The 123,601-nt window shown below is 31.9% G+C and overlaps 8 protein-coding genes and 2 pseudogenes across 10 annotated transcripts in view; 3 read left to right on the forward strand and 7 right to left on the reverse strand.

Annotated features, from left to right (window-relative positions):
• Positions 1-1,059, reverse strand: part of LOC148192488 (uncharacterized) — a 3,559-nt gene extending 2,500 nt beyond the window's left edge. Inside the window, exon 1 of the mRNA XM_088099125.1 lies at positions 1-1,059. This exon is cut by the window's left edge and continues 1,743 nt beyond it. Coding sequence (XP_087955251.1) covers positions 1-607 — 607 coding nt within the window. The 5' untranslated portion in view covers positions 608-1,059.
• Positions 1,060-23,954: 22,895 nt separating this feature from the next.
• LOC124827184 (uncharacterized) lies at positions 23,955-25,774 on the reverse strand. The gene is made up of 4 exons (XM_088099211.1): positions 25,680-25,774; positions 25,399-25,603; positions 24,691-25,070; positions 23,955-24,045 (listed from the first exon to the last, which is right to left on the reverse strand). The coding sequence occupies exons 1-4, from the start codon at positions 25,772-25,774 to the stop codon at positions 23,955-23,957; spliced, it is 771 nt and encodes a 256-aa protein (XP_087955337.1).
• Positions 25,775-31,046: 5,272 nt separating this feature from the next.
• Positions 31,047-35,005, forward strand: LOC148192489 (putative glycosyltransferase STELLO1). Its single transcript, XM_088099077.1, has 3 exons — positions 31,047-33,057; positions 33,499-33,625; positions 34,272-35,005. The coding sequence occupies exons 1-3, from the start codon at positions 31,373-31,375 to the stop codon at positions 34,740-34,742; spliced, it is 2,283 nt and encodes a 760-aa protein (XP_087955203.1). The 5' UTR covers positions 31,047-31,372; the 3' UTR covers positions 34,743-35,005.
• Positions 35,006-41,775: 6,770 nt separating this feature from the next.
• Positions 41,776-52,507, reverse strand: LOC148192490 (protein N-terminal glutamine amidohydrolase-like). Of its 2 annotated transcripts, none has more exons than XM_088098960.1 (6): positions 52,301-52,494; positions 51,856-51,961; positions 51,239-51,316; positions 50,976-51,103; positions 42,459-42,583; positions 41,776-42,095 (listed from the first exon to the last, which is right to left on the reverse strand). In XM_088098960.1, exons 1-6 carry the CDS (start codon positions 52,351-52,353, stop codon positions 41,929-41,931), a joined length of 657 nt encoding a protein of 218 aa, XP_087955086.1. In that variant the 5' UTR covers positions 52,354-52,494; the 3' UTR covers positions 41,776-41,928. The 2 variants fall into 2 exon arrangements, with proteins under 2 accessions (XP_087955086.1, XP_087955087.1); XM_088098961.1 differs by lacking the exon at positions 41,776-42,095 and adding an exon at positions 46,074-46,183 and having other exon boundaries at positions 52,301-52,507.
• On the reverse strand, positions 42,590-46,061 carry LOC148192491 (secreted RxLR effector protein 161 pseudogene; annotated as a pseudogene).
• Positions 52,508-68,572: 16,065 nt separating the features above from the next.
• LOC124821821 (villin-3-like) lies at positions 68,573-83,578 on the forward strand. Of its 2 annotated transcripts, none has more exons than XM_047293770.2 (24): positions 68,573-68,884; positions 71,154-71,271; positions 71,648-71,747; positions 72,063-72,131; positions 72,452-72,688; positions 72,761-72,938; positions 73,034-73,166; positions 74,442-74,601; positions 74,686-74,836; positions 74,924-75,024; positions 75,107-75,265; positions 78,235-78,303; positions 78,377-78,445; positions 78,538-78,675; positions 78,778-78,906; positions 79,882-80,029; positions 80,134-80,144; positions 80,264-80,404; positions 80,491-80,616; positions 80,921-80,983; positions 81,320-81,424; positions 81,745-82,006; positions 82,592-82,803; positions 83,009-83,578. In XM_047293770.2, the coding sequence occupies exons 2-24, from the start codon at positions 71,216-71,218 to the stop codon at positions 83,120-83,122; spliced, it is 2,931 nt and encodes a 976-aa protein (XP_047149726.2). In that variant the 5' UTR covers positions 68,573-68,884; positions 71,154-71,215; the 3' UTR covers positions 83,123-83,578. The 2 variants fall into 2 exon arrangements, with proteins under 2 accessions (XP_047149726.2, XP_087954260.1); XM_088098134.1 differs by having other exon boundaries at positions 68,576-68,884; positions 82,580-82,803.
• A 4,183-nt stretch (positions 83,579-87,761) lies between these two features.
• On the reverse strand, positions 87,762-89,713 carry LOC148192492 (uncharacterized). The gene has a single exon (XM_088098375.1). The coding sequence runs from the start codon at positions 89,566-89,568 to the stop codon at positions 88,207-88,209; it is 1,362 nt and encodes a 453-aa protein (XP_087954501.1). The 5' UTR covers positions 89,569-89,713; the 3' UTR covers positions 87,762-88,206.
• Positions 89,714-100,325: 10,612 nt separating this feature from the next.
• Positions 100,326-113,022, forward strand: LOC148192493 (uncharacterized). The gene is made up of 18 exons (XM_088098888.1): positions 100,326-100,933; positions 101,662-102,202; positions 102,805-103,056; positions 105,168-105,259; positions 105,613-105,823; positions 106,318-106,499; positions 106,607-106,828; positions 107,160-107,329; positions 108,217-108,310; positions 108,424-108,480; positions 109,211-109,345; positions 110,176-110,247; positions 110,336-110,449; positions 110,698-110,859; positions 110,942-111,070; positions 111,214-111,315; positions 112,096-112,169; positions 112,258-113,022. Exons 1-18 carry the CDS (start codon positions 100,448-100,450, stop codon positions 112,565-112,567), a joined length of 3,405 nt encoding a protein of 1,134 aa, XP_087955014.1. The 5' UTR covers positions 100,326-100,447; the 3' UTR covers positions 112,568-113,022.
• Positions 113,023-113,445: 423 nt separating this feature from the next.
• LOC148192494 (coniferyl alcohol acyltransferase-like) lies at positions 113,446-115,084 on the reverse strand. The gene has a single exon (XM_088099621.1). The coding sequence runs from the start codon at positions 114,937-114,939 to the stop codon at positions 113,590-113,592; it is 1,350 nt and encodes a 449-aa protein (XP_087955747.1). The 5' UTR covers positions 114,940-115,084; the 3' UTR covers positions 113,446-113,589.
• A 3,146-nt stretch (positions 115,085-118,230) lies between these two features.
• Positions 118,231-121,667, reverse strand: LOC148192495 (heat stress transcription factor B-3-like; annotated as a pseudogene).
• Between the last annotated feature and the right edge of the window lie 1,934 nt (positions 121,668-123,601).

Genomic DNA, 123,601 nt, shown 5'->3' on the forward strand with positions numbered 1-123,601 from the left:
GAATCCTTCCATTGAAATGATTCTCATAAGCAGCAAAAACTCTCAGATTGGTCCAGTGCTCAACCCAGTTGGGTATGGAACCACTCAGATGATTGTTGAAAATTTGAAAATCCTGTAAAGTCTCAAGGCCTTGAAGTTCCTTAGGTATCTCTCCCACCAGCATGTTATTGGAAAAGTTCAATGATTTGAGGCTTTTGAGACCTCCCAATTGTGGTGGAATTGAACCTTCAAACTTGTTTGAAGACAAGTCAAGATATTCAAGATGGGATAAATTTCCAAAAGCAGCTGGAATCATCCCTTGAAAGTTATTGTTTGAAAGGTCAAGCCACTTCAAAGCTTTGAGCCTGGAAATTGAACTTACATTGCCTCCAAGATTCTGATTAGAGAGAGTGAGCTTCTCCACCAGTGAGAGGTTGCCACAGATGACACCTTTCCAGGAGCAGTAATCTGAGGTGCTGGCATTCCAGCCTGGAACTCTGAGATTTTGGTTGATGGAAGGTAGTAAAGTTTGTTCCTGCAACTCACCACCCACCAGCAGAGATTTTGACAGACACAAAGTGAGCAGAAAAGGCAACAAGCAAAGAATTCTCATCACTGAAAACATCATCTTAACAAAAAAAGAAAGATCTTTTGCTTTTGTTGAAGATGTGAAGATTGAAAAGAGAGATACAATTCACAACACTTGGTTGAAGTGAAAAGTGGTGATTTTCTAAGCTTTCACTGGATAATTGAGTAACCCAGAATGATCAAAAGCTTTAGAGATACCCTTTTAAGAGGGCTTGATATGCATGTGGTGGAAATGTGAGCGGAAGGATTTTGAGAGTAACAAGTCAATAAACCAGTCCAAGGAATGGCTTAGCAAGAAAAGTGATAATGGTGAAAGAAACAAAAGGTGGTTACATTACCAAGACCAAAAATGCATGTTTTGGTTGCAGATGTGAAGAAAGGAATGGAAAAGCAGCAGAAGCAAAAAAGTGACAAAATGAAAGAGAGAACTGAAATCACATAATACAAGGTTGGCACAGGACCAGGTGCTAGTTGTTTTCTCTGTCTCGTAGGCAGAGCAAGAAGGAAAATGTTTGGCTTCACGATATACAAGAAACAAGGGGTGATATGAAAGAATGCAAGTTGTACAAAGCTCTCTCTCTGGTTAGCAGGGTGGTGCTGATTCTATCATTCTAAAACTTTAGTTTTTATAAGATTAACATCTTCTAATTCTTAATTATCTCAAAAATAGAATCTTTCTCTTGTAAGTGACAAAATTGTTACTATCTCTCGACTCTTGAAATCATTACAGATGAGGGGCCACACATTTCAGTGTGATTTCAAAAATATTTCTGTTTCAACTTCTTTAATAAAATCAATTTTAAATAATATTTATCAATATTTTCATTATGTCTTATTAGTATAAATTAATATTTCATCATACCAAATATAATTTGAAAATATCTATTTTTGCAAATAAGCTATGCTCCATCCAACACCACTTAAAATAATTTGTGTATCTGTATGATATATATCATTGGTAAAGAGGATTTATCTTTTTGCTCTATACACTTTTTTTTTTTAAATTCAAATAATTACTATAATTAAAAGATCATTTTCCAATTTTATCTTTTTAATAATATTTTTTAAATTCAAATAATTACTCATGATAAACTTACACACAAATTTAGAATTGGTCCATGTTCTAAACTTTTGTTTCCTAAATTTTAAAACTAAATGATATAGAACTTTTAATCCAAGGACATTAATATTTTTTACTTTATTAAACAATATAAATAGCTCAAATACCTTATGAAACATCTTTTAACACATAAAAAAGCTTAGCTCAAAAGTATAAATAGTTCAAATACACTATGTAGCATCTTTTAACACATAAAAAATATTAGATCAAATGGATTAAGAAGAATACATTGCTTTTAAGTTTTAAAAGTAAAGTATATCAAATTTTTAAACGCGATCAAGCCTTTAAATTTAAGGATTCCAAACATATTTAAACTTAATAAAGATTTAATTTTTATGATTACTTTTTTATTAAATTATTGTATAGTCTGTTAATATTTTTTATTTTAATATTTAAAAATTATTTTATAGTTTAATAAAAAAATTATAATAAAATAAAAGTGAATATTAGCATAAAACATATATGTTTCCACTAGCATCCATAAATATAATTAAGTCTCTATGTAAATTAAAATTATAGTAAAATTGACAACAACATTTTATTTATACTATTTAAATACTATCTTCCATTTATAACTAATTATGTACTTTAGATATAACTTAAATATTTGAATTTGAAAAAACAAATAGTAATATTTAAGTTTCTGACATCAATATCGATGGATAGTATTTTTTATCTATTAATATAACAGTTACATATAGGACATTAATATGAATAAAACTGATTTTAAGTTACTTATATAAGATTGTGAAATCAGATTTAGTAAATAAAATAAAACAATAGATCATGTTTAAAAAAATATATATTAAATGAATTATTAAATACTTAGTATCATTTGAAAGAAAAAACCTTTGAAAGAAAACACTGTCATTGGTGAGCAACTTAATCCTACATGTGACATTATCATACTAAATATAAGGTTTATTTAGATTTTTTTTTCTTCTAAAAACTTGTACAATAAGAAAATAAACAAAGAAAATTAATCTGTAAAATAAAATTATTTTATATAATAATTAATAAATAAAAAAATTAAATAAACTATACAATGAATTATAAATTAAATTATAGATAAATGAATTGTAAGTATAAAAAGCGTGTTTATATTCATATTTTTTTTAATAGTTTTTAAAAAAGATATTCAAACATGTCTTAATTTCTTCCACTGGCAGTGCATTGAAACAGTGAAATATATGCTTGTTTAAAACTATTTCTTTGATAGTATATTGGTGCTTTAAAAATATTTAGATTTTACATCAAGATTTTGCAAGAAAAAATATTATTAAACTTAAAAATAAAATTCTTCTGATTAATAGAACATTCACTTGATTTAGATAATGATAGAGTTTTTGTCGGATCCTTCACAAAATCTTTGTCGGATGGTTCACAGAGTGTTTGTCGGATGTTTCACATATTTTCATGCATTCAATTTAAGTACATAAACACTCGCTCTAGTTTCTTTTCTTCTAAAAGCCATTTTTTGTCGGTTATGGATGTAACATAAACTACACTCACAATATATTTAAAGATTTAACTATATTTTCAATTCTTGTATAATATAAAAAAAGTAAGTTTAATTTTTTTTAAGAAAAATATTTTTAGCTTATGTAAATTAATAAATATTAATTTTTACTTTTAAAATATTAAATGATATTTTAAGTAATGCATATCAATATTGTAATATAATATTGACATTAATATAAAAAATTCTTAAAACTTGTATAATAAATAGTGTTTCTTTATATAAATTAAATATTGTTTAAATTTTTGGGGAAAAAATCATAGATAAAAATTAAAATTCAGAATATTTCAAAAGAACTAAAAAAAGTGTTTTCAAAATTTATACAAAAATATTACTTTATAAAAATCAAAATTAAAACTCATTAGTTTTAGAAAATAACTATTATAATTTCTTACCCAATATATATTATAAGAATAAGGAAAACATTAAAAAAATGTAATGTATTAACACCAAAGTTTGTTTTGGTTTGACCAATGGTGAATCAGTCACCTAATTCCTCATTCCTTGTATAAGTTACATTAGAAATGCATTTAATTCTATTCAAGTCATTCAACACACTCAAATTAACCATACTGAACAAATTATAAATTATAAGTTTGAACTAGAGTTATATTTTATGAGAAAATAAAATCAATAAAAAGCAATTCAATTAATCTAAATTGAACAAGTATATATTGCACTATGTATTTATTCTGTAAAATGATGAAACACTCATAAAAATGTGAAAAAGAAAGTAAGGTATTCGTCAAGTCAAATTGAACCATTTTTAATTAAATAGCATAATCTGAATACTAATTACACACAATAAAACTAAACAAATAGTCAAACTAAATCAACTTTGACTATTTTCATTACCCATAGTATTCAACAGTGTGTTTTATTTTGGATTATTTGAACATTCTTTTTTTCAAAACCTTCAAGAACATTTAACTATAAAGAGTAAATTCTGCATTAGTATAACTAAAAAAATAATAATAACATAAAAATATGGTGTATGAGATGTGACAGGTTTGAACTTTAGAAGAAGATAAATATAATTTCTATGAAAGATTATCTCAACCTAGACAATCTTCTTGCCTTACACTCGTACACCAGTTTTTTTTTTAATTATCCAATATAAAAAATAATGCATATTAATAATAATAACAAGTCAGTAAATTATTATTATAAATATTTTTGTATGTTCACTTTTAATTGAATATAGAAGACTTTTATATAAAAAATGAAATCACTACATATTCAAATTAGTTTATGAACAAAATTAAATTATTTTTTTAAAAAAATATTACATATAAAAGAGTTTACAAATTAGTTCATATACCTCAGGTAATTTTATCTTGTAGATTTCTCCTTGTTTTTCTGTTTTATTAGTATTTATAAAGAAATTCTATGTATGTATAAGTATTTATGTTTGATAAATTTATCAAGACAAACTATAATAGGTAGGTATTTAAAATAAAAAGGAAAATTTGTTATTAAACACTATTGGACATTCAACTTTTACCTCATGAAATAAATGTGTTATGGGTTTTGGTTAACTGATTTTGTAATTAGATTAAGAAGAATATTATATATTTGACCTTTATTTTAATTAAATGGGAGTTTCCTTATTTTCCTGTATATTTACAGAAAATAAATATGTTTTAACTTACATAACAGTTTTGTAAGTTATATTTAAGTTTAACTTTCAGGAGTTTATTTAAAATTCTCAAATCACTTATAAATAAAGTATCAAAACTAAAATTTAAATTCACATCTCTAACAAAAGTATATATGTTTAAGATTTTTAACTGACTAATTTAGTTAATCAAAACTATTCAAAGAAAAACTAAAGAAATATCTACGCATTGTTATATATTTAAAATATATATATTGAGTTAAAATATAAATATAGATAATATTTTATATAATATATATATATATATATATATATATATATATATATATATATATAATTACTCAAACAACAAGACTATGTGCAATTCTTGAACGACAAATATAGACCATGGAACCTCAAAATTCTCTGTTAACGGCTAGGATTCAATCATCTAATCCAACTTCAGAAGAAATTCATAACTTATTACGGATCATGAACATTCAAGATGGTAATTTATTCGGACAGGGCTTCGACTTTCTATCTTCACATCCATCCCATACAAAACGTCTAATAGGGATGTCAATACAATATCGTTTCAATAGATTACTTATATACCTCACTGAAGCAACTTCATCATAAACTATTACAATTACATTTATATGTTGTTATGTTTGCATCTTTTTTTATGTCATGTAATATTCTAACTTTGTTTAATTATTTGTTTCTTCAAGAGTATTCAATCTCACTTCGATAACAAATAAAATCATACCAATTGGTAGTATATTATATTACAAACAAATACTACATTTAAAATTAAATTAATTTTACTAAAATATAATTTTTTATAGTTTAAAAATTAATTTCAATAATTATTTTTAACTTTTTACTCTTTAAAAAAAATTTACAATTAAATATAATTTTAACAATTATCATTTTATATTACTTTAATAACTAGGGACATTTTGGTAATCTTTGCTTTCTACCAATTAAACATATTTTTTAAATATGTCACATCAATCAAATCCTACACTAATTTTTACAAATTTTACTTCTAAATCCATTCTTAATTACCTCTAAATCCACTCTCAATTACCTCCAAATCCACTCAATTAAACAACAAAAAATTTACCTTCAAATTCATTCGATCACTCTCCCTAAATCATCTTCTCCAAATACCCTCAAGTGAACAAAGCCTTAAAGAAGATGAAAACGAAAGTATTGAAAATATATATAATTATATACATATATATATATATATATATATATATATATATATATATATATCTTATATTCTCTCTCTCTCTCTCTCTCTATATATATATATATATATATATATATATATAACTAGTTTTGTAATTTTTCTTTTTTGTTTTTCTATACATTCTTTTTCTTAATTTCCCAAGTAATTTTTCTTTAATTATAATTTTGATTATACATTTATTTTGAAAATATATTCAATCAAATATTATTAAATTTTTACTAAAGTCTAACTAACTAAACATAGAAATCATCTAATAACGATTATAAATGTAATTGTGCTACAGAATATAGTCAATTTTTTACCAAACCATGATTAGTGAAAAGGTAACAATATGATTGGAAATCAATTGCCTCAAAATTAAGAGAGATATGATTATGTAATTTTAATTTGATTTTATATCACTACAAGAAAAATGTCATTTACATACGGATTATTATATACGGATCTTAATCCGTAGATAAAGATCCTGTTACATACGGATATTATACACGGATTGTAAAATAAATAATAATAAAAAATTAAAAAAATAATTAACCAAAGACAAGAGGCAGCTACGTTCAGTTTCTCTCTCGCAATCCACGTTTTCATTCGTGCATCTTCAACCATGCATATTTTCACCTCTCCGTTCAACCACATTTCATTTTCATTCATTGTCTCGTGTCTTCATTGTTTTCTCTCGAGAGCGCCTCTCAACCATCCACATTTTCTTCACAGATCCACAGGTTTGTTCATCACAGAATCACTTCATCCTCATAAATCTCCATTTCTTCATTTTATTTTCACTTTCATATACATAACCACCTCTGAATCCTAGGGTTTTGTCCTCCTCTTCAATTTTCCTTCATTTTTAACTGATTAAAAACATTTTTCTACTGATTAAAACCCTTTCTACTGTTTGTTCTTTGATTTCCATCAATTAAACCTCCATTTGCGCTATTTAAACACTTTTGTACCGATCAATCTTGCGTTTGAACTGATTAATCGGTTCATATTGAGTTTCTCCCTATTTTTAGGATTCTTTCGGTCTAGATTAGGGTTCTTCCTCCATTTTAGAGTTTTTCCCCAATCGTTCTGACTTCTATTCATTTGTTTAGGGTTTTCTAATATTTTCTTCTGTTCATTCTCAGTTTCGCTCTCGATCTCGAGTTTGTCTCATTATTCTGCTGGGTTTGATCAACAAGGAAGCTTCGAGGGAGTTCGAGTCGAGTCCGCGTCGCTCTTTTGGTCATCTCCTTGGAGGCTCTTCCATCAAGTGAAGCATGATCGAGCATGCTACAAGAGATAAGTATTGCTTTCCTTATTTCTATTCGTTTGTCTTCAATTGATTCAAGTTGATTGTTCTCTGTTTTGACTTTTGCATATATGCTTGTTGAGTTTTCTTCAATTTTTCCGCGTTGTTAATGTTACTTTTCCCTTTATGTTTTGATCTATTGTAAGCTGCATTTTGTTTTCGTTTATTATTGTCTTGAGTTCAATTTTGTGATTTTGTTCATAAAATGTTTGTTTAAATTTCTAAGAGAGCTAATATGAGATTGTTCATTCTTGAATCTCAAGTTCTGCGTTTAGGTTTCAAAGTTGAGTGTTCTTCTTTTCCTTTTTCTTATTCTCTCTTTTCATTTCTTCTGTGTTTATACGGATTTTTCCTTATATAATTATATACATATTTTATATACGAATTTTTTCGTATGTAATAATTACATACGGATATATCCATATGTAACTTATCTACGCTCCTTTTAAATACATATTTTTAGTCGTATATAATCCGTATGTAATATCACTTTATATACGGATTTTGGAGGTTACATACGGATTTTGGTTGTATGTAACTGCGACTTTTCTTGTAGTGTATATGATTAGATTTATAAGCATTTGTCTTGTCGTAATGCAAGACATAGAATACTAAGAAATATATATATATATATATATATATATATATATATATATATATATATATATGTATGTATTGATTCTCATTGGAAAGACAAAAAATAAAAAATATTTAAGTATGGTATTAAAACATAATTGACTTTGATACCCAACAAACACATAATGGCAGAAAAAACAGGGTTCTCATGAAGAGGAAGATTAAAGAAGATTCATTCACACATGATGTTCACATAAGTGATAATCTTGGAAACATATGATTGATGAACAATGGCAAGTATTGGTAGATATGATCAACTCCAGAAAGCCACATGAAATAGAAAAAAAGACTGGTAAGAAAATATGAGATTTGTGGATTATTAATAATGGTGCATCTAATCACATGATGAGTTTGTTACAAACTTTGTATGATATGAAAGAAATTCTAGGATGCCTTATGGGTTACTAGACAGTGAACAAGTGGTAGATGGGTTACCAGACAGTGAACAAGTGGTAGCTTGCAAATAGGGAACTGTAATCCTTGAAGGAGGGCTGATATTGAAAAATGTTTTATACGTGTCAAAACTGAAATGAAATTTGATATATTTCGCTCAAATAACTAGTGAAGGAAATTGTGTAATACAATTTATTGACAAATTACATGTTATGTAGGCATATAGACGTCGGGGCCCTCCGAACAAACGTCTATATGCCTACTTATTTACGAAAATATCATTGATCAATAATTTAAGCTGGTTATTTTGTGATTCGATGTCTATGGAGTGACGTTAAAGGCCAATTCTGCACTAGTGGAAGTTATTTTCCTTTTATTAGGATCAGATAACATCACCTTAACTAAATACCCCACATTCTTAGATATTTAAGGTTAAATTGATAACCTTTCCACAACTCATAGAAAATTTTACCAATAAATATATATATATAAATATATATATATATATATATATATATACATATATATAAATATGTATGTATATATATATATATATATAAATATAAATATGTATATATATAAATATATAAATATAAATATGTATGGTAAGACCTATGAAAAGTATTTACCTTAATAGTAACAATTTTATTACTAGTAGTAATAAATTTCTTTGTGAATGGAAAATATAATAAGTTTATGTAAAAATAAAATGTGGAAAGCTAAATAAGAAATTGTGGTAGCTTAATTGGTAAAAAATTGTGGTGATTTCAAGAACATGGGTTCAAACTCTTTTCTATACCTTGTAAAAAAAATATTAAAAAATTGTTGAATAGTAAAATTTTTGGATTATAAATAGCCATGAGAGGGGAGACTATTCTGCACAAAGAGAGGAAGAATCAAGTGAGAAACCTTGAGAAATAGAGAAGAAAGAGTTAGGAAGAAATTTTTAGTTGCAAGAAGAGTAGAGGTTCTGGAGGGTTTTCAGAGAAACAAATTCTGAGCAAGAGATTAAGTCTAGAATAGAGGTAGGGGAGCTAACCTTTCTAAGCTTTTATATTATGATTTAGTATTGTTTTATTACTATTCATGTCTTGAAATTATGTGTGAATACTGTTAATGAAAAACATATGTGCTTACTGTATATCTATCTATATTGAATTTCTGTGTTAATATTATATGTTGTTGTTTTGAATTTGTAAATAAGAAATTTGTTAAAACTAGTTGAGGAACACTTTGGCTAAGGAAAGACTTGGTACTTAAGTTGTCCATTGTGACGCACCTCCCTTTCCTGGAAGTCTACTCGACAAGTTTTTAACTTAAATCTTGTTGAACAGATTATGTACTGTTAAATTATTGTGCAATATATCTTGTTGGAATGAAAATTTTTGATGAATTCATGTTATTGTGGTAGATACGGAATTATGAATTATAATTGTGATGGTAGGATAGAGGAATCTTAAAAACCGAAGTTGGTACATCCCTGATCATAGAGTAGCCCTGGTCAAATCCAGTAAGTTATGACTAGTCATATGTACTGGCGTTTATGGTGAGTTTGATTCGTCAAACATTTGATTCTTCTCCGGTGACCATTTATGGTGATATTTTAGTATATTGTTAATTTATTTTGTGATATATTCATTTTGTATGATTTCTGTGATGATTGTAATTTATTATATTGGATTTGAATTTATGCATCTGAACATGATATGAGTATTATGGGGAGATTTCGTAATGGTATAATATGAGTTGAGGAATGTGAGCATGGTATGAGTCTCGTGGAGAGATTCTGTAATCATATGGTATTTGTGTATATGTTGATGTTGAGGGTCCTGATGTTGGAGGTTATCCTGATACTCTAATAATCATCCAGTCTCAAGTAGAGAATGATGAATTATGTGGTGAGAGGGGCAGGAGGTCCTGGTCTATGTGCCAGTTTTGGACATAGTGTCGAGGACTAACCTTATGGATGGTATGAAGTATTTTGGAAGTGTATTTGTAAGAAGAAGCAGAAGTCATCACAAGTGCATAACCTCTCGTGACCGCTCATCAACGTATCATCGGAATGAGTGTCTATTGGGTATTGTGGAATGAGTGTCTATTGAGTATTGTGGAATGAGTGTCTATTAAGTATTGTGGAATGAGTGTTTATTGGGTATTGTGGGACGAGTGTCTATTAGGAATTGTGGTATGATGGGATGAATATCTATGATGCGATTGTTGTATGATGGTATGAGGGTGTCTGACATAATTATTATATGATGTTTGTTGAGTGTATCAAAGTAATGGATGAGTATCTATGATGCGATTGTTGTATGATGGTATGAGGGTGTCTGACATAATTATTATATGAGGTTTGTTGAGTGTATCAAAGTAATGGATGAGTATCTATGATGCGATTGTTGTATGATGGCATGAGAGTGTCTGACATAATTATTATATGAGGTTTGTTGAGTGTATCAAAGTAAGTATGCATGTTTTATAAATGATTGGTTGCATGTTAGCTCACCCTACTTGTTTGTGTTTGTGCATGTGCGATGATCGTATAATTTGTTATACGGAAGCAGATGAAGGAATGTCGTCTGATTCAGTGTCGATGGAGAAATAGATAGAAGAATAAATTAGAAGGATTCGAGTTATATTTATGAGTTTGTAGTTGAAATCTGAGTTTAAAACATATATACATATCAACTATGAATTATCAAGTGAGAGATTATGAGATGTTACCTTAAATGTAATGCTATAATATATCAATTATAAATTATCAAGTGTGAGATTATGGGATATTATATATATATATAACTTTTTTGTATATAAAAAAATTAAATTACTTTTAACAAAATAAAAATAAAAAGGTTTAAATTCATTTATCGAAACAATTAAAACAATTCAAATTTTAAATATTGAAGCAAACAACTCAATCTTAGTCCAACTTTTTATCTTCTTGAGATGGAAAAGAATATCCAATAATTTTAATGATAGTTAATTTCTATTTTTTAGCGAGATCTCCTTTAAATACAACTAATTTTAATGAATTAGACTAGCTTATATTTTTTCTTATATATATATATATATATATATATATATATATATATATATATATATATGGGTTTGCTAACGCGCGCCTAATCTTTTCTCTGTCATCCCTAGCCCCAATTGAAAAAATCAGAAACACTTGTTGTTAAATAATCTTACAAAAAAATGATTTTATAATGAGCTTTCATCTTATAATTTTTGTCTTATCTAATTTTATCCAATTTTCACAAGCATTGGTAATTGACCTGGAAAAAAAATCAGACATACTTGCTGTTAAACAATTTCTTACAAAAAAATGATTTTATAATGAGTTTTTATTTTATAATTTTTGTCTTATCTAATTTTATCTAATTTTCACAAGCATAATGACATCAAAGGAATTGGTAATTGGCTTGGAAAAAAAATCAGAATCACTCAGTTGTTAAACAATTTCTTACAAAAAATGACTTTATAATGAGTTTTCATTTTATAATTTTTGTCGTATATAATTTTATCTAATTTTCACAAGCATAATGACATCCGAAAGGATTGGTAATTGGCCTGAAGGGTTTTTTTAGAGATGATGATTCAACATATGCAGATGATGAAATTAGAGAGGTTAGTGAAGATGGTGAAATTGAAGAGATCTTGAATGAACCTTTGCCTGAAGGTGAATATGTCAATGACTCAACTCTTTACAAAGACAAATTTTTTAAAGAGAAGTGTTTCTGATTTTTTCAATTGGGGCTACAGTAGAATGACAGAGAAAAGGTTGGAGTGAGAGAGATGAAAGAGAAAGGATTGAGAGGAATGAAAGAGGTGAGTAAGGGTTTGGGGGGGTTTCTTTTTTTTTTTAAGTTTTGAAAATGGAAATTATTAAGATACCCTTAACCTTAAAACTTAGAATGCATGATATATAAGGGTATTTTTGTCTACTAAAATCCGGTACACATTGCTAAAATGTACCAACTGAAAAACAGGCGTACGCGCGTTAGCAAACCCCATATATATATATATATATATATATATATATATATATATATATATATATATATATATATATATATATATATATATATATATATATATATATATATTCTTGTATGGAAGAGTAATTGAAGAGATTAAGAAATTAAAATAAATGATAAGAGAAGAGATAATTATGTATGCTAAGGCAATATTCTTTCCTATTTTAAAACAAGTTGATCGAATTTGTAAGACGAATCTAAGTTATGGATTGATTTTCTAAATATGGTATTGACCACATTTGAATAATAACCATGTTAATTAATGAGAAAATAAAGAAGTAAATTCCTAACATAAAACTAGTGAAGAAACATACACTTTATTAATTACCCTAACCTCCATTTAACAAACATGTAAAACTTTTCTTAAAAATTATAAGGTTAAGCAAGAAGTTATCTATGGTTGGTGGTCTTATTATCAATAATAATATATCTAGCTAGTTAATGATTTTAAGAGTAATCAAGTTTATTATAGTTAACTTTTACAACTAGTTAGAGTTTTAATTAGTTTCTCAACAAACCTCTTAAGTTAAGCTATTGTAATCAATTCAAAAATCATAAATAGATTTTATGTTGTTATTATCAATTTTTTCTTATAAGTTTTATTTTCTCCTTATAGTTATTTTGAATAGGCTTATGTAGTGAATCTTTCTTAACACTTATTCGTTTAAAGATGACCTGTTATATCATTTATTTCTCTTTTCATTTGTTTCTTAATCCATTTTCCTATTGTTTTTTTCTTCTTTGTTTGAATGAGTTCTTATTTTCATGGGATTCATGGTTTTGTTGATTTCTTTTTTTTTATTTGAAAAGCTTAGAGTTGTTAGATCTTTCCAAGACAATACAAGCATGAGGTTTCATTAAGTGGTATATAAATATTGGATTTAAATCAAGTTTGAAGGCATTCAACTATGTAACTCTAATGGATTATCTTGTACTTTACAAAACCTATTTTATTTGTTTTAAACTCTCTGTTTTTTGTTTTCTGTGTGTGTTTTTTTATAATCAAATAGGTTGATAAATCTTTATTTGAATTTTTTCTTATTTTTATATTTTTTTTAACTTCTAATTTTCTTTACTTTTTATTTTTATTTTTTGTGTGATCAAGAACTACGAATAACCAAGTTAAAGAGGAATTTTTCTTTTATATTTTTGTATGATTCTTTCAATCTTTATTAAATAATAAAGAGTGATCATTATTTAAAATAGCATACACATTTATGAAAGGTAATATTTTTTTCTCAAATTTTTACACCAAAAGATTTTGTTACAACACTTATATTCTTATATTCTTATGATGTCTCATATAACATACTTTTGAGCCTACATTATTGAATCATTTAATAATATAATTTTTTTTCACCTTTCACATAAATTTTCATGTGTTTACCTTCACTATAATATACCAAAACAATTGTCTTTTATTCACATAATTAAACACATAATCTAAAATCATTCTTATTGGCAAATTAAGTGTAAAACTTCAATATCTTTTCAATATTCTCAAATTTCATCCCAACATAAGGTTCAATATTAAATTCCATAACAACATACATTTGAATAATGTGGTGGCACAACTTCAAATGAAATGGTTATATTACAAGACATTAAATTCTTTACTAACATTTGAAATGAAGTAGTTATATTACAAGCATTAAAATCTTTACCAACATTTGAAAGACGTGATGGCATAACTTCTTCTTAAGGAAATTGTTGTATTATGATATATAATCTCTTTAAAAGAAGTTTTCACTTCCATATAAATTATGTTAAGAAAATAAGAAGACACTATAAAATCGGTAAATAACTTATAAGCCTACAAAAGAAAAAAAAAACTATATAGATTGTAAAGGACAAAAGATTGTAATATACATGTTAATAATCTCAACATTTTAAATCCTTCAACATTTTTCTTCTAACAATATATATATATATATATATATATATATATATATATATATATATTAAATAAGGTGAGAGAGAATTGCATTATGTAGATGTCCTTTTATGGGCCATATTCCAAGAGTGTTATTTTCATGAAAGAGAAGTATAGTACACCTAATTAATATGAAGTTTTAATCTAAAATAAAATAAAAGATTTAGAGTAAGAATAATTATTTCACTTACTCCTGTCTCGAAGAACTTGTGAATTTTTGTACATTGCATGTAATGGTGCATAACGAAGCCTTGAATCATGCACAACAAAACATCTTAAAAAAATAAATAAATAAATAAAAGTATAACAAGAACATATTTTAAAACAACGTCAAAATTAGAGGTGAAAAACAATTTTATATATAATATATGTTAATGAAACATAATTAAATTATTTACACACAAGAAGAGTGTAAATGATGAAGAAAGTTCAAGAAATTAAATAAAAATTAAAAGAGATAAGGAAGAGTGTTAAACATTTGGTCTAAGAAGAAGAAATATTTCAGAAAATACAAGGGTTACAAAAAGAAGGTTAATAAAGACCAAAATTAAAGTAAATTAGAAAAAAAAGAGAGAGAATATTCTTACATGTAAAGGTAATATTCTTTCTTTCCTTTAAAATATGTTGAGTAAAATTATAAGACAACTCCAAGCTAAGGAGTGGTGTTCTTAATGTAATTTTGACTACACGAGAATAATACCGATGTAGCATGAATTTTTGTATAGGATTCTAATTCATAAAAGTTAAAGTCATTGATGAAGCAATCATTATTTTATTAAATACCTTAACGTTTATCCCACAAACATGTAAAACTTTTCTTAAAAGCTACAAGATTCTTCAAAATGTTACCTATGGTTTATGGTCTTGTAATCCAATATAGTTGGCGTATCTAGTTAATTGATAATTTTAAAACCAGTTAAGTTTATTATAGTTAAATTTACAACTAACTGTAGTAACAAACCTCCTAGGTTAGATAATAAATAGGTATTCTTGTAATCAACATGTAAATCATAAATAAATTTTATTTGTTTTTATAAATTTTCTCTAATGAGTTTGATCTTCTTTCTTTGATTTTTATTTTAAGCAATGAATATTTGAATACTTATCCTTTCAAATATGTCATTTTCTCTCATTTGTTTCTCCTTCCATTTTTATTGTTGTAATAATTTTAATCTTCTTTCCTATTGTTTGTTAATGCATGAGTTCCATTTATTTCTTTGTTTGAAAAGATTGGAGTTGATAGATCCTTCAATACTCACATGAGTTTTCAGCATTTAAAGCATTGGATTATGCTCAAGGTTAGAGGTTTGTCACTTTAACCAACTAACTGTTCCAATATATTTTTCGTGATCTTTCCAAAACCTATTTTAGTTTTCCTAAATTCTCTATGTTTTGTATGTTATTTTCTTTTAGTCAAATATATTTATTGATAATAGATATTGGTCTTTTCTATTCTTGAATAGTAATTATACTTTAATTCATTGTTATAGAATATTGCACATTTTCTTTAATTTGGTCACATAACATATAGTGTTACGAAGTATGAATTTATTTATCGATTATTCTTGTTATGAGTTTCTTAGTTGTTTTTAACTTAGGCCTTTTGAAGTTGTTTTCTTTGAGTCAAGTTAGATTCAGATGAGTACAATGGTCCTTGTATCAAAAGTCTTTCTACCAAATGATTCTAGGTAAGTGTGTCCTATTAAGATGAAAGATATTACAAAAAGGATACTCGAATGTTAGAGGGGGAGTGTACCAATATGAAAGGGACTCAACCTTGAGGGGGCGAATTGTTGAGAATCCAAGTGTGAGTTCAAGTTTCACATTGGATAGAAATGAGAAAGTGGAGTAGCATATAAAGGTGAAGACTCATTAACTCATTGCCTTAAGGTTTTAGATAGAGAGTGATATCGATCTCTTATGTGGTTGGGCTCAGATCTCATTAGTATTATGTCTTTCCAATGAACCCCCTCCTCTATAAACGTAACAAGTAGTATCAGAGCTAGCTTAGGCTCAAATGAGTACAATGGTCCTTGTATTGAAAGTCTTGGTGACTAGTTCAAACGAGTATAATGATCATTATATCAAAAGTCTTATTGGCAAATGGTTCCAAGTAAGCGTAACCAAGTCAAAGAGGAGTTATAACAAGAAGCATGACTAAGATAATATAAAAACATAACATAATTCAAGATAACAAGTACAATATGGTCCTTATATCGAAAGTGTTCCTAGCAAAGTTTCCAGGTAAGTATGTCACGTTAAAATGAACTGTGATATGAAAAGGAGTACTCATGGTTGGAAATGTTTCGTTGGAGGAGGAGTGTATCATTGTGGAAGGGACTCACCCTTCAATGAGAGTTTGTTGGAATCTAAGTGTGAGTCTAAGTCTCACATTGGGTAAAAATGTGAAAGTAGAGCACCATATAAAGGTGAAGACTCATTAACTCATTGCCTTAAGGTTTTGGGTTAAGAGTGGTGTTAATCCCTTATGTAGTTAGGTTCAGGTTTCTTTTTTATTGGTCCCCCCCGTTGAACATCCTCCTCAATATACCTAACACTAACTAGAAGAAAAAATACCAAGCTAACAAAATCTTAAAGACTTTTTTGTAATAAAGTAAATACGAAAGAGACTATATTGTATTCATATTTTAGCTTAGCTTAGGTGAAATTTTAGCTTAGCTTAGGTGAATTACCTTTTTGCGGGAGTAAGAGTATATCTTACACATAACTTAGACTCATGACCATCCTAGTTTGGAAATGTAAAGCATTCAACCTTAGTACCTATATACAAGGAGATAAGTGTCATCACATAATGCAACTTTGATAAAATTGAGTTTAGAGTTTTTTGTGCAAGTGATCTAGTCTTCTTTCATTTAGAAGAGTTATTATCTTAAGTGGAGTTTTTAGGTGATGATTCAACTCCTTGCTTATCTCAAGGAAATGATGCAAAGGTGATTCAAACCATTTTATGTTATCTTGGAAAAGGTAGAAGCTTCAATAACTTCTTACCATCTTCCTCCTTTGATTTTTAACTCTTTTTATTGTTTTTCTTTTATTCTTGTTTTTAGAGTATACCTTTGTCCATAAGAACAAAAATTGCAAAAATTAAAGAATTAACAAATAATTAGTTTTTAAAAGTTTCATTCTTGTTTGGAGGAACATACCTTCACTCATAAGAGCCAAAATTGCAAAAACAAGAATTATCAAATAATTAACTTTTTAGAAAGACGTTGAAGTTAAATTTTAGTTATTAAATTTTAGCTATTAAATTTTAGCTTAAAAGAAGACTCTATTATGTTAAAAAAAAACATAAATTTAATCCATTTAAAATAAGTATAAAAACTTTCATCAAATTGTCCGATGAAATCATACAACAAAAATAACAATACAAACAAAAGTGAAATAAAAAGACAAAGACAAGTTAGACAAATATGTAAAATTAAAAAAACGAAATGAACAAAGAAACTTAAGTCACACCTCTTAGAAGTAACGAGGAGTTTGCTATTTTCCCATATATGTAAGATGAGATTGAATTATAAAAGAGAACCTTTCTATCAAAATTTCGCTATGGTCACTTTTTTCATTAAAATACAAAGTGAATTTAGCAGAAGATCCTATTTTTATATTTGAGAATTTAATAAAAGGAAAGAAATTAAAATCATGCGCCTCTCCTCCAAAGGTGCCACGGATAATAGATATATACACCATATGCCATGATTTGGCTTTCTTTTCATGTTTAGATTGTTTTAAATATGTTACATGCTTGTTCCATGTGTGTGTATCTACTTTGTAAAGTTATTTGCAGGAGTCATGACTCCCTTTGACCTCTTAAAAAATCTATCATTAAACTCAAGTACACATAGATTAGCTACAATTGTTACCAAAAGATAATCAACTTTTCTTAAATGATGTCAGCTAGACACACCAATGTTGTTATTAAGAAACTTTAACAAACAAATAAGATATTAAACTGAAATAAATGTGCTAATGATATTAATGATGGGAGTAGTTATCACGGTAATGGTAATAATGGTGATAGAAAATATTATTTCAAAAATAATATATATATATATATATATATATATATTAAAAATCTTTTTTTTTTTAATTTTGAAAACAAAGGTAAAAAACCTCTTAAAATCATAATATTAATCTTTCTTTAACACATTTTATTTTGAAATTGATAAAAAAAAATCACATCATCCTAAACAAGGTCTTAACAAATTGAACCAACTCAAGGTTGTAACATCCCAAAAATACAGTAATAAACCATATAATAGAATTAATTACATTTAATAATATATCAGTTCAGTCTTACTCTAAATAACGTACGCTTACGGCCGAACGGCCTTACATAAGCTTTCCAACTAAACTGTACAAGATAAGAGAAAAACATGAACGAACGGTTTACAAAAGCCAAATACCGAACGGTCAGATAACAACAAAAGAGAGGAGGTGACCGAACGATCACCTCATAATAAACTACTATCTACTAACCGAACATCCTACGGTTCGGCCTTTACTTCCACTTCGACCAAGTTTTCTTCTTCCAGCGCCTCTTCCAACAGCGCATTTCCTTCTGCTCACATCCACACAGATGATCATTGCAACGACAAGACGAACGCACAAGACGAGACAACACAAGGAAAACACAGGGTAAGCTTATGTAATTTAATTCATGCATCAACATATATGTTAAACAATCCAACACACAAGAGCATTTCAACACATGTATCACTACGAAGCCTATCACTAGACTAACCGTCCGGACTGTATGAAATCTGTGTAGCTACAGGCGTTCGTGCACCATGGTGATGTAGTAATTGGGATACACTCAACAGCTGCCACCCGAGGTTAGCCATATTTATCCAAAGTACCCCTAAGGACTAGGACCTCCTGCCGTTCCCACACATGACCTACCCTCCTCTACGTGAAGACGAGTACTCACGGAACATCAGGATGAACGGCCAGCTTAGCATGCCCACAGTCATACTTTACCAAATCCAGTATTCATACAAGAGTCGTTCCTCCTCGGAACGCTCGTCCATAATCAACAACATTTCCATATTACATTTTCTTCATCTTTTATTAATAAACATCTCATTTAATCACCTCGTACAAAGATTCATGAGGATCCCAAATAACGAACTCAAAAATAGGCCGAACACATAGAGCTAGACAGAGCGATCTTCAAATTTGAGAATGGATTAAGACCAAAAGTTGACATCGGTTTTAAGAAAGATAGCGAGCACAATAATATATTCCAAGAAATGAATGAACGAACGTCAATTTCAACGCTGAGCCAATTAGATGAACTGACTCTTGAGAATTTCATCTGAACATTAAAAGACTAAACCAAGAACGAGGACTCCAGAGTGAAATATAGGAATAAGAATATTTCAAGGCACAAAGATAATACCTAAAATGCCTCACATGACGAGACCGAACGTCTGTGAATACTTTAGTTTAATTTTAGTTTAAGACCAAGAATCCAAGTGACAGTCAAAGACTGAACACTATAGTGAACGAACCCTAGAGGGCTTGAACGAACGTTCATATAAGGAAATTTAGCTTAAGGAGATAGAACGAATGCCTGGTGTAAGACCAACACTTGCTTACGACGAACACTTGGTATAAGACCAGGTGCCACTAACTTATATAAAAGAAACTTGATAATTATGCCAAGGTACTATTGAAGTAGTATTTAAGAATAACTAAAATATTTTATAGAAGAATATTAAGACAGAACTATGCTTGGTCGAACGCTCAAGCATAGTAATTCGAAGTGTAGACGCTCGTCCTCAACTATGATTCTTCCCAAATGAAAGAATCCATTACTCACCAAATTCACTATAAAAATCGAACGGTCAAGGACCGTTCAGTAACGAACGTACACTTTCTTATGGGACATCATAATCATTTATATTCCAACTCATTTATTTCATATAGTTTTACACTTAAAACATTCATATTTCATATCCTTCAAACATAGCAATATCATATATTTCATACATCATAACATAACTCAGTCATATTTCATTTCCACTTATTAAATAAGCGAACATTCATGTACTACAAACATATCAATCATCATGCATTCAATTCATTCAGTCAACTAACGTACGTTCATACATTACAATAGTATACAAATTAAATTAAATAAGCTTCCCTTACCTGATACGTGAATGAACGTCCTAAAGGTAGGTTTTGGTTCGTCCGACTACAAATCTTTCTACTCTCAACGATCAACAACTCTTCAAACTAAACCAAACAACATGAAACCAAAAATAACTTAGACTACATGCCCACATGCAACCAGAACTTGGCTTGCATGTAGCGGAAGACGAACGACTAAAGACAGATACACTTACCCGTTCAAACTTGAAACTTGTTCGGTTCAAAATGAAGCTTGGGACGCCGGAAGTGCTTCCACGGTGCCTAAACAGAGATTGGAGTAGAGAAAGGGTGAGTTTTGGTAGAGAGAAGGGTGAGATTCTAGAGAGAATGAGGATAAATTGAAAGATCAGGTTCTGGGGAAGGTGCATGCAGAGAGTGAGACAGCAGTTTTCAAAAATTTCAGTTTTGCTCACTTGTCAAAACGAGCGTTCACTCGTCAAAACGAGCGTTCGCTCGTCTGCTGACACCTGCCTTCCACTATCTAATTTCCAGATCCTCGTTGCTTGACACCTGACGTCCGTTCAGAGGAGTTTTGGGTGCGTTTTTAATGATCCTGACAGGAGGGGTTTTGGGTGTGCATTTACGAGGTCTGACAAAGGTAATTATAATTATTTTATTTTATTTTACTGTATTTGAATTAGAAATTTAAAAAAATATATTTCGAGAATTTAAAATATCTTGTACTGAAACATATTTGGATAAAATATTTGAAAAAGGAATTGGAATGTAAATGTGTGGAAATATTTTGATTACTTTAAATTTTAAAATCTCAAATTTCACAAAATATTAAGAATTTAACCTTGTATTTATTTTCTCATTTGTATGTTTTTGTCTTCGTATCTTTCTTATTTGTCTTTTCCGTCTTTTTGTCTTTCTCTTCACATTTTTTACTTTCTTTTTTTCCTTCTTAATCTTATTTTCCTCTCTCTTTTTGTTTTCTCTTTCTTTCTTCGTCTTTTTCTTTGTTTTATTTCTCTTCTTTTCATACTTTTTTTCTTTCTCCTTTGAACTCTCTTTTCTCTATGAATACGAGTTTTAAGAGGTTAATATTAATTTTAGCTAACATTAATTTTGTTGAAATTTTAACTTGTTTACATAATATTTTGTATACACAATACTATTACGTTGTCAGAACTAACAAATTGAAATTTAAAATATTTAATTTGATTTATCAAAATAAAGATTTAAAACAATTCAAATTTTAAATATTTAAATTTATTCATCTCCACACAATCTAAATCTTATTCTAATTTTTTATCATCATGACATAGGAAAGAGTTAATGTCCACTAATTTGAATGATGGTTAATTTTTATTATTTTCTTTAATGACACTTTTTAATATTTATATATACACACACACACACACACACACATATATATATATATATATATATATATATGTATGTATTTTCAACCAATATATACTCAATACTAAATAAAAAAATAGTTAATATATGTAGTCGATAATAAATTTGAGTATTAATATTTTTATATAAATAATAAATTGTATCAATCAAATCTTTGCATTCTTATAAAGTAGATTAAATAAAAAAATTGATATACTTTAGATACTAATTAAACCTTTTTTTATTTTATTTTATATTTTTATTTTACTTAAGATAATAAATAATTTCTATTATCATATTATGTTTACAATTATGTGATTTATTTAAAATATACAACAGTAAAGTAATTTTATAATCTAATTTTGAATTAACAACATTTAATATATATACAAAACTACAAATACTTTTACAGAAAAACTCAATATTTTATAATATGTTAATACTTGAAAATTGTTTTATCTACATCTTTAAAAGTTATAATATTCTTACAAAATAAATTTTATATCACTCTCCATCTCCTTTTCCATTTTATAATTCACCTCTTTCTCTTTTTTTTTTGTGTTAAGAATAATATCGCATCGCACTCACAAACTGTTTCTAAACATTTATGTAAAGATTTCATGTCATGAGGTTCAGATAGGTTATAGGGGAGATGAAAAAATAAAAATAAACGGGTGAGTTTGGATTCAAGTTTTAAAAAAATAGATTTAGAATTTTAAAACTCGTTCTCCTAAAAATTTGTTTGTAAATAATTGCGAGAATCTTTTATAATTTAAAGAAAATAATGTACTTATAATTTTTTTTAAACACAATAAATTAAGCTATTCATTTTAATTGGAATTGATAAAATATATAAATTTTAATAAATTGAAAATAAGTTACAAATACAATATTATTTAATAAGCTAGATAATTTACATTCATATTTGTAAGAACATATATATATATATATATATATTATATAAACATTTGATCTGAACAATGGGTTCAAACTCCAAACTTGAACCAAGTTAAAGAATATATTTTTTACGAAAATTAGGTATCGAGCTTAATTCAGGAATCAAAAGTGTACTCGAAATGCCTGATTAATGTTTTCTAAAATTCACAAGTTTGAAAAGTAATAATTCAAGAACGTAGTGTATTAACATCTAGTATACAGTTAAGAGAGAAGAAAAGTAATAAATTTATAGGTTATGTGATATGACAAGAAGAAGGGAGATAGAAAAAATAAAAATAAAGTGTGTAATAAATGTAGACAATCAAAATGTCTATAATCATTTTCATTGTTTGAATACTACTACCTTTTTTTAATTGATTTTTCAATCTGGAATGACCCAATTCTTGTTAGATTTCATGCAATTGAGAGAGAGGAAATGCATCATATATTGTATAATAAATACATTGAAGAGTTATTTTGCTCAAATGTGAATTTTATAATACAGTGGTCATCACTTAATGTATGGGGAGAGCACATAAAAATCATCAACTTAACATTTCAATCTTGTTCTACCACTTTTGAGTTTTATATATATTTTCATTGCACAACTGACATATTTTGAATGTGGAGAATAACAAGAACCAAACAAGAAAATAAAAAGACAGAGAAAATAGCAAGAAGAAAAACAAAAATATGTACTTTAAGCTATGATTATTGGTTTACATTCGGATAGCATTATGTACTCAATGATGGTTATTGATTTCTATAGTGCATCATCATAAGCATAAAAAAACTCTAGATTACTATATAATAATTGGGCTACAGCAAAATTTCCCTATTCTAGTTTAGGGATATATATACCTGAAATTGCACCGAAATATGATATACCTATCCGTGAGTATACTTATCCGCTACAATCTAGCTAGCAACGCTAGCTTCATCCACTTATCTGTGAGAAAAATGTGTTTTCCAAAAAACAACAACATGAAAACAAGGAAATGAAATAATCTAAGTAGAGCTGTATTTGTGAAGCAATAAGATGTGAGGAGAAAAGATAGGATAAGTGTAATTCATTATTTGCATGAATCACTATTACATGACACCGAATTTCATGCGATAAAAATTAAACTCAATTAATTAGTGAATTATAAAGATGTGTACCGTGTAAACATAAGGATCATAACGCCCTCCCGAGCCTGATCTTTTCACAGCATCCACCCTTAGCAACCTAGAGACAGTGTTCTTTCCATCAGACAACAAAAATAACCACATTTATATGAGCATTAAATATCAATATTTAGTAGGTTCTTTTAAACATGTTTACTATTATTAGAATTTATTATTGTCGTAATTAACATTCATTAAAGAATAGTGAGATTCAATTTTTGGTAAATTTTAAGCATTTATTTGGTGGATAACTTTATGATGGATGATTAAAAGAAAGAGATAATGTTTGGTTGAGATGATTTAAGGAAAAAATAATCTTAGGAACAATGAGGACATACTTGTACTTTTATATTTTTTTCCAATGTGTTTCTACTCATACCAGTGTCTCTCTCCTTTAACACATTTACTTTTTCTCTCAGTTCACTTCATTTTCCATATATTTTCTCTCTTATTGCTTCTTTTCATCTTACTCATTCCTCTTCTTACTCTCTATTAAACACATCCTGAGAGTGATTTGTTAACCTTATTGTGTGTATGAAAAATCCAAACAGTTGGTTCGTGCTTGTTTTCGCTACAATAACAAAATCAAACGGTTAATGATTTCAATCCGCTGAAATCAACCACACTAAACCTATTATATTTAAATCACGTAAACGTTTATGTTGCATGGCACAATATGCGTGTTTGGGTGAGTGAAAGAGATTACATTCTTAGAGCTTTGCTGGTGTCGGGGCTGTCACCGAGCATTTGACGGATCTTCACTTCAGAGGAGTCACCGCAAGAGAGCAACTTGAGTATGGCTTCGCCACGCCGACGCAGGTGCGGCGAACCAGCTGGGCGACTCGACGGCTCGGCCGTCTCACGTCCGATCCCGGTCACACGCTCAACAATCGCGCCTCTGCATCTTTTAGCGTAGCGCAAGCTTCGCGCGCTGGAGATGCCGCTCGAGCTGCTCGACAAGCAGGAAGAGGCCTCGCCGGAGGCGGAAACAGGAGAGAGCATATTCGCAGCCTCGCCGGCGTTCGGTTTCCGGTCGCCGGAGCACGATGAGGTCCACGTGACCTTCGATCTTATCTTCCTTGCAATCTTTCACAAAATTAAAATCCTCAGTTTACATAAAACAATCCAGAAATTTGTAACATAAATAGCAACTATCAATCAAATAATTAAATCTCTTATCCTCTCCCTTAGACTCAATCACACATTATCAAATCCAACAGAACAGAACAAAACGGAAAATCACTAGAAACAACAGCAACAAGATGCATAATCTCATCAGAAGAATGAGTGAAGCGAATTCTCATATCACAGTTTGGTTTTGTTATGCTTCCAAACACAAGCACATACAGAAAATGAAGAGAAATAAACTCTAAGATGCAACTAATGAGAAGGTATACAGAAATATATAATCAACCTTAAGCTTCATCTGATTATAACGCAAGATAGCAGAGAATGATACACTGTGCGATTTGATCTCTTTCTCGGATGAATCACCGCTGTCATTGGTGAGAGAGGAAGATGAGGATTTATTAGAACAGTAGGAAATCGATATTTGTCCGGAACGCGTGCTGTTGTTGCTTCTCCTCTCTGGAACTGCATCGCTTGAATCAGAGGGAAACCTTCAGAGAGAGAAATTTGTGAAAACAGAGTGGAGATCGAAACCAAGAAAAGTAGAATTGAAACTGTTGCAGTTACTTTGGAGTAGAAAGCAAGGGAGACGGAGGTGAGGTGTTGAGAAGAAGCAGAGACGATGCAACAGTTCGTTCTTCCGAACTCGGAAATGAAGACATCGTTGCCTTCACTGTTTTCTCTCAGTTTTTCAAATTTCCCGGGTATATTGAAATGTTTTCAAAATTTTCTCTCTCTTCGTCCATGTTTGCCGCGTGTGTCTAACAGTTTTTGTTTATTGTTATTATTAAGACACAAGAATAATACTGTCATTTATATCACACAAAACAGGAGTAATAAAAATTAAAATAAGTTTTTCTTAAAACATAAATTAGTTTATATAAAAATTAGAACAATATAAATGAATTCTTACAACTAAAATAATTTTAATCATAAATTATAATTTCTTATTTTTTATTTTCTCTATTTTAAAATACTTTAAGAAAACCTTGTTAAGGTTTATGATTACTCTCTGTTTTTAGATATGTAAATTCATTGCCTAACTACAAGTATTTACTTTAGCATTTTATTATATTTAGTTACTGGTAATTCTCTTACATGCCTATGTCTGGAAGTCAGAAATATTTTATTTATTTAATTTAGAAGAAACAGCACGTCAAGTTTGACTGGACACCAACCATTACCTTTAATTTAAAAATTTACATTTACATTTTTTATATTTGCAATAAAATAATTCATAATTGTTTTTACCATTAAATAAACACCCACTTATCTTATTTTATTTTCACATATAATTTTCACCAAAACTTAAATATAATTTTAAAATATAAAAATAATATATTTTTGATAAATAAAAATTAAAAGATTATATTTTTATAAATAAAATAAGACGTTGGGTTGTAATTTTATTGAAATAAAATAAAATAAGTAAATGTGTAATTTATTAAAAATATAAAAAAGGTTTATGTTTATTTAAAATGTATAGAGAATGTACGTATTATTATGTAAAAACAAAAGGAAGTAGATATCTATTTTAGAATTAAAGAAAAGTATGTATGAGTATTATTTAGTATAATTTTTAGCTATATGATTATTATCAGTATTTTTATTATTACTGAGCGAAAAATTATATCAATAAAAATTCTAGATTAATAATATATTTTATCTATGTTAATAATACATTGTAAAATGGTTTAATTGGATGTTTGTGATTTTCTATAATCTCTATTGGGCCTGGACTTTTATGTTTGATTAACAAATTCTATTTACACTCCCCATATTTTGTAACACACTTCCACTTAGAAGATTTTTACCTATCTACTTCAAATTTTTCTTTTTTCTTTCATCTCTGCTTTTAAGATTTCATGCATGGTAAATGAAAAATCCATGTCACAAAGTCACTTAATTTTCTACTAATACAATCAGCTAAAAGAAAAATAGGTTAAAATATATTCTTCATACAGCATATATTCCAAATCTTGTAGTATAACAATAAAAGAAATAAATGATATTCATAAATAACTATACTTTTATTTGAATTCTAATTACATATATTAAGTATGCCATTAAATACTAATGTTAACATGGTCTAAAGAAAAATATTAATGACATATTAATTTATTGTATAATAGTTCAGTATTAGTATAATAAATATAACTTCATTTTGAGTTTTAATCCTATTTTTTAATTTGTCAGTTAGATGTTTACTGCATGGTAACTGTTACTAACATTTATATTTAGTTTGATGATTTGATATACAATATTTTTAATGGTAATGATTTTTTTAAAATACCAAATTACTATTATATTCAATTTATTTTCAATAAATTATTCTTTCAAACTCAAAGCTATCAGATCTTTCTTTGTTATACCACATTTCAATTATCTTAAATGGTAAAATGAAGGTGAAGAGAGGGACAATATTAGAAGATAATGTCTACTCAATATATATATATATATATATATATATATATATATATATATATATTAAAATCTGTTTTCGATCTGGAAAAACAATCATTTTCGTATTTAGTCTCCAATAACTTTTTTTCTTGACTTTTGATCTTTGAAATACTTGTAGGTTTGTATCTGATCAGACATTTATTTGTATATATTGGCTTGTTTTTTTTGAAATAATTCCATAAATATTTTTAGATTTCTCTTTTATTTCTAAATTTTTTATCATACTAATTTAAATACTTTCTAACATGAAAATATCATATTAATAGTAATATAAGTAATATAATGAAAAATATCATATAAAAAAATAGGAACTAAAAAAAAAATATTAAGAACCGAATATAAAATTTGTAAACGTTTTAAGAAAAAAACCATATTTAAGTTGTTTTCCTTTTTTTTTTAATTAAGGTAACATTTCTATTAGCTTAGGTGACATATTTTGAGTGGACATTTGGATAGTGTTATTAAAATTGATTTTGAATATCATTAATTAGGTCAAATAATTATAATTATTATTTTAATGTATTATAAAGAATTTAATGGTGAAACCAGTGAATTTTGTGTTTTATCCTATAAAAGAAATGGACAGAAGGTGATGATAACAAGATAGACGTGCATCTATGTTCGTTTTCTGTAATAAAAATAAATAAATTTTAGTTTAATTATAAAGTAAATTTAGATTATTATAATATTATAGATGATTTTTTATTTATTTTATAGATAATTTTGTTTTCTTATAAATAATTATTTTAGTTATAAAAATAATTATTTTAAAAAAAATAATCAAACTAAAAAAATGATTAAATTTAAAAAATATTAAGAATAAAATTAATAAAATGATTGTTTTAATTTAAAAACAATTACTTATTAAAGTGTAAAATTGGAAAAGAAATGTATACATTCAAAAGTTGAATTCTCTTTACTACAAAATAGCATAATTTTTTAAATTAAAAATAAAGTCTATATATGTACAAATTGTTTATTGAAATAAAAATAATTAAATTTCATAACTTTTATTCTTTTTAAACAAATAGAAACTTACAAACCGAGTATCGTATAATCAGTCGGCCTCACTGGCTCGCACCGGTCACATCTAGGCCCAATCATCCAACTTTGTAACGGGTTTTATCCAAAATCAGTCCAGTCTATAACAAAATTAATATGATTACTTTTCATATAATATTAAAAATGTTTAATACATCAATTGGTCCCAATTTTTGAAAGTTTGATTCAAAATGGTTCCACTTTTTTAAAAAGTTCAGTAAGACTTGTTTAAAAATGTTCAATTCGGTCCTTTTCATGGACGTCGTTAAAAACTTAACGTGCTGATGCCACTGTGGCCAAATCTAGGTGAGGTGTTATGTTGAATGATTACGTGGCAGGCACTGTGAAGTGAAGTGAGTTGGTGAAAATATTTTAAAAAAATAAAATGACTTAATTTGGGTGGTAGGTTTAAGTGTGGGTTAAACCAAAATTACCTTTATCTAAGACTGATTTGGGGATTTATGGGTAAAACATTGTGCTGCAAGTGGTTCCAGATAATTAGGGTTGGGAATTTGGGGATTTGGGGATTTCTTTTAATTATAATTAATTAGGGTTGGGATTTCCTTTTAATCACTTTTAGTTATCAATTTCTATTAATTTCTGAATTCTAATTGGATGCATTAGGTTTGAACCCTAAATTTAATTCTCAAATGCTTGTTTCACACCTAAAGAACTCTAATAACAATTTTTTTCCCAAATCATTTTCTTGTCTCGAACAAACCCAACTTGGGAGGGTGTTCTTCGGTCACGCGCGAGAGAAGCTCGCTTCGGGAAAGCGCTCTTCTTTTTCGTTTCTGGTTATGTTGTGGCTTCGTAGGAAGGGAGAGATATCATTCTTTGTCTTCCCTTTCTTCTCTATTTCTGGTTGGTTTTTTGCAGGAAGGAGAAGCAAGTTTCGGTGGCAGAATCATCGTCAATCAAACAAAATATAATTAAACCCTAATCCCAAATACAACAACATCAACTTATTAGCCTTGATTAGGACCACTTATCTCACACACGTACGTACGCTGTTCCAATTTAATTTTGAAGGAATCACCAGCCAAAACCACTTGCAGCATAATGTTTTACCCAGAAATACCTAATTTAACCACACTTAAACCTACCACCCAAATTAAGTCATTTTATTTTTTTAAAATATTTTCACCAATTCACTTCACAGTGTCACGTAGTCATCCAACATAACACCTAACTCAGATTTGGCTACAAGTTTTTAACGGCGTCCACGAAAAGGACCGAATTGAATATTTTTAAACAAAATATGGAGCCTTACTGAACTTTTTCTAAAGATGAGACCATTTTGAACCAAACCCCAAAAAGTTGGGATCAAATGATATATTAAACCTATTAAAAAAAACATAATTTTACACCCTTCTTGAATATTTGGTCACCATCTTATCATAAATCATGGATCACACTTAGAAAATAATTATCCAATAAAAAAAACAATGTAAAAAATATATGTACTGTTCACTCAAATAACTTATTTACAAGTTACATTACAATGGTAAAGTTTTCTAGGAATCCTTTATATTTCCATCTATTGCAAGAGTCCCATCAAATCACTCTTGTTTCAATGAAATGAAATCATTTTGTAAGATCTAAATTTTCTTAGCATTCACAAAAATAATAATTCATTTTTGAATATCACTAATAATTTTTTCTATGAATAAGCATGCATCACACATACAAAAATATTAAAAACAAATGTTTAATGGAATGTCTTGATAGCATTCTAGTCATCTCCAAACAAAACATCCAAGATCAAAGGTTTTTTGTTTTGTCACAGCCATATACCCCTTGTTTGGAAACTTGTTAGTGCACATGGCAAAGCATTGATTGGTTTGAAATAGACTTGTTAACTAAGTTTCCAGTTTAACTCTCATCCCAACACACCTACACTTTGGAAACAAACTAGTGCTGATTTAACAAAACAAGTCAAGGAGAACCAAGCAAACCCACAAAACAAAACCCCCTGGTTCCTTCTGTCCCCAATAAATCAAGATAACATTTTTCATTTTTGGTTCAACTCAAACTGATTTTTCAAGCCAATAAAAATCTATGAATCATATCATATTACAACTGTGGTTGATAATCAATGTCCATCCCTATTAAAACTAGTACTTTAATGAGAAATCTAAACATGTGCTAAATTGGTATAAGAAGAATAACCCATTATCTAATCTAACACATCTTTTTAAATGTATTATTCATTATTAACTATAAATTTGCTAAAACTCATGAGAGTACCCTAGTTTCAATATGATATATGTTAAAATATGAATGATAATATAAAAGTTTTAACATCAGTGAAAGTTTTAGAAGATATTATCTGGAAAAGGTATTGACATGGCAGCTCATAAATCAAAAGCATTATAATAGCAAGTTCCAAATCCAATTAATACCCTAACGTGAAGTTTTACCTAATGAGTCCATTTTCCAACACCAAACCAAAATAAAAAAGGATTAAAGATAATAAAATAAAAAGAAGATGTTACAACTGAACCAGAAGAAGATTCCACTCTACCAAACTACCTGCACTTGCATTGAAGCTTAAGGAACCGACACACACACACATACCTGTCGGCAACCACAACCTTAACCAAAACTTCAACTCCCAAACCCCAAAAGAAACTTACCAGCAACATTCTATGTTTCGATTAGGAGGAAAAAGAAAGAGTTGAAAGGTGTTCAGCTCAAGTCAATCGGAAGATACATTTGGGGGAAGGTTCGATTGAATTCATCACCCAAACTCAATGATGGTCCAAGAGCAGCATTCACTTCCAAAATCAGTGAATCAGAAGCCCAAAACACGGACGGCGGCGCTGGCAGCTACCAAGAGCCTCGATTTCTCCGCCTGGGTCTCTGACAACCTCGTCAGGATCGTGACCGTGGTGCTCCTCGTAGTGACCGTCGCCGCCGTGTTTTTCCTCCGGAACGCCGGCGACACCGCGGCGCTGCTCTGCTTCGAGAAGCAGGCGCAGGAGCTCGAGCGGATCGCGTACCCGCGCGTGGAGTGGGGCGCGATCGCCCCGATCGCGGACAAGACCTCGAAGTTTGCGAACTTCCGGACAGAGAAGTGGATCGTGGTTTCAGTGTTGGGGTACCCCAGCGACACGCTTAGGCGGCTTGTGAAGATAAAGGGATGGCAGGTGGTGGCGGTTGGTGGGTCGAAAACGCCGTCGGATTGGAGTCTGAAAGGTGCGATCTTTTTGTCCCTGGAGGAACAGGCCAATTTGGGGTTTAGGGTTGTGGATTACCTTCCTTACGATTCGTATGTTAGAAAGAGTGTGGGTTATTTGTTTGCGATTCAGCATGGTGCCAAGAAGATTTTTGACGCTGATGATAGAGGGGAGGTGATAGATGATGATTTGGGCAAGCATTTTGATGTGGAGTTAGTAGGGGAAGGTGCCAGGCAAGAGGTTTTGTTGCAGTATAGTCACGATAACCCGAATCGAACCGTCGTGAACCCTTATGTGCATTTTGGGCAGCGTTCGGTTTGGCCCAGAGGGTTGCCTCTGGAGAGGGCAGGGGAAATTGGGCATGAGGAATTTTACACTCAGGTTTTTGGAGGGAAGCAGTTTATTCAGCAGGGGATTTCCAATGGCCTGCCGGATGTAGATTCAGTGTTTTACTTCACCCGGAAGTCCAGTTTGGAGGCGTTTGATGTGAGGTTCGACGAGCATGCGCCGAAGGTGGCGCTGCCGCAGGGTGTGATGGTGCCGTTGAATTCCTTTAACACGCTGTACCATTCGCCGGCGTTCTGGGCCTTGATGCTGCCGGTGTCGGTGAGCACGATGGCGTCTGATGTGTTGAGGGGTTACTGGGGGCAGAGGCTGCTTTGGGAGGTTGGTGGGTATGTTGCGGTTTATCCACCTACGGTCCATAGGTATGACAGGATTGAGGCGTACCCATTTTCAGAAGAGAAGGATCTTCATGTGAATGTTGGAAGGTTGATTGATTATTTGGTTTTGTGGCGGTCTGATAAGCATAGGTTGTTTGAGAAGATTCTGGATTTGAGCTTTGCAATGGCAGAGGAGGGGTTTTGGACTGAGACGGATGTGAAGCTTACTGCTGCTTGGCTGCAGGATTTGTTGGCTGTTGGCTATCAGCAGCCGAGGTTGATGTCGTTGGAGTTGGGAAGGCCTAGGCCAAATATTGGTCATGGTGATCGAAAAGAGTTTGTACCACAGAAGTTGCCATCAGTGCATCTTGGCGTAGAAGAAACAGGAACAGTGAATTATGAGATTGCTAATTTGATCCGGTGGAGGAAAACTTTCGGGAATGTGGTGCTTATAATGCACTGCAATGGGCCGGTGGAACGAACCGCTCTTGAATGGAGGTTGCTTTATGGAAGGATATTCAGATCTGTAGTTATTTTGTCAGAAAAGAAGGATGTAGATCTTGTTGTAGAGGAGGGTCATTTGGACTATGCATACAGGTATGTCTGGTTATGTTTTACATTTCTTTCTATTGCTAAATTATAATTGGTGACTTGTAAATTTTTGGAATTGTTTCTGAATCTAAATACTAGCCTTTGATGATTACCTGAGATGGTTCTCTTTTATCAGTAAGAGTAAGGATTGAGAGGCAATAAAAGACTGAAGTTTGTTAAAAAAAAATATGAAATCATCTCAAGTAATTGCTTTGGGTCATTGGCTGTTTGGTGAAGTAAAATGCAGTTAAATTGCTTATATCACAGCAGAAACAGAACTTTCCTTCACTTTAAACATGTTAGTAGTAGTGTGAGAGGTGTTTTGTAGCCTGTGTTGACAATGGAAGCTTTTGGAAGAGGAAAGTTAGAAATATCACTTATTGTAGAGGTTTGTTATCCTGTTTTCTTCTTCATATGATTTTAATTTTATCCATCGCCTGATTTCAGGTACCTGCCCAAAATTTTTGAGCAATTTAGCAGTGCAGAAGGATTTTTGTTCGTACAGGATAATACCATTCTTAATTACTGGAACTTACTACAAGCAGATAAAACTAAACTGTGGATCACTAATAAGGTATTGTTATTTTGTTCCTCTCACCCCAAGTATGGATTCTTACTTCTGCATGATTGAAACTCCACCCATTCTAAATCCTCCCAAATTGATATTATAAGGGCTTATTGACCCATGTTACAAATGCATGCACTAATATTGCAAGAAAACAGTTTTAATCTAGAGTAGCAAACCTCATTCCAATCTGTAAAACAGTAGTAAGCATTGGTCTGACTCGAGGAACTTTTCAACAAACGCTTGTAGGATAAGAAAAGGGGAAGAAAAACCAAAATAAAATTGTCCATAACTTAATGTATTAGCTAATCCGCAGAAAGTTAGATTTGTCCATAACAAATGACATTTTGTTAAGTCAAGTACTAGGAAGGGAGGATTTTGTATAGTCAAATACTAAACTGACAAACACCTACAGTTAAGGACTAGTTACTCTTTAATTTGTTGTTGCTGTGAAGTTTTTCACAGTTCCACTCTATTATCCTATCATACTGTTGGTGATATTACATTCATATTCATTCAGGATAATGTTAGTGTGAAAATATTTTATGCTATTTCTCCCACTCTTAGTCAATTTACTTTGAAGCATGGCTTTAACTCTTAAAAGATGGTGCAAGCCCTTTTCTCTCTGAGCATTAACAAAGTTACTGGGATTCAGGTGTCAGAATCTTGGTCTTCTGTAATAACCAATGGTGACAGTTCAGATTGGTTATCACAACAAGCAAGCATGGTACAGAAGGTTGTTAGCACGATGCCAGCACACTTTCAAGTGAGCTACAAAGAAACAAGTGACAATGACAAGAACCTCCTATTATGCAGTTCTGAGGTGTTTTATGTTCCTCAGCGATTGATCAGTGATTTTGTTGAGCTTGTTAGCCTTGTGGGCAATCTAGAGATTCATCAGAAGGTTGCAATTCCTATGTTCTTTGTGTCCCTAGATTCTACTCAGAATTTTGACCCTGTTCTTGATTCAATGATCTACAAGCAAAATCCTCCTGCTAATTCCACCACTCTTTATACTGCCAAAGTTCCTGCTGTTCATCCATGGAGCGTATCGAGTGAGCAAGACTTCATAAAGCTTATCAGAATAATGGCAGAAGGAGATCCACTTCTGATGGAGTTAGTTTGAAAGTAGAAAACTCTTTCTTCTTGATACTTGGTGACCACAGAGGACGCAAGAAACATGTAACACTTAAATAGCACTCCTACACGCTCTATTTTTAATCGAAAACAGTGTTACACAGTATTTTTGTTTCTTGGGTGGGTTTTTAACCTTCTCTTTCCCCCTACCCTTTATTGTGTAGATTTCTTCCACAGAAAATTGTATCATTCCTTATTTTTTTCTTCCCTTCTTTTTTGTGAAAAATGAAATGAAAATGTATTTGTATTCAATATTGCATTGCAATCTCTCCATTAAGAGATTCTTTTTTTATACCAACTTGAAGCGTGTCTGATATGCAGTGGTTTCTGGGAATTTGCATGCCTATGCAAAAAAGAACTATTATTCCTACATCTAGATAAGAACTCTGCAAGATGGCTTAGCATACATATGCAAATAGGTCTGAAAGTTCATGCCTTTTTTTCTTCACTTTCATCAAACAGAACCCAGATGAACCTATGCTTGCTTTGTTCCAACCCATTTGCAATTTCGTGAATCTGTTCTTCTGCCAATGTTTGTTGTCCCATAAGATACGTATATCATTGAAACATGTTTGAAAATGGAAAACTTTAATGTCAGGAAATTTGCAGAGTTGAAATTGTTTGTCTATACTTTGAATCCACATATTTTACAATTGATTTGAGAGATTAACATTGCTTCTTTCATGTAAGCAACTTATTATTAAAAGATTCATTTCGTGCTTAAAATTGATAAAAATTTAACGGAGTTTTACAGAAGTGACGATTTTTGGTGCATCAATCCCCAAAAGCTTTCAATCAATTTAAATATTTATGGAACTGTTCGAAAGAAATGAAGCATGTAATTTTTAAGGATCTTCAAAAAAAAATTATTATTTTTGTCATTAAAAATTGGGACAATTTTTAACCCTAATTATTCTAAAATTAGTAATAACATTAATTTTAAATTAGCATAAAGAATATAACTAAATTCAAAAGATAAAGAATACCAATATTGATTTATAAATTAAAATAAAGAATATAAATATTACAAGTAATCAGGTTTGAAGTTTAACTCTAAACTTTTTATCACTTGACGAATCCCAGGATTGGACTAGTAGTAATTTAATAAATACTATTTTTTGTACTAACAGAATTTAATTCTTTTTATTTCATAAAAGAAAAACATTATCAAATATTTTAAAAGTTGTGGATTAGTAAATTATAAATAAACCGAGGTATAATTTTTAGTGTTTTCAAATATTTTTTAAATTTTTTATGAAAAAAATTAATATATTATTAATTGTCCTTGTAATCTATCTATATATTTATGTAAACTAAAGTTGAGCTTAAGGAATATATAATAAAAAGAACAACTAGTTAATAATTGTGCTTAAATTTAATACATAATATAATAATAGTAATAATAATAATGCGGCCTTGTATTAAAAGACCTACTGAAGTTAATACAAAGATATTAAAAAAATAGTAGCATATTTTAGAGTTACATATTATAGTCGTAAAATATTTATTAACTTTGTTGTATAAATAACAGAAATAATTTTTAACATAATTTATTTCTCTGATTATTTTTTTGTTTACAAAATTTAAATATGAAATCTTACTTCTAGCTCGTATCGAACCCAATTCACTGTTTAGAAAAAAGAAAAAAACTTTATAGACTTTGAGATGAAGGACAAATTCATTTTCCCTATTTCTGCAAAACATAGGTTTAAATTATACCGTGTAGAAATGATAGAGAAAAAAGGAAATACACTCTCTAAAATAGTAGATAAAATTGTTTTGATATATTAAGGAGATTCTTTATATAAAAACAACACCGTATTCAATCCAAAACTTAAATATTTGATATTTTTGAGTTTTTTAATATATCACTCAATTTTTTTTTACTTTTACTAGATGTCAAACTTTGAACTCATACTTAAATTTTTAATAATGTTCTATTAAATTCTAATTCTAGTTTCAAAATATATATATATATATCATTCATTTATGTAAATATATTTTCTTTTACCTAACTATTGTTAGGTTTTACCTAACTATATATATATCATCTTCTCTTTTGTTTGGATTATATTTTTATATTTTCTTCACCAATTCCTCCTTGATCAAATCAAAAACAAATTTTTCTGTCTTTGATATGAATTTTGAATACTTATTGTTAGCATATTTTATCTCATAAAGGTTGTTTTCAAAGAAAATCTAAAAGAATCTTTTTTAATATTTGAATAATCTTAGAAATATATAAGATATAAAAATTAATTTAATACCTAAATTAATTTTAAATAGAATTGTTCTTGTTTCTTTCACGATAAGTTGTTCTTCATTCCCAATTTTTATTTGGAAATATTTTATTTGTTGAGTTCCTTAAAAAGTTATCCATCATGAGTTATGTAGTTTGTATAACCATTATCTATAATCTAACCTTTTGTAGACTGTTTATTGTGACACATGATGTTGTAAGAAGTAGTTCATTATCGACTTTACTATCTTGACATCTTCTTGAGGAATTTAAAATTTGTATGCTTTTTTCACACGTTCCAATTGAGCATATTGATAACATTTTACATCTGGCCTCCACCAACACTTGTTGGATTGATGTGTGTTGTATTTTGTTCATTTTGTCGTTCTTGACTATGAGAGCATCCTCTCTCCTATAAAGTAAAATTTCTTCAACCACTTTATTTTTTTTGTTACTCTTGTATTTGCAAGACATATATCACTTTTGTCAAAGTAATTATAGAATATCGTCATTTCCTTTGACACTATTACCAAAATTTTCTGAAAGAGTTTGGAATCTGAAAACCTCTTTCCTTTAATTTTTATCTTGTTAGTAATATCAAATAATTTGTTTAGTATTCCTTAATTGTTTTAAACTCTTTCATCCTGTAGTTCAAGCACTTTTATTAATTTTAAAACTTTCATGCATTAAATTTTTCTATTTTCTTCACATTCTTCTTTGAAAATTTCCAGAGAATCACCATCACACTCATAGATCAAAACTTTCATCACTAAAGAGTGAAATAGTGACTTGTGAAAAATTTCCTTTCATTCTAAAGGTCTTGTAAGAATAATGACTCTTAATACCACTCTTGAGAATTTTTAGAATTTATGAAAATAGGAGAGATATGCAATATATTTTAAAAGTGAAAAATTTATTAAAAACTAATTTAAAAAAGTATATTTTAAAAGTGAAAGATTTATTAAAAACTAATTTAAATAAAAAAGATAGTGAATATTCTCCAAAGTTGATATTTTTCTTATGCGAGGAATAAATTGAAAATATTCATTTATGCATTTTAAAATAATGAAATAATATATACTTTTACATACAGCTTTTTTATTTATATGCTACTATATAACTTCTTAACTCTCAATTCAAAATAATAGCAATAATTTGTTACATAATTATAGCTATAAAAAGTTGAAATTATTATTTTATTTTATGTTTTTATGATTAAAAATGAAATATATAATTACAAAATTATTATTATATTGACTAGTAGATTTTACTTGTTTATTATATTTACAAATATAAAGATATATTAAATAATTTTTAATTTCAATTTACAATAACATGAAATATTAATATCTAATGGGTATACGGTAATGAATTTAAAGCATTTATATTTTAATAAGATAAGAAATTAAAAGAAAAACGTAAATATTATAAGGGAAATAAAAATTAAAGTAAACATATTAATAAAAAATAAATATATAAGCCTTAGAATAAAATGATATTTAATCAAAATGATAATTGTAATTCTTTAGATCAAAACATAAATTTAAATTATAAATATTAAATTGAAATTTAAAATATTTAATTAAAATAAAATTATAAAATACTGTATATAGATTCTGCTATGGTTTATCAAAATATGATAAAACAATGGGTTTGAAAAATATAAATTTCTTTTTTTAAACTTAAATTTTTCTCACACTTGTGTTATTCTTATCGAATCTAATAATCTCACATGTTTCATAGTTGAGATTTAAAATAGTTATATTTATTTTTTTTCATTTTTTAAAGAGTTTTACGTTTCAAAAAGAAGACAATACTTCATAATTGACCATAATCATATCATATGAGAAATTAGGAATAAAACATTATTTTCTAAAGAAAAGTTAAAATGAATTTAAAAAGAAAAAGTTAAAAGAAAAAACAGAAGAACAGACTGAAGCCAATGAGAGTGGACCGAAAACCAGAAAGTGAAAAATGGAAGAAAGAGGTTTAAGAAATGAGCAAAGCCGTGTAGCATCTTTCTTGTTGAACCATTGCAGACAACAACACTGAACCATTTTGTTTTGTATAATATGGGAACATAGATTAAGGTATATTTTTGCTGTTACCGAGGCTACAAGGTTACACACTTCAAGGTTTTTTCTGCTTTGGAATTTTCAAATTTCAGTATAACCTACCTCTGTCACTTTGATTCAGCACAAAACACAATGTCTGAAATCACAGGCAAATTTCGTTTTTTATATTTCCGTTCAACAAAAAAACAAAAACATGATTGCTTCGATAATTTCAATGTGGTTGGTTTCTTTCCAATATCACATGATAGAAAGTCCCCCCTTTTTTTTAAGTTTAATACAAAATATATGGTAAATGATATTTTTTTCTTACTAGTTAAAAATTAGCTAAAAAAGGAAAATATGAAAATTAGTTCAAATTGATGACTCTTAATCTCGATTAATGAGTAGATTATAAAAGATGATCGATATAAGCATAACGAAATATTCATTTGAACGTAAACAACTTTTTATATTTAATTATGTAGTTTTTGTTTGTTATGCTAAATTGAAGCTCAACTATATAAGTTTCGGTGAATTATAATAATTTTGTGTGTGATTATATAAATTTTGCAATATCTTACTATCTGCGTTACCATCGTTCAAATATTAAATAAGATCTCGATTGACTTTGTTTACACAAAAGCATGAATAACAAACACATGGATAAGAACAACAAATACTCTTAATATAGCAACTTTAAAAATAAACATAAATTCATCCTAAGAACTTTATAATATAATTATCATGACTTATTTTTAATAAGTAGATAACAAAATGGGAGTGAGATCCATAACAAAGGTGAATGGTTGAGTATTTTTATTATTAAGTGAATAAGTTCTACAACTCCTACTTACAACAATCAAGTTAATTAAATCGCTTGACAAATAATGGAGGCTTTATATCCAATGACATTGCCTTTTCATATATTCATTCAAATTCATAATAACTCACAATAGTTATTACGAATTAAAAATTATGTAATTAATGTTATCATTAAAATATGAGTTAGTTGAGGTTCAATTGATTAAAATAATCAATTATAATAAAAGTAGTGTTGTTGTAAAAATGAGTTGTAACCGTGAACCAACCCAGTCCACCATGGGTTTGAGCCGAGTTGGGTTTGAAAAAAAAAGTAACTTTTTTATATGGGTTAGTTTTCAATCCACCTCACTTAGAACCCGGCTCATCAACCCACTTAATTTAATTTGATTATTTATTATTTTGTGTTTCAATATTATTAGTTATCATTTTTTATTATATTTAGCCGAGTTGAGTTTGAAAAAAAAATAATTTTTTTATACGGGTTAGTTTTCAAACCAGCTCACTTAGAATCCGGCTCATCCGAGTTGAACCCGTGGTGGGCCGGATTGGCTCATCAACCCACTTAATTTAATTTAATTATTTATTATTTTGTGTTTCAATATTATTAGTTATCATTTTTATTATTATATTGTAGATGAGATAAAAAAAGATGTTTCAAGAGAGAAAAATATTATAGATTTATCTATTCAAGATTCTAATACTATAGATGAAAAAGTGATACAAAAATTATCAATATTAAAAACTTATTTGTTCGCCTTTTGTGTTTGTTTTTGGATTACGCTTGTATAATATATTTTTATTTATTTTGAATTGTCTTTGGAATTAGAGTGAAATTTATTTAGATTTGAATTAAAAAAATTATAATTTTTTTTATTTAAAAAAAACTTATAATTAAGTGAGTCAGTGAGTCAACACATTTAATTCACCAACCCATGGTGAGACGGGTTAGGTCGAGCCGAGTTACCGACAGCTCTAAATAAAAGTGTAATTAATGTGTTATATCTGTAATTTGTATTTATAAATTTTTTTTATGATTTTTTTATTAGATCAGTCACTTAATTTCTTTCAAACCTGATTAGTGACCTATTTTACTAAATAAGCTATTTATACTAAATAGATGGTTAGCTAACTTTAGTTGTGATTGATGATTACATCTTATATTTTTTTTAAAAAAAAAGTGACAAATGAAAAGAAATTATATGGAAAACTTTTAAAAACCCTACGCAGAAAAGTTAGAGAAGAGACGATAACATTATTTTATGTCAAAGGACTACATACATGATAAATACTTTAAAAAAAATGAATTTTAAAAAATTTATAGTTCACCTTACATTGAGAAGGAGAGAGAGTACAAGTGAGTGGCATGAGATTAAAAATATAAAGAAAATTTAATCAAAGCTAACATAATCAAGATTATGTTACTTTAATGTTGTAGTTTGAATTTTGCCACCAACAAATAACATAATTATTATTTCTGCTTTTTTTTTCTTCAATTTATCAATTTTTTTACCGAGTTATCAATAAATTAAAGACAAGAAAAATAAAATATAAAAAAAGCAACCATATCGTGTCATTAATAATAAAATTATACAATACATTTAGAAAAATAAAATAAAAAACATTTTTTCACACTCAATACAAAAATTAATTAAAAATATTCAAATTTAGACAGATTTAAAACCAATAAAGATTTTATATTTACATGGAGACTTCATAGAACACAATAGCTTATTACTTACATCACCACTAGCCAAACTTTTTGTTCAAGTTAAAAAGTTCATATAAAAAATTAAGATTATTTTCTTAGTAAAATTGGTCTTTCGACAAGAGAAAGTTCAGATTACGAAACATTCTTCATACCATATAGTAATAAACCACGGATAGTATTGAAGAATTACAGTAAAAAATGTAGCTTAAACTTGCATTCCTTGCACACCACTCTCAAAAAGATACCTTCAAAAGAAGCATTTTTACAACACCCATTAAAAGGGAGACAATATTTGACAGTATCTTGTATAGCAGCTGAACATATACAAACCAGGGGAGCCATATGAATGGGGCTATTCTAAAGATAACTGACAGATGAATTCCACAAGCTGATTAGCCTTTATCACCACACCATTTTTCTGGGTAAAAATTACATCTTTGACTGAACTGATAGTAACATCAGTGATAGCATCAGCGACAGATATGTTAATGTATTCATTCAGGTTGTGCACTGTTCCATCTGCATGGATCATCATACTTTAAAAATAAGCAACTGAGAAATAGATTCTTTATATTAAGTGTATAACTGTGGCTCGAGCTATTAATAACAGAGTATTCTTTAACAAAAATAACTAATGAATAGCTGTGTGATCCAATATTGAAAGTTCTTCCCCAGTTTGCACTGCTAGACTTTTCTTGTTAATAGAAAAATCTTGTATGTTAATCACTTCATTGAACAACTGACGTGACTTGGTGAAATTCACATTAACATGACCCAGCTAAGATATGTTTGGTCTGATAAAATATTTCCAACTTTTTTTTTCACTTATTAATGTCAAAGTCAAACTAGTCCAATTTACTATACAAACTTCTCAGTCATTACCTTCTGCAACTATAGGCTCATGTGAAGGAGGTTCTTCAATCCACTTTCCACCAGAATCTTTCATATGTCTTCTATCAGATGCAAAACTACGAAGAAATAGTGGAGCATGCACAACTCGGAATAATCTGAGATATCATAAGAAACAATTTCATATACTTCACTTTGATTAGCAACTATACATCAATATCGATGATCAATACATTATTTTATCGATAAAATTGAAGAGCACACCTAAAGAAAGCAGGTTTATACATAAAGTTACTTACAGGTGATATGTTGCGATATCATGAACAAACAAATTTTGACATGATGTGAAATGTTTTTGACATCCTTAGAAAATCTTTTTAAACAAGATTTGTGTTAGAATAGTCTATAATATATTCTGAGAAAAAAAAATTGTTGTATCGATCTGTAACCTAGAATCCTAGGGAAATTTTGATCTCTCTGGGGTCTCACTCTAACATATATGTTGGACCTGCCTACTCGCTTTATGGGTCTCAACAGTTACTTTGGAAAAACTAAATGTTAAAAATGATTTATCTTAATATACTTCTGCCGAACTTTGGTTTTTTTGCCTAGGTTTTCATTATTACTTGGAAAAAGATGGTAGTGAAATATCATCAGTGGAAGTGGAGGAACCTTATATATTGGAGACCCTCCGAATATTCAAAACATGTAAATTCTTTGGGAAGAAGGCTTAAAATCATCTTTGCAAATGACAATCAGAGACTTAATGCTTCTACCCATAAATTGGCATCTCTTAAACACAGATCATGATATGAAATCTTTCATTTTTGAAGGTCTGATAGGATATAAGGTGATAGGATATAATGGGTAATGTGTGCAGAATAAAAAAAAATAGATTAGGAATTAGTTGTGAGTTGATTAATTGGTTGGGGGCCTTTATAAGAAGGCAGAGAGGTCTTGTGTCAGGGGACTTTTGGATAATCTTGTAGATTGAGCTTTGACTCTTTGTGAAGGGGAACCCTTGGAGGAGAGAGTGGTCTCCTATTCTTTGTGATACAGTCTATACAATAAAGAATATTACTTTTTTGTCTCTTTTCAATTCTGGGTTTCTATCAAGGTCAATCTGTTATTGAAGAGTTAAAGATGTTCTTAGAAACTAACTCACGGGAAGAAATTAAGGAAAAGTTAGACAAGTTATATATGGTCATGATTCTTTGTGCCATGAATGCAAATTTTGATCATATTTGGGATCAAATCTTAACTGGTCAAGAAGCACCATAAATGGAAAGCCTAACAACACAACTCTGTTCCAACCCTTAAAGGCAGAAAATCTTCAAGAATCTACTAAAGCTTTTGCCATGGTATCTGCTTGTGGAAGGATAGGTCATAGCAATAGAGGAGGATGTGCTGGTCGAAGTCATCCTTGATGCTTTTATTGTAAGAGAATGGATCACAATCAATAAAATTCTTAATCTTTGCATGACTTTCCTGATAAGATAACAAATATCTCCAAATCTAAAATGGTTGAACCAAAGATTTCGAACAATATAGTGTTTTGGGCAATTGAGTAGAGATGATTGAAGTGTTTTGGGAATGACTATACAGAAGATGGGGTATCTGCTAACACTAAGAAGTAATGGCAACTAGGTTAACATCTATTGTTATTGATCTTGTTGAATATAATGAAAAACTATATATGGGATTAATCTCCCTTGTGTTGAATATACACATAGGGTCCTTTATTTATAATAAAAGAAATATGGACTAAACCCAAAATACAAATAATAGCAAACTAACTAAAGATAAAAGATAAATATAAAATAAAGATAATATATCTAACACTCCTCCTCAAGCTACTGCATACAAATCGTATGTACTAAGCTTGTTACAAATATAATCAATTCTCGGTCCCCATAAAGACTTAGTGAAAATATCTGCTAATTGATCACTTGAATTGACGAACTCAGTCTTGATATCTCCAGATACAATCTTCTCTCGAATGAAATGACAGTCAATTTCAATGTGTTTGGTCCTCTCATGAAAGACAAGATTAGAACTAATATGAAGAGCAACCTGATTGTCACATATAAGCGTCATCTGAGTGACATCTCCAAATTGTAACTCTTTAAGCAATTGCTTAAGCCAAACAAGCTCACAAGTGACTGAGGTCATAGCTCTATATTCTACTTCTGCACTAGATCTTGCCACAACACTCTTGTTTCTTGTTTTTCCAAGAGATCAAGTTACCACCAATGGAGACACAATATCCGGATGTAGATCTTCTATCAGAAGGAACTCCTGCCCAATCAGCATCAAAATAACAAACCACTCTTGTATGGTTACTAGAATCATATAGCAACCCTTTTCCAGGAGATCCTTTAATGTACTTTAATATACGAATAACTGCATTCCAATGATCTTCACATGGGGAATTAAGGAATTGGCTTACCACACTAACTGCAAAGGAAATATCAAGACGAGTAACTGTAAGATAATTCAATTTTCCAACCAGTCTTCTATATTTCTCGGGATCTGACATAGGCTTCCCCTGTTTTGGTAGAAGTTTAGTATTAGGATCCATGGTGTGAGGAATAAAGAAGATTGGGAGAAAATATCCCTTGTGTGTTTAGCATACACATAGGGTAATTTATTTATATTGTAAGATATGGGCCAATGCCCTTAATACAGAATAGGCTGAGCCCAAATAACAGAAACACACATCTTAACATCTAACACACGGGTGTGTCCATAGGTTTTGAATTCATTAACCCAGTTTCCTCCAAAATATCCTGTGCATATTTCCTTTGAGATATAACAATACCATCGTTGGATTGTGCCACCTCAATACCCAAGAAATATCTAAGTTTGCCAAGATCTTTGATCTGAAAATGGTTGCAACGATGTTGTTTCATCTGAGGGATGTCATGACTATCACTGCCTGTAAGAACAATGTCATCAACATATACTATCAAGTAGACAGATCCAACACTCGAGTGACGGTAAAAGACTGAATGATCTGCCTCACACCGAGTCATACCAAATTGTTGAACATTACTAAATTTTCCAAACCAGGCCCTAGGAGATTGTTTTAGGCCATATAAGGATTTGCAAAGACGACATACCAACTCAGAAGACTCCCCTGAGCAACAAATCCTGGAGGTTGCTCCATATAAATCTCTTCTTACAGATCTTCGTTAATGAATGCATTTTTGACATTCAGTTGATAAAGAGGTCATTATTGAAGAGCCGCCATGGCTATAAATAAACGAACAGATGTCATCTTTGCCACTGGAGAAAAAGTATCACCATAATCCAACCCAAAAATTTGAGTGTAACCTTTGGCCACAAGACGAGCTTTGAGGCGATCAATAGTTCCATCAGGACCACCTTTGATAGCAAAAACCCACCTGCAACCAACAATAGATTTCCCAAACGGTAATGGGACAAGCTCCCAAGTTCCACTACTCTGAAGAGCACTTAGTTCATCTAGCATGACCTAACGCCAACCACGATGGGCTAAGGCATCAGTAACAGATTTTGGGATGGTCACAAAAGAAATAGACGAAAGGCAGGTATAAAAAGATGAAGACAGTCTATGATAACTTAAAGCAAGATAATGTGGAGAGGGATTACGGGTAGAACGTATACCTTTTCGAAGGGAAATTGGAAGGGTAGACTCAGTTGTTGGAGCCAAAGGAGACAAGGTAGTTGGTACTTCAATTGAGTCACTTGGTGGTTGTTGAGAAACACCTGGTGAACTAGGCACAATTGGAGGAGCACAAACAACATGAATATTGATAGTATTAGAAGGAGACATATCAGAAGAAGAATGATCATTAAAATAAAAGGAAGACTCATTGAATGTGACATCTGCAGATATAAAACAACGATCAAGAGAAGGAGAAAAACACTTGTATCCTTTCTTTGATTTAGTAAAGCCTAAAAAAACACATTTGTGTGATCGAGGAGCTAACTTATCAAGACCAAGACCAAAATTATGAACAAAACATGTAGACCCAAAAACTTTTAGAGGTAAGGGGTGAAGGGGTTCATGAGAAAATAAGATAAAATTAGGTATTTTATTTTCTAAAATAGAAGAAGACATGCGATTAATGAAATAACATGCAGTAAGAACAAGATCACCCCAAAAATATTGAGGAATGTTACCATGAATTAAAAGAGTATAAGTTGTTTCAATAAGATGTCTATTTTTGCGCTCATCCACCCCATTTTGTTGAGGTGTATAAGCACATGAAGTTTGGGGGAGAATACCATGAGAAGCCATAAATTGTTTAAAAGAATGGGAAAGATATTCACAACCATTATCACTGCGCAAAGTTTGAATAGAAACATCAAACTGAATTTTAATTTCATTATAAAAGGTTTGAAAAAGATACAATAACTCAGAACGATTTTTCATTAAAAACAGCCAAGTGCATCTAGAATAATCATCAATAAAAGTAACGAAATATTGAAAACCTAAATTAGACTGAACACGACTAGGTCCCCAAATGTCAAAATGAACTAAGGCAAAAGGGGACAAAGAACGTTGTGAGACACTACGAGGAAAGGAACTATGAATATGTTTTCCTAATTGACACGACTCACAGACCAAAGTGGACAACTTGGATAAGTTAGGAACAAGTTGTTGCAATTTGGCAAGACTGGGATGACCTAACTGAGCATGAAGAAGAGATGGAGATTCCATAACTGCACCAATATGTGTATAGGGACGAAGATGATAAAGACCATGAGACTCACATCCAGTGCCAATCACCTGTCTCGAACTCCAGTCATGTAAACAAACATAATCTTTGTTAAAAGAAATATCACAATCAAGAGAACGAGTAAGACGACTGACAGATAATAAATTAAAAGGAGACCCAGGGACATAAAGAACATTATCAATGGATAAAAAAGGAAAAAATGTTAACAGTCCCAAAAGCTAAAACTCTAGATCCATCAGCCATTGTAACAAAAGGCAAAGGATTTGGAGAGGACAAAGAGGAAAACAAAGATTTGTTACCAATAATGTGATATGTGGCTCCCGAGTCAAGAACCCAAGAGTTAAGAGAAGAAGATGGACTCAGACCAATAAAAGATGTACCTGTGTGTGCTACAAATGCAGTGAAACTAGAAGGTTGTTGATCCTTATACCATTTGAGAAATTTACTAAAAATAACAGAGTCATCAGTAATATCAGATGAAGGAGGATCCCCAGTAGGTGATTGTGACGAATAAGCAGTTTGAACAATTGCAGCAAATCTAGGAGGGCGACCATGTAATGCATAACACCTGTCAATCGTGTGGCCTACCTTGCCACAATGGTTACACCTGAGACGTCCTTTTCCCGGTTTGTGAAAGTGATTGCGATCACGATGCTGAGATGCCAACGTAGAGGAAACATATGTATCATTGATGGGTTTACTAGGTACACGCAAAAGAGTGGAACAAGTAGAAGTCAAAGTGGGAACAACAGGTGAACCCAAAATCTGATCACGAATATGAGAATACTCATCAGCAAGGCCATGTAATGCTAGTAGCATGAAGAACTTTGACCGTTGCTCTATTTCTTTGGCAAGAGGCAATAATTCATTAAACTCATGAAAAAGAGCATGAATTTTACCCATATAATCAGTCATAGAGTCCTGACGCCGAGGAGCAAGAACATTGAGAAGATCATGACAAACACCATAAAGACGTTGAGTATCTTTGGTGTACAATAATTTGGCATGTTCCCAGATTTCAAAACATGTTTCATAGGAACAAAAAATTTGTTTGAAAGAGGAATGAAGGGTACCCTTGAGAACAATGCATAACTGAGCATCAACTTTCAACCAATGGGTAACTGCAGCAGAATCAATAGTTGTCACGTTCTGAGTAATATGATCAAGATACCCCTTACTCTTAAGCCAAAGTTTAGCGTCTAATGTTCAAGTCGCATAATTAGTATCATCTAACTTATCAATAGATAAGTGCACATTAACATAGCATATATGGACGGGGTAGAAGTCATGAACAAGCAGGAGAGTAAAAAAACCTAGAACTCAAAAGAGGCCCAATCAACACAACCAGGTCGTGATGAGTCCAATGAAGGTAGTCGGCGATGGAGACAACGACACACGTACTGTCACGAATGGCTATATAGTGGAAGAAAACTGTGATCGATGCGTGAAAGCATGTCTGGACTCCGATGGTAGCATCTTGACGACGTTGTGGTTGCTTGGCCGAGACGAGAAAAATTGTTGTCACTGGTTGAAACTAATGCTCTGGGGACAGTGACAGCGGCAACAATGACTCTAACGTCGACGACGACGACTCTAACGGCGATGGTGGTTATAGTGGGCAGGGCCAACGAACAAAGAACCTTATGTTCTAGATACCATGTTGAATATAGTGAAAAACTATATACGGGATTAATCTCTCTTGTGTTGAATATACACATAGGGTCCTTTATTTATAATAGAAGAAATATGGGCTAAGCCCAAAATACAAATAATAACAAATTAACTAAAGATAAAAGATAAAAGATAAAGATAAAAGATAAATATAAAATAAAGATAATATATCTAACAGATCTCAAGGGATTGTGGAGACTACTAGGTCTAACTAGTATATTACAGGAACTTTACTCGAGACTATGGAAAAATTGCCAAACCTTGAACTCTTCTCTTGGAAAAGACAGCTTTAACTGAGGCTTGGAAACGCCAACAGTGTTCAGAGCATGAAAAAATGTTTGACAATCCAGCCATCACTCAAGGCAACTGATTTCTCTAAGACTTCAATCATAGAAACAGATGCACCCGACAGAGGTTTAGAAGTTGTGCTAAAATAAGAACAGAGACCAGTGGCTAAGTTTCACTAATAAGGGGTGATAATGCTAATTCTTACCATTATCTGAGCCTCATTTTCTTGACAAAATCAACTTTTTTTCTAGCTTGAAATTTGTTTAATCCTCTCTTTTATCTTACTTATATAACTAATTGCCTTTTGGGCTACATTGATATAATATCATCACTAATCCCCTTATTTTGTAGCTAATATTGTGCTTGGAAGAACCTCCACCAATGTATAGAGCTGAATCAGCCACATAAGCAAGCGAATATGCACAAAATGAGAGACTACAAGACCCAACGCAGAGCGTCCAAGCTTGGCACTGAGCACCACCCCTTATGAAGACCAAATGCTGATTCTAATGGCCAAGACATTGAGCGCCCAAATCCAGCGTTGAGCGACCATTTCCTGAGAGCATGGCACTGAGCGCCCAGATTCTAATGCTAAGCATTGTCGGTGCTGATGTGGCAGATCTGGTTTATTTAGCTCTGAAACACAAAGGGAAATGGGTCTTTGGTGGTTATAAGGCACAATTTCACTTTAGGAGCTCATGGAGGTTGCGAGGAGCTTGTGGGAACATCTTCTTCTCCTTTATTGGGTCTCTTTCTTCTTCCATCTTCCATGTTTGTAAGCTCCAAGGCTCTCCATGGAAATGGAGAGCCAAACCCATCTTGTTGGGAATAGATGTAGCCTCTGAATTCTGGTGTATTTGTTGAGTGATTTGATTATATATATGATTTTTCCATCAATTGCTAGTTTTTTGTTTCCAATCTTAATGCTTGCATGTAATGGGGACGTTCATGACTTGATCTGTGACTCATGGAGTATGAGGTATCTTGTGAACTAGATTTGAAATAAGAGGCATAATGGGGACATGAATTCTAGGGATGGAACATGACCCATTTGTTGTCTTAGATCTTAGATCTTAATGCAGGTTTTGCTTGTTGATTGACCAAGGGTTTGGCAGTTAATAGGGAAATCTAGGCTCTTCCACCTAAGGGATTAGGGCTGAAGTGTTTTTGTGGGTTGACTTTAGTGTATTGATGGAGGGGAGATGAAATTGTATATGCATGAGTGAATTGGTGAAACCTAACCTTAGCAATGTTAATTCATATAATTTCTGACCATTTTCCGTTCTTGACTGTCTTCAACTACCAAAGTCCACCTTGTATATTTTGTAATTTTATCTTATTTTACATGTTTGTAAATTTATGTTTGGCTCTTTAGTCTAGATGAGTTGTTAATCATACAATTATTTAGTATTAGACGAATCTCTTGAGAAACGATACTTAGTCTTATCATTTTATATTGCTTGAACGATTTAGTACGCTTGCCAATGAGTTTTGTCTTAACAAGGGGCTAATTGAATCCAGTGTTAAGGCTATGGAAAAAAGGGAACTAGTTAATACAATTATGATATTTATTAGCTAGGTAGGGAATTAACGAGTTAAATAAATAGGAAAATGTAAAGGAAAAAGTGGAAGTTAAATCTATTCATTTATAGATTGAGCATTAGCCCTTTGTGAAAGAAACAATATCAATTTCAATTTCTTAAGAGAAACAATGTGGCTAGTGGCCACTATCATGTGACACATAAAAGCCTGGACTTGCATTTCTATCAACTGCAAGTTAGAAACATAAAAAAAAAAACTATAAAGCACAAAAAATACTCATCAGAGCAGAAAAAAATGGCAAATAAAACAGAAAGTGCCTTGCCTGTTATAATCAGAAAAAAGTTGAAAAGATGGTCGTATAGTTTCAGACACGTATAAGGGTAGAGGTGAAGGAAAAGGAAGGGTTGAATCTAAGTCCCATACAAGTGGAGGGATATTTCCTTGTTTTATCTGTAATGCAATCACAACAAAAGCATGACAAATGATCCCTATAATGAGAAATTTAGATATTAAAATAAACTGCTTTCACAACCTAGCTAACTAGCCCCCACAACTAAATGAAAGGAAATACACATTAGGCAATACCTGAATGCAAATTGCATGATAATCCCAAAGAATCACCCCATCAGCTCTTTTGCTAGCCTTTTGATTCCATAGTGGGATCTACAAAAGTTAAGACAAATACTTCAGAAATTGACTGAAAAAGGATTTTAATTTTGTAGAAAGATATACACGAGTAGCTGGAAAACTCTTCAATTAGATATGTAGTGCAGTGGTGAGAAAAGACTTGCATAAAGACTTGAACATGCAATGCAATTAGTAGTCTGTTTGCTTGTCAGCTTTACATAACTAGGAAGGAAGCAAATTAGATGAGAGATAAATAATGGCAATATTAACAAAAACTTGACATATTTTTCCTTCGCATTCAACTTGCACAGTGCAAGAGCCACAGAATTATTCCCTACCCCACCACTATTACTCTGTCCGGTCACTATTTTGCAAGAGTAAGCAAGGTATTAATTATATCTTAGGACAGAAAAAAAAACAATTGAAAAGAAAATAGACAAAAAAAAAATCAATAAAACTTCAAACAAAAGGCAAATACTGGCAATTAAGATTCACAATAACAATTCTTTTCCATGAAACACCTTGAAATAAAAAGTGAACATACAACACCAACACGAGGAAGAAATAAAACATGCCTGTTTCTTTTCATTGGAAATGAATACAACGAAAAGATCAGATCCATCAGCTTTTGCTATTCCATCACTGCACAACTTCTTGCAAAGCAAGTATACATTCTCCTCACTACAAATAAATATCCAGAAAATAATCATGAAAATTCTACAGAATATTACCATATTTAATATTACAAAAATGAACAAAAAATACACAGAAGGAAATCAAACAAACTAGTTAAGAGGATGAAACTAAATAAATTGACAAAAAACATTAATTGTCCCCAAATGTTGATGGACACCAACTCCAAAACTAAAACCCTACACATCATTAAAAAGAATAATATGGACAAATTGGTTTCTGTAAATTCTAACTATAGACTAATTCATCCTATCAACAAAATGTACTATAGAATCATCAGGCATACACGATGAGAACAAAAACAAGAAGCGATTGTGAGGTGCTCACCAGTAAAAAGGGGTGTGCTGGAAATGAAGAACATCCATAGTTGACGTTGCCATCGTTCTCTTCAACACTCACCGGTTACCAACAACCTTTGTGTAGGTTCCAACCTGATGGGATCCAAGATATAGGTTTGCTGCCAACAAAACCCAAAACCCAAACCAGTACATACATTACATGATACGAGGTTTTGAGTAAGAAAAGAATACTATATGCTTTTTTATAATCTTTTACTAATACATCTCTGATTCAATTAAATTTTAAAGGCATGATAAATTTAAATATTTCCAATTCAACTTCTTAAAAGGCTTTATTGTATCTGTTAAAAAAAATTATTTTATAATCAAAATATTTTTTATCTTCATCCACGTATTTTTACTGGTAAGGAAATACGTAGTTGTTACTTTTGATTTTTTTTTCTTTTTTAACTCGTTAATTAATTTGTTCCTCATTTATTTAATCTCGTGTAACTCGCTAAGTAATTACTTCTTCTCGTTTTTATAAATGAGTTAACACAAATTGTATGAGATTTGAGAGTGAAGAAACAAATTTAGAATAGAAAAACAGAAATAATAATTATACCATTACCATCAAATTGTAGATAGTAGTATACTTAAATAAAAATGAAAATCATTTGAAATACTTAATAAAATCATATATTTTTAATACATTTTATGTAATGTCCAAAAGTTAATCTTTTTCAACTTATAAAACAACACATAAGATTAATAAAACAAAAGTAAAGATTTGAACTAACTAAAGAAAATTACTAGCCGATTATGAAGATTTCTCTATAATATCAACTAAAGAAAATTACTAGCCGATTATGAAGATTTCTCTATAATATCACCATTTTTCACTAGAAATGTTTCAAACCTATTATTCATTTGTTTATACCAATAAGGTGATCATCACAAAAAAAAAAAATCACACACAAAGATAACCAAAAGAGACAACAAGGTAAGACATACATACAATTGACTTTATACTCAATTTTTCAGATACATGTTTTGACAAAGAGTTTCATTGCAATTGTGCACCCTAGTAACATTTATACTTTGTAGAATCATAAATGCAGGACTTATCACTCTACTACTCACGAGGTTAATCTTTCACACTTAAGACCAAAAGTTTATGATAAAAACGTTTGTCATTCTCTCCCTTATCTCATTCATCTCTATATGAGTTGAATGTATATCAGGATATCTACTTCTTTTAACTCTCATATGTTAAGGCACACACTAAACAACACCACAACCAATTCCTTCTTTGGTCGATTCCATCATTGTTATATCATATGATAAACCAACCATTGTTTTAACATTCACATAATCACACATTTTAAACTCATAATAAGGAATATATGCAAATTTAGTTAAAATTATGATATTTTCACTTAGTTACAAAAGATCCAATCGCTCAATTAATAGGGATTGATAACATACTCGCCCAACCACCAAATCTACTCGCTTAGTGAATAGGGTCTGACAACACACTTGTTCAGCCACTATAATTACTCGATCAACGAGAATACCACTAGAATTTATAAATTGACACTAGTACAAAAATCGTGTACAACGTCGAATATTTTGGGCTTTTAACAGCGAATTCGCTAATGACGTCATATCAGAAGACATTAAATTTACGTCGAATTTAAAAATTCGACGTTGACGTCGAATTTTGTTAATATACAACTTTAACTTAACGTCGAATTTTGTGAATATTCGACGTTAATCAATTTTTTTTTTTTTTTAATTATTTGTAATCCTTTTTTACAACTCTACGAGACCTGAAAAGCAAAAAAAATTACAAATGAACATGTAGTGTAGTATCACCAGCAAACAATAATAACCAACAACAAACAAGTTCAATCAAACAACAACAAACAAGTTCAACTAAACAACAACAACAAACAAGATCAACAAAAAAAAAGCAACAAACAAGTTCAACAAATAAGTTCTTCAAAACGAAAACGAAAACTAATCTTCAAAAGGTGAGTTCGTCGGAATAAAGTTTCCTCACAGTGAGAGAGAAAGCAAAATGCGCCTATGAAGGACAAGAGCACAAAAATAATCGGTTAAAAGAAACAAAAATCATACATAAAGTAATTAATTAACATGAATTTATATCAAATGAAAGAAAGATGACATGTGATGCTTGTCAAACTTCATTCGAGAAAAGTTTGAGAAGAGAAGAGGGTATCGCGCGCTAAGATAAAGTGAATGAATTTTCAATTTTCCGCTCAAATTTTTATTGAATTCACTAACCTTTTGACGTCGAATTTAAAAGTCATTCGACAACTTATATCCTTTTACGTCGAATTACAATTCTAAACGACGTTTAATAATTGTATTTATTTACAAAAATGTCACCGCTCATTTTTAACGTTGGTTATTCAGTGGTTCAACGTTGAACGCGTGACGTTATACATTGGTTTTGTACTAGTGTGAAATTCTTTAAAAAGTCGCCCAAGGAGTATACTTTTGCTCAATAACTATCAAGTTAATGAACTCTCTAACTTTGTCTTTGCCTATCGAGTATATGTTCGTCCAACGAATTCGAATAATAGAATTCTACATATTTATGCATTTTCAATCCTACAAAATGAGTCTAACACCAACCACAAATGTCAAATCATTCATACAATTTAATAACTTAATTCACATGAAATGCATTTTAAATTATCATTTTCTATGTCTTTATACTTTAACTAAAAATTCTTTAAATTATATATTATTTAAAACTTAATTGTTTCTATATGTTTTTGTTAAGTATTTATCTAAATGTGATAAAGTGGCACATGAAATAAAAGAGAAATATATGTGAAAAATTGCTAGAAAGAAAGTAATTTGTTTGAAGTGAGGGTAGGATAAAAAAAGATTTAATTAAATATTTATGATATATTGAATATTCAAAAGTTTATATTTTTCAATAAAAATTCGTTGTCTAATATTTTATTAAGTAGATAATTAGATCATATAATTCTTATAATTGATTAATGAAGATTAATATTAATTTTCTTTTGATTTATTTGTACTAGCATAAATATATTGTGTATGTGTAATATTCTAACCTTAATTTCATTGAGATATATTCTTATAATAAATTACTATATTTGAAGTATTAAAACTCCTTCTTAGAAGGTATCTACAATGACAGAAGGAGAATAAGAGTTCGTTTTTAAAACCTCGTTTTTATTCCACTAATAACGCTAATGTACCGTGATTAGCAATCATAACGTTGCATAACTTGTGAAAAGTGACGTATATAAAAAGAAGGAAAGGTCGGACATTTTTTATTTATTTAAAATTGGAACTCAAATAATAAATTATTATATTATAAGATCTTAAAATATAATAAAATCAATATATCATAAAATATTATTTTTAAATATCTTGAAGATATTTCATCATAAATTGAAAGTATGTTCATGTAGTTATAATGTTTTTAAGATAAAAAATATATAAATCTCAAATAATAATTTAAAAATTAAATATATATATATATATATATATATATATATATATATATTGTTTCAGTAGGGATGTGGAGGCCGAGATACAAACCTAACAAAACTGAACTGCTTCTTCTTACGTTGTCTGTCACGATGCTTCCTTCCTCTCTTTACGTTCTGTTCCTTGGGAAAAGGTGGACTGGGTACCTGCAAAGGCACTCCGACGCTCAAGTCAGAAAAAGGGGTCACCTGAATCTTTTGGTTCAAAGTGATCAAGCAGAATAGTAATTTCTCGCTCTTAATTTCTCTAAGGGGAAAAACGTACCTTTTTTCCTGGTATGCATTGTATATTTAAAATAGTGTAGTAAACCGTTTACCTGAAAATCCGGTCAGTTACTGAAGTTGACTGTTTAGAAGTTGTAACTGCCAGATCATGTGCTGATACTGAGTCAATTACTTCCGTGATTCACGGCGCTGGTTAGCCAATATACACAACTGCTTATCTGTAACCACTAGATCACGATATCGCGTTCTGTATGTCGATCACCCTGTGTGTCGACATAAGTGGACGACTTGTCGCACGAATGCTTCATGTCGCGACATCACTTGTTTGATTGTCGAGCACCAAGTGGTCAACAATACCATGTGGTCGTATGTCATTACGAGCATGAGAAGGTCCTGCCTTGGTTTAACTGTCGCCAGGTCGCTCGCCAGGTTGCTCGGGTTATTGGTCGGCCGTTGGAGGATTAGGTATCCTATGGTGTGTGTATATATATATATATATATTAGTGGAAAACTTAGACAATTATATCTGATGAGTAAATTAGACATTTATAATTTGGAAAAATGGAGGGAGTTAAAAAAAAACCCTTTTAAAGAATAAGATTTTCAAATAAAAATTGAGATTAAGCTTGTAAAAAATTACATATTCCAGATTGACTTATTCAGACAGTACTTTATATCTTACTTTTTTTTTTCTTTTATGTTCTAAAAATGGTTTCTTTCATTTTATAAGAATGGTTGTTTTCAGTTTTAGTCCCTACAAAAATTGTAGCCAAGTCAGCTTGTTTCAATTTTCGTCCTTCAAAAATATTTTTGGTCTCGAATTGAAAATTAGTTTTCTATTATGTCACAATTGTGAATTACTTATTTGTTCAATGAAAAATTAGATCAACAGATAAAGTTTTTTAAAATATTTAGATATGTAAACTATATGGTATTGATCTGTATGTGAGAAACTAGGAATTAGTCTACTCGTGTTTCATGATAGTAAAAGTCATATTTAAATCCCTTTTTCATTCTTTAAATGGTTAATAGAAAATATTATAAAAAATAAGGGCGTATTATAGAGGTAATGGATCGCATATCAAAACCTCATGAATCATTTTTTTTCCATCTTGATATTTTTGTTCTGCACTTCTATAAATATAAAAACTATTTTTGCATCAAAACCTTATTATTTTTTATTATCACAAAAATAATACACATGTATTTTCACTAATAATAATAATAATAATAATGTTATTATTTTTTTATCATAAAAAAGTGAACATATGTAACATATGTGTTTTTATTAGTGGAAGATAAAAATTTATATTATTGATAAATTTATAAATTGATTAAATTATTTCTGTGATAAAAATGATTACTATTATTATTATTATTATTTTATTGTTAATTATATTAGTATTATTATTTAAATTAAATATTAACTTTCTCTAATTTTCTTTGTATGCTAGCACATAAACTTAATATTTGTAAAACCCACTCACTTTTGCCTTTGCTGAGTTTTCTTCACTAGAAACGAATACAGGAGGAGAGTGAGAAATGTCTTTGTTATTAAATCCTTTAACAGTATCATCCAGTTATGAATATTAAAAATTTACAGTAAATAGCGTTTTTTTTTCAGAAAGGAGAAAAGAAATTCCTCAAGAAAAAAGTGTCTTTTAACAAAAAGCGACACCCAAATTGGTGGAGTTTAACCTTAAATTTTGAGTCTAATATTGATTAAAAATAATTAAGATGAGCAATATAGAAACAGATTCATAAACATAATCTCTTAAGATTTTAGGTTGAAATTTATACTAACAATGCCACAATTCATTAAGATAGTTTCTTTTTGTATCTTCCTTGAAAATACCTATGAGTAGAGATATACATGCATACTAAGTACGTATCTAATAATATTCTTCTTTTGACATGAAAAAACACGTTATTTTGGTCACGCATTTTCAATAAAAATCTGCTTTCTGTAATAATTTCAGATGACGTGACATTGATTTAGTTTACTATTACCTGGTAGTATTGGAGGAGTTTTTTTTTTTCGTTTGTTTATATTTTCTTTATTTATTAAAATATAATATTTTATTAATAAAAGTAAGAGTCAAATGGAAGTAAGAGAAAAGTTGGGTGCCTTAGACAGGAAGTGCATGTTGCCAAAGAGATCTTCCAAAGCATGTGGTTTGAAGTCTTCACTGACTTGTTCAAAGTCCTCACTGATGGCATCATTCAATACCATCATCACTTACCAGTCACTGACTATTCTGGTTCTGTTTTTTTTCTATGTTTTTCCCTCAGCACAATGCATTGAACTCCATTCTCATGTCTCTCAATCCCTTCGTGCAACATCCCGATCAGGTCACAAACTGCAAAATAACAACACAAAGAAGACATGAAGAATCAAGAACCGTTTCAAACCTTCCTTTTCCTCTCCACCCTTTTGCTGCTTTTTATCTCCTCTGCAAAGGGAAAGTGCCCACCATCATTTCTTTGTGGGAACCTGGGCACTATGTTTTTCCCTTACACTGACACCAAACACCCTCATTGTGGCTTGCTGGTTATGCATGGCTGCGATGACCGTGACCCAGATGCGATTAAAACGGTTAAGAACAAAGGAGAATGGTTTTTCATCACACGTGATCCAAACACAAACAACCTTGTCTTCAGAGATGATCAACTTCGTACCTTTTTGCTGACACGAACATGTGGGGTGTTCTGCAAAAACTACACCAGTTTGGACACCCCTTCTCTTTTCCTTTCACTTCATTTTAAGACTGCTACTTTCTTCATATGCAACCGCACCCTCAACATCAATCCTCCTTCTTCAGTATTTTATAAATCTACAATATGCCCGGATGAGGACATCTTCTATGGCACATCTAATGTTGATGAGTCCTTCAGTTACTATTCCGAAGAGCTTCATGGTTCTTATTTTGAACAGTGTTCATGGCAGCATTAGCTCTGTGCAAATTCCTCCCAAATCTTTCCTTTATTCATCTTCGGTTCCACAATCCCAATCAAGTGATTCTTCATAGTTATTGATCTACAGACCCAGCAAGATGCAATCAGTTCAACAAACTACAGCTGCAGCTTGCAGCTGCTATGAGTTTTCTGTTGCGCATTGATTGTGATGCACTCATAATTTTTAATTTTTGATTTAGCAACTCTTGATGCAGAGGTTATCATATGACACCATTAAGTGCTCATAACACTAATATATAATTGACTCAGTTGCTAAACTAGTGTATTTTTAGAGACTAGATACTAAATAAAATTTTTGTGAAATATATTCCAAGCACAAGTTTTATCTATCTTTATGTGTATTATATCTATCTTATTACGTTGACTCTATTGATATGTAATGAATGTAAGAGGAAGGATCTCACTAGTGAAGCTCAGAAGGTTGGTAGAATCTTGATCAAGAAGGTGTTTGAAGCAAAGGAACCATGGGAGAAAAGAACATCAATGGCAGAAGCAAAAGAAACACATGGTTAGGTTTGAAACATTCAACCAATTGTAATGGAAAAACAATAACAAGTAAAGAAATGAAAGGAAGAATGGATTGAGATTAGAAAAGGGAGAAGAATACGCCACCTTTAATCCAATAATCAAAAGATAAGTGCATGAAAATTTACCATTTGATAAAGTTTCTCAAGATAAGAACCAAAACAGGAGAAAAAAACTCTTTTAACTCTCAAAATTTCTCAAAGTAGAACTTCATTCCATCTTTAATTAGTGTTTACAATTGAGAGAGACACCTATTTATAATGGAGGAGCTTGACCTAGGGGAGAAGAAGGCACACGGATTTGGAATTAACTTTGTTAATCAAATGTTAACTTCACTAAACATGATTAACACAACTAAAGCCCTTGAAATTAGGGAATGCATATGGATAGTTCCTAAAAATTACTACGTGCGAAATCAATGATAACTTGGACAAGTCAGCCTATGTGGTGCCTATGAGGAGTCCTAGTGGACACGAGAAGACTTTTGAAAGTTTGAAGGGTCAAGAAACTACTTATGAATGACATGTGGGTAGTTTACATGTTCAAAAAATACACTTCTAACATTTTAGAATTTGTCCAATGTTTTCTCAAGTGTTAGCAGTCAAGTTCTAACTTCTTTCAAGTTTCTCTAATTCTTAAGAAGTTACTCATATGCAATTCGGGTAATCTTTTCTTTCAAAGCTTTGAGTCTTCCTCTTTTCAGCCTCATTTGGAATCTCTATTTTATTTCTTCTGCATTATTCTTATTTATCATGCTTCTTGATTGTATTCCTTTGAACTCTTCTTCTGTTTCTTCAACAAGTTGTTCTTCATCCTTATTTACATCACTCATGCAACTTTCAAATAAATAAATACTAGAAGGATAAAGTTTGTTTTTTTATTATAAATTTTAAGAAATTTACTTTTATTTACATTCATATGTAAAAGTAAGTGTAATTAGTGATTACAAATGATTAAGCCTAATAAGATAGGGAGTGTACTCATTAGTGGACAAAAAAGTATGGAAAAATTGAAGTTAACCAAAGTCTATCACGACTAAAATCACGACAAGACGGTGAATAAAAAAGGAAAATAGTTTTAAAAAAGATTTAAAATTATTACCATAGTTTATTTTTTTGAAAAACTATAAAATGCTATAAAGATAAAGCATGATCTACAAAATTTTTGAATCCGAAACTCAATCGCATAGAGAAGGTATTAGTTGTCTACGACAATGGTATTTTTAACTAAACATGTAAAATGGATGTGGTTTTCAAAATTGTTTATTTTTTCCAAAAAAAATTATACGAGAAACCATTTTTTTTTTGGGATCCGACTAAGATGTAACTCGCTGCCACATATTTTCATTCAAAATGAAAAATTAGTTTTCCATATAGTTCTGAAAAAAAAAGTTATGTGAGTGTTGATTTTTAATTTTAAAATCTTTTCTTTTTTAATTTTTTGAATTATTTGAAAATAAGTGTACAAATACCAAAAAAATAATATTTTTTATTTTAAATTTTTATATTCTTAATATTTTTACTAGTTTTATAAATTAGAGCATGTGTGAAATAGTAAAAATGTGAGGTTACTAACACACGTGGTGCTGTGAGATGTGTGCAGTGAAAGTAAGAGTGAAGCCGAGTAATAAAGCCCAATTCAAAAATAAAGACAGAGGACTGCGGGTTAACAGAGCGTGGGGTGCACGGAGTAAATAAAAATAGGCCCAACATGATAAACAAACAAATAAGTAGAGGAGTAAAGAAAATAAAACTAGGGGTGCAGGAAGCTGAAACCAGTCCAGGTCCATCCACATCTTCTTCATATCCATTGAAGCTCCAGTGGCTTCGTTTCCCTCGACCACCGCCGGCGCCACCATAGAGCTCCCAACCGGAGTCATCGTAGGTGTGAGCGGAGCCACTCTCACAATGTCAGTTGAATCTTCCTTCTCCATAGAGTTGATTTTCCCTGTTCTCTCTTCTTTTGTTTCCCTTGTTCTGAAATGTGGTACTGTGTTGTGTGTTTCTCTCTGTTTTTGTTGTGCGTGCAGAGAAAATTTGGGGAAGAATAAGATGGTAGTCGAATGGAGGTGATATTGGGGAGAATTGGTGCCTCTGGTGCGTGAACCCTCTGTCTCAAATGAAGCGATGAAGATGGACGATGGTGATGATTGGAGAAATCTGGAGATGGAATAAGTGGAGAAAGATGAAGGTTCTCCGTGTGCCCTGTGAGGGAGTGAGATGGAGAGAGTGGAAAAAACGTGATCGATGATGATGAAGATGGTGAAGATTGTGAGTTGTAAAAGATGGAAATGATGGTGTGTTGGTTCGTGCCTCCTACTCAATGCTAAAACCGTTTTTTGAATTTCATTTAATAGAAATAAATTTCTTTCATTGAATACCACGTCTCAAACTGTAAATGGAGAAGGTTCGTGCCTCCTTCTTAATTATTTTTTAAATTTAAAATTAAATTTTGAAAACTCTCAAGTAACCTTATTTTATTTACCATTTTTTCAAAATCCCATTTTAGACTAGCTTCAATTTTTTATCACAATTAGGCCATTTAAGATATACAATTTGCCTTTCAGACATACTTACATGTCATTTGGTTTAAAATTTTGGTACAGGTTAAATAACCATTTACTTTCCTTATAAAACAACTTTTGAATATATTCTTGAATGAGAAATTGATTTTTAGAGATTTTCTAAAGTAATTTGAAAGTGTGTGATTTTTCTTGTATAAGTCTTATCTTGAATCAATTGATTGAATGAAAATTTCATCAATACTTATCTTGAAGCTAGTGGTGGTGTGACATCTTCTTATATAAGGTTTTCTATCCTTTTTTTTTTCTGTAGTTTCTTCTCTATGTCAACTTAAATTTACTTTTTTTTTTTCTTTCTATGATTTTGTTTTATGTTTTTTACTATGTGCAATTTTATCTTTTCTTCTTAGAAACAAAAGTTCACACTCGAATAATCTTACAAATTCAAATCGTGCTTAGTAACAAATTTCATAAAAGATTTGGAAAGAAGTCCATTTTATTTGTACATATGGTTAGGTGACAAACTTAACATAAGCTATTTAAAGGGACAAAGAGAGAAAATAATGTCAAACTCCATAAAGAAAAAATTGCATGTAGAGGTGATATCTTCTCTAATGGTAAGAGGTTTTATGTACATCCTCTATTAAGTATGTTGGACAGTTTGCCGTGATATGTTTTGCCATACATATCATTATGCATCCATTCAAGGAGGAATATGAAACAACTCCATGAAACAACTCCTTAGAATATCCAAAAGCATCTCATATAAAAAATGAGGGGAACTTATATTTTTTCTTTCTCTCACCCAAGCCTAACCATCTTAAAATCAGGATGTTTACACATATGAGAAGACCCTATCATAATCACACACGTTAAGGTAACAATGGCTTTAAATGATCACTCATACTCATGTAAAAATTCTTGATAGAAACACATAAAATACTCGCAAATCCATCTACTCCAAAACTACTTACTTGGATGTAAACACAATGTAAAAGACAAATTAATGGTTGCTCATAAAAAGAAACATAGATAAAAACATGATCTCATTAAAATGATTACAAAAGTTCAACCTTTCTAAAAAATAGTTGTAAAATTTCTAAAAAAGACGGGTTTGGAAAAAGAGATTTGGAGTCGCCACCATAGTTTATTCTGAAAAAGTATGGAAAAACCATAAAATGATAAGGTCTGGTCTACGAAAACCGGATTCTGGGTTCGGGAGTCAGTTACGTGTAGGGAAGGTATTAGCACCCTACAACGCTTGCCCGAAGGCAGTACCCTTAATTAAATACGCGAATGTGATGTGGTTTTCAAAATGTTTAATTATCCCCAAGAAAAACACTCTAAAGAAACAAAATATATTCTTTTATCCTTACTCCTACATATTCTCATTCAAAATGAGAAATCAGGGTTACGTAGTTCTTTAAAACTATTTGAGAAGTTTGTTTGGAAATTGTTTGAAGATAGAAAGAAAGGTATTGAGCACTAGGACGATGCGAACGATCAAACGAACACTCATACCATTATTTAATTTTTTAAGATTGAAGATATTAAGTATTAGGCTGATGCGGACGATCGCACGAGCACTCATATCATTATTTAATTTTTTAAGACTTGAGAGCATTGAGTGTTAGGCTAATGCAAACGATCGCACGGGCACTCATACCATTATATAATTTTTTGTTGACCACTAAGCGCACCAATCTTTGTCATTTGCAAAGAAATATTATCATTACGGGTAGCACTTATCATCAAAACCCGAAATGTCTCCCATGAATCCGGTAAAGAGTTTAATAGGAATAGTCCCAATAGATCATTATCAAATTTTATACCTAATCCTACTAATTGATCATAACGTCCTTGAAATTCACTCAAGTGATTTGAAATAGGAGTTCCTTCCTTGTACTTCAACTCTACAAAATTTTTCAGCAAGTACAATTTATTAGTCATTGACTTAGAAGCATACAAGGACTCAAGCTTATCACATAGGCTTCTCACATGTGTCTCATTAGCAACAAAATTATAAACATTATCATCAAAAAACTGCCTGATAAATCCACATACCTGTTGATGGTCAAAATGTCATTCTTCATCTGACTTGGATTCCGGTTTATTGGAAGCAAAAACAAGAAGATGCAAAAATTTTCACAAATAGCAAGTCCTTCATCTTGCCCTTCCATAGGTCATAATTTTCTCCATTCAAAGAAATCATTATAGTATGTGCCTCCATCATTCACACAAGTTGAACAATCTCTTAACCAAAGAGCGTTGATGCCACTTTGACGCGAAAAATGACCGAAAAATTATAACAACTTAACAAAGAGTAATAACACACAAAAATTCAATATCCATTATTGTGAGAATCTACAAGGAGCACAAAAAACAAATAGAGCAAAAACAAATAGAGCAAAAACATAATTCAAAGCACAAAGAGACACCAATGATTTTTAACGTGAAAAACCCCTCAAAGTAAGGGTAAAAACCATGAATTGTTCAGACCAAAGAAAAATTCACTATGATCAATAATAAGGTATAAAAGAGTATCTAATAAAAACACCAAATGGTGTTTTCAAATAACCAAACTAACTAAGCACAAATGCTTACAAATGAGAACAAAGCAGATGAAAATTCTCCAAGATAAAGTTGTTGATGTGAAGCTATTTTCTCCCAAACTAGACCTCCAATTGACGATTTGAATGATCAGAATAAAGAACTATAAGTTTGAAACCCATTGTCCAAAAATCATCCAAATCCAATAGTGAACGACTTTAATAATGACGAAAACACCAATGTAGAGTTTGTGTTATGCGGGAAAAACTTTCTTTCTTCCTTTCTTTTTCTTGGCTTTTCTTTCTTTTCAAATAACTCTTATGTTATCTACTAATATGACTCCTCTCCACTTAAATAAAATGAGACATGATGATCCACATTATTTGAACATATGCTCCATGAGTCTAATAACCTAACATAGTTTTAGATTAAAGATAAATTTACAATTTACCTTACTCAATTTTATTATTTAAGATAAAAAACCCTTGTATACACATTTACTCAATATTAAATTATTCTTTATATTAGTTTAGTGCATTTGTTTATTAACCTGAAGATTGAATAATTTTTTTGAACACAAACCTCTTCTGAGTATTCAATCCTCAAAATATTCACAAAATTAAAAAAAAAACTAACTTGTTCACATTAAAAAAAACAAAACAAAACTCTATCTTCTGGTAAAAATATAAATATTATATGCAATAATAAGTCCAAATTAAAAAATATAAAATTGTAATTAAAAAATATAAAATTGTAAGTTGTTGAAATTTTAAAAAATGTTATTAGTTAAACCAAATATAATTTGCTTAATGATAATATAACACATAAAAGTTACCAATTGTATTTTTCAATATATAAAATAATGAGTTCCTTACTAGGCTTTTCTTAATTTTAAACTTTCGGTGCCTTATGCTACTCTTTCAATTTGATGACTAATTGAACACATTTGACAGGATGTGGTTTGGTTCAGTGCTATTAACAATTGTTCAGAATTTAATACATTGACCATATAACTAAGCAGTCTTTAGTCAATCAAATACGCTTTAATTGACATATAAATTTGATTATCTTGAAAAAAATAGGCACACTGTCTTTGATTCATTTTTAATTTTTCGTGGTGCCCACTCCTACCTTTTTTTTCTTCATTGTTATTTTCGTCGACCTCTTTTCTTGAATAAAAAAATTATGGTCAAGTCCTAAATACAACTAAGTTTATATTCAGAGACACACCTCATAGTTTCTTTCAAAACTTACGTGTCTTGTTTATCAACCAAATGTTGAAGCTGTCGTTTTCTATCACTAATTGATTAAAATCTATACAAATAGGAGTCAAAAGCTTCTTTGGCAATACATAGCACATTATATATTTATTACATATATTATAAGAAGTTCTACAACAATTTGCAATCTGTTTTCTAATATTTTTATAAAAAGAAAATAAAAAATATATTTTTTTTCGGTCAAAGTAACATAATTAAGATAAAACACAAGCCGCTACCATAATAGAACTAAGTCCTTGTAAGTAGATATCTCAATCCTTGTAAATTAATTTCTATAAAATGTTTTGTTAACATCTGAGATTTTTTTTTTTAAATAAACTTTGAGTTTACAATTCGTTTTTAAATATGATTCCTCGTAAAATTATATTTTATTTAAATATGTTTGACATTTAAATGAAATGTGCGGTTTTTAAAAAGATTGATTACGACATTATTATTACAAAATATTATTATATTTTGATCATAAATATTATAATCTTTTCATTAATTCTAATCCATAGAAGTTAAGAACAATATTCCAATTGATACGTCTCTTGATTGTTGTTAAAATGACTATTATTCCTTTGTTATTGTGTATCCATAAAATGAGATTTTTTCGCACAAAGTGGATAAAATTTGTCAATGTCACTTAAAAAAATCTTAATAGACTTTGAGAAAAATATAAACCACAATCAACTTAAAAAACTACTAATATTAATATTTTAAATTATTAATAATTATTTAATATTTGAATAATTTTTTATGTTTGATGATAATTAAAATATTTTATCTAAGAATAAAATTACATATCATTATACATTTTTAGGTGTAACCGTTTATTTAAAACAATTTTTTTGTCTCCTACTCCAATGTTGTCTTTTCTTTTTTTAGATCATATGGGAACCAAAGTGATAAAAATGATGAGACTACTTGATCTCTTTTTATAGAAAGGACTATGATATGTTAACTACTATGTATTGATCTGTATATTTGAAACGGACCAATCATAAATTATCATACAGGCTGTTGTAAATAAGTTGTCAAAAAAGTTGTTAAAAAATTATTTTCCTTATAGAAAACTTAAGGGATGTGTGACATCCTCACGATCATAAAATCTTCCACCATTCAATGACAAAAGGCATACGACATTTCACAATCTGTGTCAGTGTTGACGTCACGATCTGCAAGATATTGACACAGTTCACTAGGCAACTCACATGCCCATCTTCAACAATAATATTTTGAAGGGCAAGCTTATAAGAAGAAAGGAGGTTCACGATTACACTTTTAAGGGTTAAATATGTTTTTAGTTCCTAAACTATTGGCCGGTTTTCGTCCCTCTTTCAAAGTAAGGTACAATTTGGTCCTCATTCTTCTCGAAACGTTCGTTTTAGTCCTCGGAATTTTGGTTTTAGTTCTCATTTGTTGCTAAATGAGAACCAAATTTTTAAACAGTGTTTAGTTTTCGAGGACTAAAACGAACGTTTCGAGAAGAATGAGGACCAAATTGTACCTTACTTTGAAAGAGGGACGAAAACCAGAAACGGCCAATAGTTTAGGGACTAAAAACATATTTAACCCTATTTTTAAATATAAGGCGAGTATATGTAAATCCTTTTTGCTTGTAGTCTTTACTCAAGCTTAAGACTTGAAGGACCTATGTACTCTATGTATTAAATGGAACATATTGATCGAAATAATATGACCGATCATCCAAATATAGATGAGACTGATAAATCATTATTAGAATCAACTAGTCATCTAATTAATATAAACACGTCAGCAATAAGGTTTAAATGAAATTTAGTTGTGATTAAGCCCACTTTAATAAAAAATTCATAAAGAAAACTATAAATACAATTAAAATGTATGATTATTAGAGTTTTTATTACACATTTATTATATCATTAATTATTTACCTGATTGAATCCTTTTGTATGAAAACACTTATAGTATGTAACTTTGATAGACTAAAAACCATTAACAAAAAAAGACAACAATAAAATGAAAGACCAGAAAATTATTTTAAACGAACTTTCCTTCCTAAAGAAAGATACACCAATAAACAATCTATTACATAAAATAATAATCACATTGAAAAAAAGGTAAACATTATACACAAGAGTCCCAATCGCATAAGGTTGGACCATTTCGCCTTTCAGAATTCCCAGTGTCTATTTGCGAATTGGATATGCTTTATAAGTCACAAACATACTAAACCTCTGATGTAACTTCTCACTGCAAAAACCACGAAATTGCATTCAGTTTCCTCTGCTCTTTATTTTATTTATTCTACTTAATTATATGTGCTTCACTAAATTAAATCCTTTATTATTTATTCAAATTGATTAGAAATAATCACTTTTGATGGAAGAAAAAAAGACACGTCAAAAATAATAAATTTTGTAATCAATTTCATCTTTCCTGTATCAATTGGTTTATGTTGTTTCATTATTTTTCCTTTATTTATCTTCCCAGCACTATATTTAGAGTGCACGTTTTGATTTATCCATTACAATAAATTCAGGCGCAATGGAATGAGCGAATCTTGGTAGTAACGGAAATGATAGAAAACACACAAAAATTAATTAACTAATTTCTTACAGAAAAGCAAAGAGAAAAAGGCAAGAAACATGGACGGTGGCACTGTAAACGTACCATGGCCTTAATTTTTGTCTTAACAAATAACAACAAAGATAACAATAACCCTTCTCCTTCTCTTTCTCTTTCGTTTTCTCTCTCTCTTATTGTTTTATTTATTTATTTTCTTTCCTTCCTATTCTGTTCATCTCACCGCCCTTTTTCCGTCATCATCGTTGTCATAATTCATCCACACACGACGCACTTTTTTCTTTTCTTCTTTCCCTGCAACTCCTTCTCTTTCTCTCTGAATTGCAAATCTCAAAAGCCTCAAAAGTTAGAAAGAGAAAGACCGCGCTCAGAAGCAGCAATAATTCACCTTCTTTTCCAACTATATTACTCTGTCTCTCTCCACCTCATCATCGCCGTTGAGATCTCAGGTATATACGTCACTTGAATTTGGCGTCGCTCAATTCAAATTTTCTATGTTCTCTTACACCACCTGTAACGCTGATTTTTCTATTTCTTCGTCGCCGTTGTTGTGTTATCTAAATCTTTGTTTGCTCTCCTTGTTTTCTAATTTTGTCGAGTTTCGTGTGCGGTGATCTGTGTGTATTTCTCTTCGTTGTTTTGTGCTTTTTCTTTTGGTTTTGGATCGGTATTTTGAATTTTCGTCGTTATTGTACTTTCTCTTTTAGGCGATTCGCTCTTTTCTGTTGTGATTTTGGATTTTGGTCGTGTTTCGAAGCTTTGGAAAATTCGCGTTTTTTTTGTCTGTTTGCTTTTAATTTGAGAGGAGAAATGAAAAAAATGAAGTGAATATTGGATGACCGGTGCTGGTGGATCTTAGTATTCAAGTCTAACGTAATTGGAGTTTCTAAGTTTAAAATTTGTTCGTTTTTTTTTTCTTTTTAAATTGGTGTTTGATCCTTTAAGACCTATCAACTCAGTGCTCAAAATTCCACGGGTTTATAATTACATAGCTGTGAGTGTAATCTTACATAGGTTCTCTGGTTTTGGTAAAAAAATGAAATGCTTTCCCGAGTTGGCTACTGTTGATTTGGTTTTATTTGAGAGAGGTTTATTGTGGAGCAAGCTGTAGAAGAGAAATTATTCGTAGAAATCTTTGCAGTTTGCAGCGATAGCGCTCAAAGGTGGTATTATTGCCCTTGGTTTACAGTATCAGCCTAATTGGAGAACTGGGAAGCCTGGGACAGGAATGTCATAGATGGTTGTTCTAGTAAAGAGGACCTTGTTGCTTCATTGGTCAAAGAAGTAATCTGTAGTGAAAATAGTGCAATTATGGGACACTGTTATTTTGCGTATAAATATTAATTTGCAAATGCTAATTGGTTGACGAGAAGAAGTTGCAGAAAGAAGATAAAAATAAGAGAAAACGATACCGTTCCTTTATTGGTAATTGATGATATCATTTGTCAAATTGTGATTTGTGATGGTGGAGAAATGCTGAAGCTGATGAAATATGTTGATTGTAACTGCCTAATCATGGATGCTTAAATCAGTTACGAATGAGTTTTTTTAAGATAAAGATGACTTTTCCTTTTCCATCTCAAACATTGCTTGAGAATATTGACAAGACATATGATGTTACTGAATAGAATGATTGGCCAAACCTTGTTATGAAAGGTACTTTGCACTTGTGATAGCCTGAAAATTTTTAACTTTCTTCTGTTATAGCACTCGTGCACAGTGAATTCAGTTTTTTGTCAACTAAGAAACTAGGTTGACTCCAATCCAAATAGAATCTATCTAAGTTTGGTTAGCTTATGTTTCTGTGTGTGTTTATGTGTTTGAAAGTATGTATGTATGCATATAACACAGGACAAGTTGTTTCTTTAGAAAATTTGAAATATTTCTTGTAGAGCAGTTTTAGTTAGGCAACTTCTGAAATTAAATTCTACTACTTTTTAAAAAACATGCTTTACCACAACCTTATGTGAAGCATACTTTTTTTCTTCTATCATTAGTAACATTTTTTTTTTGTTTTCTGACATAATAATAAACCAGATTTGAGTTCTTTTGGGTCTCAATGTCTTCAAATTTATGTCCTGTTCTATATATTTTTAATATATTTTTAATTCAAGCATCTCTCTGCTTACTTTTATTTGAATATATGTCTGTAGTTCAGTTGGTTGGACTACTTAGTTTTAAAATCCCAAAGTTTGGTTTGAACCTGAATGTAGATCTGTTGTTGATCTCAACATATGTTCCTTTTTCTCCTTTTTGAAGCAGGATGGATTTGTGTGTGTTTCCACCTATTGAACCGATATCCATCTAATTTCTCCTTAAGTTCCAATCTCTAGCCTAAATTTATGTTTGTCAATGCCTGACATGAAACTTCCATAGAGCCTATGGGTATTGGAGAATATGAAAGGTGGCACATTTAGTGGATGTTTGGAATTTGGGAAGAAATCTTTCTATGATTTATTCTCCCAGAACAAACTGGAAAATCTTTCAGCCCGTGCTATGGTTGATAGTTGAAAGATACAGAAAACTATTTTATGTTTAAGGAAGTGAAGGCTTTTGATGCCTGATGTTCTCTACATGTCATTTGATACTCATAAGCTTTAATCATGCACTCATATGCACAATAGTGTCTTTTTAGGGAATATGCAACTGCTTTATGTGCATAGTGACGAATGGTTTTCTTGTTCTTTTTTTTTTGTTAACATCGGTTTCTTCATGCAGTGGATTTCCTTCACATTTGCACACATTGTAGAGAGAGGATACTTTAGAAGGGAACTTGAGCCATGTCTAGCTCAGCGAAAGTTTTGGATCCTGCATTTCAGGGAGTTGGTCAAAGAGTGTATCCTTTTAGTAAAGGGTTTGATTTATAAAAAAATATGGAATATATATATATATATATATTGAATTTCTTTATTACTTGTGTAAAGTTGAGGAGTAAAATATAAGAAAGAATAATTGAACCATTAAGCTATCAACACGACTGATTCACTATCATTTGGTCTATTTGTTGAAATTAACTTTTATCAATAAGAATCATGGATAACATTAGACATTAGATCAGAAGGTTATAGAGTCTCTGGATCCATGTCGTGAACTTTTTACTCTGAATACTGTTGGGTTTAGACATGAATAATTTTATGGCTTGCATTCATGTTATTTTTTACATATTGAAATATACCATATGCTTTGAGAGTTTGAAACTTGACATTCTGTAGAGGAACTGAAATATGGAGGATTGAGAATTTTCAGCCAGTTCCTCTGCCCAAATCTGATCATGGGAAATTCTACATGGGAGATTCTTATATCATCTTGCAGGTGTGTACTATATCCAATATTACCTTGGACACATTGATATGTTTGCAAGTGTATGTGATGTGGCAGTTTGGTGACAAGGCTGGAAATTTTGGGGATAGTTGATCTTTTTTAACCCTTTGTGCAATGCTGTAAATTACTCACTTCATTTCTCTGAAGATTAAAGTAGATGATAATCCACAGGGTTAGTTTAGATACAATATACATGATGTATAAGGAAAACAGCACAATCACATAACTTCATTAAGTGTGAAATATAGGTTGTTATCTTTTTTCTTTCATTTATATTTTGAGCAATTGTTCTATGGGCCTATGCAGACAACTCAAGGCAAAAGTGGCACTTATTTTTATGATTTGCATTTCTGGATTGGAAAAGATACAAGTCAGGTAAGTTTGGACTTTCACCCTCCTCCCTCTCCATCCTGAATCATGTGAAATTTATCTTAAATTACTTGTTCTCCCTCCTTAAATGAAGAGGTTGGTAAAAAGGTGAAGCTTGTAGAGATGTGTTTTTTTAAAATTAAACTATTTCAAGTTTTTTCTTTTTGAAATTTAACTATTCCAAGGTGTTTTTACTGTCTTGCTTTTAATATATTTAGATGTTTGAGTTATTTTGAACATGGTTTACATCTGTTTGGAAATACTTAAACCAATGAATATCTTTTTGACAGAATAATAGTCTTGATTGACACTGATTTTAATTCTAGGATGAGGCTGGAACTGCAGCCATTAAAACCGTTGAACTAGATGCTGCTCTTGGAGGGCGTGCAGTGCAGCACAGGGAAATCCAAGGACATGAATCTGACAAGTTTTTGTCATACTTTAAACCATGTATAATACCATTAGCGGGTGGTGTGGCATCTGGATTTACAAAACCTGAAGAAGAGGAGTTTGAAACACGTTTATATGTATGCAAAGGGAAAAGAGTTGTTAGATTGAGACAGGTATAGTGTTCTATTTTTGTTAAATTCATTAATCTGGAGAACATGCAGTTAAACATTTTTTCTTTTTGATAGATCCCTTTTGCAAGGTCTTCATTGAATCATGATGATGTATTCATAGCCGACACTGAGAATAAGATATTCCAGTTCAATGGTGCAAATTCCAATATTCAGGAAAGAGCCAAATCTTTGGAAGTTATACAATTCCTTAAAGAAAAATATCATAAAGGGAAATGTGATGTTGCAATTGTTGGTAGGGAAATTTTCCTATTACATTATTCAGTACTTCTGTTCATCAGATGCACTCCATTTAGTTTTTAACTTAATAAAAACTACTCCGCTTTTCAGATGATGGTAAGTTAGACACAGAGTCTGACTCAGGTGAGTTTTGGGTCCTCTTTGGTGGTTTTGCTCCCATTGGGAAGAAGGTAATCAGTGAGGATGATGTTATTCCAGAGTCAATTCCTGCTCAGCTTTATAGGTATGTTGGTTTTATGCTCCTCAAGCCCTATTGCCCTTCCTCCACTACATGCATCTGTTTTGAGAAGGTTATACAACTAGAGATTGTATTTGGTCATTTTTTAACGAAGACAAAATAATACAATCAAAACAAATGAATTTTCAGTTACTTTTTTTTTATTTTTTAAATCAGTAAATCATCTGATGTGCAAGTAAGATCAAAGACAATTAGAGAAGTTATTTATAATTAATTTCTATACTACCTTATTTTTTGTAAAAAATGGTATTAAGATACCATATGCTCTTGTTTTCATCTATGTTAGGAGAATACTGACAGAAACCTAACACTGAATGGATATGGGGGAAGACACTCCTATTAAGAAGGGGATTAGAAAATCAGATAAAAGTTTTAGAGATGATGTCAAAAGGATCTTCTTGTAGATATATTTATTGACATTGAGCCCAATTCCATTTTTTGGTCAATGCATGGGTTTTACGCCCAATTTCTGTGTATTTTTGTGTCAAATGAGATTTTGTTTGAAATCGATGGTGTTTTTAATTCTTCTAATTCTACCTAATGAATGAATATGCCTTTTCGTTGCTGCTGCTTATCAAATTTTAATGCGGACAACAATTTTTTCCCAGTTAAATAACACTATCATCAACTCATTAAAATTTGTAATGATGGGGACATGGATATTGTTGGGGGTATAAATCTCACATTAAGTAGTATGAGAGACTAAGTAGAGTATTTAAGTGTTAGTGCTCACCTCAATATTATCATCATATTAGTTAAAATATTTAATGAAAGTGACTTGGGTATTATGGGGTCTAGATCGCATTTTAAGTAGTATTAGAGTATGTAAGTCCTTTACTGTGCTCATTAATCAATATTAGAGCTGGTTGTTAGGGTTTCAAAGGGAAATTTTGAAGGGTTCTCACGCACAAGGAAGTTGAATGAAGTGTTACATAATGAAGTACTGTAGAGTTATCCAGTGATAGGTTGGCTTTTAGGAATGGTGTAATGATTGGATTTAGTATTACAGAGAGCCCGATTGCTACATTGAGTAGATTGAGATATTTGGTTGAGTATTGAGCAGTATGAGATAGTAATTTTTTCAATATAAATTCGTATGAAGTTTATGCTTCATTTGCTCTATATGTGTGCATTAGTTTTAGTTTTTTGATCTGGAAGAAAAGTTGACATTATCATGCATTGATTAGCATTATGATCGTGGACAATGGTTCATTGTGATAACTAAAATGAGGAATAACTCCATATGCACTCTCCTTCCAGTATTGCTAATGGTGAGGTTACCCCCGTGGAAGGTGAACTGTCTAAATCATTGTTGGAAAACAACAAATGCTATCTATTGGACTGTGGTGCTGAGATATTTGTCTGGGTTGGTCGGGTAACTCAAGTAGAAGAACGAAAAGCATGCTGCCAAGCTGCTGAGGTAATGCCATTCTAGAATCTATTTCTTACATAATCCATCCCTTTGTTAGTTAAAAGAGGATCATTAATTTATGAATATCTGCAGGAGTTTGTTGCAAGCCAAAATAGGCCAAAATCTACAAGGATAACCAGGATTATTCAAGGTTACGAGACGCATTCATTTAAGTCCAACTTTGATTCTTGGCCATCTGGGTCTGCTAATACCAATGCAGAGGAAGGAAGAGGGAAAGTTGCAGGTGAATGTCATTTCTTCCCTCATGTATTTTTAATTGCCATTGTGTAGATAGCCACACTGACAAGTGTGCTATTTGATGCACTGTTAGCACTGCTTAAGCAACAAGGTATGGGTGTCAAAGGAATGGCCAAAAGTACCCCAGTAAATGAGGAAATTCCACCTTTGCTTGAAGGAGGTGGGAAGATAGAGGTGAGGTTATAATTTCCTTTATAAACTTTCCTTGGCTTTATTAATTACACCTCTGAACATGTAATATTTTTTCAATTTTTAGGTATGGCGAATTAGTGGAGATGCCAAGACCGCATTGCCAAAGGAGGAGATTGGTAAATTCTATAGTGGAGATTGTTATATTGTACTGTACACATACCATACCGGTGAGAGGAAAGAAGACTTCTTCTTGTGCTGTTGGTTTGGTAAAGACAGCATCGAGGTAATTTATGTCCTTCAGTTTGAGGTCTGGATTCATTATGATTGTGAGGATTGTAATTTTCAATTTGATACTATTTCAGTGCCAAACACTATTAGGACTGAACTAGAATTTGTATGTATAGGCAAATATGTTTTTGTAATTTAACTTGGTTGAAAATTTTTGGCTGTGATTGACGTTGTGAATATCAAAGCCTTAGCTTTATTTATTGGTGTCTTAGCAAGATATCTTTGGATACATGTGATCAAACTATACTGTTAGTTATCATGATCTATATCTGTAATGTCATTTCATATCAAACAATCTATACCTGGATAAATTATATCCATCTATATATCTTTACATATACATACATGCGTGTGCAGTAGTGCATGCCAGGCTCACACACACCTTTACATGCATAGATACATACACATATATATATATATATATATATATATATATATATATATGTGTGTGTGTGTGTGTGTGTGTGTGTGTGGTATCTTGACTCTTGGAAATAAAATTGCAATGAAAATAGGGGGACTGGTGAATGTTTATTGGGTTAAACTACTTTTCTCCCAGGAATTAAATCAAAGCAAAAAAGTAGAAACTTATGAAAGTTGCTATAATTAGTAGTAGGATCTTTTACGGAAATTTGTTAGGAATCTGGGTAAGAATCCTAACTTTCTACCTCACTCGCATATTCCAGTAAAACTCACAACAAGAAATGGTAATGAACTGAACTGTATTCACATCAAAGAATCAAGAATACAACTAGGAAAACCAGGAGCTTAACCTCCTTCACCAGGTCTGAACCGGTCTACAAACTCAAAGGTAAAAACTGTCCCCCCTAACTACAAAAGAGGTCCTTTTATAGACCTTTTCCGCCCCCTTAACTGCTCAACAGTTAAGTACTCATCTTTATTTCTCTACTATCTTTGTCCTTTCATAAACCCTCCATGTCCTAACATTACTCCCCCCTTGAGGATCAACCTTGTCCCCAAGGTTGAACTCTGGAAAATGCTCTTGCATTGTTATCTTGTCTTCCCAAGTTGCACTATCCGCCTCTCCTGCTTGCCATTCAACTAGAACCTGATCCCGCCTGTCCTCCCCTTGTTGTTGGATCCTTCTATCCAATACCTTGGTTGGCCAGCAAGATGGCCCCTCCATCTGTAAATCCGCTGGCCGAAAAAGCCGATAGCTCCAAGCGGGGTGGCTCCAACTCTACCTCTTCCCCTTCAACATCCCCTTCTTCATCTTCCGCCAGTAACACCACCCGTAAACTTTTCTCAGGGCACTGGTGCCCTGGGCTAAATGGCCCCTCACATCGGAAACACCGTCCTTCTTCTCTGCGTTTCAGAAACTCAGGGTAGGGTAGGGCAGGTTTCTTGAACTCCGTCCTCGGTTATCACTTCCTCCGTGCATTCCGCCTCTCATCGGGTCGCCTCCCGTCGCGCTGTCATGTCTTACTGACCCGACGCTCTCAGTTGGGGTCGTTCGTCCCCATGATGGGGAGTTCTTGGATGCCGTCCAACCCATCAAACCTAGCCCGCATAGAGCCTATTCGGCGTCTCGTGCCAGTTTCATCGCCGTCATCAAATTTCGTGGGTCGTGCGGTCTAACCTGGCATCGCAATTTCTCACGTAGGCCTGCCAGAAAGTATCCCAACAATTGGTCGTCCGAAAACGCCTTCGTCTGTCCGGCCAATGCTGCAAATTCTTTCACGTATTCTTCCACGGTGGCTGTTTGCTTGATCGCCGCCATCTCTCAAAAATGCTGCCACGGTAGTGACTCTTGAACCTGATCAATAACGCTTCCTTGAGCCCCACCCACGATCGGTCGCTCGCCTTTTCCTTCCAAAACTTAAACCAATAACCGGCGCTTCCCTCCCTGCTAATATGGGCCAGTTCGATCTTCTCCGCCTCCGCCACCTTCTGTATCTCAAAGAATTTTTCGGCCCTGTTAATCCAGTTCAAAGGATCGGGTCCTTCAAAAGTGGGTAACTCCACCCTTCGCCTCCAATTGGGTTGGTTCTCTGAATGCTCTCCATCTCTTTCTCCTTCTGCGTCATCGCGCCGGCCACCCCATTATCATTGACTAAACCATGGCTCACGTCAGAGCTCTCCCCGTTTTGCTTGGTTCGCACACCCATCAACCGTAACAGTTCTTGAATGTCTTTATGCATCGGATTGAGTCTTGTCGGTTTGCCGCTGACTCCGCCTTCAATCCGTCTACTGCCATCTCCAGATGTTCCATTCGTCCTTCAACTACGTTCATTCTTCCTTCAATTCGGTTCTCCAGAGCATGTAACTTCCCTTCCATCTTGTTCTCCCCCGATTTGGGATCCGGCCGGTCGGACCACTTTGTTAGGAATCTGGGTAAGAATCCTAACTTTCTACCTCACTCGCACACTCCAGTAAAAATCAACAAGAAATGGTAATGAATTGAACTGTATTCACATCAAAGAATCAAGAATACAATTGGGAAAACCAGGAGCTTAACCTCCTTCACCATGTTTGAACCGGTCTACAAACTCAAAGGTAAAAACTGTCCCCCCTAACTACGAAAGAGGTCCTTTTTATAGACCTTTTCCCACCCCCTTAACTGCTCAACAGTTAAGTACTCATCTTTATTTCTCTACTATCTTCTTTCATAAACCCTCCATGTCCTAACAGAAATGTTGTTTTTGCTACCCATTAAAAGTATGGTAACTAATATTTAACTCTCCTTGTTTAGTAAAGGAATAGTGCTGGAACACTGGGTAACTGACCACTTTACTGATTAACATTGTTCCAAAAGTGGTTAATGAGTAATCACTTATTAGTCAACTACTTGAGACTTATTTCGTCTTCAAGATATAACTTGTCATAAATCATTATCTACAATTAAAATATTTATTGCTTTTCAGTTCCTAATATTTGTTTCATAATTATTTATCCCTACTTAATTCAATTTGAATGCTTTGACCTTTGGTTAAATTTACTATTCAGGAGGACCAAACAACTGCTACTCGGTTGGCCAATACAATGTGTACCTCATTAAAGGGTAGACCTGTACAGGTATCGTAAATACTAGTGTCAATTTGAGGATATTGCTTGGAAAACGTGTATAATTCACATTAGTTTCTTTCAGGGTCGCATATTTGAAGGCAAAGAGCCACCACAATTTGTTGCTATTTTCCAACCAATGGTGGTACTTAAGGTATCATGACCAGAACTATATGTTGCTTTAAGTAGTATATAGTATATCTTAGAAAAAAAACCTAATTATTTTATGACATACACGTATTTTAGGGAGGATTGAGCTCCGGGTACAAGAAATTATTGGCAGACAACGGTGCATCAGATGAGACATACACAGCAGAGTGTATTGCACTTATTCGAATCTGTGGAACTTCTGTTCATAACAATAAATCTTTACAAGTTGATGCGGTATGTACCCATGAGAATATATATTTTTTTCCTCTCCATCATGTATATTTTTAGGACATGTATTTTTTCCTAGTCCTTCATAATTATATCATTCTTATACAGGTGCCAGCATCGTTGAATTCTGCTGAGAGTTTTGTCCTGCAGTCTGGCTCTACAGTTTTTATCTGGCATGGGAATCAGTGTTCTTTTGAGCAGCAACAGCTAGCAGCAAAGGTTGCTGAATTTTTAAGGGTAAGTTCTTGGGATCTAGGTTTTTGGTCTTAATTTAAATTATTGAAGCACTTCCACAAAATTTTACAGCTTAAACAATTCTCAATTTTGTACAATTTAAACTCGTTTGACTCTATGGTAATTGCTAAAGATCCGTCTTTCCTCATTACCTTTAGTTGAACATGTTGGAACCGGAAGACTCAGTCCCCATGCTCATTCCTTTATATAGAGTGGTGTGGACACACACAATATGCCCCTAGGGATGAATCATGAGTTGAGAGAGCTTCATTTTGAAGTTCAGATCACTATTTTGATTGATATATCAAAATTATGGCTGCGTGGCATAGAATTGAGGCTGGATACGTGCTTGTTTTCTTTTTCTTTTTTAAAGTAGCTGTACAATAAAATCTTTTAAAGGATAAAAATGACGTTGGGTGTAAGTCTAGCCCTAATTATATCTTTCCCGTCCTTTATAAATTGTGGTCTTTTTGTTTTTGTTTTTTCTTTTATTTTACTTCAGCGTCAGCAAATATTAACATTGATGATGTCATAACATCCCATATAAGCAAATTTGCCGCGTCAGTAACGATGATATCACCAAAAGTGCCACATCAGTGTATGATGTCATCAAGGACCATACCAAAAAAATAACATATTTAAGGATTAAAGACAATAAATGATATATTTGTAAGGGACGAAAGTTAAAAGTGGCATATTTGTAGAAATTAAAATGAAAAAAAAAGTAAACATATTAGAAAGACTAAGAAAATCATATAAATGTATGCGGGAGAAAAAAAGTTTAGTCCGGAAGTCAGAATGGCCTGTTGGCTCCTTTGGTACCTATTTTGAATTTGAATATAGGCAGGCTAAGCCGACACGCTTTTCTATTATTTCTTGCCTCCATCCATACAAAGTTGTTTGCTTAACACGACGATAGAGTAAATAGTAGGTTTGCTATATACATTATTTTCTTACGACAAAACTGTCTGTATTCAGCCTGGAGTTACTCTAAAGCATGCTAAAGAAGGAACAGAAAGCTCAGCTTTCTGGTCTGCACTAGGAGGAAAACAAGCTTACACAAGCAAGAAAGTTGTTAACGAAGTTGTCAGAGATCCACATTTGTTCACCATATCATTTTATAAAGGTAACGTTTTTTGGTCATGTTACTTATTACATAATATTATTATGCAGTTGCATATTATTGACTGATACACTGACTATTTCTCTTTTTCCAATGTGGGTCCACAGGAAAGTTCAAGGTGAGCTTTGTTCCTGCAACTTCATTAATTTTTTCCATATTTATATGAAATTTGTATACAGTAAGACACAGGAGAGTCTGAAAGTATTCTAATTAGTTTTATTATATTTTACCCTGCAGGTAGAGGAGGTTTACAACTTCTCTCAAGATGACCTGCTAACAGAGGATATCCTTGTACTTGACACACACGCAGAAGTGTTTATTTGGGTCGGTCATTCTGTGGACCCAAAAGAAAAGCAAAATGCTTTTGAAATTGGCCAGGTAACATGCCGAAAAGCATATGGCTTTTATTTTGTATATTTTCTTCTGCTTGAAATTGTTGATGCATACTCGAACATTTCCTTCAGAAATACTTAGATATGGCTGCATCTCTGGAGGGACTATCTCCACACGTACCAGTATATAAAGTAACAGAGGGGAATGAACCTTGCTTTTTCACAACATACTTTTCTTGGGATCATGCAAAAGCTGTGGTATGTACTTATACATAAAATTAACACTTTTCCAGTTTGAGGTGTCATGTATTTTCTTTGAAAAATTAATCATTTTCACTGGTTTAATTTAGCGTCATTTTGTATGTCTTTGTTGGTTGAGAAGAGGACAGTTTTATTGGTTGACTAGGAAGTTAGTGATATTCCGTGAAATTATTATTATTGTTGATAGGGTTCTCAAAGTTCTGAATATAACATAGTGCAGCTCCCATGTATGAAGAAGTTTAGTTACTGTTGTCTATGTGTGTGATGGTTGAGAGACTAACCAAATAAATTTACCGTGCAGGTTCAGGGGAACTCATTTCAGAAAAAGGTGGCGTTACTCTTTGGGATTGGCCATGCTGTCGAGGTATGGCTCAACTTCTCATTTTTGTGTGGTATAATTTGAACCATGCAAATTAATCCAATTTAGAGACTATTGTGTCATATTTACCGAAACCAACTTAAAACGAACTTGAGTAATAAGCAATGTTTTTACTTGCAAAGATCCAACTACTGATATGTAACCCGGGCCCGGGCTTCTTTTGTATAAATAAATATTTCTGTTTCCAAGGGGTTGTATAGGGTTGTGCAGATGCAATTTTTCCAGTGCAATAAATATCATGCCTGATTTTGATGTTGGCATTAATTAATATGATGTATGTTCCTCTACTGTCTAATGAGACTTTGCTGATTCTGGTGATAGGATAAGTCAAATGGGTCAAGTCTGGGGGGACCAAGACAAAGAGCTGAAGCATTGGCTGCTTTGAACAATGCATTTAGTTCATCATCTGAGAAATCATCCAGTATGGTATGGTTACTTCTATAGATGATCGAGTTTATAGTCAATGATCTTTAAACCAAAAGTAGATTATATGATAATTCAGTATAACAAGTAGAGAATATTAAATAGCGTTCTCTTTATTTTGTTAATGGAAGTTAAACAGATGAAGTTTTAGAATTCCTTTTGCTCTGAATGGATAAGTGAGAATAAATTAATTAGTGGGTTTACTTCAATAAAAATCACCCCGAGTGGGGATCACCTGTGCTCTTTGCGGTTTCTGTTGTATTGTAATCTGGTTTCTGGGCAGTTATCATCAGCTAACTAATTAATCTTGTGTGTTCTTTCAGACACAAGATAGATTAAATGGGTTAAGCCAAGGAGGACCAAGACAAAGGGCAGAAGCTTTAGCTGCTTTGAACTCTGCATTTAATTCATCATCTGGGACAAAACCTGTAACTCCTCCTAAGGCATCTGGAAAAGGTCAAGGATCACAAAGAGCAGCAGCAGTGGCTGCTCTTTCACAAGTTCTGACTGCTGAAAAGAAGAAAGTATCACCCGATGGTTCTCCTGTGGCTAGTAGTAGTCCTCTCAATGAAAATAGCCCCACTGGTAAGAAAAGTAGCTTTTTTTTTTTATCTAATTGTGATGTTGAATTCAATGGGTTTGCCAAGTTGAACATTTCACAACACCCTACTATGATTTTTTGTGTTTTTTTTCTTTTGAATAATTAATGCAAATCCTTTTGTTCAATTCTAATAATGTTCTTGTTTAATTATTTAATCATACTAGTATATTCTGCAATTGTCTTTATCACGTGCAAGTAAACTACAAGTAGTGGAAACGTTGTTGTACAGACATGTTTGGATGAACTTTTCTACAAGCACTTTTAGGGGGGGAAATAATAAGTAAAAATGAACTGAATTTCTCTGTAACTTAAAATTGAGTTATGCATGATCTAATTTTCTTCTACTAAAAGTGTGTATTGGAAAGTTCGTCATACATACCCATTGTACTACATTCTTGAAATACCTTAAACTTTTTTCAGACTTATGAGTAGAAACAGCACATGCCAATTTAATAATTTTTTAAGTTTTTTCTTTCCCGTATTTGGAACCAGACAATTAAATGCCTGCTTTGGATGAAAAAACAAATTGACTATCCTTTGCACAATATTTGTTCAAGTTCTTGCTGCAGAAGCTAAAAGTGAATCCTCTGAAGTTGAAGAAGTTGCAGAGGCCAAGGAAACAACAGAGGAACTTGCCCCTGAAACTGCTAGCAATGAGGATATGGAACCAAAACAAGAAACCGAGGAGGAGTCGAATGGTAGTCAAAGGACGTTTACTTATGAACAATTAAAGACTAGATCTGGTATTGATGTGGCTGGAATTGATCTTAAACGGAGGGAGGTTAGTCGCTTTGTATTGGTTTTTTATATTAGATTAAAATTTTTTGAAATATAAGCTCCCTACCTGAAATTTGTATTGATATAAAATATCAAAACTCCCGAAAGGGGATCTTTAATTGCATTCCACTTTGGCGAAGATATATTATTCTGTTAATTTTATGCGTAGATTGAAATAACATTTTTCTTTGTTAATTTTTACTGGTCAGGCCTATCTATCGGAGGAGGACTTCAACACTATATTTGGAATGGAAAAAGACGCATTTTATAAGTTGCCAAGATGGAAGCAAGACATGCTGAAAAAGAAATTCGAATTGTTCTAGAGTTGCAATCAAAGAGTGCAATCTGCTTCTTTTGTTACTATAGCTTTCCTCAGTCATCTAAAAATGCTCTTATCTGTTGGATAGGGTTTTATTGGGTATATACCATAGTTTGGGTTCATATGATAGCGTTTTGCTTTCGGCCTATATGATGGACGTAGCTGTGGTTAGTGTCCAAGTTTGAATGTGACGCTGCATGGAGAGTGATTTTGAGTTTTCTCCTTTTAGATTGCCGCTGCTGCCTCTTGCAATGTTTGCATATTGTAGCAATGAAGACACTAGACAGTGGTGAAGTCCAATTCTTTTATTTTGTCAAGTTTGTATTTTATATATCTTGTGCTATTTGCTTTATAATTTGTTATTGGTTAGAAAGGCGGGTGTATATGTATTGTTTTTTTTTCTTTAGCTTTTACATTTATAACACAACATAATGAAACATAAAAAAGTTTGTTATTTTTAGTTAATTTGTACTATCTAAATGCTGTTATCTTTATTATTATCATTTAATTGCTGGAGCTTTTGAATTTTGGACAACATTGTATATTCGTTTTGTTAAAATGGAATTTATTTACTAGGGTTGTTTAATTTAAATAAAATTGTATGGTATAAGTTTGAAATATATTACTTTAAAAAACTTATTTAAATATGCGTAATTGATTTTGAAGTTTATTTAAAATGGCATTCTTTTAAATGTTACTAGAGCTCCTTTAAAGGAGGTATATTAAAAATTACTTAAATTAAAACAGTTCATTACTAAATAAATTAAACATTCGACAAGTGTCTAGGATTAGCATTTGGTTTTAATATTAATTGGATTATCAATATATACTAAGGTGTTGAATATTATATAACTACACTTATTCATAGGAGAATCGTCAATGTCAGACAACATCTCACACTCGATCCTGACAATCTTTATTTCTCTGCGAATACCAAATAAATGGTGACCAAACTGGTTTAAAATTTTCAAAATTGATTAACTAAATTTTAGAAGAAAGTCATATATCTTATATTATGGTTTGGCTTAATTATTCATAGAAATCAAACAAATTACATTATTCCTTTTGGCGGGTTTGGGCGACTAGAAGACAGCACTGTGTGATTGTGTTTTTTCAATATTATTTTGCTTTCTGACTGTATAAAAAAATTTAATAATAATACTGTGATTTATAATGTATTCTATTTAGAGGGTTGGCTTTAAGAGTTTTTTGGGAATTGTTATGGATTTTTATTTTTTGTTGGCCTAATTATGATTTAATTATATTTTAATAAGTATTTGTGATTATCATTAATTTGATTATTTTGTAATTAATCGGTCACGTTATACAATCATATGGTGAATAACAGATAATGTATGTAAAAAATTGGCCAAAAGATAAACTGTCAAAGACAATCAATCTAGAGTAGTAGTCAAGAAAGATTAACCTAAAATAATTAGTTCAGAAAGGTCGATCTAGACTAAGTGACCGAATGAAGTTGGTAAGAAATAATGGAGTAGTAAATCTGGACGGACATACGATATAACTTTTGTTACTGTATTTGTAATTAATATTAAATAAAATTTTATGATGATCTCTTGTAATAAGATCGACTATTTATATTTATATGTTTTAGAAAGAGTCAATATTGTTAAATAGTACTTGTTGTACAGTATAAGCCACAAAAGTGTCAACATCGTTAAAAGAATAATATTAGAAAGTAACATTTTCTTACTAAGGTAAATAAATGACGTAACTTAATCGTATATTTTTCGTTTCATGTTTGTTCGGTTTACATTTGGTATACCCCAGTTTCTACATGCAGCTCCATAGCTTATGTTAAAAGTAGTGAGACTATTATATATACCCACTTTATAATAATAAACGATCCTAGCAAAGTTCTCAACCTAAAATTGTAGAAGTTGAACAATAATCTTTTTGAAGCAAGAGAAAGTGGTAGGATAATAGAGAAAAAATTCTTAACAAAAGCTTACGTTAAGTGTTTCCACTGTTCAACAATAGTGTCATATGGAGTAAAGATGCTTTTTAGTTCTCTCAAATTAATTCCCAAAAACATATTCAATGTTTCCCCTAAAGAACTTTTCCTACCTTTTCTATTGACTTTATTATTATTAGGTTTAATATTTCGGTGTGCCTTATTTTCATTTATAATTTCAAATAGATTTTCTTCTTTTTAGACGTCTCAATTGGGTTTTTATTTTTGTAAAATTAAATCAAATAGAGGTTTGTCGTCAAATTAAAAAAATGTCATTAAGAGAATGTTACGTGGTATGCTGACAGTATACATGTGCAAGAGAAGTTGGTATGCTGACGTGGCATGCTGACACCTTGCTGGTCGGTCTGATGGTCAACCACTCGGTCTGGTGGTCGACCACGAGGCCGAGTAGTCGACCACCACCAGGCCGACCGACAACCAAATCGAGTGGCCAACCACTAAGCCGATCAACTACCAAACTGAGTGGCCGACCAGGCCGACCATCAGGACGACTAGCACCACCACCACCACCACCAAACTGAGTAGCCGAATAAAGGCCGACCATCAGGCCGACCACCAGACTGAATGGCCGACCACCAGACCGAGTGACCGACCACCAAGGTGTCAGCATGCCACGCCAGCATGTCAACTTCCCTTACACATATATATTGTCAGCATGCCACGTAACACTCTCCTTAACGACGCCTTTTCAATTTGACGACAAACCTCTATTTGATTCAATTTGATGGTAAACCTCTATTTGATTCAATTTTACAAAAATAAGGACTCAATTGAGATGCTGAAAAAGAAGGGGACCTATTTGAGATTCTGGATGAAAATAGAAACCTACCGAAACATTAAACCTTATTATTATTATTATTATTATTATTATTATTATTATTATTATTATTATTATTATTATTATTCCTTTGTACTGAAAGTGAAGCCCTGCTCCCCAACTGTGGTCACTGGGCTCCCCATTCATGTTCAGGGGTCCTCCCTGCCCTGTTCTACACTTTTGGTCACTGGATGCAGGGTGTGTGTCATGGTTGAGTGTGTCCGCATCAAGATATCCCAAGTTTGGACATCCCTTTTGTGTGTGGAAGACCCCCTAAGGGTGCCTTGGGTCATGAGTGTTGGTGTCCCTGGGCATGGACACAGATGAGGGGCGTTGTAATCGGTTACCTATTCCTGATAATCGATTAACAGGGAAAATATGTGTATTTGTACTGAAAGTGAAACCCTGCTCCCCAGTTGTGGTCACTATGCTCCCCATTAATGTTCGGGGGTCCTCCCTGCCCTGTTCTACACTTTTGGTCACTGGATGCAGGGTGTGTGTCATGGTTGAGTGTGTCCGCATCAAGATATCCCCAGTTTGGACATCCCTTTGTGTGTGGAAGACCCCCTAAAGGTGCCTTGGGTCATGAGTGTTGGTGTCCCTGGGCATAGACACAGATGAGGGGCGTTGTAATCGATTACCTATTCCTGATATTCGATATTCGATTACCAGGGAAGTATTCGATTATCAAATAAATATTTTCCTAAAATAAATTATAATCCAAAAATATAAAAACTTATTTTATTTCTTAAGATAACGTTTAATGGTGATGGCTCTGGTGTGGTCCTTGGTAGTTGAAAAAGGACGTAAGCCAGAAAAAAACAGTTGCATAAGAGGATGCTTGATGATGATTCCACATCAGTTGAAGTTAAGACGAGAATAGAGTTGCATGGTTTCTTCCGAATGAAACAATGGAAACTCACATGCAAATCTTAAAGTCGTTGTCGAAAAAAAAAAAAAGGTTAAACTTCAACCTCTTTTTTTCTTTCATTGAATCTAAATCATTTTGTTATAAGAAAAACAAACGACACATGTTACGTTCGTGTATAAAAGAGTGAACAATATAGAAAAAGAACAAAACAACAACACCCCTCCTTAATCGCTCACGTTTTCTCATTAAACTAAACCTAAAATATAAATAATTATATTACGATACATTTTTACATTTATTTAACAGAGTAAAATAATATTAAAAAAATATAAAATACTTATATGTATCAAATATGATTTTTGTCTAAAAGTATCGTTTTTACACCGCTGGAAGCAATGGGCCTTGTTTGGGCAGAAAAGCTAGACGAAGCAGTTTGGGAGGAGAATGCGCCTAAAAGCGCGTTTGGGCGGCTTCTGTGCTTCATAAAGCTGGAATTCCAAAATTTCAGAACGAAACAATAGATATTAATTATTAATGAACGCGCTTTACAGCTACTACTCCTTCACTCGCTCACATTCACTCCATTTTTTCTCTTTCTTTTGGACTTTAACCCCCAAAAGGAGCACGCCTCACACGCCCCCATTCACATTTTTCATAAATAAATAACTGCTTTTAGGAACTTTTTTCTGGTGCTAAGTTATCAATAACACCATTAATAATTATGTTCCAGAAAGTAGTTAAAGATTTATGAAACAAAAAAAGTTATTAATGCGTCTATTCTTCAATTTTAATTTAATTCACACAAAAATTACAAACTTTTATCGTAGCGTCAAATTCATGAAAATAAACTTAGTAATTTCCAGTTTTAGTAATTTACAATTTCGGTTCCATTCTCAATGTTATATACACAACTATTTTTTTATCTTTATGTTTTAATTAATTAGTAAACTGATAAAAAATTAAAAAACAAGATGTGACATTGACGTAAGTGAAGTTACAAGGTTAATTATTGTAAGGTCAAATTCTACACTGCTACACACAAATAAATATGGAAAATGTTATTTGGACAACAAAAGTTTGACACAATTTTGACAACGGCGACGTGGCAGCTGTGCATTGGCTCAGTGAACCGGGGTGAGGGGTATTTTGGGTTTTTTCTGGTTTGTTTTCAATTCACTGAGCCAATGCACAGCTGCCACGTCGCCGTTGTCAAAATTGTGTCAAACTTTTGTTGTCCAAATAACATTTTCCAATAAATATACAGTTATATTTCGAACAATAAAACTGTTATAACAGAGGAGAGATGGTGGGCAAATTATTTTGTAAAACTACTGTACTTTTCTGAAAACAAGTACAATAAATGTAAGAATTTCTAATTTTTTTTTCTATTTTGTCTTTATTTTTCTAGTTTTTCGATTGTTGACAATCACTATAAACAAAAGAATCAATCACAGAAGAACATATTTGGTTATTGACAATGTAATTTAGATCAGAGTTACCCACACCCCGCTGAATTATCAAATGATCCGAAAACGACGTCGTGCCAAATGTGAACGAACTCGGTTCCGGTAACGGCTCGCTCGCCACGATCAAATCCACGTTCTTTAACACGAACTCGTTGCTAGTGAGTTGACTCAGAACGGCCGAGTCTGAAACCGAGTTTTTGCGCACCGCGGCTCGCACAATTTCCACCAGAGTCGCCTGGGAAACGCGCCGGATCCCGCGGGCACCGCCCATCAACACCGCCGAGTTGACAGGGCGACGAGACTGAGTTCTCTGCGAGTTCCTACCGCGTTTAGGGAAAACGAAAACCGAGTCGGGACTCCGATTCCTGAATCGCCCGAGTGGGTCGTTGAAAATCAACACGCTGTTAACGTCCACGAGCATGACATGCTTGAAATTCCTCCTGACTCGCCCGAGCAGCATGGGGTAACACGCCCAGCGTCGTAAGCTGAGGGGAACTCGGTCTAGGAAGCCAGCGAGAGAATTCTCCGGGTCGAGTTCGTCGGCGTTGAAACTCAGCACCGAGCCGTAACTCGCCCGAGTGAACTTACTCTCGGAGCTATTAGAAAAGCTTCGACTTTTAATCCCCCAGAGGGGCTCTCCTCTTCCGGGGGAATTCAGGAAGGGAGAGACGTCGAAGGTGGAGTCGGAGGGGCGGGTGGAGTTGAGGCGGGCATGGAGAGTGACAAGGGAAAGGAAGGAGTTGTTCTCGTCGTGAAGAAGGGACGCGAAGGAGGGTGAGGAAGAGGGGAGGATGAAAACGACGTCGGATTTGGAGGTGAGGCCGGAGCGGTGGAGGAGTCGTAGGAAGAGGCGGAGATGGGGGAGGGGGGTGTCAAGGGAGACGTGGCAGAGGAGGAGGTGGTTCATGGCACGGGTGCCTCGGCGGTAGAGGGTGCCCAAGCGTTGAAGTGCAGGGGAAACGGCGTCGTTTGAGGAGTTGTGGGGAGTGTAAGGTTTGTGGGGGGTGGAGGGTTGGAATGTGGAGAAGGTGAAGAGTAGGAGGGTGGTGAAGAGGAGAAAGAGGCATATGGAGAGTGTAGATTGGGCTTTGGAGAGAAGGGTGTTGATGGTGCTTCTTCTCCTGAGAGAAGAAGAAGAAGAAGAACAGAAAAGGTTGGTTTTGGTTTTGGTTTTGGTTTTGGTTTTTGCAGCAATGGTGTGTTCTGGGAAGAAAACGAGGAGGAAACCCATGACTGTCTGTCTCTCTGAGTGTGGCCGATGATGTTGGTGTCGGTGTTTGTGTAGGGTTTTGGTTTTCATCCCATTTCGCTTTCAACCAATGATTCTGAGGCTTTTTACTTCAGTACTACTTTTTTCTTTAGGAAAATGTTATCTGGACAACAAAAGTTTGACACAATTTTGACAACGGCGACGTGGCAGCTGTGCATTGGCTCAGTGAATTGAAAACAAACCAGAAAAAACCCAAAATACCCCTCACCCCGGTTCACTGAGCCAATGCACAGCTGCCACGTCGCCGTTGTCAAAATTGTGTCAAACTTTTGTTGTCCAAATAACATTTTCCTTTTCTTTACTACTTTTGTTAACCACATACTATCTTTTCTCATTTAACTTCCCACGCATGCACCCAAAACTCACTCAGTGTTCGCCGATTATTCCATTAATAACACCGGTAAATTCCTCCATTAATTCATTCGCCATCACATTCTGTTTTTCTTTTTTACACGTGATTTTCTTTTACTACTCTTTCGCTCTATCTATTTACTCTCTTTTTTCTCCAAAAATATTAAAGTTATTTTTTGTTAAAACAATTGTACGTACGTTGAAGTTGTCAAATGGTGTGAAGTACTATTTTCTTTTTTTAAAAACATGTTTCACACTTTCTTTTATACTGTCATTTGGTTTACAGAATACTAAATTTATTTATTTGTAATGATAATATAAATATAATTTGCTTAAAGAATATGTATCCACAATCCACTATTTTTTTATTAGAAATGATTTTAACTTATAACAGTGATACTATTTTAAGTAATAAGTTTTAAATTTAATATAACATTATAAAATTAATTTATAAAATAAAATTTATATCTATTTAAATACTATAAATGGCTCTTATATTTAACACTAATATAAAAATTTTAGACAAACATTTTAAAACAATAAATTAGTATATTCTTTTGTTCAATTTATACTTAATAAATCTTAAATTGATCACACTAATTTTTATAAAAACTTATTAAAGTTAGAAAAAAATATTATGAAGCGATGTTCAAAGTAAACAAAGAATGGTGATGTTATCGGAATATGTTAAGAAATATGAATATGAAGCTACTGGGTTTGTTCTGAAAAGAAGGAAGGAAAAAGAAAGAAGCATGGGTATATAAAAGTGGGAAAGGGAGAATAAGAAAAAGGCGAAAAGAGCAAAGGAATTTTTCTTCTGAAAACAAGAAAACGAAATGTCTTTAGATTTTGGTTGAAATGATTATGCGTCCACTTAACAAATAACCACTTCATTCACTTTAAGTGAATTGGTCACTTCCTTCATTTATGGCAAAAATTATTCATTTAAACAACATTCACTCCTTCACTTTCCAATTATGTTCAGTAGATGGTCTTTATAGCTCACCAAGTCGACAACATGATTAAATTATTCATAATAATAACTCATTAAAATTCTATTGTACAATAACTTTCGATTGAATTGAATTATTATTAGGTGAGCGAAAGATAAAAACTCATTATAATTATTATACAAAGGTTTTAGATATAAATTTAGATCATCATGCAAAGAGTATGCATATTTAGCCTTAAGATGTGGAGTTGGTTTCTTGATGATGGATATAGATATAAATGTGGTCATCATTGTCTTAAGATGACTACTTCAAAATTCATGTCATGTATGGTATTAACCTGGTTGTGCAAAACATTAGCCCTTACTTATTTAATCTTTGGTCACCACCCATTTTTGCAGCAAGAGTACAAAAATTGATTTCTTAGTGACAAAGTTCACACTATTTACCAACGCCTCCATTGCAATAATACAGTACACCAAATAAGGTCCAAAAAAATCAAAATAACACCCAAAAACGAAACAACCCCAAAATGGTAAAAAAAAAATTAAAAACAAGTCAAACACACTAAACAAGAACAAAGAATAACTCAAACAAATGACGGAAAACTTCAAAACTCATGTTAGTGATAGTTTCCACATTCTGCTTCGAAACAATGGTACATTCGGTCCGAACGATGACGGGAACAAATCCAGTGAACGATAACAGTTTGATGAACGGAAGTTTGTCGGTGAACAAGTGATTCTTATCAAGAAAGGTTTGTGAGTGGTGTATGAGGATTCTCTCGTGCAAACAAGGTTTCCAATTTTTTAATGGATAACGATACTTTGACAACATTTTTTTGACAACATTTTAACATCATTTATGTGTCATTCTGTGATTGGTCCAAAATTATTCTACAATCAATAATAATAATCATAAATACTGACATGGACCAATCATAAAATGACACGTAAATAATGTTAAAATATTGTTAAAAAATATTGTCAAAGTATCATTATCTTTTTTAATCCCGTAAAGATGATAACCTCTGGAAACCTAATGCTAAGTATTTACACATCATTTTCATTTTTCTAAATCTTTTTCAAACAGACCAATTAGAAGCTAACAAATGTTTATCAAATTTTGAAGTTAAGATATTATTATCCTTTTGAATATCATGTCTATTAGTGGGCTCGGATACCAATGTTAATATTTAATGTTGTGTATATATATGAGTGTAGGTTTAAGCTTATTATTTCAATGAAATGAATAACATTAAACAGTCCATACAGGAAGAAAACCGAAAGCTAAATTGTATGTAAATCATGACTAAAAATTAGAGACAATTATTCCTAAATAATAGCTCTTCTTATTTAATTCAAAATAGACTAATAAATGCTCCTAAACTTGATAAGCTCGGCAGCATAGTGTTTTCGAACTCTAACAAGTTCGACAACCCATATTCAATCATAAATTCAACAACACACTTCTGAACTGTCATAACATCACACAGATAAAACTTAAAAAATAAACCAAAGAAAAAATCAATAAACCAGAAAATAACAGCGAATTTGACGTTATATATATATAAAAATAAAAAGTTACAAGAAAAACTTATATAATGATTATGTTTCTTAGTATGTAGTTAAATATTTTATTAATATTTATTTACATAATTTTAGTATTGACATAATAACAATGGATTATGTTATTAATATTTTGTTTTTCTATTATAATAGATAAATAGTTTTTCTATTACAATAGATAAATAACTAAAATAATAATAGTAACAGAATAATTAAAATAAAAAATAGTAATAATAAACAAAATATATTTCAGTTTTCATTTATTTATATTATTTTTACCTTATTTTAAATAATGTTTCTTTTAATTCTATTTTTTTTTTCTTTTTCTTGTCTTTCACTTCTTCAATTTCTGTTATTCAATCTAAATAAATCATTATTCTTAATTATGTTTGAAATTTAAGATTATTTTAAATTTAAATTTTTTAACATAAAAAATATATTTACTCCTGAACGCTAATATATGAGAAACTAATTTATTTAAAAATACTTTAACCCCTCAAATTTAGTAATTACGAATTACAAAAATTAAAGTGATTTCTTTAAAGTTAAGTAAAATAATAATTTTAATCTTTTAAAATGAAAAGAAAATGTTATTGTAGTCCTTATACACTAAATTTAAGAAGTGAGAACGAGATTCAAAACACGTGTTTCCCAAACTTAGTGTTTAGAAACTAAAACTATATTTTATTAAATTTGGGTGATGAAATTAATTTTTTTAATCTAAGGGCCTAACAAAATTTACCTCAAAACTTTAGGATTGAAATTATCAATGAAAACATTTTCTTTATTAAGAATTGGAGAAAAAATAGCAATGATCCAAAATGCACTCTATAATAAAATAAAATAATTGATAGAGTTAACAGGGTCACTGTGTGGTCCTTGAACAGTGCGTAATGTATTGAACAATAGTGTATAGGACCACTTCTCATATTTATCCAACCTTACACTCTTATAAACCATTCATCTTCTAAAACCCCAAGCTTTGAGGGACACTATCCTTAACAGAGACACTTCCAACGTTCATTTCATATCTATCGAAACAATGTAGCAAAACCACCGTCTCAATATAATATAGGAATTTGAGTGTTATCACGTTAAAGTTACACATAGAATATAAAATATTAAAAATTAAAAATAGAAAATTTTATAAAATTAAAAAATTTTGTCACTATAATCAATTTTTTTTTTCTTAGAGAGCTCAAGAGCTACCTTGCAAAGAATTCAAGACATTAATTCCACATATTTCTTTAACCTTTACTTTTCAAAGTGTTCGTCGTCCTTCTCCTTAGTAATCATCCTTCGTAAGGTAAATGAGAGTTGTGCCTGCAAAAGACACTTCGACGTTCAAGTTATCTTCAAACGTCAACAGAGTATATTAAGTGTAATTAATGAGAATGTAAAAAAGATACCTCAATGATTGTGCTATTTATAATTTATTACATTTGTGGATCTTTACCTGGATGGGCCTAGGCTTGGGCGTGGGCCTAGTGGTCTATTTACCTTATCTAAATTAGCATTTTATCATATTCTACTAAGTTACAGAGTAATCAGTATGCCATTAGTTTTGGTAAGCCGATAGGTAGTCGGCTAAGCCACCTAGTGGTAGTCACACACCATGCGGACTGGATATATTTAGGTACAGACACTTAATACGTATTTGGTAAAGCTGTCAAAACGGGTAACCCGCCTCGACCCGGCCCAGCCCACCACGGGTTGGTCACTTAGTGAATCAATTCAATCCAGTTCACTTATTAGCGAGCTGAAAAAAATCGAACCCAACCCGACCCACCACGGGTTGGTGGGTTAAACGGGTTGATTCATTGACTCACCTAATTATAAGTTTTTTTTTTAAAATAAAAAAAATCATAATTTTTTTAATTCAAATCTAAATAAATTTCACTCTAAAATGATGTTAAACTCCGAAGACAGTTCGAATTAAAAAGAATATCATACAATTCAAGCGTAATCTAAAACACAAGCACAAAAGGCGAACAAATAAGTTTTTAATATTGATAATTTTTGTATCACTTGTCTATTTATAATATTAAAGTCTTGAATAAATAAATCTATAATATTTTTCTCTCTTGTAAAATCTTTTTTTTATCCTCATCTACAATATAATAAAAAAATGCTAACCAATAATATTGAAACACAAAATAATAAATAATTAAATTAAATTATGTGGGTTAGTGAGCCAACCCGACTCACCACGGGTTCAACCCGATGAGCCGAGTTGAAAACTAACCCTACATTTTTTTCAAACCCATCCCGACTCAAACCTTTGATGGGCCAGGTTGGCTCACGGGTTATAATCATTTTGACAACACTAGTATTTGGTTATATGTTATATCGTCCTACAAGACCAATGCTAATGTGGCTAAGGGATACTTGGCCATGTACAATACATTAGTCATCCAGTTTTTTCATGCAATGTTAAAAGCATGTAAAGAGCTTTAATGAAACAATAGTAGTCAATCCTTAACAGATTGGTTAACCTTAATCTTCGTATTCGTAGTTGTCCTGTAAAGTTTTGTGAGGAAATTTTGAATATTTGACAGTAACTTTACAAGTATAGTAGCCCTTGAGCCTCGAGGAGCACAACGACAAATAGTTTGTGATGGTTTAGTGTTAGGACTGACGTGGTGAAAGAGATGTATGGCATGATTAACGCGTGGTGCATGAAACATTGTGCTACTTCAAAGGGGGAAGAGTTAAGACTCTTAGGCTATTTAACCTAATTCCCTTGGTCCATTTAGGTGGGAAGCGAACCATTACCAAAATTGTTATAAATATGGGTCTCATTCGACCTAATTCACCACCAAGTTTCAAAAGATTGCTCTGAGGCTGCCATCTGTGTGGGAAAAGTGCATCCTTTTAGAAGTCGATTACTTTGAGAAGTCGAGTACTTCTAATTCTCAAGATATGTGTATTGGTTCAAACAAGAGTTATAGTTTAAGGGAGAGTCAAATAATAACCATAGTGTTATAGTCAGGTGTCGGTATTGTCGGATGTGACCTCATCGCGTGGTATGGGATGGAGATGGAAGTTGTCATAGAAAATAAGGAGGACCCTCCTGAGGAACATGTCAAGTTCAGGTTACCCAAATGGGAAGGGTATGAGTAGGTGGACCACTTAGTTAGAAGTCATTTCTCCAAGTTTAGGTGGTCTATGATTTTAAACTCCTCGTTAAACAACACCTATGTTTTTTTTATAAGGGAGTGTTTGAGGACATTGTATCTCTTAGGAGGGTAAGCGTCATTGATAATGTTTGTCATGACCAAAAGGGGTATGAAAAGGACTTTCTCTTTGTATATATGATGTTTTTGGTTCAGTTAAATGTTTGTCTACCGTTCAACGAGTTCACAATAGGTGTACTTAGGCTTTTGAGCATAGCTCAAGCGTAATTACATTCGAACAATTGAGATTGCTTTAGTGTGTAAAACATTGTACCTCTCTCCTTTTCTTGAGTGTTTTTTGTATTTTTATCTTATACAACTAAGGGATCTCATTACTTGGTTGTCCTTGGTGAGTAAGCTTGATACCTGCCTCTTAGGTGTCTACTCCCAATCGTTTAAGAAATTTAAGAATGGGTTCTTCAGGATAATAATTAACCCTGTCGATCCCTCCGACTTCTTTGATGAAAATGATAATAAGAAAATATGTTTTTATTGGATCGATAACCCTCTTAGGTACAAGGAATGGTTTAAGGACATCCCATTTGAGAAGAATTAGAGGATGATGCGAATATTGGAACAACTCCCAAAGTACTTTTCAAGGAAGAACATTGTTAGAGTTTACTAGTCTATTAGACTAGTTATTGAGTTGCATGGTTACTGTATAATAGACTGAAACTTGAACATTTTCCAAGTAAAGAAGTGTTGGAAAAAGATAGAAATAAATCAAGGGCTTAGTTGCTTGGCCGTGGTGAAGGTGCAACTTCAGTAAATAATCTGACTTGGATGGTTTGGAAAGTCCTTCTGTCGTGATGAGAAAAGGAGGGAATATCGGCCTGAAAGACAATAAGTTGAAGCTGATGGAAGAGGTCGATTCGATTACTCTTGTCCAAGCTATGATCGAATTTCAAAGTCAATCTCTTATTATCAACGAGAGGGTAGAAAAGTTGCTATAAAGAGAAACTGGTTGAGGACCTGATAGCCTCGAAGAAGAATGCCTTGCACTACAAAAAATATTAATATTACCGACGGATCAATATTCGTCGATATATTTTAATTTCTGACGGAATTACCGACAATTTTTTTAATCTTTTTTACCAACGGTCAAAAGCCTTCGGTAAGGCCGTCGGTAAGTGACATGCACATTACCGACGGATTTATCGAAGGCTTTTGACCGTCAGTAAAAAGAGTGGGAATTTTCCTGCCCATTATTTTGCTTGACGACATTACCGACAGATTTACCGAAGGCTTCTGACCGTCGATAAAAAAGCGGAAATTTTTCAGCACCAGTTTCACATCCAGTGCCAATATATGTGGCAAACACTCATTTCTCCTCTTATTTCTCTCCATCTCAGTGTAATACTTCTTCCTATCGCTGCTCTCCACCGCCACTGCTCTCCACCGCCGCTGTTCTCCACCGCCGCTCTCCACCATCGCTGCTCTCCACCGCCGCTGCTCTCCACCGCTGCTGCTCCCTACTGTCGCTGCTCTCTACCGTCACTGCTCTCCACCGTCGCTGCCCTCCACCGCCGCTGCCCTCCACCACCGCTGCTCTCCACCACCGTTGCTCTCCACCGCCACTGCTCTCCACCACATTTTTGCGATTAGGAACATTTCTCTTACAAATATGAGAATTGCAGAGAAACTCTCCATGATTCCCTATGATTTTAACTATTGAAAATAAATTGGTTGTTTGATTCTTTGGAAATTAGTTTGTTACTGGCGTGATGCTTTTTTGGTGGCGGAGTTCATGAAAACGAAAAAAATATGACACAGAGGGAGGAAGGAAGAAGAAGAAGATGAACCAGATCGTGATAATTACCGAAGGCCATAAACCTTCGGTAATTACCGACGGCTTTACCGAAGGACAAAAGCCTTCGTTAATTACCGACGGCTGAAATATCCGTCGATAAAGGTTACCGACAATGTTTTTACCGACGGTATTTTGACTGTCGGTAAACGACGATTACCGACGGATTTGATACATTACCGATGAACTACGACCGTCGGTAATATCAATTATTCTTGTAGTGTTGACCCGTTAAACTAATAATCACATGTTTTATCTTTTTTTAATATTTTTATAAAATAATAAGCACATCTTCTAATTTTAAAAGAGATCCAATGAAATAGTATTAGTCTTTCTATGTTTTTAATGAATAACATTTATAATAATTATTCTATTTAAAAATAACATATAAACTAAAGTATACTTTTTTTCAAACAAGATAATACTTTTTTTTTATATTTTATATTAACTATACGAAAAGTTACATTTCAGTTAATGATAAACCGTCTTATAATATAAATGATTATATTTTTGCACGTATCAAACAAATAATTAAATTTATTTATATTTATATATGATTTTATTTATATTTATAGTTATATATATAACTATAAATATAAATAAAATAAAGAATATCAGTATTATTTTATTAATTATATAGAATATCCAAATGTTTATTTTAAAATAAAAATATATAAATTATTGATAAAACTCTTAGAAGGAATGGGATTTTTTCATAGTCAAATTATTCCATTTTTATTTATTAACCATTTTTAATTTTTATACTTTAAAACTTTAATTTTTAATCAAATTTTATTTAATATTTTTATTTTAAATAAAACAATAGAAAGAAAATGACACTCTATTAAACATATGAAAGATATGAGTATTATTTTATGAAAAACATAAAAGCATACGTGTGTCTTTTTAAAAGATTAGAAGTATGTAATTGCTATTTTATTAAAAGCATAAATTTTTTTTATCATTTGACTAAAAATATGATAGAAAGTATTGTTATTATTTTATTGAAAACTTAAGAAAAGTTAATATCTATGTTAAAACTAAAAGAAGAATTAAGTCTAATTTTTCCACATCTAATTATATTACTTCCAAGGAAGAATTAAACTCAACCAAATTTAAAAAATAAAAATCTAATCAAATTATTTCAAAGAATATAAATTAAAAAAAAATATAACTTATTTTATAGTGAACTAAGAGCTGTCAAAACGGGTAACTCGGCTCGACCCGGTCTGGCCCACCACGAGTTGGTCACTTAGTGAGTCAACCCAACCTGACTTATTTATTAGTGAGCCGAAAAAATTTGAACCCGACTCAACCCACCACGGGTTGGTGGGTTAAACCTAGTGCTGTCAAAATGGGTTGTAACCCGCGAGCCAACTCGGCTCACCGCGGGTTTGAGCCGAGTTGAGTTTGAAAAAAAATGTAATTTTTTTATGTGAGCTAGTTTTCGACTCGGCTCACTTAGAACCCGGCTCACCGAATTCGCTCACCAACCCAATTATTTATTATTTTGTGTTTCAATATTATTAGTTAGCATTTTTTTATTATATTGTAGATGGTGATAAATAAGAAGATGTTTCAAGAGAGAAAAATATTATAGATTTATGACTCTAATATTATAAATGGACAACTGATACAAAAATTATCAATATTAAAAGCTTATTTGTTCGCCTTGTATGTGTTTTTGGATTACACTTGGATTGTATGATACTTTTTTTATTTATTTTGAATTGTCTTTGGAGTTTAAGATCATTTTAGTGTGACGTTTATTTATATTTGAATTAAAAAAGTTGTAATTTTTTATTGTAAAAAAAACTTATAATTAAATGAGTCAGTGAGCCAACCCATTTAACCCACCAACCCGTGGTGGGTCGGGCCGAGTTCGAATTTTTTTAGCTCGTTAATAAATGAGCGAGTTGGGTTGGGTCACTAAGTGACCAACCCGTAGTGAGCCGGGCCGGGTTACCCATTTTGACAATTATAGTTAAACAGGTTGACTCACTGACTCACTTAATTATAAAGTTTTTTAAAAATAAAAAAAAATATAATTTTTTTAATTCAAATCTAAATAAATTTCATTCTAAAATGATGTTAAACTTCAAAGACAATTAAAAAAAAGTATCATACAATTCAAGCGTAATCCAAAAACAAATACAAAAGGCGATTTTAACATTGATAATATTTGTATCCATTTATAATATTAGAGTTTTGAATACATAAATCTATAATATTTTTCCCTCTTGAAACATCTTTTTCTTTATCCCTATGTACAATATAATAAAAAAAATGCTAACTAATAATAATGAAAAACAAAATAATAAATAATTAAATTAAATTAGGTGGGTTGATGAACTCACTACGGGTTCAACCCATATGAACCCGGTTCTAAGTGAGCTGTGAGCCAGGTTAACAATTAGTCTGCATAAAAAAAGAACATTTTTTTCAAACTCAATCCGGTTTGAACCCGTGGTGAACCGGTTGGCCCACGGGTTACAAACCATTTTATTAAATGGAATAAGTGATTTTTATTAAATGAAAAAAGTGATTTTTGATTTTGTTAATGTAATTTTTCTCGTAATCTTTTATACTTTAACAATAAAAATGATTACTTTTATAATATATATATCTCAAATGGCGATACACTTCTAAAATAGGGCAAGACATTACTAGTGTCAACATTATGACACTTTCAAAATATCTATTTTAAAATGAGTATTAAAAGTTCAAACGCGTGATTCCAAGATTTGAAGTATGAAGATGAAAATAAAAGGCAAAAGGTTCATCTTATAAAAACTAAAAATAAAATTTTGAATTTTATAGGAATGAAAAATATTTTTTTATGAAAAAAAAAAACATGGTTATTTCATAAAGCAATAAAAACAGGTTTAAACGTTATTAATTTGGTTTTTCTTTTTGTGTTTGGAAAACATAAACCCTTCAAACCTTTAAAACATTTAAACCCTTCACTTCTGCGCCCTTGTTGTTTCCTTCTCCACCCACGGCGGAACAAAATTCTCCGAACCAAGGTCTGAGCCGAAGTCCGAGCCTTCAAATTCAATGGAAGAAGATCACACGGAGTCATTCAAGGATGGTTCGGACCTCTGCCAGCAGCTCATGGACCGCTACGCCAACTCTGCTGCACCTCAGCATCGCCACCTCCTCGCCACTGCCGCTGCCCTGCGCTCCAATATCGCTACCGAGTCTCTCCCACTTACGCCGCCCGCATACTTCGCCGCCGCCATCTCCACCCTCGACGCCGCGGAGGCGCTGGACCCCGTTGCCCTCTCCGCCCTGGTGTCATTCATGGCCATCGCCCTCCCCCTCGTGCCGCCCGGCGGCATCGCGGCGTCGAAGTCGCACAAAGCTTCGGAGATCCTCGTTGCAGTTCTGGCCAGGGAGGGTGAGGAGTTGGGCGCTGCGTGCATGAGGGCCATGGTGAAGTGCTTGGGGGTTTTGATTGGCTTTTGTGATTTAGAGGATTGGGACGGAATCAAATTCGGCTTTGAAGCATTGCTCAAGTTCTCCATTTGCAAGCGCCCCAAGGTTAGAGTTGATTGAGCTATTTGTTTTCATGCTTAATTTATATATTACACACACACACAATTATGGGTGGATTTTGATGATAGCATTTTCAGCTTGCAGTGTGCATTTACTAATTTATGACCTTCCAACTTTGCAGACATTGGTCCATGCAATCGTATCATTCCCAATTTTGTGATTACAATATTTTTTTTTTAAAGTATAATCTATATTCAATGTTTTAAGTTTCAGTAGATTCATTCGATGATAGTTTCTACCTTGCAATGTAATCAGCATCCTGCGTTTGGTTATGGCCTTCAAATTCAATGTTGCTGACATCTGTCCCTGCCACTGTCTATGTTTTGTTTTCTTTCGTTTATATCCAACGTAGCGCCAATGTGGTTGTCTTGGAGGCCCCTTCAATCACTTTCAAAAGGAATCAGTTGACAGTACATGCTTGCAATATTCTGCAATTTCAGTGCTGCAACTGTGACTGCAACAGAACTCTAGTTTTAAAGTCTCTCTGTCTCTGTGTGCGTGTGTGTGTCTATATATATATATATATATATATATATATATATATATCCAATCATGAATAGATTTGGTGATGCTTTTACTTTGCAGTGCAATCAGCATTGGTTATGGCCTTTGATTTCGGGACATTGGTTGATGGCTATTAATCATTTCACCACTCTGAAGTTATGGAATTTTTCTCTGTTTAAATTGTGTTGTGGTTTGTTTGCTTGTTTTAGGTACGCAGATGTGCTCAAGAAGCTATGGAGAAGGTTTTCAAGTCTATCAAAGCCTCCACGGTTACCAACGAAGCTAGCAAGTTGGTTTTGTCAGAGCTGAAAAGTTGTAGTGCTTTGGCACTGAAGTTAAGTGCTTCGAGGACTTTTGATGGATGTAAAGAAGATAAGGTTTTGAATCATCTGGAGGTCCTACATCTTATGAATTTAATTAATCTCATTGCTCCATATCTATCTACGAAAATGATTCTGAAAGTTCTTTCAGAAGTGCATAAATTATTTAGTTTTATGTCTTCGGAACTTGCAAGGCATGCACTTAAAACTATTGAAGCTATTTTTGAAGCTTTTAGAATAAAAAATATAGTGCTAGAGAAAGAGGACATTGTGGTTTCTCTTACTTCATTTGTATATTTGAGGGATAAGAACTCTTTGGATACTGTGATTTTGGCATCAAAACTATTAGGAGTTGCAATGGACTTACTTTATAATGGAAAATCAAGCTTGTGGATCAAGAATCTCCCTCCAGTTTGCAGATCTGTGATTGGTAAGTATGGTTCATCCATGTTCATCAATAGTAGAATATTTGTTATATCTCTGATTATTTTATTTCATCTGGTTATCTGCTGAGCAATAGCTTCTGATTTTTTTTTATTGAAAAGTATGCTGTATTAAGTTTCGGTGGATCATATCATTACATAATTAATTTGTGAATTAGAAATCAAAATCTATCAATAATTCCCATGTAAAACATTTTCAATGCAGCCACAAAGCAATATTTTGCTGTTTTTCACCATGAATTTCTCCAAACGAATTTTTATAGCAAATTGTTTCTTCAAATTTAAAATTATTCAATTCCTAAAACTTTTATTACTGTGATGATAAAATGATAGATTAATTATGTCACTGTGGGAGTGTTGTTTTGAAAGCTGTATTTTCTTTAACACCTTAACTTCTCTTTTTGATATCTTCCATGCAGCATTTGAAGGTTATTTGTTATTTCATTATTGGTTTTATTGAATTAATGGTTTGGGGAATTGGTGTTGCTAAATACGTAATTAATTTTATTGATACTGCTGTTAACCCCTTGTATTTTCCCTTTTCTATGGTATTTTTTTTCCTGAGTCAAGCTACCAATGTTGAATTCAGGTCTTCTAAATTTTGAGGGAAACACTGCATCACAAGCTTCAAATATTTTGAAGGATGTGCTAAAGCATCATATTAGTCACTTAAGCGTGTTGATGGGTACAGATCAAACATTTATTGATGGTAGTCTGGAACGTGTCAAAGCAGATGCAATAAAATCAACATGTGCTGTTTTTGAGGATGCCCTTTCTTCTACTGATGGAATTCCAAATGAGCATGTTTTGTCAGTCATATCTGTTTTATTTCTCGAGCTTGGTACGTGATACTCTTGTTATTATATTAGTGTAACGTATAGAGGAATTGTTCTTTTGAATTTCATTTAAGGTGGTCTATAACAGCTTGCACTCATTGCTCTACCAACTGAGATAGACCCCCTCACTTTTCTTTTATATTGCCACCATTAATGATTAATGTTTATAAAAAAGTGAGGTGTTGTATCTTTTTCTTGTTTTTTGTGTATGGATGGAACAAGGGAGCTGTGTTTTAGTTGATTTAATGTTGGTTGCATTACTTTCCCTTTATAGATTTCATGGTATAGGGTCATGTTTGTGGTCTCTTTTTTGTGTTCTGAATTAGAAGAGTTGAGCTCTTCTCTTGTGCTTACGTCCTAACAAGTGGTGTTTTCACGAGAGTTTAGCTATGAAGAGGGTTAACTATAGGTTGAATTAAGGTGCAAACTGAATAAGGATATGTTAAACAATAGGAAAGAGAGACATTGAGTTGAAACCGTGTATTTTTGAGACAACTCAGGTGCTTTATTTATATTGAGAAAACAAAATAAAAAAATTAAATAGAGGATATTTGATCCTTTAATAATAAATGTATGGTACGAGAATAAATAAAAATATTCTTAATTATACATGTATAATCTAGACGTTCCTGATTATAAAGGATCTGTATCTTATCTCTATAGTTATAACATTGCACTTTTTAGTTAGAGCATATAAATCATATGTGCTCAGCTTGCTGCAAATATGATCAATCCTTGGAGACTTGGTGAATATTGTCAGCCAACTATTCACCAAAGTTGATAAATCTAGTGCCGATGTCTCCAGGCTCCAAGTTGCCTCTTGTGAATGATAATCTATGTCAGTATGTTTGCTTCTCTCATGAAATATAATATTGGAGGCAATGTGTAGTGCTGCATGGATGTCACATATAAGGTGCATACGGGATGCAAGTGGACAGATTCTAAAGTGCATATGGTTTGCATCCCAATGTGGTTGTAACCTATAAGCAAACAAACCTCTTTGTGGCAAGCTCTACAAGCCCAAAGTCATAACATATGTAACATGAAGCCACCCAAGCTAAGCAGGGCCCTCATAACTGTGTTGAAAGAAGTGTCAAGAGATCTCAGCACACTGTAGGTTTGTTGTCTGCCATTGGTATATGGGCCTCACTTCAAAGTTATCGAAATGTTTCATGCCGACAAAAAATAGGTTTGGGTGAGGTGTATTGTGGATTTAATAACATTACATTGTTAAGCATTAGTCTTCATCCATTGTTCATGTTTTGTAGGAATAGATTCAACAATTGTGGTGAGACGAGCTTTGTAGCCCAACCCACTTAATCATTACTTAATTTTGAAATCCTATGTAATACTAACAATATGCTTGGTAAAGAAGGGTGAATCTGTTATGGATGTTTATTGGTTGTTGGAAGACATCTTTTGTATAGAAATACGGAAAAAATAATAAAATAATCTGTGAGAAAAGTAAGTTGAATCACTGAATGATCTCCAATGGAGCTACCACCACAGGGGTAGGGTCATACGAAGGTGGTAACCTGGGCGCAGGTTGGTCAGCCATGAGACATTATTTCAAGTTCTGCCATGTGCTGACCAGAGTTGTGAACCGCAGGGGAGATGATGCACATGCACATCCTTACATTGATGGGTGGTTTGAGTCAGAGTTTGTACAGTTGGGTGGATGGGCTTGGTGTAATCCTAACCCTATGGTCTTAGAGCAAACAGGTTTTCAGAAACCTCACCAGAGATTACCAAAACAGTGAGTTGACCTACTAATATGGTTTTGAAAAAGGCTTTAGAAATCATGTCAAACTATAGGAATCCCACAAGTAGGATAATGTACTTGATGTTGTACTTAAGTCTTAAAGTTCTCCAACATAATGGATTTGTTTTTTGGGTTGAACTCTCCTCATGTGCTTAAGTCCTAACATGGATATATCCCGTTTACAAGGCTGCTTGTTTGTTTTTAAATTTATTTCGTGGGGAGATGATGTCTTATTATCTGTTATCACACTTGTTTCTTTATCAATAGTAACATTTCTTCTTTAAAAGACTAATAGTTGTAAAACTACATGATGTCCATATCTTCTTACTTTCTTGTATTCCTTTTTGGTTAAAGGAGAATTCTCATTTATGTTGATGAGGAACATTGTGCTTAAGCTTGCTGACTTGATGGTTCAAATTTCCGGAGGCAAAGTTCATAATGAGCATGTAAGTACCCACAAAGATTCTGTTGTTTTTCACTCATTTCAAAATTTCTGGGGTAGTTCACTGTCTATTTGCTTTTAGATCAGCATTGTGGAGCCTTACTGGAACACTTTCTGAGGATAGTTATTTTTTTTTAAATTTTCAGTGTAACGATGTGTATATTGATGTATTAAATATTTTTGTTTGTTCGCACAAAATTTCTGGGGTAGTTCCTGTCTATTTGCTTATTTAGTGATAATCTTTTTTCTCGAAAACATTAATTACTACTTACTACTAGTACTTTTTTATTACAGTTATTTCTGGTTTGGTACAATTTAAACTGATTGCTGACTCATCTGCTTTTCATTTTTATGCAGCTTCAGAAATGCATTGGGTGTGCTGTTTATGCTATGGGTATAGAGAAATTTCTTTCACTTGTACCTATATCCCTTGATGAACACAGCTATACTTATTCAAATATTTGGCTACTACCAATCTTGAAGCGCTATGTCAGTGGTGCATCACTTGCATACTACATGGACCATATCATGCCTCTTGCCAAGTCCTTTAAGAAGGCTAGTCGAAAAGGTATATTTTATGTTATGTGCTTTGAGGCTGTTTTCTTTCTTCATTTTTTTTTTCTTTTCTTTTAAGGTGGAGGAAGCTTGAGTTTTTTTTCTTATGCTTATCCCCTCTCTGTCATTACCACTTGCATTGCTTTGAGCCTGGTTCCCATCCCCCTTTTTCTTTACATTTTTGACTTAGAGATCGACAAAGCTTGTCTGATTTTCTATTACTTTCAAAGCAGAGAAGCTTCTCAAAATAATTGTGTCTGTAAATAGTGAAAGATAATTACTTATCCATTTTGTTTATATAAACAATAATAGGAAAAGGAAACTAATTTGTAGCAATTAGATAATTTGGGATATTCTGATGATTTAGAAAAACAACTAGAGAAAAACATTGTATGTTTTCTTGTTCTCAAATATTTTTCCCCTTTGCCGCTGTCCGTACAGTTCCAGTCTTACGACAATCACTTTTTTGTTTAAATTGGGGAGCAAATTTTTTCCTGTTTCTTTCAGTCAGAAAGTCAGAGATTAGTCAGGAAATGATGGCCTGTGCTCATGACCTTCGGGGACTGCTGCCTGCCTTTTGTCGTCATGCAACTGATACTTACCAAAATTGTACTCGTCTCTCTGATGTCCTTATTACTTTTCTTAAGGAGGATCCTTCCATGCATCAAAATGTTTCCAAGGCATTGCAGGTAACACTTCCACAAACTAGTGGGGAGACCCTTGTAAATTTTGTTGTTATATCCTTTTTATTTTTTCAGTTCTTTTTCCTTCTAAAATGGTTATGAATTTTGTGCAGATTCTTGTAAATGAGAACAAAGCTGCACTTAGCCCTAAAAAGAGTATGGAAGATTGCCTTGGTGAATATGATTTTCTATCGGAGTTCAGCATGCAACCTACTTATTCAAAGAAAGCTGCTACCAAAAACATAAAGTCATTGGCATCTTGTTCAAATCAGTTGTTGTATGTTTTATCAGATTTATTTATCAGTTCACTTCCTGAAGCACGCTTATCTTTAAAGGTTCTGCATTTATCACTTGTGTTACTCATTCTCCCATATAGAATGATACCTTTCTCTTATGTTCTATTTTGTTGTAGAAAATGCATGAATTAGCTATTATGGTGGAATGGTCTTATTCTACTTGGGCCAGTTATATAATTTGAAGAATTTCTAGGCTGAACATTATTGGCTTTTAATGTTGCCTCTTGCTTTTCTTGCCCTTAGAATGCTGGTTGATATCTTGTTTACACGTAGTTGTCAACTGCTTTCTGATCTTGGTCATTATTTACGTTATATTGACGTTTTGATAATGTTTAAGTAATTTGGAACATTTGTTTCCTTTCTTTTTCAGGGAGCAATTGGGTGCCTAGCGTCTGTCACTGATTCTTCTGTAATCAAAGAGCTTCTTCTGTCTCTGCTTAAGAGGTCTCAACTTGTAGATTGTGAAGGTGAAGCTAAAGTATTGTCAAGTCCTGGAGAGGTAGACAGTGATCAAAGTGACTTGAAGGGATGCTCTCAGAGGTACAATGATTAATTTATACAAGAGTAATTTTCAGTATTGGTGTCTGTTAGCATTTCTCAAATTATATTGGTTTTGCATTTCTTTTTTGTTTCTTAACTGAGATGGTGCTATTTTTTTTTTTGCTGTTTTTTGATCCGATCTACGGAGTCAGCATCTTGTTGATTATGTGCTCACATAGGTTTATTATTTCCTTTGATGGCTACACTGCAGTACCTGATTTGTGACAGAAGATTATGCATAGTTCCTCTAAGTTTAATCATAGAAGTATGCCATTTACCAACACGTACAGCAAAATAATTGAGTGATTCTTGGGAGTTATCAATCTAAAGACTCTATTTTTCATCTAATTTTGGCTGTATATTGCAAAATTATGTAGTAAAATAAAATCATTCATGCGCTTACACCCAACAATTTAATGGTATATTGCCAACTTGGTCAAGAGTTTAATCCTTAACTTCTGCATTCTTCTAAAACTTACATTTATGATAAATAAAAGGTTGGGAGATTGTCTGTGTTTCATTCTGAAAGACTTTTGTGGGTGAAACATGTTAAGAGATTTAATGAATCATTTGCGTGCCTACTGCCAACTGGTTCAAGTTTTAAAGTGTTGGTGCCTGATAGTAATAACATTTGTTTATTTTTGGTAGTTGGACAAAATTAATTGAAACTGTATATTCAGTTATGAATCTTGTTCAGAAGCAAGCCTTCATACATATTAGTGGAATGGCTGAGCTTTGACACAATTACATCTTCTTGAACTATAAAATGATGTTTCCAAATCTGAAATTAATAATATCCAAACCATATGCCCTGATAACCTGTTACTACCTTTCAATTTTTTGTTATTATATAATGAATACCAAAACTAAGTCATTTTGTTCTTCAGGTGTCTGATATTGGAAATGGTATCTTGCCTAGTTGAGGGAGCAAAGGATGATCTGCTTGAGAAAATTTATAATTTAACCATACATTCATTTCAGGTATTTTTCAAAGTTTGGAGAATACTTTTAATTGATCTTACTTTTTTCTTTAATTCTTTTGACTAACTATATAATTTTGTAAAATAATTTCATGTATGCTTTTGGTTTTACAGGAAAGTGATGAGAGTGTTCATCTCGAAGCATACAACACATTGAGAAAAATTTTGGAGGTCTGGATTTGTTTGAGATTTTTTTGTTTCATTTTCTCCCTCTTAGTCTTGTTATCTGACTATCTATGTATCTCTTAGAAAATCTAAGAAATATTTGATATCTTTTTTATATATCTATGCTGTTGTAGTGTGTACCCTAGGTGCTGTTAGGTTTTATTTTTTCTATTATATGATTTGTTTTGTTATTTAGTTATGTTCCTAGTGAATGTTGTATTTATTGCTTTAATATATTAAATGAGTATAGATTTGAAAACGGGCTGAAATCCATAGGCCAACATGGCCCATCACTAGTTTGGGTCAGGATGGATTGGAAAAATTAGGAACATTTTAGGTATATAAAAAAAGTCACTTGGTTCACTTAGAACTTGACTCATTAGGCTGAACCTGTGCTAACCGGACCAACTTGTGGGGATTTGGTGATGGTTGCACATAATGACAGATGGTTTCTTTTCATTTTGGAGAGGCGAGGTTTTCTTCCTTACTTTACACAGCAATTGATCCTTCTAATTTTTTGTTAATGGGCTACTGGCCCATTTTTTTATCTTGATTGGTTTCCTTAATGGGTTGCCACAAGGTGTCGCATTGATGGGCCTTCCAACACATCATGACGAAAACCCATGGTGGGCTGGGATTCAACCTGTTTTTGCAGTTCTGGGTTCATCATATCTTCCATGTTTTTCTCTCTTTCAACTCTGTCTGTCTATCTCAGTATTGTTGCTGAATGATGCAGGAGAATCCATGCTTCTCTTCTTCTCGATACGTTGAGCTAATTGATTTATTACATGGATTAAAACCTCCAACTGCAATTACATCTCTTAAAAGTCGATATTCTTGTTTTCGCCTGCTGATGGTACATGCAATGAAGGTCAGAATTCTCAGTTATGAATTATGATAATGTTTCATTCTTATTTAAAATTTATCATCTTAGATATGTATGACATGGTTCTATAAATTTTTTGGCGACTATGTTGCAGAAATCTATTTTAGCATCCAACTCCTTATATTGTTTAGTCCATGTGTCATTTTCAATTGACGCTGTATTTAAACTCACCAAAACTGGATAACTAGCCTGACTGCTTTGTCTATTTTGGTTCTAGTTCATTTATAGCTTCACATTCAAGATTTAACTTGATGTCTTTATCTTTGACTAATGTACATCTACATTTTTTATTTTTTTATTAAAATAATTTTAAATGCCAATTAAATTTTTTATTGAGTGCCATAAACTTTTTAAATAAAATTAACCGGCAACCAACTTGCAGCATTGAAATTGCTGTGTTTGTTTCCAAAAACACTTGTACGCAGTAGGTTTTCAGAGTTGTTACAAACATTCTTATATAAGTTTATATGATTATGTCTCTAAAGAAACTTCTGTTGCAATTTCTTTTCCTTTGATTGTTGAAATTACAGTGAGGCTGGTTTAGCAAATGTACATGCCACTTTTGTTAGATATATGCATGGTTTTTTCCTTTTAGTATTCTGTGAAGAGCCTTTCAAAAGTTATAGCATATTAGACATGTTTTCTTACTGGGTTTTGCTTGTTAGTCCAGTTATTTTGACTATCTTTGTATTTCTTGCTCTTTGGTCTTTGAAGGAGGATGGGAGGGGTGCATATAATTTATATCCAGTCGTAATATTGTACATTATTGAGTGGTCATTTCTTTTTTTATATATATACGTGTGTGTATTCTGCAGGCTAATTTAGAAGAAGAGGAGAACTCAAAGGTTTTTCTTATTCTCAATGAAATTATTCTCATATTAAAGGATGTAAGTATATGAAATACTTGCCATTCATATTCTTGAAAGATCTTTGGCTTAGATTTAGTACTGATTTATGTCCAATGGTTCTGTTTAGGGCAAGGATGAAACTAGGAAAGAAGCATATGATTTGCTCTTAAATTTAAGTTCTACCCTGAGAGACTCATTATGTGTTGGTTCTATTGAACCATATCACAAACTAGTTAGCATGGTAAGTCCATGCATGATTTCAATTTTGTTTTATTCAGAGGATCACTAAGATTTGAGCTACTAACTAGGCTGCTCCTAAATATGCTTGTGGGATATCGCTCTATTAAGTATCGAACTTCCCACGTTTATCATGCTCTATTTATGTTTTTTTTTTTATATAAGCTAACAATCACGCAATCAATGCTGTGTCCATTCTGTGAGGTGGAAACGTGTCAGTAACTTATACTCTCATATACTCTCAATATACAGATAATGGGATACCTTTCTGGATCATCTCCTCATATAAAAAGTGGAGCAGTGTCTGCGCTGTCTGTATTGGTATACCAGGATACAAGTCTTTTAATATCTGTTTCAGGCCTTGTCCCCTCTCTTTTATCTCTGCTGCAAACCAAAGATGTGGAAATCATAAAAGTGAGTGTTATACTTTTTTACGATCATATTTTGAGTTTGAACATCTTGCTGTTATCGTTGTTTAATTTTACATCTGTAATAGGCTGTCTTGGGCTTTGTTAAAGTGATGGTATCTAGCTTACAAGCAAGGGAGCTGCAGAATATTCTGTCAGATGTTATTGCTGAAATCCTCCCCTGGTCGTCTGTCTCAAGACATCATTTTAGATCAAAGGTATGAACAATATCTAATGTTTAGCTCGGTCTTAAACATGCTGGTGTGTGCTAAATTAGATGCACATGCACCTGCACAACATGAACACATTGATCTGCATACTTTACAGATCTATCGGAATAATGTGTTTTTATTTTCTGCAGGTCACTGTTATATTTGAAATATTATTACGGAAGTGTGGTTCTGCTGCTGTCAAACTGGTTACCCCGGAGAAATACAAGTTTTTTCTCAAGACTGTTCTAGAGGTACTGTTTTTAGTATTGATTAAAAGATTATGATTGTAATGGTTCTTCTATAGTTTAAGTTTGGTGTCGGCCTAGCTATGTTACATACAGAATTGTATGCAAATCCATGAAGGTCAGCAAATAGTAGCTTAAAAATTCATATCAAGATTGGGCTTTTGAATGATTAGGCTTGTGCTTTAAAGGATAAAAATTCAAGCAAATTTCAGTTCTTCTTTAGCAAAGGTTATACCTGCTCTCCTTTTGGTTCCTATTTTTCCCTACTGTTTTCTGGGATACATCAACTCTTATTAGAGTGATTTTTGTCAAATTGGTAGATTAATTGTTAAATTTCTTTTTTAAAATTAAATTGGTTGGAGAAATTGTTAAATTAAAATATGTACGAAGAATAGAAACAAAGAGATTAAATTTCTTCTCATTATGAAAGCTAACAGCACGTTTAAGGTTCCTTATTTCCGTTAGTTTTATTTTCATCTATTCTCATTTTCATCTGGGATATTTTATGCCTTAGATTTTTTTTATTAATATTTGTATTGTGATTCCATCGGATTTTTTAAAGTCAAGATCATCAATTAGGAAACTCCGTGGCTAAAAGAATATTCACAATAAAACTTTGATTGATCATTTGTTGGTTGGTGGGAAATTCTTTTCTCCTTTTTCTTGCTTTGGATTTTGCACTACTTTCTAGCTCATTTTAAACTTGTAATATATGTAGATGGTGTACTGCTTACTGATTGTACAGATTTGATAAAAGTTTATATTATGGTGTCTATTGACTTGCAGAATCGGCATGGCAAATCAAGTGAAGCAGTCACTAAAGATTCAGAAAATATCCCTCAAGATTCTTTTACCAAGAGGTATATTTAGTTGCTTCTGAAAAAAATGAATTGAGTTTTTGTTTCTTCGAAGCTGATTGTGAGTCCTCTTTTTTCTCACCCTTTTTAGGCCAGAGTGGAGGAAGCCTGGAAGAGCAGCTACCCCAGATAAAGATTCAATAAAGAGCAACAAAAGAAAGAGAGACAACAAATTTGAGACAGTCAAGCCTGGCCAAAAGGAACCATTTAAATCTACCAGTAATGATGGATTAAGTTTACCCAAGAGAAGTAGGCCAGAAGAAAGTAGAAAAGGCAAGAAAAGTGGGAACAAAAGTTTCATTGGTGGTGGTGGGAAGAGAAACGTGAAGATGTCCAGCACTCAAAATTTTAAAGCACCTTCGAAGTCACACAAGCTAAAAAGGAAATTCCAAAGAAATTAATAGATGAGTCGAATACTGAAGCTGGTGAAACACTTCTTAGATGTCATACTCCCTGATTGTGTAGGGTTGACAGTGCCATTTTATATATGTAACTGCATATATAGCTTGGGAGATGAAAAGTGAAGGATACAGGATTTCTTCTTTCCTGTTGAACAACCACTATAGAGAGGAAGTTGTCACTTTATTGGGATGACATGCTGGAATCTACTGATTGAGAAAATGAAGTTCTGCTTACTGCATGCATTTTTGTTGCTGGAGTAGTTATGTTTTTGGTGAGCGAAGCTGCAGTAATGGATGTATTGTCGTGGTTGATTATGTAAATGGCTACGTGTTGCTGCCATCTTTTGCCCTCGGCAGGATTTTTCCCAAGGTGCTAGTTCTCACTAGATATTGTATGTCTTAACGAAGGATACATTGACCTATTTTCCATATATTTGCAAAGTTGTCAAACATAATGCAAGTGTCGTACTGAACGTGGCACACAGTCACACGTTTTTTAGTGGGGAAAAAAGTAAGATAAAAAAAAAATGTCCATCAAAGGACAAATTTCGTAGTTTGTAGAAGCTATAAACGAGTTCGGCAAAAAAGAAAATTAAGTGATATAAAGAACAAACTTCAACAAAGGCTTCGTGCTTGTGTCTCTATTATCATAATATTGAACTAGTTATGTCTAATTCTATTGTGTTTATCTCCGTTTGAAGAAAATTATAAAAATGTACTAGTTATGTTAGTTTGATACGATTTTACCGTCAAGATATCTTACTCGTTTGACACAATTTTTGGCACTTTTTTTTTTTTTAATTTTCATTGAAGTTGTGTAGGGATAACATGGTTTTAGTTGTTTATACAATTTTTTTTTTATAAATTATTAAAAATGGTTAAAAATTGATTTTTGTCTCATTTATATATATATATATTTGATAAAGATAGGCATTATTTATTGGAATACTTTCTAACATCAATAAAACTGACAGACAAACGCTGATACCGAACCATAAAGAAGATGAAAGCAATGTAGTGCACTAAAGTTGAAGATGAGAAACAGACATGGGGTGGAAAATTGGGTCATTCAGCAATGCATCTTGCAGTTCTGGCCACAAAATGGCAGACACAGTCCATGAACCATCACCCTTGGCACTTAACCTTTGGTTCATGTATCCAACTCCTACCCTTGGAATGCTAGTGTAAACTGTCCCTAGCAAGGGTCTCCCAAATCCAAAGTCAACCTCAGTAACAGGAAACCTTTGTCCTGAGGACACCACTAGGGTTGGTACTTGTTCACCCAACACTGCCTTTGCTAGCATCAAACCAGGCCTATGACACTCAATCCAATCAATCAACTCCAAAAAATGATCCTCATTGTTTACCTTTGAAATTGACTCATGCACTGTGTTAGCAATGTCTGATATAGACCCTTTTTTCAATTCTTCAATACTTGCCTCCCCAAATGCCACAGACAGCACATTACCAATGTAATTTGACATCAAGTTCTCACCTCTTCCCATCCTTTCTCTTCCATCCACCAACCAACCCATCTTGCACTTTTCATGCCTTTGATCAATGCTACCAATCATTATCTTCCATACATACGCGGAGAAAGCCTCAATCTTTGTTTTCTTGACTCCATTCCCAGAAGCAAGTTTCTGCAGCATGTTGATGCTTGATGCTTTGATATGATAAAGGCGTTTCAGTGAGATATGGTTCATTGGCATGCTCTGTATCTCTTCCATGGTGCACCTCACAAAATTTTGATCCAACGATGGTTGATAATTGGGAGAAGAACGTGCACGAAGGTGTCTAGTATGGTCTGGTATGCAGGAGAGTGGTTTCTTTTGAGCCATTTCACACCAGGAAGCAATGAACTTACCAAAGGAACTGGCATCACCTAATGCATGATCAAAAGTAAAGGCTATAGACATACCTCCACATGAATATTCAGTCACCTGAATTTGCGTGGGGAAATCTGGTTCAACTGAGACTACCTTATCTTGAAGAGTTTCATTGAGATCATAAAAATCTACACTCTTTAATGGGGTGTCTGTGTGTGCTTCAATGATTAGAGCACCATTGTTGTCACATATGATCTCAGGCTCACTGGTTTTGGGATTTTGAACAATTTGGCCAGCAAAGGGATAATAGTGATCAAGTATTTGTGCCAGAGAGCTTTTAAGAGCATCAACAAAAGCCTTCAAGTTATCTGATTCTGGTTTGCGGTAGAAATACAAGTATGTAACAGGAAAACGACCTGAAAGCAGGTCAAGATTTGAGAGAGTGATTGAAAATGGTTCTTGTGGAGGATTCAGTGCTTTCACAACACTTTTCCTACTCACCTTAACTACAAAATTTTCTGGGTTTTTGAGAATGTCTGACATTTTTCAGAGGAGGATAGTGTTTCTCTCTGATATGCACTAAGGTTGGAAATGCATTTGAAATAATGAAACTTGGTATATAGCAGTTATATAGTATATTTTTACAGTGAAAGTTGGTGGATGTTGACATCAATGCTTCAGTGCTTTCTCATCACACATTATTGAATGGAAGTGATAAGTTGGCCATGATACCATTACCATGTCTCATGATTAAGAGCTGATATCATGAGTTTCGGTGCTTATTTCAATCTTTGGTCAAGTTTGGTAGGCAACATAATTGTGGAAAGTGGTACATTTGAATGCATTCTTCAGTTAATCGTCTTCTGACAGTTTTTCTTTTCTCTGTTGTTGGACACCAGTTTCAACCATCTATAATTCTCTTTTGAATTGTAACATGTGAAAACATTGCTTAACTACAAGAGTAAAATACTCATGTTTTTTTAACGTTGTATACAAACACAAATGTCTATTTTTTATCTGTTACAAAAACCTTCCTGAGAGAAAACACACAGTCATTTATAACTATCTATAAAGGTGATATTTTCTTATAAATATTTGTAATAGCTATTTTAGTGTGTACATTTCAATACCAATTTTATCCTTATTAATATAAGTTAATTTATTTGTTCTTTTGATTTTGATTTTTTTTAAATTCAATAACTACTCCTAAAAATTCTACATACTTATAATAGCATTATAAACATTATTTATTCTATACTTACTTTATATTTTTATATTTTTTATAAATTTAATAATAAAAAATAATCTTTTATTTTTTATTATCAAAAGTAAATAGACACGCATAATGCGTGTATTTTTATTAGTATAAATAAAGACGTTTTGATGTTTTTAGAATTGTTTGAGCTGGGTCACATAAGTGAAGGAAGATAATTTTAGTTATTTTATGTTTTAAAATTATTTAATTAACTGAATGTGGCTATGATATTGTAATAATATTATTAATTATTTAGAAGTAGAAATCTTTATTTGTATATGTAAGTTGTGTGATGAAATTGGTAATATTTTGTGAATGATATTATAAATATAATGAATTGAGCTGGTTGATATGTTTTGTGATCTATAAGAAGCATTAGATTTGTTTGATATAGTTGGAATGGTACGAAATTAGTAGGTTTTGGTCTTCTACATTATGCAGACAACTCACTAAGAGGATAAAGTTGTTAGACGACGTTGAAGTCAAATAGTTTATTGACTTAGTGGTTGTTGAAAGCTAATATTATTAGTTAAAGGATTCACTGACTTGACTGTTATTGGACGTTGTCCATAGTTATTGGACAAGTTTTGACATATTAAATCCTAAGAGTTTCAATTATCCTTTCGTTTGAGCGACTACTAGATTTATTGTACACTTAGGTTAACATTGCATGATACTTTTTGAAAGTCTTTTAAATTTTTTTAAAAAAATTAACAATCTTTTATTAACAATATCATTGAAAGCCAATAATGGAAAACACCTTTGTTACTATGCCCTTAGTTGTGTATACATGAAGTGATAGTGGAAGGTGATGTTTCTTATCTTATGAAAGGCTGAAATTGGCGTGAAATAGGGAAATTGAAGGTTTGTGTGGGCACGTTCTTGATTTTAGACACCGTTAGTTTTTTCATGTGTTAAGGGAACCCTCATTCAAACTACTCCATATTGCACAACAAACTATAGTGCTTGTCAGTTCACAACTTCAAATCATGGACCACAAACATTCACATTCTCATCTTATGCTTTCCACCACTTTTCCCCAACCTTTCCAATTTCTTAGATATAACTTTCTCTTTTCCTTTTCACCACTATCTAGGGTTCCGCCTTTTTAGGTTTACTTCATTCCAACCTCCATCATATAGTTCGTCATATATTAAGACTATAAGTGTAATAAATTCTGATAGGATTAGTATAATTGAATGGTGTAATAAAATTAGTTAATAAAGGTAAATGTGTCTTGATTTTTTTGGCTTTGACATATGCCTACAATTGGCATTTACATCAATTTATATGGTTTCAATAAAGCAGGCAAGAAATGGTATGAAAAACTCCATTGTCAAACTCAAAAATTTACGTAAACGTGTAAGAGTCTAGTAAATTTTCTTGTAAATTCGATCATAAATTTGTAAACATTTACTTTACATGAAAAAAAATTACATGAATAACATAAGGTTACAAAATTATACAAACGGAAAATGGTCTGACCCTTTTACTATTCACTTTAAAAAATGGGGAAGATTTTCACATCTCTTTTCGTCTATGTAAATGATGTGGTTCTTGCAAGCTATTTTGATTAATTCACCATAATAAAGTCTATTCTTGAGTCCAATTTGAAAATCAAGGATTTAGGTCCTTGTATTATAGAGGTGGAACATTCCAAACTGGGAATATCAATCTAGAGGAAATATTATTTAGATCTTCTAATTGAATCTGGTCTACTTGGATCAAAGCCTGCCAAAACTCCACTATTCAGTTTATATTAAGATGCAAGTAAGTAATATGAAGATGTAGCAACATATATAGATGATTGACTGGCTATCTTCACTCTAGAAAATTCATTTCATGATATCGCTTCTTTTTTAGTTCATCATTAATTTCTTAGAAAGCAAAGAAGCAACAAAGAGTTTCAAAATCTTCTTCTAAAACTGAGTACATGGCACTTTCCACTGCTACTTGTGAGTTACTAGTGGCTGTTAATTTCTTTTATGTGATCTACACATTGTTTATTTTATTGTCATAATCAAAGTGATCATCTACACATAGCCGCTGCTATTCGAGTTTTGTATAAATCAACAAAACATATAGAAATTAATTGTTATTTTATTCTAACCAAGTTTGAAGATGACATCATACGTTTACTACCAATTTCATTCAAAGAGTATCTAGCCGATTTTTCACAATAGCTTTACCTCCTCTAGTTTTGCACTCCATTCATTCCAAACTGGGCATGGTTTATATTTACCATGCTCCAATCGAGTCAGAGATGTTATATTACCAAAATGTTGAAAGAGCAAAAACAATTACTAAAATGAGTAAAATTGAGTTTTTTTTTTATAATTGACTTATTTGATATCTTATGATTAACTATAGTTAAAGTTTCACATCAACTATAAATAAGACCAATAAGACCAATTTAAAATATATAATACAAACTTTATTTTATAAATTTATTTGGTAAGATTGAGTTAGATTAAAAGTTTATTTCTATCTTAACATAGTATTGATGTATATACTTCGATAGAAAAAAAAATGTATTAGCAGTCTTATATCTATTAGAAATAAAACTAATTTAAAATATATTTAAAAATATAAATTTTATTTTACAAATTGATTTTATGGAATTTACTTAAACGTAAAATCCAGTTTTTAACAAACCATAAAATATCATCATAAATCTATAATGATAGGAAATGTAAAAATGATTTTGCCATCACTTAGATCAGCTATTTGTTGTTGTTTTTAACCTCTGTTTGTCCTTGAACTTGTTCCAATCTTATCCGAAACAACATTGGTTTATGATCAAGTCCTTCTGCCTTTGCACATGAATATTTGGTGACCAAATCGAGCAAGTCCCTGCACTTGGTATTGATGGTTGTAAGGTCGAGTGCAATACCTCATTCTCCTTCTTGAGTCGCTTGTTTTCATGCATCAGAACTGCATAATTTGAAGAAAAGGTTGATGCTAAGGACCTTTGATCTTCATCTGAGTCTTGTGGTCCATGTTGCTTCTTGCTCACCCATGATTTTTTACGTCTAATCTCGCATAACAGTTCTTTCTCACCCTTTCTGAATCGCTCGTTGCAAAATTCCCATCTGCTTGTTCTAACTTTACGAAAACCCTAAATATGGATCATCAATTGGTGCATGTGTTTTTGGAGTTAACATGTAAAGTTATTATCTCTAACAAATCTAATTAACGAAACTACATTTACTTTTTTAAATTAAGAAAAAACATTCAACAATTTTTATAAATATTAAACTAAAAGATCTATTAAGTAAAAAATAATAAAATGTGATAAGAAGAGATATATAATGAGAGATCATTTTTTATTTAATGTTAATTTCATCGTACAAAATTGACTATGAAAGGAAAGACATGTTTTACTTATGTATTTTATCTTGATTATATCATTAAGTATTTTCAAAGTTTTAACCTCATACATCTTACGTAAACAAATTAGTTATCTCAAACATCAAATATATTACATTATACATTTGTAAGTGGTTTCATCATGGACCAATGATCCAAGAAACTCAACAACAGTCATCTAAAAATAAACTTCAATAAATTGGTATATAATATTTTTTTACCACTTTCATATTTTAGTTTAAGTATATAATTGATTAGGTTAAAATTTATAATATATATATATTGATATAAACTAACACTCCTTTTTCTTAGGACACTAACACTCTGAAGTACAATATATTAATACATTCCTCGTGTGTATAATATAGTAAGTATATCAATTTATACTATGAAGGTTAGCTATCACTAGCTGTAAAATGAATTATCTATTGGTACAATGGATCATATTGTTAATACCTAATACATACAATACCTAACTATTTAGTTTGAGTAAATATTATCTAAAGAAAGAGATATAATATTTTTATGACAAAATATTTAATATTTGTTATCTAAGAAGGTGGAGATATAATGCGAGGAGATAAAATATAATGTCAAATCTTTTGATTATGTCATTTTTGGTAATATAAATCTAGAGGCCACCTACCATAACTCAGGTGGTTGGTATAAGTAACTGAGTAAGGTGTTCATTAATAAAGGTCATCAATTCTAGCTGCCTAATTTCTTTGAAAATACACCAAAACAATCGTCCCTACAACTTGAAATTATATTTTATTTGTCAAGTACAATTGTAAAGAACAAATCTATAAGGTCACTAGATTATAGTTTTAAATGGTTTTGATCTCACCATTTTAAAAAAAATAAAAATAAATTATAGATGAATATTAGGTAGTTAGACACTAGTTAGTCTTGGAAGTTTCATTCGACTAGAGACAAGGTCACTTTATAGTTTATAAATGGATGCAAACTTTACCTCCGAGATTGAATTAAGTTTAAAGTTCACTTTTAACGGTTACACGTGAAGATTGATAAGACATACTTAATGAATATAATTAACTTTGAATGTTTTTGTATGGATATGACACATCAACATTAATTGTGTTAATGTTTCATTTTTTAATAGTTACATTACATTAATATATTCTATTTCTAAATTAATGTTGGTTTAAAATAAAAGAATTTAATTTTGATACATTTTAAATATAAAGAGTTTGTTGATTTCTTAAAAGTAATTATAAATATAACTTTTATTTAACAATATTATCGTACATAAATACATACTTGAACGAGAGTGTGAAACAACTTAAAGTCGTTTTAATTAAATTAAAGTAAAATACTTAAAATTGAATATATGTAATAGAATAATACAATTAAAATAATAATACTAATAATATTTAAAATTCATAAAACCCTAGTTAAAATAATATTTAGTTTAGCCAAAAGGACTACTTTGACTATAGTATTATATAAAGAATTTTTTCAGTGGTCCTTTTGATCCAACAATATTTTAATTAAGACACTAAACTTAATACTAATTAGGTCAAACAAATGCAGTTAATATGTTTCTATCATCAAGAACTCATGGAAACAAATAAAATTATCTTTATTTCTTTATTCGCTAAAAGCTTCTACAGTGGTCAACTTATTCACCAACCATCGATAGCTACGTTCCTTTCGCTTTTATTCAACTCATTCTTCTCTTATTTCTAAATTTGATGTTCTTCGTGTTGTTTTAAACTGTTGTAATAACTAAATAATGCTATAAATTTACTTAAAATTTTGTTAATATAATAATACTTCACTTGTTCCAAAATAACAGTTTTAATTATACAAAAAAAAAAAAACTCAAAATACATTATTAGTAACACATTTTCTAAGACATTCTCACTAATACACATTTTATGATTGATTCAAAGATATTAAGCTACTAAGACTTAGTTAGTGATTAGTAAGAGTTAGTAAAATTTATAAAATTCAACCAAAATAGTAAACTGTATATATATACTCTCCCTCTATAACATCTGTAATTTCAGCCATTGAAAAAAAATACAATAATTGAGTAATATTTAGAGTTTAATGTTTCAAATTGATTCATGGTCTTCTTAAAATACAGTATTTTTTTTTCATTGAGAAAGTGATGTATATTATTTAATATTGTTGTCATAAACATGTGTGAAAGAATGTTAAACTAGAATAATTGACTATTAACAGCGGAAGTGTGTGTGCATGTTGTTGCTAATATTTGTGATACGGATATTAAGATACGTACATAAGTATTGAGCTGGCGAACAAAGCTAGAGAAGTTGCAATGGTTGAAGAGAGTTGGAAGAAGATCACGAGCAAACTCTGCAGGTTGCAACACCACAAACGTTGTTCCGTCATCATTCCACGACACAACATCATTGGTCGTAGGATCCTCAACCAACATATATGTCTTCAACAAAAAGGGTGCTGTGGAGAATTTTCTGACACACTCCAACGACCCTTTCTCCATTTTTGAGAATGATTTGAGAAGAGATTGAAGAAGGTTGATGAGAGTTTGTGATCAGAAGAGAAGAAGGGCAGTTATGAACTCCCAATCCCAGCAGTAGAAACCCAACACGACTCCACAGTTCATGAGAAATGCAAGACCTTCTTCCTTCTTCTCTCTCTCTCTCTCTCTCTCTCTCTCTCTCTCTCTCTCTCTCTCTCTTAAATAATCCCTCCGCTACATGTATTACTACTATATACAACTCTTTCTCAACAAAATTTCTTATTAATATTATAATTTTATTTAAGTATGATAGGTTGAGATAGTAGTTGGACATTCGTCATTGGGAAGATGACCTATTCCGTAGAAAATAATTTTATTTATAAAAATTCGTTAATTAGCTTAGCAGAAATATCGTAATAATTGACATCATAAAAGTAAAAAAGAAAAAAAAAATATATTAATTATCATAGACATTTAAGATATTATTAACATAAAAAAATTAAGTTTTCTATCAATTTTATTGATCACTTAAAGTGATAAAAAAAAAATAAGAAGACTGTTCTAATATTCAGTTTGAAAAATAAGAATTTAAGTAATAAGTCAGGAGGACATGTTATCCTGATACAACTAAAATTGAGTTTTTATAACTTAAAACTCCAAAAGATTCTCACAAAAAGAAATTTCATTTTCTCATTAAATTCATATATACATCATTTATATTATAAACAACATCATTTTATATGATGAATTAGGTAAGTCTCTCTTAATTCCATTTTTAAATAACTACTTTTTTATAGGATGAATTAGGTAAGACCCACTAATATTATTTAATTCCTATTACATGAATATTTACTATAGTTAATTAAAACTTATGAAAAAAAACTCAAAATATTCATCAAAATTGTGATAAAAATGATGAAGAAAATTCAAAAGACTCTTTATGATCATGTTATTATCTTTTTATTCACCTATATTCGTTCTTAAATGTCCAGAATATATTTCTTCTAAGGAAAGATAATACCATATTTAAAAATAATTTTTTATTAGTTTTCCAATTGAGAATTCGTGCATATACCGTTAATTAACTCACCAAATAATAGGTTGTTGGAACTTCTCACTAAAAGCACTTCTTCAAATGGTTATGGAGAAAAGAGTAATATCTATATAAAAAGTGTGGTAAAAAGCTGACAGAAGAGTATTTCCTAAGGCGTGTACCTTAAGGACTTATCTGCGATGTATTGTGCAAGTCCTTCAAGATACAATCGAAACTTCCCAGAACATTTCTGAGGGTCTCAGAACTAGCAAGTATATCTAAAAAGAGTATAAAAAATAACTCAGAATAATTTTAGAAGAGGAAAAGAGAAAAATGATGAAACTAAGAAGAGAAGAAGATGAGAGAAGATAGATTTTTGGTGTGTTTTGGAATGGAGGAAGAGCTCTCTATTTATAGAGCTAGGGAAGAATCAAGAAAATAAAAGAAATTAAAAATCATAAATGATTTAATTAAAAATTTTAACGTTGCATAATAATTGTTTCTTTTTCTCGTTGCCAACATTCTAAAACAAACGTTCAAAAACGTTTTAACTTTTGCAATGTTGTTAAAATATTATAACAATCCCCCACATATTGCAAAAAAAGTTGAAAGAAAAAGTCTTTGACTCAAATAGTTCAAACACTAAAAGAAAGATAAGAAACTTTTATCCTGGGTCTCATAGGATGTAATGCATCCAAACTGGTAGAGCAAGCTATATGAACCAGTCTTATATTGAGATACTTAACACATAATGTAGTTGGTATAACAAGCTATATGAACCAAAGACACTTAACGTGTGTTAGAGGTTTATCAATCACAATACACTCCCACAATCTTGCTGTTATTGCTGTGTTGCGCTTATTAGGCCATGCGCGTGCCCGATATTCATGAGTGCTCTAGAGATCATGCCAAGATCTCATGCAAGCGGCCCTACTTAACACTCATATAGGTGATTTCATCAAGTGTATGCTGCAAATCATACACCACCCATAAGGGATATGAAAATCATTAAAGAATTTGTTTAAACTAAAATTCTTTCACCACATAGAATTTTAATAGCAAAGTTTAGCCTCTC

Source organism: Vigna umbellata, chromosome 9, assembly GCF_029865625.1.
Source record: "Vigna umbellata cultivar VRB3 chromosome 9, Vumbellata_1.0, whole genome shotgun sequence".
Lineage (NCBI taxonomy): Eukaryota > Viridiplantae > Streptophyta > Magnoliopsida > Fabales > Fabaceae > Vigna > Vigna umbellata.

What these genes read in the sequence shown, in the direction of transcription:
- LOC124827184 (XM_088099211.1), bottom strand. Translation starts at nt 25,774, where the DNA reads ATGTCTTCATTTCCGAGTTCGGAAGAACGAACTGTTGCATCGTCTCTG. An exon ending in ATAATCAGATGAAGCTTAAG is followed by an intron (nt 25,071 to 25,398) that starts GTTGATTATATA and finishes ATTTTGTGAAAG; the next exon opens with ATTGCAAGGAAGATAAGATC. An exon ending in ACCAGCAAAGCTCTAAGAAT is followed by an intron (nt 24,046 to 24,690) that starts GTAATCTCTTTC and finishes CACTGTCTCTAG; the next exon opens with GTTGCTAAGGGTGGATGCTG.
- LOC148192489 (XM_088099077.1), top strand. Translation starts at nt 31,373, where the DNA reads ATGATGGTCCAAGAGCAGCATTCACTTCCAAAATCAGTGAATCAGAAG. An exon ending in CATTTGGACTATGCATACAG is followed by an intron (nt 33,058 to 33,498) that starts GTATGTCTGGTT and finishes GCCTGATTTCAG; the next exon opens with GTACCTGCCCAAAATTTTTG. An exon ending in AACTGTGGATCACTAATAAG is followed by an intron (nt 33,626 to 34,271) that starts GTATTGTTATTT and finishes ACTGGGATTCAG; the next exon opens with GTGTCAGAATCTTGGTCTTC.
- LOC148192490 (XM_088098960.1), bottom strand. Translation starts at nt 52,353, where the DNA reads ATGGCAACGTCAACTATGGATGTTCTTCATTTCCAGCACACCCCTTTT. An exon ending in CTTTTTTCTGATTATAACAG is followed by an intron (nt 42,584 to 50,975) that starts GCAAGGCACTTT and finishes ATGATATCTCAG; the next exon opens with ATTATTCCGAGTTGTGCATG. An exon ending in TGAGCCTATAGTTGCAGAAG is followed by an intron (nt 42,096 to 42,458) that starts GTAATGACTGAG and finishes TGATCCATGCAG; the next exon opens with ATGGAACAGTGCACAACCTG.
- LOC124821821 (XM_088098134.1), top strand. Translation starts at nt 71,216, where the DNA reads ATGTCTAGCTCAGCGAAAGTTTTGGATCCTGCATTTCAGGGAGTTGGT. An exon ending in AATCTTTACAAGTTGATGCG is followed by an intron (nt 78,676 to 78,777) that starts GTATGTACCCAT and finishes ATTCTTATACAG; the next exon opens with GTGCCAGCATCGTTGAATTC. An exon ending in TTGATCTTAAACGGAGGGAG is followed by an intron (nt 82,804 to 83,008) that starts GTTAGTCGCTTT and finishes TTTACTGGTCAG; the next exon opens with GCCTATCTATCGGAGGAGGA.
- LOC148192492 (XM_088098375.1), bottom strand. Translation starts at nt 89,568, where the DNA reads ATGAAAACCAAAACCCTACACAAACACCGACACCAACATCATCGGCCA.
- LOC148192493 (XM_088098888.1), top strand. Translation starts at nt 100,448, where the DNA reads ATGGAAGAAGATCACACGGAGTCATTCAAGGATGGTTCGGACCTCTGC. An exon ending in TGATGGTACATGCAATGAAG is followed by an intron (nt 109,346 to 110,175) that starts GTCAGAATTCTC and finishes TGTATTCTGCAG; the next exon opens with GCTAATTTAGAAGAAGAGGA. An exon ending in TTCTCAAGACTGTTCTAGAG is followed by an intron (nt 111,316 to 112,095) that starts GTACTGTTTTTA and finishes ATTGACTTGCAG; the next exon opens with AATCGGCATGGCAAATCAAG.
- LOC148192494 (XM_088099621.1), bottom strand. Translation starts at nt 114,939, where the DNA reads ATGTCAGACATTCTCAAAAACCCAGAAAATTTTGTAGTTAAGGTGAGT.